The sequence below is a fragment of the Podarcis muralis genome, chromosome 9 (assembly GCF_964188315.1).
Source record: "Podarcis muralis chromosome 9, rPodMur119.hap1.1, whole genome shotgun sequence".
Taxonomy (NCBI): Eukaryota; Metazoa; Chordata; class Lepidosauria; order Squamata; family Lacertidae; genus Podarcis; species Podarcis muralis.
Genome location: NC_135663.1, coordinates 76875053 through 76994761, shown reverse-complemented (window position 1 = coordinate 76994761; position 119709 = coordinate 76875053). Strand labels below are relative to the sequence as shown.

At 47.7% G+C, this 119709-nt stretch overlaps 3 protein-coding genes across 5 annotated transcripts; 1 reads left to right on the top strand and 2 right to left on the bottom strand.

Annotated features, from left to right (window-relative positions):
* Positions 1-1420: 1420 nt before the first annotated feature.
* On the top strand, positions 1421-31780 carry LOC114604589 (uncharacterized). 2 transcript variants are annotated; one of them, XM_028744831.2, is made up of 16 exons: positions 1425-2419; positions 3532-3886; positions 4011-4162; positions 5485-5749; positions 6281-6378; positions 8006-8108; positions 9198-9305; positions 10309-10392; positions 12611-12799; positions 14012-14253; positions 16435-16648; positions 20310-20402; positions 25215-25316; positions 27287-27391; positions 27896-27956; positions 30044-31780. In XM_028744831.2, exons 2-16 carry the CDS (start codon positions 3659-3661, stop codon positions 30598-30600), a joined length of 2601 nt encoding a protein of 866 aa, XP_028600664.2. In that variant the 5' UTR covers positions 1425-2419; positions 3532-3658; the 3' UTR covers positions 30601-31780. The 2 variants fall into 2 exon arrangements, with proteins under 2 accessions (XP_077790584.1, XP_028600664.2); XM_077934458.1 differs by lacking the exon at positions 27287-27391 and having other exon boundaries at positions 1421-2419.
* Positions 31781-33834: 2054 nt separating this feature from the next.
* On the bottom strand, positions 33835-55646 carry LOC114604547 (uncharacterized). The gene is made up of 5 exons (XM_028744749.2): positions 55195-55646; positions 42766-43613; positions 41521-41686; positions 40290-40456; positions 33835-36197 (listed from the first exon to the last, which is right to left on the bottom strand). The coding sequence occupies exons 1-5, from the start codon at positions 55448-55450 to the stop codon at positions 36036-36038; spliced, it is 1599 nt and encodes a 532-aa protein (XP_028600582.2). The 5' UTR covers positions 55451-55646; the 3' UTR covers positions 33835-36035.
* An 8748-nt stretch (positions 55647-64394) lies between these two features.
* On the bottom strand, positions 64395-118929 carry ARID3B (AT-rich interaction domain 3B). 2 transcript variants are annotated; one of them, XM_028742849.2, is made up of 9 exons: positions 118779-118929; positions 112641-113302; positions 96861-96932; positions 96346-96418; positions 74541-74724; positions 73433-73692; positions 69955-70215; positions 68258-68362; positions 64395-67723 (listed from the first exon to the last, which is right to left on the bottom strand). In XM_028742849.2, the coding sequence occupies exons 2-9, from the start codon at positions 113220-113222 to the stop codon at positions 67566-67568; spliced, it is 1695 nt and encodes a 564-aa protein (XP_028598682.2). In that variant the 5' UTR covers positions 113223-113302; positions 118779-118929; the 3' UTR covers positions 64395-67565. The 2 variants fall into 2 exon arrangements, with proteins under 2 accessions (XP_028598682.2, XP_028598683.2); XM_028742850.2 differs by lacking the exon at positions 118779-118929 and adding an exon at positions 118254-118523.
* Positions 118930-119709: the final 780 nt, after the last annotated feature.

Sequence of the window (119709 nt, the reverse complement as noted above, 5' to 3'; positions counted from 1 at the left end):
CATCCCTGACCACTGGTCCTGCTAGCTAGGGGTCATGGGAATTGTAGGCCAAAAACAACTCTGGAGGGTCGAGTTTGAGGAAGCCTGACTTATTGCTGCCCCAAACTGGACTCTAGCACTTTCAGAGAAACTGACCAATGAAGGGCGTCAAAGCTGTAGCTGGAAAGTGATTCTATAGAGACACAGCATCCCTTCATGTGCAACGGAACATCAACTACAGTGGCATCCACAGAGCTCGCTTGTGCAACTTTGGAGCAACATTTCCCCATAAGACTGCAATTATTGTTGCTGTTGTTATTTTATTTATACCCCAACCACTTTCGGTGGCTTACAACATATCTGTATTCTGGGGGAGTTGGGTGGGGACGGAAATATTTGTTAGAAGCAGATAATGGTTTCATGTTCTTTTGGGGGGGAAATTTCAAGTTACAAAAATCAAATAATCCAATGTCATTCATCTCCAGGTGTTAAATGTATGGCTTGTACATACATTGGGTTACCAGACCCCTGACCATCCCAGTCGCCATCCAGTATCCAAATTCCAGTGCACAAGAGTATGTTATTAATTAATTTAATTTATTTAATTTGTATACCACCCTTCAACATAAGATCTCAGGGGCAATTCACAGAATAAAATACAAAACAAAAATACAAGTAATCAAAACAAAACGGTGAAACAATAACACTCCCCCTTTCCATAGGCACATATTAAAAGGCTAGAATATTAATCAGTCAAAGGCTGAAGAGGAACACTTTTGCCTGGCGCCTTAAGATATATAATGAAGGTGCCAGATGAACCTCCCTGGGGAGAGCATTGCACAAACAGGGAGCCATTGCAGAAAAGGCCCGTCCTTGTGTTGTCACCCCCACCTCACATGGAGGAGGCACATGAAGAAGAGCTTCATCTGATACATGCAAAGTCTGGGTCAGTTTATATGGCCAGAGGTGGTCCTTGAGGTATTGTGCTCCTGAGCCATTTAAGGCTTTATAGGTCAGATCCATCACTTTGAATTGGACCCGGAAGCTAATTGACAGTCAGTACAGGCAGGCCAGGATCGGTGTAACATGCTCAAACCATATTGTCCCAGTGAGCAACCTGGCCACTGAATTCTGCACCAGCTGAAGCTTCTGAACAGTTTTCAGAGGCAGCTCTATGTATAACATGTTGCAGTAATCTAACCTATTGGTTACCAGAGCGTAGACAACAGTAGTTAGGCTATCCCTGTCCAGATAGGGGCATAGCTGGGCCACCAGCCAAAGATGACTGAAGTCACTCTGTGCTGCTGGGGCCACCTGAGCCTTGAGTGACAAACCTGCTCCTTCAGAGGAAGTGTAACCCCATCAAGAGCAGGCAGCCTCCCAGCGATCTGGTCTGGGGAACCACCCACTAACAGTGCCTCAGTCTTATCTGGATTGCGCTTCAGTTTGTTGGCTCTCACCCAGTCCATTACCAAGGCAAGACACTGGTCCAGCACTTCCACTGCCTCACCTGCAGATGTAAAGGAGAAGTAGAGCTGGGTGTCATCAGCATATTGCTGACAACATACTCCAAACCTCCGGATAACCCCACCCAGCGGCTTCATGTAGATGTTAAGTAGCAGGGAATAAAATTGAGCCCTGAGGAACTCCACATTGAATGCTCCATGAAGCTGAAAAGCACTCCCCAAGCATCGCCCTCTGGGAGCAACCATCCAAGTAGGACCGGAACCACCACAAAGCAGTTCCACCCAACCCCAACTCAGACAGCTGCCTCAGAAGGATACCATGGTCAATGGTATCAAAAGCCGCTGAGAGGTCAAGGAGAATTAACAGGGACAAGTTTCCCTTGTCTCTCTCTCGATAGAGGTCATCATACAGGGCAACCAAAGCAGTTTCTGTGCCAAAACCCAGCATAAACCCCAATTGAAATGGATTATTTTTTTTAATTTAGTTTCCTCAAAGAGCATCTGGCTCATAGCTGTCAACTTTTCCCTTTTCTTGCAAGGAATCCTATTCGGAATAAGAGAATTTCCCTTATAAAAAAGGAAACGTTGACAGCTATGATCTGGATCTGAAGCACAACCAATTATCTTTGTTTTCACCTACAGAATGTTCAAGGGTGTGTCATTTCTATTGACACACAACACAAACACCCTTTGCTGCGTTCTTCCTTTCTCCTCCCTGCTATGGCGGCTCCTCCCTTTCTGAGAGGTGACCCACGTTTCACAATGGCCAGTTTATTAGCAGGCCAGAAGCAGGCACTGCCTCGTTGCCACCACAGTTTCCATAGCAGCAGCTGCCCTGCTTTCTGTCTTGCCATGGGATATGTATTTCCCCACAGAAAGCTGGTGCATACAGAAGAGAAAAGAACGTATTTGCAGGCCTCTCTCTCAGCACTGGGAATTCAGAGTCACACCAGCATGCTTTGTGAGGAGGTATGGTAAGTCTAGAAAAGTCCCAGAGTTTTGGACACTTCATTGCTGCAAGCGATTTCTCCCTTTAGAATGCAACTTGGGCTCATTTACTCAGAGCAGCTGACCTCTGGAGCAGCTTACCCGTGAGAATCTCTAGATGGGTCTCAGAAGGGGTTGGCACAAGGATGACCCTGTCTTTGCAAAGGGAGTTGAACGGCCACTATTTTGAGTGGGGTTCAGTCACATACCAATAGATTCAAGTGGCACAGTTGAATCTTCCTTGGGAGATCTTTGTGCAACAAAATTGGTTCCCTGACCTTTTGCGGTCAGAAAAGTGACAGGAAAATACACTGGGAAGTGTGGGGTAGCACTTCCTTTGATGCAATGTCAGTTTAAAGCACCCCTCCAGGAATTGTAGTTTAGCCTTCCCAGAGCTAGAGTGCCCAGCAGCCTTCACAAACTACAGTTCCTAGAATTCTGGGGAGGAGGGGACGGATATAAAGGCATGGTATTTAACTGCCCCTCAAACAAATCAGAATGACTGCTCAGTAAGCAGGTAATCTGCAAGTGCCCTCACCTTCACAAGCTGATTCTTGCACACCATTATTCTGCTGTTTGCGATATCCCTTGGATCGCATGCTGTTTGAATCCCAGCAGGAATTGATTTCAGGATGTCAGTAATGGATAAGCCCCTGCACAGTCCTCTGGGAGGTTTGAGAAAAACACCACTCACTCATTATTCTTTAAAGTGTTTTGCAATGGCTTTGAAACCCACAATTTTAACCATTGTGCAAGTCTAAAGAAAAAACAAACACAAACATTTTAAATTGCCTTTAATTTTAATTTAAGTTTTTCATGCAAATTCTAGAAATATGCCTTTGAAAGAGTCACCAAATCTGACATTTTCAGTGTATCAGGTAAAGGAGATCATCAAAATTCAGGGATGGATCCAGCAATGTGGATTCTGCAAATGCCCTGATGCTCAGCGTCTCTCAGTGCTGAACAGCTTAGTCAAAGATTTCCCAAATTCCAGGATTGTGGAAAAATCTCTATAGGCTGGGAAAGACACAGGTTCGTGAGATCTCTCATTATGATCCTTTTTTTTCTTTTTGCTATGTTTGGTAACATGTTTTTTTAGATCCCATGATCTTCCTGGATCTTCTGTCTTTAACTTGGATCCATAGATCCCAATTCTGGATCTGGGTCTAAATCTACACAACTGGAGACAGACAAAAAGACTGGGCTGTGACCATTCAACTCTTCACATGTTGCTCCAGAATTGGAGAGGATTTGCAGGCTTGCCCTCCCGGTACTGTCCTAGCAATAAACGTTTCCCACATGGCTTCGCAGAAACTGAGTCCTTGGGATTGCCCAGCAAAGGTGCAGAAAGTTCTAGAAGAAGCCATCAGCCCTCTCAACCATTTTCTGCCGCAGAGCTGAAGAGGATCAACATGGACAGGGCTCTTTCTCCAAAGGTTCTCTTTCCATCAAAGGTAAGAGAGCACCTTTTCTGCTGGGGCTTAGGTTTATCTGAGGTGCTCCTGGATCTCAGTCACCAACCTTCCATGCTAGGTTTGGTACCCACCTGCCTCTTTCTTTCTTCTTCCTCTTGATCAGATAGTTGTCAATGGGGCATCAGGACCGCTGGAGCTCAGCAGCTCAAGAGGCCGAGTGGGAGAATACAGCGGGGAATCCCTTCATCCCAAGCATCCTCAGAGAGCCAAGTCTATGAGTCCACCACAAGTGCTCCGCACGAAAGGCAGCAGAATGTACGTGTGTCAGGCAAGGTGAAATATACTCAAGAGTCCTGTAGTGAGTTCATGCTCTTTATTGCAGCGTGTAAAACAGTGATTGAATTGCCCCCCAAACCTCAGGCTTTTATATACATTATTTACACAATGAGTCCCATCTGATTGGCTGATTCTGCTTCCCTCCTGGAGCCTGATTGGTCTTTTCCTGCAGGCCAATCAGTTGTTGCTGTTAAGTTGTGGGTGAACATATCAGACGACACAGCAATTCTTCAAACAGCTCTTGTTTATTCACAGGCCTGAACTGAACTGAAGGGTTCAGCCAGCCTGCTTATATAGAACTCCACTACAACGCAACAGTAACCACTTTCTGTAACTATCCAATCACTGAATGTCACTTTCAATCCCTTATTTGCATATGTGGACCTGAGTGAAAACTTATAGGCTAAACTTAACTTCTTCCTGGAGCCTTATTGGTCTTCTCCTGCAAGCCAATCAGTTGTTGCATTCTAGGATCCTACTTGACTATTGTTCTAGGATCCAAGGTTAGTATATAACACAAGGTCAAAGTTCTGCTTTCAAAATCCTTCTTAGGAAAGGAAGCACGATGGCCAGCAATTGAAATGGCTTTAAAAGAGGGTTAGACACATTCATGGGGGAGAGAGCTATCAGTAGCTTCTAGTTATGATGACTTCTTTGCCTTCTCTGTCAGAGGCAGCAATGCTTCTGAATAGCAGTTGCTGGAAATCATAACTGGGGAGAGGGCTTGTGAATTCAGGTCCTTTATGCAGGCTTCCCGTATCCTTTGTCTCCATGGTCAGAGGCAGGAAGCTTCTAAATACAGTTTCTGGAAGCTGCAGGAGGGGAGGTTGCTATTGTGCTCAGGTCCTGCTTGTGTGCTTCCTACAGGCATAAAATTGGAGGAGACCCAAAGAGTCATAATAATAATAAATAATAATAAAATTTATTTATACCCTGCCCTCCCCAGCAAGAGCCGGGCTCAGGGCAGCTAACACCAATAAAATCACAGTAAAAACATAATAGGGGGAAAAGAGAAAAAAACACACACATTTTAAAATACAGGTTAAAATGCAATTTAAAATGCAGCCTCATTTTAAAGTAGCTGATAAATCAAGACCATAAGGGGAGGGAAACACAAGGGTCAGACCGAGTCCAAACCAAAGGCCAGGCAGAACAGCTCTGTCTTGCAGGCCCTGCGGAAAGATGTCAAGTCCAACGCCCTGAAATGAAGGAATGACTCTGGCAGGCCACTTGTTGGACTAGATAGGCCTTTGGCCCTGATCCAGCAGAGCTCTCCTTATGTTCTTCCTTGTTCTTGCCAGAGATATACCAGATGGTGCAGAACACAATAGCTCAACCGTCAGAAGAAGGCATTATATCTATCGCCTCCCAAACTGGAATACAAGGGAGGATAGTCCCACACAGCCACTAGCTAGAAGGAGACAGAGCTGCTCAGAGTTGGACCTGCGAGCATCTTTACCAGAAGAGCTGCCAAGGAACATTGAGGCGGGAGAAACCTGCTCCGTGAGGAACCTTGAGCTGGAACTCAACATGATGCACTTTGAGCTGTTTTCCCTGAAGCAGAAGGTAATGTGGGGTGTTGTGCACAGTTTTGCATGCCGTGCCTCAGAAACGAGAGAGATTCAGAAAAGGGCAACCAACGCAATCAGGCAGGTAGAGCAACTCCTCTCTGGGGAAAATTTGGGCTTTTCAGTTTCGGGGAAAAGCCTATTGTGTAAGATCATGTGAGGTTCGGAGAAAGAGGCTAGAGAGACATTTTTGGAGGCCATCTGTAATGGACGCCTTAGTTGAGATTCCTGCTTTGCAGGGGGTTGGACTAGATGGCCCTTGGGGTCCCTTCCAACTCTGCAATTCGATGTTTCTATGGTACCTTGAATGTTGGGATATTCAGAACAGGTAGAAGAAAATACTTCTCCACGCAGCATGTAGTTGAACTATGGAATTTGCTCCCAGGAAACGTAGTGATGGCTCTGCAAGGCCCTGGCTATGTGCCTCTCACCTGGGAACACAGTCTGGGACCTCCTTCGTTTAATGCAAATGGGTCTTAATGCACAGTTTGCCTCTGAAATCTCCTCTGATCCCTTGTCTTTTCCACAGCAGATGGAGAGCTCTTTCGCTCACATAGAAAAAGAAAAGCAGTGGTTGGAAATGACTTGCTCAGAAGACAGGAAGCACAAAGGAGACCTGGATGATAAGTGAGTAGGGTCTTCCCGGGGCGTAACCTCAAGAAAACTGGTGCACGACAAACTTGATGAAGCTAAGCAGTCTGGAGGGGAGTCCCACGCATGAGTTCCATGGAAGAAAAGCAGGATATAAATACATTTGAGTTGGGGAAAAACAAAAACGAGGGAATATAAAATCATAGATTAGTCTGAATTATTATAGAATCACAGAATTGTAGAGTTGGAAGGAACCCCCAAGGGTCATCTAGTCCAACCCTCTGCAATGCAGGAATCACGGCTGAAGAACCTCTGACAGATGGTCATCTATCCTCTGTTTAAAAGCCTCCAACGAAGGAGAGCTTTCCGAGGGCTCCATTCTACACTTGAACAGCTCTTGGCACCAGAAAGTTCTTCCTAATGTTTATTGTCAATGGCTGATTCCCTTCCAGGAAAGAAGGCTCGCATGACCAGTTGAGGCTGTTCCATTAGAGCAAGTGAGGCCCTTGCTGCCCCGCTAAGCTTGGTCCTCAGCAAGCCCCTGCTTCCGTCTCCCAACTTATTGTATTAATTCATATCCTGTCTTTTTTCTGACAGGGATTCGAGGCAACTTATAGAGAAAACAGAAAGAGCTAAAAGCATAGGAAAAAAGGAACTGTTAAAAAACAATTAAATACAGTGGTACCTCGGGTTAATAACTTAATTCGTTATGGAGGTCTGTTCTTAACCAGAAACTGTTCTTAACCTGAAGCACCACTTTAGCTAATGGGGCCTCCTGCTGCCGCCACGCCACCGGACCACGATTTATGTTCTTATCCTAAAGCAAAGTTCTTAACCCGAGGTAATATTTCCGGGTTAGCGGAGTTTGTAACCTGAAGCGTATGTAACCTGAAGCATATGTAACTTGAGGTACCACTGTATTAACATATCTAAGATCTATTAAAGCATACAGTGGTACCTCGGGTTACAGACTTCAGGTTACAGACGCTTTAGGTTACAGACTCCGCTAACCCAGAAATAGTACCTCGGGTTAAGAACTTTGCTTCAGGATGAGAACAGAAATCACGTGGCAGCAGTGGCTTAGCAGCAGCGGGAGACCCCATTAGCTAAAGTGGTACCTCAGGTTAAGAACAGTTTCAAGTTAAGAACGGACCTCCAGAACGAATTAAGTTCTTAACCCGAGGTACCACTGTACAGATAATTACAATAAAAACATCACAACACCAGCCCTTTCCTTAAAAACAGTCAGTTCCCAAAGGCCCTGTTGGAATATAACAGTCTTCGCCTGCCAGCAGAAGCTGGGCGTAGCGTGGGGAGGGCCGGGGGGGTGGAGGGACGTAGTCCCGGGCACGTGGTTTTGAGGGGGCTTGAGTCAGGCACTTCCACGCAGGATTCCCTGCCCTGCTTGCCACCCGGGGTCTCTGGGCTCCCCCTGAATGGGCGGGCAGCCAGGCAGCGCAGCCTCGTGAACCCTCTGTGCCCAGTGCCTGCCCAGTACTTCGTGCCCGTCCCTATTTTCATCGGAGAAAAGTTGGAGGGAATGATTTCTGCAGAGCATGTAAATGGTATGTTCTGGGTACTGCAAACTTAGGAAACAGGAATGAACTATTCTTAGCACGGCAGACAGGAGCCTCATATTTGTCTGGATGTGCCTGCCTTTTAGGCTCTTCAGTTTGGAAACAGAACTGGTAAAGGCCAGATATTCTCCAGGCATGAGGAACCATGGATCACTCTCATCCCCGGGCTCCAATCAGAACGCCACTGTGGTAAGCATGGCTTCCTAAAATTGACCTCAGTCAGGGTGTGGGTATGTCTGGACCTAGCATAGGATCGGACATAGATAAGTTATCATGTTTAAAATTGCAAGAATTCACAAAAGGTGGTGTATGGGCACAGAATTTAGTGTCCTGGGAATCACAGCCTTCAGTTAAAAAACAAAGTTTCTAGTCTTCATGAAAGCACAGATATATTTGAAAGCATCTGAGTGATGCCTCTTGAAATCTAAGAAGGCCGATTCCCAGTTGTTGGAAGGGGGGCGGCTTTGGTGCCTGCATAACTTCTTACCCCCTCCGCACAACAATCAAAACCAGAGTGAATGATGAAAAGAAGAAAGATTGCTTACTGAATTCAGATCACAGAATTCATCCCTGTTAGGATATAATTCCATTCCACCTTAAAAGGGAACAGGCATGACTGTTGTGTGTCACATGCCTGTTTACATTCCAGCAGTCTGCTGGGAACTTCATTTTTGTATATTGCTTTTGCTCTGCTGTTTGCTGGACACGAAGGGAAGCAGACATGTTTTTTCCTTTCTTCCTGAACTAAGCTGAATAAATGCTGTAAATATGCTTACACATGGCTCTGTCCGCCACTTCTGTTGCGAGAAGATTTATTCACTCTGCTGATAAAGTGTGCCAAGTCTCTAAATGTATCTGAGGCTCGTGTCGCTGTTTGATGCTGTTCCAAGGGAGACCGGTGATCGCCCGGCTGCTGGCTGGAGCCCGGCAGTATCCCAACAATCCCTACCCCCATGCAGAATTTGGGTTGCTTGGCAGCATAATTTTCATTGTCCTTAGCACAAAATCCATGCAGCCCTGCTCATGAAGGTCAGAAGCCCCACTGCCACAAATACGGTCTAATGTCCTTATCGATGATGGGTTAAGGTGTTAGGGGTTAATGTGTGGTGTTCTGTTGTGTTGTGGTTGTTGTGTTTCTGTATATTCAGTTGGAAGCCCTGACTGGGTAACCCAGTCAGGTGGTCGGGGTACAACTCATCATCATCATCATCATCATCATCATGTTTCAAATGTATTTAAAAACCACAGAAGTCATTCAAATGCACTCTCGATTTCCAGGAAGAACTGGTCAGCCTTCAAAGCAGCCTGTTGGCTCGCGAAAGCCACATCAAGTCCTTAGAAGAAAAACAAGAGGAGATGGGGCAGAAGCTGGAAACTGCAAAAGAGGTTTGCCAAGGAGACTGCGGAGTAGCTAAGATAAAGAGTTGCAGAGGGACCCACACTGTACATTTCTTCTTCTTTTTTTAATAAAATTTTTATTAGGGTTTTTACATTACAAAATAGAAAAAGAAAAAAGAAAAAGTACAAAATAAAAATAGTTAAAAACAATCAATCTTTTCATCACATTATTTTTCATTTACTTGTTTCCCGGACCTCCTCATACCTCCCTTTTTTGTATTCCAGTTCAATTTATTAGCTCAGCAGTTTCTTTCCCTCTTTATTCTACCCTAATCTTTAATCTTACGTTATTATAACATTAAATTTTTACTTATAATAAACCATTTTTTCATATTCTTTTATACCATTACAGCTAGAAACCACTTAATTTCAATCCAACATCATTCTAACATTCATTAATTTTACAATATCTCTGTAAATAGTCTTTAAATTTCTTCCAATCTTTTTCCACCGACTCTTCTCCCTGGTCTCGGATTCTGCCAGTCATTTCCGCCAATTCCATGTAGTCCATCACCTTCATCTGCCATTCTTCCAGAGTGGGTATATCTTGTGTCTTCCAATACTTTGCAATAAGTATTCTTGCTGCTGTTGTAGCATACATAAAGAAAGTTCTATCCTTCTTTAACACCGATTGGCCGACTCACACTGTACATTTCAAGCACACAACTTCCCCCAAACATTCCTGGCACCTATATTCTATTAAGGGAATTTGCAGTTCTGTGAGGTGGGGAACTATAGTTCTCAGGGGCCAGGAACCACAGTTCCCAGGATATAAAGCCACATGCTTTATACACATGTTAAATGTGCTTTAAATATATGGTGTGAATGTGACCTATGCTTGGGGAAGGGCATGTTGCCTCCTTAGTCCCCTGCAAAAGTACTTTCCCCTAATTCTGCAAACATTGGGGTTCCCCCCAGTATGCAGTCTTCACTCTGATGAAATATGTTTGAATGACATTTTGAGGGGAAAATGTGCTGGTTTGCCTGACAGGAGAAGGATCGGCTGGAGGAGAAAGTGAGGGAGCTTAGCCTGAAGTTGGAATCTGCCCTTTCTGTCTGGGAGAAACTCCTTCAGGTAATAATAATAATAATAATAATAATAATAATAATAATAATAATTTATTTATACCCTGCCCTTCCTGGTTTAAAACCGGTTTCAGAGCAGCTAACAACAAATTTAAAGCACTTAATTGTAAAAGCAGCATAAAATACAGTTTAAAAACATGGATAACAATAAAATTCAAAATTCAAAAGGTATGGGGTCTGGGCAGGGTTGTAGCTAGGGAGAGTTGAGGTGGGCCCCCGCCAGGGGCGCAGGCGATGGGGGGGCACAAAATTGGCTAAAAATATGTCCATAAATATAAATAATTTATTATTGCCTCATAAGAAATGGTTTTAAATAGAGGGTGAATTGAATGGGTGGAAGGGAGGAGGTTGGAGGAGAGGCGGAAAGAAGAGCTAATTTGTGCGTGGTGAGGGGGTGCAATCTGGATGGTTCTGCCAGGGTCGCAAGATCACCTAGCTACAGCTCTGGGTCTGGGGAGAGGGCAGCAGATAGGTGTCCGGGGAGAAGGGGGCAGGGCAGACTGGCCTGGCCCCAGAGGGAAAGGGTAGTGAGGAGACAGAGGCCAAGTGAGCAATCTGCTTGATCGGGAGTCTGTATTTGCATTTTGGAATCCGGGGTATTCATAAATTATTTCTTTTTTTAAAAATGCCTGCTCCAAAGGTCTTACAGTGGTGCCTCGCAAGACGAAATTAATTCGTTCCGCGAGTTTTGTCGTCTTGCGATTTTTTTCGTCTTGCGAAGCACAGTTTCGGGAAAGTTTTGGAAAAGCTTCAAAAATCACCAAAGTCTTTAAAAACCTCAAAAAAGGCTACCACACGGCGTTCTATGAGTTGCTCCTCGAAGTCAAGTCGCAACTGTATTAACGGTGTTAAAGAAAAAGGAAACAAACTTGCAAGACGTTTCAAAAAACCCTTTCGTCTAGCGAGTTTTTTGTCTTGCGAGGCATTCGTCTTGCGAGGTACCACTGTATCTTACTACACTAGGGATTATATAGCTATATCTGAAATTTCATGCATATCAGATAATATCTTGACCCTGCTTCACTGAAACTGAAATTTCAGCCTTCCAGGCATAGGAAAATGGCCAAGTAAACAGCTATTTTCATGGAGGAAAAAGGTTTTTTATGAACCACCCTAATCCGGGGGCTTTGGCACCTCCTCCTTATTACAGTCATAGAGTTTGGAGGGTCATCTAGTCCAACCCCCTGAAATGCAGGAATCTCAAATAAAGCATTCAGGACAGATGGCCATCCAACCTCTGCTTAAAAACTTCCAATGAAGGAAAGTCCACAACCTGCCAAGAGAGTCTATTCCACTGATGTTTAGTCAGAATCTCCTGTCTTGTAACTTGAATCCATTGGTTTGAGTCCTACCCTCCAGAGCAGGAGAAAACAAACTTGCTTCCTTTTCCATGGGACAGCCCTGGAGATATTATGGACTGTCCCATGAATCCACTGAATGAAATAGCAGAAGAACGTTGCCTCAGGAGAGTGAGGAAAATTCTCAGGGGTGATTCACACCCTGGCCAGCACTTTCTTGATCTCCTGCCCTCAGGCAGAAGATATAGAAGCATGATTAGTCGCACCAACAGGGTAAAGAACAGCTTCTGTCCGTGGGCTGTTAGGCTGCTGAATGAAAAGATAACAACAGGGCAACGGACTTTTGGGTTGGTGTTTGTGTGTCAGTAAACGAGGGGAATTAAGACTAAGAGCTGAGTCAGGGGTGCTCATGTAATCTCACTGTATACAAGTTGTACAAGTGACAATAAAGTATTTCAATTTCAATTTCATTTTGAAGAGAGCTCTCCTCTCAGTCTCCTCTTTGCCAGGCTAAACATACCCAACCCCCTCAACTGCTCCTTCTAAGTCTTGGTTTCCAGACCCTTGATCCTCTTGGTCGCCCACCTCTGCACATATTCCAGCTTGTTGATATCCTCCTCAAACTGAGGTGCCCAAAACTAGACATAAGCCTCCAGGTAGGTTCTGACCGAGGCAGAGCAGAGCAGCACCATGGCGTCCCTTGACCTGGACACAAACTTACGTTCTCATGTTCCTAGTGCCCTTGGTTTGCTGCCATCTGATGGGGCAGCATAGCTACCTGTGCTGCTTTGAGTACTGCAGTCGTGTGTTGAGCATTAGCGTTTCGATCCTGCCAGCCGCTTTGCTTTCATTTTGATGAAGAAGAGTGAGCCGTAAATGACCATAACGACCATAGCAACTGTCTTGCAGGAGAAGGTGGCTCTCCACCAGGAGGTCCAACATCTCACCTTGGAGCTGGAGCGTGCACGGAAACAGCAGGAAGGCTCCAACGACCAAGTCTCAGCCCTCCATTCGGAGCTCGTCTGTGCCGAAACCCAAGTCAACCACCAGGACAAGGAGAAGGTTCTCATGGAGGAGGAGCTGGAGTCCACCAGACAGGTCAGTTCCCCCATTCTGGCCCATTTCTCCAGCTGTGGGTGGGATCCATGAAACACCTACATCACTCTGAGTTCCTTGGAGAAAAAGGTGGGATAGAAATGTAGTAAAGGTAAAGGGACCCCTGACCATTGGGTCCAGTCGTGGCCGACTCTGGGGTTGCGGCACTCATCTCGCTTTATTGGCCGAGGGAGCCGGCGTGCAGCTTCCGGGTCATGTGGCCAGCATGACGAAGCTATTCTGGCAAGCCAGAGCCGCACACGGAAACGCCGTTTATCTTCCCGCTAGTAAGCGGTCCCTATTTATCTACTTGCACCCGGGGGTGCTTTCGAACTGCTAGGTTGGCAGGCGCTGGGACCGTACATTATATTAAATTACTTCACCCACTTCTGTCTCTGGCCACGCACTGCTGGCAGGCAGCCCCTCCCCTGGAAAGGAATGTGGGCCTCACACGGAAAAATGTTCTCCATCCCTGAAAGATTACTATTATTAACTACAATTTATCACCCGCCCTTCGTCCTAAAGTCCCAGGACAGGTTATAAGAGTTAAAACACAGCAGTAATATTAGCACACAATATCACACAACTTCAAAAACAGCTTAAAAGAACATCAAAAAATATATACATATGAATCAGCTCTGTATAGGTACGCTCAGTGGAGACGCAGGAGAGGGTCTTCTCAGCGGCTGCTCTCAAGCAACTTTGGAACTCCCTGCCAAGGGAAGCCAGACTGGCCCCCTCGCTGCCAGCAAGTGAAAACTTTCTTGTTCCAGAAAGGTCTTTGGGGAATGGCTGTTTTTAAGGAAAGGGCAGGTGCCGTGCTGTTTTTATTGTAATGATCTGTATGTTTAAATAGGTATCACACAAACACACACAATTTTAATTCTAATTAGTGTTTAATTGTTTTTTAATTATTGTGTTTTTCTGTTTTTAGCTATTTCTATTTTATCTGGCATCTTAAGTCCCTGTCTGGGGAAAAGCTAGGATATATATTATATTATATTACCATATTATATAATAATAATAATAATAATAATAATATTTTCATAGGTGGACAGTTGTGGTTAGGTAGCGATCTGGCCCTGTGCCCAACTGTTCACTAGATCAGCAGTTCTACCCAGAAGATGTTTAGTTTACCAAGTGGCCGTGTGCATTGGCCTGGAAGAGTCTCTGGGCCAAGCGAATAGAGCAAAGGCCTTGCAATCTCCCTCGCAGGTGTGCAAAACGCTCTCTTCCGAAGCAGCCGAGAGCCGCCAGAGGCTGGAAGCCTCTCTGGAGAAGCTCCATCACTCCGAAGCAGAGAAGAAGATTCTTGAGAGCCGCATCCAGGCGCTGGAGAATGAGCAGAGCCAGATGCTGGAAGAGGCGGAAGGGAGGGGAGCCTCTCTGAGTCAAGAGGACAGGAGGAAGCTGGAGGAAGAGGTGAAGGCTCTCAAGGAAACCTGTGCGAATCTCAGGTACTTGGCAGGAAATACTGGGAGATGGCCTTTTCCCTGAGCTGCTGCTTTCTTCCAATTAACCACTCCAGTCACAATGCTTAATGTTATGTACTGAGTTGAATAGGATCCAAAAGGCAGCAGTCTGATTGGTCCTAGAAAAATAGGATCCAAAAGGCAGCAGTCTGATTGGTCCTAGAACAATAGGGTCCAGAATGCAGCAGTCTGATTGGTCCACAGGAGCCACCCAATCCAGCTCCAGGTGGAAGTGAATCCGCAACCTGATTGGCCTACAGGTGAATCCCGGAATTAGCCAGTCACGTGGGGCCAATTGTGTAAATAATGTATATATAGCAGACATTCTGGGGGAACTTCCATTCCTCCTCACCACTATGAGCTGAATAAAGAGCATGAAATCCACTCTCGACTCCAAGTATATTTCATCTCCCCTTAGCTTTGCACGTGCACAGGAATTAAGTCACGTTCCAGAGGAAAAGTGTGCCTGTATTATCAAAGCTGGATGCCTGAATTAGCAAGAAGAATTTGGTGTCTGCTTTCCATCATTTTGGCTCAAGGCTGAGTTTTCCCTGCACAAACGTCCTTGACACATCCTTAATACAGTCTGTGGAAGCATATTCTCTTAGAATCTAGTTCCCCTATCAGTATATACACAGCAGAGCTTTCCAAACTTTCCCTGTTGGGGGCACACTTTTTAGACATGCATCATTTCGAGACGTGGTAATTCAGTTTTATTAGCAAACTGCAGGTTAAACTACCCCCTTTCCAGCTCTGGGAGCAGTCATGCGACACACTTGCACACTGCAGCCAACACAATGACATATCGTTACACACAGTTTGGAAAGCTCTGGTATACAGCAATATGTTGACCTGCTAGAGTAGAAAATATTAGGAGATGGCAGAGATCCTGCAGCCTGATATTCTGCTTTTCGGAGAGTGTTTATTTATTTATTTATTTTTGTACATTCCTCTGTCACAAGAGGGCAAAGTCTTGTTCTCTGCTGCCTAGAGGCAGGGATGGGGCAGAAATTGAGTTCAGTTCAATGTAGCTTAGACTGAGAGAATGATTCAAGGTCATGAAGTGAGCTTAACAGCCAAGGCGAGGTTTGTAGCTGCTATATGGTTATTAGTTGTTTATTTATTAAAGTGTTATACACGGCACAATTGTGAAAATAAAACCTCAAAGCAGTTTACAAAGAGAATAAAATGATAAAATTACCTGATAAAAACAACTCTTAAAATCATTCAAAAGCTAAACTCAGCTATTGACTAAAAATGGATTGAAACTTTCATCAACTTTCTAAACATCTGCCTAAGCAACAATATTTTTAGCAGGTACTGGAAAGAGTACAGTGAGGGTGCCTGCCTGATATCAATAGGCAGGGAGTTCCAACGATAGTGTTCTTACAATTGTAGAATGGGTATTACGCGGCAGGTGTAAAAACGCCAGTTCCAGCAATTGAAGCAGTCTGGTGCAGGGGGGCTACATTTGGGGATATGGGGAAATGAGATCTCAAGTTGTTCAGGACTTACCGTATTTTTCGCTCTGTAGGACACACCTGACCATAAGATGCACTAGTTTTAGAGGGGGAGAACAAGAAAAAAAATTCTCTCCCTCTCTGCGCAATGCCCCTTCAGCGAAGCGGCAGGAGAAACGGAGCCCCTTCCATGTCTCCTCCCGCTTCGCTGAAGGGGCGCTGCGCAGAGAGGGAAAGCTGTGCAGCGCCTCTCCAGCGAAGCGAAGCCAGGAGAGCAAGAGGGATTGGTGCACACTGACCCCTCTCGCTCTCCAGGCTTCAGCGAAAACAACGCGAAGCCTCCAGAGTGTAGCGTTGCTTTCGTTGAAGCCATGGAGCCTGCATTCGCTCCATAAGACGCACATACATTTCCCCTTAATTTTTGGAGGGGAAAAAGTGTGTCTTATAGAGCGAAAAATACGGTATATACTAATCGTAACACCTTGAACTTGGTCTGGTGGCAAATTGGCAGGCAGTGCAGATCTCTGAGCACAGGGGCAATATGCTGACCTGGCCTCCCCTCTGTCAGCCGTAACCCTTCAGCATCCTGCACTGACCACAGTGGACCAAGAGCAAGGGAAGCCCCACATGGGGCTTGAAGTAACCCCTGTAACCACGAGGTCAGAAAGCGAGCGAGCGCCTGCCTTGTCCCCTCTGGTTCTTGCAGGGAATCCTGGAGGCTCGTACAGAGAGAGAAGGACCTGCTGCAGGCTCGTGTCCTGGAGCTAGAAGCAACTCTGCAAGCCAAGCAGGAGGAGGTGGGCAGCCAGATGGAGCATATCCCCCGGGACAGGAGAGGTCGACAAGGGCAGCGGACGGCAGCCTCGAAGACCAAGGAGGAGGAGCTGCAGAACATGAGTGCCCCGGGCCTCTCTGCGAAGGTGTGGGGCTGCTGGGGAGACGACACTCTGCTAAGGCTATTGCCTTTTTCTTCCCTTCTGCAACTGCAGGGGTGGGGAACTCCAGGGTAGTGGTGGACCTTGGGGTCAGCAGTGCCCTGTGCAACTCCAAAATTTGGCACCCCCCAACTCTCCCCCCCCAATTTATTGGTTTTCTCTTATAATACACAAACATAAACACAGAAAAGAACATTACATTTAATACAACATAAAAACTTAACAACAATAAAACCGCAAAAGATAAAAGAAGAATTTTTCTTCTTATACCCTGGTATATTTACATTGCCAGAAGACTTCCTCAACACCTTCCAATCTGAATTTAATCATAACACATACAGTGGTGCCTCGCAAGACGAAATTAATCCGTTCCGCCAGTCTCTTCGTCTTGCGGTTTTTTCGTCTTGCGAAGCACGGCTATTAGCGGCTTAGCGGCTATTAGCGGCTTTAAGAAAAAGGAAACAAACTCGCAAGAACTTGCAAGACGTTTCGTCTTGCGAAGCAAGCCCATAGGGAAATTCGTCTTGCGGAACGACTCAAAAAACGGAAAACCCTTTCGTCTAGCGAGTTTTTCGTCTTGCGAGGCATTCGTCTTGCGGGGCACCACTGTATTTAGCAGTTCCCAATTTCATATTTATAACATCAATATCCTCTTTCATTACAAACTTCTTATCCTTACTTCCAATTGTAATCCATAATAGTCATTATTTATTAATCTTTTTCTATCCCTTAGCCTAATCTGTTACTTCTAAGAGTTTCTTAATTTATCTTATATTACAATATCTCACTAAATATTCTTTAAATTTCTTCCAATCGTCTTGTGTTTCCTCTTCTTTCTGGTCACGGATTCTTCCAGTCAGGTCAGCCATTTCTGAAAAGTCCATCATCTTCATCTGCCAGCAACCCCCCAACTCTTGCGCTCCATGCAAAATCTCAATTGCAAACCCCCACCCCCCGAGGTTTGGCACCCAGTGCAACAGAACAGGTAGTGCTCTCCTGAATCTGCCTCTGTGCAGGGAGACTTCCAGGGGGCTTGCCATCTAGCCACCAGGACCCTCTGCAAGCCAAGCCTCTCCCTTGCCCTACTTCACAGCCTTTTGGAGCAGGGAGGCCCAGCTTTACATACCAAGTGCGCCTCAAGAAGGCTTTGACACAGAACCCGCAGGCTCTTTCTCTGCCAGAGACATCACACCTCTTTCCCAAAGCCCAGCGCCTCCTTACCAGGTTTGGGAAGGTAGCATTGGGGGCTGGGGGAGGCATCAAATGTTGCCAAGGGCCACCCCAAAGGCCTGCATGCTGCCCCCAGGCCACGTATTGGACCGCCCTGTCCTGAAGTGTTTTTGTCTGGCTGGAAATATGTCCTGGAGCTCTGACCCTGCCTTGTGCTTGAGTGTGCCAGCTGGGCAAAGGAATAATTTGCATCTGTTGCTCCACCCACTTTTGCTTCAGGCCCCGCCCACCACTGGCATGTGGTCCCCAGAAGGTTGCCCCATGGGAAGGCAGCCCTCTGGCCCTAAAGGCTTCCCTGTCGCTTTGCGAGCACCTTTAGCCATAGACTGTCTTGTTGAAATCAGAATAGGTGAAGCTTTTCCGTTCTCCGGGCCACAGCCAGACCATGCCTTCAAGCAGACAGCTTCCCCACAGAGCCCTTGGAGCTGTAGTTTTCCCACCACAGCGTAATAATAATAATAATAATAATAATAATAATAATAATAATAATAATAATTTATTTATACCCCGCCCATCTGGCTGGGCTTCCCCAGCCACTCTGGGCAGCTTCCAACAAAATATTAAAATACTGTAGTGCATCATACATTAAAAGCTTCCCTAAACAGGGCTGCCTTCAGATGTCTGCTAAAAGTTTGGTAGTTGTTGTTCTCTTTGACATCTGGTGGGAGGGCGTTCCACAGGGCGGGCACCACTACCGAGAAGGCCCTCTGCCTGGTTCCCTGTAACTTGGCTTCTCGCAGTAAGGGAACCGCCAGAAGGCCCTCGGAAATGGACCTCAGTGTCCGGGCTGAACAATGGGGGTGGAGACGCTCCTATAGTTTCCAGCACCCTAAACAAATACCGTTCCCAGGATTTTTTGAGGAGCCATGTGCTTTCCATGTATGGCATGGATGTGACCAAGGAAAAGCTTCCCTTGCTTTTAAGTCATAGAACTGCAAAAATCCTTTAGGCCAGCCTGCAGCAAACTGTTAAGGGGGCAAGGAGCGCCATGTTTTGCTAGGAGTCGTCAGTAGCCCTCTCCTCCATCAATTTCTCCAGTCCTCCTTTACAGCCAAGCTGGCAGCCACCGCTGCCTCATGTGGGAGGGAGTTCCATAGTTTATCTGTGTGCCATGTGAAGAAATGCTGCCCCCCTAATCCATCTTGAATCTTCCAACATTCAGCTTCATTGGATCCTCATGAGTTCCAGTATTATGAGAGAGGGAGGGAAACTTTCCTGTGTCCACTCTCTCCATGCCATGCATCATCATCATCATCATCATAATTAATAATAACTTATTATTTGTACCCTGCCCATCTGGCTGGGTTTCCCCAGCCACTCTGGGCGGCTTCCACAAAGACCAAAAATACACTAAGATTTCACACATTAAAAACTTCCCTGAACAGGGCTGCCTTACGATGTCTTCTAAATGTCAGGTAGTTGTTTATCTCTTTGACATCTGATGGGAGGGCGTTCCACAGGGTGGGCGCCACTACCGAGAAGGCCCTCTGCTTGGTTCCCTGTAGCTTTGCTTCTCGCAATGGGAACTGCCAGAAGGCCCTTGGCACTGGACCTCAGCGTCCGGACTGAACGATGGAGGTGGAGATGCTCCTTCAGATATACTGGACCAAGGCCATTTAGGGCTTTAAAGGTCAGCACCAAGACTTTGAATTGTGCTTGGAAACATACTGGGAGCCAATGTAGGTCTTTCAAGACCGGTGTTATGTGGTCTCGGCGGCCGCTCCCAGGCACCAGTCTAGCTGCCGCATTCTGGATTAGTTGTAGTTTTCAGGTCCCCTTCAAAGGTAGCCCCACATAGAGCGCATGGCAGTAGTCCCTAGGAAACTCTGCCCATAGCTGTCAACTTTCAGATTTGAAAATAAGGGATCAGCAGCCTCGAAAATAAGGGATCAGCAGCCTCACCTGTCCCGGGGACAGTCGACGGGATATCTAACTATCTGGGATAGCAGCAGGAAGCAGCAGGAAACGTCGCTGGAATAAGGGAATTTCCCGCAAAAAAAGGAAGGTTGACAGCTATGCCTCTGCCATGTGGCGTCTTCCTCGCCTTCAGGAAGGGGCCTCTCGCAGTCCCACCAGGAGATACCTGCGGGGACAGAAACTGGGACCTTCTGCTTGCAAAGCAAACCCCCTGCCGCTGAGCTGTGTCTCTTCCCTCACCTTTAGCCTCCCTGCTAAGCCTGTGTGGGCCCCCCCCCCCAGGTTGTCCTTGAGGGTGTTGAGAAGGCAGGTGCAGGGCATGGCAGGGCAGGCTTGGGAGGGTTGCTGCGGCTGGCACAGCACCCAGCTGGGTTGCCGAAAACCCCGAGGCTTCACCTCCCACTTCCAGAAGCCGAGATCTATGAAAGAGACGGGAACCAGAACAGGGCCCTGCCATCCTCCAGCCTCTCTGCCCACACAGGTCCTTTTCCTCCCCCAGGAACAAAGTCAGGACTCGGAAGCGAAAGTCACCAGGAGCCCCCAGGGAGAGCAGGAGAGCCTGAGGTGGCAGCATCAGCTGGTGACCGAGCAGGTAGGCGGCAACATTACCTCTGTCATCGCTCCTCCTCACCTTTGCCTCTTCCTCCCTGACTCACCATGTTCTTAACGGCTCTTTGGAGACAGCAGGCCACAGCCAAGGAGGAAGGAAATGTCATCCTGGGAGCGTTCACAAGGTGTGTGTTTGTGGGTGTACACACAAGAGCCACTGTTGACTCATCTGCCCACCACTTCCTGCTTGGAAGTATGCGCATGAGTCCACTTGGTGCTATATTCATTGTTTTGTTTAGTTGTTTAGTCATGTCCGACTCTTTTTTATTTATTTATTTATTATTCAAAATTGTAACAAGGCATATTATCCAAAAACATATCATCCTTGTCCCCCCCCCCATTTTCCCTCCCTCCCCCCTCCCACACAAAAACCCCACCCCACCCCACCCCAACCCCGACTTCTCTCAGTTCCAGTCTTTGGTTTCTCTAAGAATGCTGTTTTCTGCATGTTACAAAGTTGTATAGATCCTCAAGCTATTTAGCTGATTATTATCAATAAAAAGCATATGAATGTTTATTCAAAACCTGCCAAGGAGTCCAGTTGGCTTTGTTGCGTCTTCAGATACAGTGGTGCCTCGCAAGACGAAATTAATTCGTTCCGCGAGTTTTTTTGTCTAGCGAATTTTTCGTCTTGCGAAGCACGGTTTCCCATAGGAATGCATTGAAAACCAATTAATGCGTTCCTATGGTCAAAAAAAGTCGAAACAAAGCCAAATTTGGTACAAAAAGAGTTTATTAAGTGCTCTTTAAAGTCACACATACTGTAAAGAGCATTTCAAAATTCAAACCCAGATTTTTTTTTAAAAAACAGCAGAGTGGCCCAATGGTCACAGAAAATTATAAAAATGCAGAAAAAAACCACACAAGCTTCCAGATTCTTGCAAACCCCTCCCCAACTGTTCCCCCAGCCACCCACCACACAGAAATTCAAAGCCGGATTTTTTTTCGTCTTGCGAAGCAAGCCCATAGGGAAATTTGTCTTGCGAAGCAGCTCGAAAAACAGAAAACCCTTTTGTCTAGCGAGTTTTTCGTCTTGCGAGGCATTTGTCTTGCGGGGCACCACTGTACTTTGTAAAGGGTTCCCATTCATCCTTAAAGTCACAGTTATCCTTGTCCCGTAGCTTATATGTCAGTTTTGCTAGTTCTGCATAGTCCATCAATTTTTCTTGCCATGATTCTTTAGTTGGGGTTTCTTCAGTCTTCCATCCTTGTGCTACCAGAACTCTCACTGCCGTTGTCGCATACATGAAGATGTTTTTCAACTTTTTTGGCAGGTCTTTCCCTACAATCCCCAACAAAAATGCCTCGGGTTTTTTATCAAATGTTCAATGGAACATTTTCTTGAATTTGTTGTATATCATTTCCCAAATTTTTTTGATTACCTTACAATCCCACCACATATGATAAAATGTCCCCTCCTTTTCCTTACACTTCCAACATATATTTGAACTAGTTGTGTCCGACTCTTCATGACCCCATGGACCAGAGCACACCAGGCACTCCTGTCTTCCACTGCCTCCCGCAGTTTGGTCAAACTCATGCTGGTAGCTTCGAGAACACTGTCCAACCATCTCGTCCTCTGTCGTCCCCTTCTCCTTCTTTCCCAACATTAGGGTCCATCTTTCCCAACATTAGGGTCATTCTAGGGAGTTGTCTCTTCTGATGAGGTGGCCTCAGCTTCAGGATCTGTCCTTCCAGTGATCATTCAGGGCTGATTTCCTTCAGAATGGATAGGTTTGATCTTCTTGCAGTCCATGGGACTCTCAAGAGTCTCCTCCAGTGCCATAATTCAAAAGCATCCATTCTTCGGCGATCAGCCTTCTTTGTGGTCCAGCTCTCCCTTCCATACATCATATATTCATAAGGTCATAGAATTGTAGAGTTGCAAGGGACCCCAATGGTCATCTAGCCCAACCCTCAGCTAAAGATATGGTTTTGAACGACACTTGCTTTCATTTTGGAACCCAGAGCAGCCTTTGCCTGCCTGACAACCTCTAACCGATGGGCGTCATAGTTCAAAGTGTGTCGAAGGCACCAGGTTGGAAAAGCTTGCTAGAAAGCTGCCCTGATATCGAATCACACTTTTGGTTCATCTGGCCCAGGATTGGCCACGCTGAGCGACAGCAGTTCTCTTGACTTTGAGGTGGGGGGGGGGGGCGCTTCCTAGCCGCATCTGGGGATGCCAAGGATCAAACCCAGGCCTTTCATGCTCTGCAACCTCTGGTCTCCATCTGGAGCAGGGCTGTTAGTTATCCGTTTAGAGCAGTGAAGTCGGGTGTCATCCCCCCCATGCATTTCACAGCTCTTCCCCAACCCCCCGCTTCAATTGATTTATGTTTATGTACACTATGCAACACATTGTTGGCCTGCGGAACTCCCTCCCACAGGAGGCAGCAATGGCCACCAACTTGGATGGCTTTAACAGCGGTTTAGAAAAATTTATGGAGGAGGAGAGAGCTACTGATGGCTATTAGCCACAATGGCCACACTCTGCCTCCACGGTCAGAGGCAGAGATGCTTCTGAATACCAGTTGCTGAAAGCCTCAGGAGGGGAGAGGGCTCTTGTGCTGGACTAGGTGGACCACTGGCCTGACAAAAGAAACCCAGCACTGGAAACGCAGTGAGTGCACGGGAAACCAGAGTGGGAACACAAGGCCAGCATCCCTGGCCCCGTGAGGCTGTGGAGCACTCTTCCGACAAATTCAGCAGGCATTCTCCCTTTTGACTTCCAGATGTCTCTTGAGGACTTCCTTCTGCTGACAAGCCTGTGTCTGTGTTTAAAATGTCCTTGAGTAGCCAGACATTTCAATTATTGTGTTGCACTGCTTTTAATGGGTGTGTGGGGGGGGGGCTGTTTATACAGTATTGCTGGCATTTTATGAGAAGGCACCAAATCAGTGCTTGTATAAGCAATCAAACAAACCAGCAGACTTGGGGAAGGGCCATAGCTCAGTGGCAAGAGGGTCTGCCTTGCAAGTAGAAGGTGCTGGACTCATTTCCCCCTGCTACCTCCAGGCAGGGTTGGGAGAGATTCCTTGCCTGAAACCCTGGAAAGCCTCTGCCAGTCTGTGTAAAAAATAAAAATAAAATAATAATAATAATAATAATAATAATAATAATAATAATAATAATAATTTATTATTTATACCCCGCCCATCTGGCTGGGCTTCCCCAGCCACTCTGGGCGGTTTCCAAAAGAATATTAAAATACTATAATACATCAAACATTAAAAGCTTCCCGAAACAGGGCTGCCTTCAGATGCCTTCTAAAAGCCTGGTAGTTGTTGCTCTCTTTGACATCTGGTGGGAGGGCGTTCCACAGGGAAGGCGCCACTACCGAGAAGGCCCTCGGCCTTAATAAATAAATAAATAAATAAATAAATAAATAAATAAATAAATAAATAATTTATACCCCGCCCATCTGGCTGGGTTTCCCCAGCCACTCTGGGCGGCTTCCAACAAAAGATTAAAAATACATTAAAATACTGAGCTCGATGGACCCGTGGTCTGACTCAAGCACCTTCCAGTGTTGCTCAACCAAGCACAGCAGGGCAAGCGAGGCACAGGAACAGATTTAAAAGGGGCGTCAGGCCTCAAAGGCCATAGTCCAAAATTACCCAGCTTGCAGCACAGCACCATAAAGGTTAGGCATCCAACTGTCAAGGTGGTGTGAAATTCTACCCTCTGCTGCATTGGCTTAAGTGCATGCAGCAAAATGAATGTTTGAGCTGGCATGGCGCTGGGCGATGAGACATTGCACAGGCGCCAGGAATGCCCCTGGCAGGTTAAACTTCCCCTCAGAGGAAACTTTGTTCCTGCACCAACAGAAGGAATCCCCTCTGTGTGACTGACTTGGGGGCTCCTCCAGAAATACAGATTATGTAGCACCAATCCTGATTTGTTTGCAAGAAGGGTATAAGGCAGCTGGACTCTGCCTGGTCTTTGCAGAGCATTCATTCAGATTTCTTTGTGTGGCAGTTACGTGAAAATGAGCCTGTGTCCTGAGCTGCTTGTGGGGCATTTATTACACACGTTCCTGTTCGTAATCTGTTCACCCCACACTTTTCAATGTGTTTCCACTGTCACTTTCCAAGCCACAAAAAAGTCTGTGTTGTTGCTGCTGTTTTTTCTTCTTCACAAAGTGAATTTGTTGTACTAGGGGCAGCAGAACACTTTTAACCAGCTTTAAAATTACATACATAAAGTTGATTCATTTATTATGTTTATAATCATCTTTCTTCCAAGGAGCTCAGGGTGGCGTATGTGGCTGTGCCCACCTCCTCATTTAAGCCCCACTGCAGCCCTGTGAGGCTGGTTAGGCTGAGAGTGGGTGGCTGGCCCAAGGTCACACCCAGGGAGCCTCATGGCTGAGACAGGATTTGAACCCTGGCCCTCGCCTGACACACTCACCACTATGCCACATGGGCTCTCAGTTTTAACATGAACTTAATTTGCTTCTGCAAAACACCGACAGCCCAGAGGCACCCAAAATATGTAATCCAAAGTAGCAATGTTACTGTTTAGGGGTCTCTGCTGTCTTTGGGTGGGTGGGAGTATTCTGCAACATGTTATTGATGGTGCATCAGAAGTGGGTTTATACCGCACCGTCCACACAGCATTCTGCTTTATTTGTTGCTCTGTGATGCTTCCCCAGCTGTTGCCAGGGAACTTGGAATATACCATGGCACAGCTCAAATATTGCATCTAACCCAGATTACCAAATTTTTCATAGCTGCTTTTGGGAATCCCTGCTGGCTAAGCTTAACATTGCATCTGTTTTCTGCCCTTCTGACAGCTGAAGGAGCTTTTCAGGCAGCAGCAGGCAGGATACAAGAAGCACCCCAGAGGACCAAAGGAAGAAAGCTCAGTGGCGCCTCTGAAGTCGCAAAGGATGCTGGTAAGAACTCTTCCCTCCCTCCCTCCCTGGTGGGTTTCTTGTGGAGTAACACTGCAGTTGGGTGTTGAGAGTGACAAGAGTCCCAAAATCCGCCACATTTGTCAGAGGAAGGGTGGGGAGAAAGAAAGAGATGAGGTTGGGGGCAGCCCTATATGGTGTCCTCCAGACATTACATAAGAACCTAAGGAGAGACCTGCTGGAAGATAGGGAGATTCAGAACAGAGAAAAGCAAGTCCTTCTTCACGCAGTGCAAACTGTGGAACTCACTCCTGCAGGAGGCAGGGATGGCTTTAGAAAAGGTTTGGACAAATTCATGGAGGAGGAGAAGGCTCCTGGTTCCTGGCCTGGTTCCTGGTCTTGGTTCCTGGCCAGGATGGCTCTGCTCTGCCTTCACAATCAGAGGGAGCAATGCTTCTGAATGCCAGTTGCTGGAAACTGCAGGAGGAGAGAGGACTGCTCTTGTGCTTGTGTGCTCCCCACTGGGGTATCTGGTTGGCCACCATGAGAACAGGATGCTGGACTGAATGAGCCCTTGGCCTAATCCAGCCTGCTGCTTCTGATGTTCCCATCCCAGCTGTAACACAACGAGCATCAGAAAAGGAATTGGCTTTCTGTGGTTCAACAACGTGCTCAAACCCTGCAAAACCCTTTTATTTGGGGGGAAGATGTTAGAATTCCTGCTCCATGATTGCAGTCATGGGATTGTTGTCTATCACATGACGGTATATGTTTTGACTCCACAGAGTGGCAAGTGATGGAGACAGGATGTTTGTGTTACTGTGTTCCGTGAAGTGGGACTATTGTCCTTTGTTCTTTACCTCTTTGTTGTCTGATGCTAGAGAGAGAGGGAGCCATGTTGCAGTGCTCCGTGTGTGTTTATATGTAAACAAAGTAGATTAGCCAAAATGCTGAGTTGCTGAGGTCTGTCACGCATGAGCTGCGAAGACTCTGTGGATCCCTAAGTGTGCTAGTGTTGGTTGGCATCGGTCGCTGTGATGTTCAGGCTGAAGAAAGCTTTTGAAGCTCCCGAACGAAAGACCAGGAGGGAGAGAACATGCCAGTCGGGCATGTGTCTCTGCCAGGGTCCTACTCAAGTGTAGGCTGATCTCCTGACAGAAATGACTTGCCCTAGCACTGTATGGGGGGCACTTATTCTTTAAGGGCAATGGAAGCATCATTACACCACTTCCTCTGCCCCACTATTTTTAGAGCAGTGGAGAAGATACAAAAGGACCCTCCATCCAAATGTGCCTTTCCAGGGGAAACCCTTAAGTGTTGAAGGCAGGTGTCGACTATTGGCAAAACCTATTGGTGTTTCGCAACTTTCTGACTAGTTGCAGGACCTTAGCCAGAATCCACGGAAGCAATTGGCAACTTGGCTGCAGACAGGATAGACGAAGCAGGAGCCAGGAACTTGTAGTTAGGTGTTTATTATATACAGTGGACTATTTACAGGAACAGAACACGGATCTTTTGCTAGCTCTCTCTGACACGACTCACAACTTCTACACTGATACACAGAACTCTGAACCTCTGAACTAACACATTCCATAATTATCACTCCTTTGAGAGAGCTTGACCAATCAGGGAGCTGTCTCCATGTCTCTGTTATCACCAGGCAGACTTACTCCTTCAGATTGCCTTCTGGCTGTCTGCCAAACCTTAATTGACTCTGTGTGAGTAGCTGCACGTACACAGTTTCCCAACATGGACAACCTAAGCCTCGCGGACAGCTTGTAACCCTTGGATGCCCTCTGTGCGCCCTATCCACCAAACCTTCATGATCCTGCCACCATCACAATGGGAAACAGAGTAGCTGGCTGGAAGGGGGAACCCAACCCCAGAGCACAGAGCCTAGTGTGTGGTTCCTACACCTCTCTGGGTGCATGATGTCCGTGGTCGGGTTTCAGGGCACGGTGCCCTCTGGAATTTCAAGGACTTCTATAGCCTCTTCTTTGTGCTTCCTGCAGACTGTAGCCAAACCCATCAGGCTTCCTGAGGAAGGTCAGGGTGTTCCCTGCACCAGTGAAGAAGCCCAGAGTCTACAGCAGCAGCTGAGAGAGAAAACGGAAATAGTAAGGAAGACTACTGATGGGGGTGGCAGGAAAATGCCAGGGGTTCCTCCTGCTCACTCAGGGGCAGGCCAGCCTGCCTCGCCGCCTGAGGCAAAACAGGAAGGTGTTGCCCTGGGTGAACACCTTGTGCACCGCCTGCCCCCCACTGCTGCCTGCGCTAAAGCCTTGCTTCCCAGGGTCCCGAGGCTGTGGCCTCCAGTTTCCGGTCAGATCTCTCAAGGCCTCTGTGTGGTTCCACAGGGCTCTTGAGAGATTTCTCCTTACCTCTGCTCACTGCAGAGCAGCTGCCCCAGTCCGCCTCATGGCCCTGCTCCTGCCACCCATTCAGAGAGGCCACTTGACAAGTCCACCTTCCCGATCTGATGAAGCCGGCGTTTGGAAGGTTCAGGTCACATAAAAAGAAGTTCCCCAGGAATTCTTTGGTGGATGCCACAACTGCTAAACATGATGTATGGTGCCGATGTGGCAGCCCGCCCCCCCTTATAATTCATTTCTCCCTTCCAGATCACCTCCATGGCCTCTGAGATCCAAGCTCTGAAGCAGAAGAATGAAGCCTTAATGAAAGGTAGGAGGGATGATGGTGATGGTGATGATGATAGGCACCTGGTTGTCCACTGTGAGAAGAGGATGCTGCTGGACTCGGTAGGCCTTTGGCCTGCTGTAAGGTGTTAGAGCACCTGCTTGGCATGCAGAAGGTGCCAGGCTCAGTCCCCGGCATCACCAGGTAGGACTGGGAAAGATTCCCTGGGTAGTGTAGACAAAACCCACTTTGATAGAATCCTCTTTTTTCCTTCCACATTATTTAAGAAGAAGTATTAATCACTTTTTTGCCACAGCAACTCAAAGTGATTTACAGTATGTTAAGCAAACAACACATACAGTGGTACCTTGGGTTAAATATGCTTCAGGTTACATACGCTTCAGGTTACAGACTCCGCTAATCCAGAAACAGTACTTCAGGTTAAGAACTTTGCTTCAGGATGAGAACAGAAATCGTGCTCTGGCGGCGCAGCAGCAGCAGGAGGCCCCATTAGCTAAAGTGGTGCTTCAGGTTAAGAACAATTTCAGGTTAAGAACGGACCTCCAGAACGAATTAAGTTCTTAACCCGAGGTACCACTGTACATCCATTGAAAGCAGTACACATATTTTTGAAACACCTACATTAAAACACACATGCAAGAAGGCCATAGATCGTTATAAAGTTAAAGGCCTGACCAAAAAGGAATGTTTTCTGAAGATATATAAGGAAGGGTCAAGATGAGCCTCCCTGGGGAGAGTCTCCCACCCTTGGGAGGCCAACCCAGAAAAGGCCCTGTTCTTGTGTGGCTACCCATGAAGGGTGGCTCATGCAGAGAAAAAAGGCTTCAGATGACAATTGCAGGACCTAGGTCGGTTCCTGTGGAGGGAGGCGGTCCTTGAGGTATTGTGGTCCTGAGCTGCCAAAGGCTCTGTGGGTGAAAACCAGCTCTCTGAACTGAGCCCAGAAAAGAATCGACAGGAGCGTCAGGCAGAATTAGTGCAATGCGCTCAGACCTTCTGCTCCCAGTCAATAATCTGGCTGCTGAATTTTTGCACCAGCTGTAGCTCCTGAACTGTTTTCAAAAAGAGGTATGTGCAGCCCATTGCAGTAATCTAATCTGTAGTGGCATAGCTAATTTATTATATTTGAGACTGCAAGCATTGTTTTTGTGTTACTGGTTCTTATGTTTCTGCTTGTTTGCTATAAGCAAGGGTCACCAACCCTTTTCGGACCGGTGGGCATTCTTAGGCGCCAGGTTCTGCCCAACTTTTGGTGGGCCCAGTGCATGTGCATGGCGTCACACAGCGGGAGGAGGCAGCGAGGGTGGATGGAGCCCATCACAGCTGAAGGAGGCCCAACGGTGTTTGTTGCAGCCTTGAGAAGGCCCAGTGATGCCCACAGGAAGGCTGGTGGGGCCCGGACCTCTCCTTGAATTTTTTGGGGGCCCTCGGCCCACCCTAGATGGTGCCTCTGGTTGAGAAACTGCCATGGGTGCCTGTCACAAAATGGCTACTGTGAGGGCATGGCGTAACACAAAATGGCTACCACATCTGAACGAGCGGAAGAGAGGCAGGGCAGGAGTGGCCCAGTAAATGGAAACAAGAACAGAGGAGGAAGAGGAAACAGTCCACATCTATTACAGATCTTTGAGGGGAGCTTTACTGAGGCCTTTCACAAGCACCTTAGGACATACTGCAGGGAGTGGGGCTGTATTGGAGACCCCTGGCATAAGCTTTAATGGAGGGAGAGAGAGAGTTTATGCTGAAATAAATCTATTAGTCTTTAAGGGGCCACCACACACCATGGTTGCATTTTCTTGCAAGGACTTCTTAGATCACTTAACTTTGGAGCAGCTGAGATTGAACCATTGGTAGTTTTCCACCAATGCTTAAATGTTATCGAAGAACTTAAAAACCTAAGAAGAACTTAGCTGCTGGATCAGACCGAAGGGGACCCATCTGGACCAGCATCTTGTTCTCACTGTGGCCAACCAGATGTGCCTTACAGTTTAATATAGGTATTAAAAAACCCCAACTATTATTTGCTGCCCTGGAATCTTTTGGAGCTGAAAGTAGGGGAGATAATATTTCTTTACTAAATCTCTGCTCCTGTTTCTCTACTCCCCAAACAGCCAAACTGAGATTCCAGCAACAGATCCAAGATATCTGCAGACTTTCGAAGCAAGGACCAGAAAGGAGCAGGGCTGAGTGTTTGGTTCCCCAGCTCTCCGCTAACCCGGACCAGGATGTGCAAAGCGCTCATGGGTGCAACAGCCCTGTCCCTTCGCCCCAAAGGAACGAACTCACATCCTCCATTGGCGGCAGAGAGAAATGGCCTGCGGCTGCACCGGACGCTCAGCTCCACTCTGGTGCTGAAGAAGAGCAAAGCCGTGTCGCTTCTGACACGTGTGTCGCACATTTGTCAGTCACAGGCTCTGCTGCCCATGGAAATCTCCTCTCTGCATGGCCTCTCCCCTCGCCCCCGGGGTCCTCCAGCCCCACTGTGCCTTCTGTAATGCTGTCGTTGCCCCCCACGACTTCTCACCAAGAAGGCCAGGGCCACCTTGAGGGCGAAGGGACCTTGCCCAGCCCCCGGAGCTCAGCTCTTTTGTCCCCGAGGCCATTTGGGTCCCCAAGACCATGGTCCCCCTTTAAATTCAGAGGGAGCCCCGAACTTTCAGAGGACTGAACTGAAGGAGAGCTGGAGAAACTCTGCCATATTTGAGCATTAGGAAATTCAATGGGAAAATCACTTAGACCATGGGTAGGCAACCCAAGGCCCGTGGGCCAGATGCGGCCCAATCGCCTTCTCAGTCTGGCCCCCAGCAGTGTGTTTTTACATGAGTAGAATGTGTCCTTTTATTTAAAATGCATCTCTGGGTTATTTGTGGGGCCTGCCTGGTGTTTTTACATGAGTAGAATGTGTGCTTTTATTTAGAAATAGAAATACTTTATTGTCACTGTACCATTTGTTTACAGTGAGATTAAACGAGCCCCACCTCCCCACCCACAATCTCTCAGTCCTTGTTACACACTGTGTGCTGTCCTATGACCACCAGCCCTGAATGTCAGCTGCAATGTTGCTGTCTTCCATTCAGCAGCCTCACGGCCACAGGTATAAACTGTTCTTTAACCTGTTGGTGTGGCTTATAATGCTTCTATATCTCCTGCCCAAGAGCAGGAGATTGAAAAGGTGCCGGCCAGGGTGTGAGTTGTCCCTGAGAATGTTCCTGAGGCAATGGTCTCCTGCGATGACATCTAGCCGACTCAGGGGACAGTCCATGATATCGTGTGCTGTCTTCACCACCCTCTGTAGGGACTTTCTTTCAATGACTGTCAAACCAACGTACAACACCGTAATACAGTATGAGAGAACTGTATTACAGTGCATCTCTGGGTTATTTGTGGGGCATAGGGATTCTTTCATTATTATTTTTTCAAAATATAGTCCGGCCCACCACATGGTCTGAGGGACAGTGGACCAGCCCATGGCTGAAAAAGGTTGCTGACCCCTGGCTTAGATCATCTGGAGAGAGTCTCTTTGCAGTACTGTGCCCTGCAGGGTGTCACGGGGCGGTGACTCCCAAAATGGGCTTTTCTGCTGCCGTCCTTCCACCATGAAGCAGCACCCATCTTGCTGAGACACCCCTTCTTCTCCCCCAGGCTCTCCTGGAGCATAAGGCCAGTTTTTATCTGTAGAAATTCCCTGAATTCTTGTTTCTGCATCCTTTCATACTACTTTTTTTACTGGTTTTGTGTGGTATTTTTGTAGGACTCGTCTTATTTTTGTGCTTAAATTGTTTTTCACATTGTGTTATGATCTTGCAACCTGCCCCGGAATCATCCCAAATTGTGGGCCTAAAAAGGTCATTTTATGCAGGACAGAGGAGAAGTTTGAACCCTCCCAATCTGCCCTTCCCACTTGGCTTTGCAGAATTTGGGGCTGCATTTCAGTTTGCCCCTCGTTTCACAAAGTGTGAATTGGTCAGGTTCACCTCTAAGTTATACTGTATAACCTTTAGGAGACATCTGAAGGCAGCCCTGTACAGGGAAGCTTTTTGATGTTTCATGTTTTACTATGTTTTTATATATATGCTGGAAGGCACCCAGAATGGCTGGGGCAACCCAGTCAGATGTGCGTGGTACAAATAATAAATAATGATTATTAAATGTAGACTGTATTGGCACTCTCTTGCACATCATCCTGTTTCTGCCTTTGAGCCATCCATTTGGATCTTAGCTGGCTTTATAGAAGATACGCAGACACTGATTATATCCCCCCCCCCTTTGGGTTATCTGACATGATCATGACATATCCAAATGGCCCAAAGGGGAAGCTCAGGATCCCTCCCACCTGCTGAAATCTTTCCAGTCACCACCATATAGAGAAGAACACACACACCTAGCTCAGCTGCAGCAGGGCAAAAGCTTGTCTCCTGGCAGGCAAAGGGCAAGAACTTTGTGGCCAAGCAGACTGAGCCAGTGAGCTGCAGGGGTTGAGCTGGAGTGGGGAACCTGTGGCCTTCGCAATGGCACTGTGCTCCAAATCTCATCAAGCCTCAGGGCCAATGGGAGCTGGAGCCCAGTGACCCCTGGGGGTCGAAGGTTGCCTTTCCTAAAAAGGATTGAATTAGGAAGGGAAAAGAGAGGAGGGCAACCAAGACGACCAAGGGCCCAGAAACCAAGCTTCATGAGGAATTCATAGAATCATAGAGTTGGAAGAGACCACAAGGGCCATCGAGTCCAACCCCCTCCCAAGCAGGAAACACCATCAGAGCACTCCTGACATATGGTTGTCAAGCCTCTGCTTAAAGACCTCCAAAGAAGGAGACTCCACCACACTCCTTGGCAGCAAATTCCACTGTCGAACAGCTCTTACTGTCAGGAAGTTCTTCCTAATGTTTAGGTGGAATCTTCTTTCTTGTAGTTTGGATCCATTGCTCCGTGTCCGCTTCTCTGGAGCAGCAGAAAACAACCTTTCTCCCTCCTCTATATGACATCCTTTTATATATTTGAATATGGCTATCATATCACCCCTTAACCTCCTCTTCTCCAGGCTAAACATGCCCAGCTCCCTTAGCCGTTCCTCATAAGGCATCGTTTCCAGGCCTTTGACCATTTTGGTTGCCCTCCTCTGGACACGTTCCAGTTTGTCAGTGTCCTTCTTGAACTGTGGTGCCCAGAACTGGACACAGTACTCCAGGTGAGGTCTGACCAGAGCAGAATACAGTGGCACTATTACTTCCCTTGATCTAGATGCTATACTCCTATTGATGCAGCCCAGAATTGCATTGGCTTTTTTAGCTGCCGCGTCACACTGTTGGCTCATGTCAAGTTTGTGGTCAACCAAGACTCCTAGAGGGTGTTAAGTCTCCTCTTCTCCAGGCTAAACATGAGGCGACATGAGAGCAACCTTCAAACACCTGAAGGGCTGTCACAAGAAGGTGGAGCAAGATTGTTTTCTGCTGTTCCAGAGGGTAGGACCCAAACCAACAGATTCAAATGACAAGAAGAACTTCTTGATGGTAACAGCTGTGCAGCTGCAGCAGACTCCCTTGGGAGGTTGTGGGCTCTTCTTCCTTGGAGGTTTTTAAGCAGAAGTTGGACAGCCATCCGTCAGGGATGCTTAGTTGCAATTCCTGCATTGCAGAGGGTTGGACTAGATGACCCTTGGGGTCCCTTCCGACTCTACAATTCTGTGATTCTCTAAGGACCATAACTCAGAGCCACCTGATTCAGAAGGTTCAGTCTGCAACAGCATCTCCAGGTGGGGCTGTGAGAGACCCCTGCATGGATCCCTGGAGAGCCATTGCTGCAGGTCGGTTTGGACAATATTGAGCTGGATGGACCAAAGGATCTGACTAAGTACAAGGCAGCTTCTTGCATCCCTCATAGTACAAGAAACTAGAGTTCAAATCCTTGCTCAGTCATAAAGTTTCTGAGGAGATTTTGAGCTGGTAGGTTGCCCTCAAGTCTAACCGACATCACTCAAAATAAGTTTATTGTACTAATTGAAGGCCATGACAATACCATACAATCATAATCAGTTTAAAATATGACTCAGACATCTGCAAATAAAAACAGCAAACATATAATGTGAGATATCTGATAACAGGGATGATCCTGTTTCAGTTTAGTGCTCCAAATTCCCCTCACTTTTTACAGCTATTTTACCCAGGTGCTTCTTCTCGATCTCGTTCCCAGTGCAGTGTGGTCCCTCAACAACCCCTGGACCCTCTCACTCAGAGACAGCCTGCTATCCTGCACAAACAGGGGTTTGCAAAAAGTGCCTCTTTGGATTTGCATGGAGGGGATGAGTTAACATATAGTGAGAAACATCTTCCACATGGCATTGCCCAATAATACAACCTCGCAGGGTTGTTGAGAAGATATGAAGGGGAGGTGGTGGGGAGATCCGTGTGTGCAGGCCCTGAACCCCCTGGAGGGAAGGGTGAGATAAGGGAATGAAAGAAGCATGTTCTGAGAAGGAATGCAATAAAGGCTGTTAATGGGCAATGCATGTGCTTTATACAGAGAGGCTCTCCTTGCAGAGCTCTGTCCATCGCAGCCTCCACCACAACAACCCTTCCAGGCTGCCTTGCAGCGATGCCACCAGCACCTTCTGTTCTGACATTTCTGTTTGCACCCAGCTGCCCCAGTTCAAGTACCTCCTCGTTGCAACAGCAGCACGGGAGCAGTCAGCACCTCACCTAGAGCAGCGCCATGCCTTTCAGCGCCATCCAAATCCAGCTTTGAAACATGCTTTTAAATATTTTCTGGATTATACTGCTGACTGTGGGGAGTGGGACTGTGGGGAATGGGCTGGTCTGATGAGGGGAGATGGAGATAATTTTGGGTTGGAATCTCCCCGAGACCTACTCCTCAATGAGAAAGGAAAGAAATTAAGAAAGAGATCAACAAAAGACAAGGAAAAGTGCAGGTATAAACAAGAAGAAGAAGATCTGCAGAAGGGACATAGGAAAGACTTAAGAGCCTCGGACATAAGATTACCTGGTTGATGGACTAGATGGAATGGACAGTAAGGACTGACATAACCCGAGACCAGGAAGAAGAGACGTTGGATGAAGATTGGAAGAAAGTTTATAAAGAAAAATTTTCATTTTGGGAATTAGTGTAAAATTAATGAATATTAGGGAAAATGTTGGAATGAAACTATCTGACTTTAGTAGAAATGATATAAGGAGTTATGTATAAATATTAAGTATTAAGCTTTAAGGTATTTTATGGTAAGATAAGGTTAAAATAAATTAAGGCAAATTGAATAACAGAATATAGTGAAAGATGGAAAGGATTTGCTGAGTTAATTAATAGGTTAGACTGTTAAGATAAATTACTCAATAAAAATTGAGAAAGATGGAAAGAATTTGCTGAAACAATTAATTAAACTAGAACACAAAAAGGGAGGTGTGAGGAGGTCAATGAAACAAGCAAATGAAAGATAAAGATATGGAATATTGGATGTGTGTTTTTTTGTTGTTGTATCGGTTTTTATGTACCTTTTTTCTTTTTTGTGTACTGTAGTGTGTGTTTTGTTGAATCTTTTTGTTGTTTTCTCTTTTTTCTGTAATCTTTAAACTTTTAATAAATATTATTTTAAAAAAACCAAAAAAACAAATCCAGCTTTGCTGATGCAGTTTCCAGTTCTCTTTTGTTATGGCCGGCAGCCAAAAGTTATGCAGATAATGCAATGCCCCAGAAGCTGCTGTTGCTGCAGTGGATCTTCGATCTGAGGTCAGCATGCCTGATGGACGTGGGGAGCCTTATGGAGGAAGAAAGCTTGATCCACCTGCTCTTTCTTGGCTGTCCTGGAGAGCTTGCAGTCGACTTTTCAACCCCAGGGTCGAAGGGCTCTGAGCAGCATCACCTCTCTTTGGGCAAAAAGTCCCTGCCTTGGGAGGACTTGGAACTGGCTGGGATTTCTCCAGCTGGACTTCCTGCAGTTCTGCGTACCTTACAGGTGTCGCAATGCCAAGTTCCCCTCAAACCTTCCCTGGCCTCCCATAACAGAGGAAGGCCATTTCTGGCAGGGTGCCATTGCTTTGGCTGCCATCCTTCGCCATGACAGGCAGACGACTCCCCAGCAGGAAGCTCTGGACGTGCATCTCAAGGGCAGAGCTGAAAGCCTTCTGACTGAATGGCATGCCAGCGAGCAGATTCCATGTTCCCCCGGCTGCACATCTCCTTCCAGTGGACCTGCCCCATCTCAGGGGCCACAGGACCGATCAGCACTCGGCCAACAGCGCAGCTGCGGGTGTAGAGGCGAGCCTGGGACAAGATGGAGGGGGAAACAAGAGTCAGGAATAGTTGTGGGGGACCTTAGAGCTGCCCTCTAGCAGGGCCAGCCCATCCTGAGACGGACTGAGGCAGCCATCGCGGGAGGTGGAATCCAAGCCCTGCCACACCACCCCCCCCCCCGATGCCGGACGAGTGAAGAGAACTGACTGTGGCTTCCAGCAGGGCTCTCTTGCTGGTGGCACCCCTCCCACTGCTGCCAGAGAAGCAAGGACAAAGCGGCAGCGACCTCCAGGTTCCTGCAAGATCCCCCAGACCCCATCAGATCCCACCAGAACCTGGAAGCCGCCACTGCCACCACAGGACCCTGGCAAGCAAAGTTGGGCAGGGGGCCATGGCAGCACTTTTCCATTTCACCTCAGGGTTTTTCCTGCCTATAGGAAATCTCAGTCCAAGTTTTCCCACCTACAAAATACTTCTTGAGGAAGTGCACCCTCTTGTGTAAGTTGGCACAACAACAAGCAGGAATCAGTGCGTTGTTTTGTTTCCTCCTTGGACAGAAAGGATTCACCAGGTTTTCCTCCTCTTCCTTCTCCTTTTATCCCTACAACAACCCTGTGAAGTAGGTTAGGCTGAGGGTAAGTGAGCTTCATGGCAGAGTAGAGATTTGAACCCGGGTCTCTCCTAGGTCCTACTCTAATACTCTAACCACTGAACCACAGTGTATTTCTAAAACCTCATTTCTCTTTGGCACAACTCAGTGGCTTAAGAAACACCTCTTGACCCCAGCTTTTGACACTCGAAGAGCATATTTTTAGGAAACCCCCCCCCCAATATTTTTGTGGCTGTAAATTGTTTGGAACTGTTTTTAACATTGTGTTTCGATGTTGTGACATCCCCATGGACCTAGCGTGAAGGAAGGATTTAAAAATCACAATAATAGATAAATAATAAATCTATACATTTGTACAACGGTTCAGCAAGTCCAGAAGTGTGGATCCAGAGTGGGCTGGGCTCAGCACTCAAGATCATTTGGGCCCAGGGAATTACCTGTGTGCCTGCACCTTTCAGGTCAACCCAGGCTGCAAGCTGTTCTACCCTTGCTTGCCTCCCCCTGCCCTGCCCTGCCCCGTCCCGCAATGGGCTAGGACAGGCTTCCTCAACCTTGGCCCTCCCAATGTTTTGAGACTACAGTTCCCATCATCCCTGACCACTGGTCCTGCTAGCTAGGGATCATGGGAGTTGTAGGCCAAAAAACATCTGGAGGGCCGAGGTTGAGGAAGCCTGGGCTAGGAGAAGCCCTGCTGCAGGCATGCACTGCAGACCTTTGCTAAGTAAAGGGACCCCTGACCATTAGGGCCAGTTGCGGACAACTCTGGGGTTGCGCCGCTCATCTCTGGGGTTGCGCTTTTCACCCATCCCCTGGAGGAGGAGACCGGAGAGGAAGAGTGCTAGTTGCACAGGATCTTCAATGTGCCCAAACCCAAGTACAGCTATTAAAGGGTAAAGGGACCCCTGGCCATTAGGTCCAGTTGTGGCCGACTCTGGGGTTGCGGCGCTCATCTTGATTTATTGGCCGAGGGAGCTGGCATACAGCTTCCGGGTCATTTGGCCACCATGACTAAGCCGCTTCTGGCGAACCAGAGCAGCGCACGGAAACGCTGTTTACATTCCCGCCAGAGTGGTACCTATTTATCTACCTGCACTTTAACGTGCTTTCGAACTGCTAGGTTGGCAGGAGCAGGGACCGAACAACAGGAGCTCACCCCGTCGCGGGGATTCGAACCGCTGACTTTCTGATCGGCAAGCCCTAGGCTCTGTGGTTTAACCCACAGCACCACCCGCATCCCTTTGCTAGGGAGCTGCATATAGAATCCTGGCCATAAAAATTGTTCAGAAGAGCCTGCTGGATCAGGCCCATGGCTCATCTAGTCCAGCACCCTGTTCTCACAGTGGCTGTGAGGAACCAGCAAGCAGGGTTCAAGAAAGGATTCCTTCCTGGCTAGGAGGCATCCTTGGCCCCCTCCTCTGTGAATGTGTCTAATCCTCTTTTAAAGCCACCCACGTTGGTGGCCAGTGGCCATCCCTGTCTCCTAGGGAAGTGAGTGCCATAGTTTAACTAGGCCAGTGTTTCCCAACCTTTTTTGGGCAAAGGCACACTTGTTTCATGAAAAAAATCTCGAGGCACACCACCATTACAGCCCCGTGACGTCAGCGCGCAGCGTCACGCCGGGAGGGACATGAATTGCTAGCAAATTACATAATCACCTCCTTGAGGGCTGGCTCATCTTCTCCGAAGGCAGAACCCCATTAATTAACAGCACAGACTCACACCATAGCCAAGACGAGGGGGGGAAACCTCAGTCATGCACAGTCATGCACATGTGGGGGCTAAATGAGGACGAAGACTGGGCAGAGAGCAGGGTTCAAATCACCCCACCTGGCCAGGACAATCCCTGGGTGCTCCCTTGGGCCACTCGCCTGACCCACCTCGCAGGGCTGTTCTTGCGAGGATAACATGGGGAGAACCACGCGCGCCCCCGGGAGCTCCTTGGAGGAGAAAGTGGGCGATGAATGCAATGCACGAAATATATGAGAGGCAACCAGGTTTTGCAGGTGAGGGGCCCCCGCCAGCCTCCGCTTCCAACACCCGGCGCAACGACGCCGAAGTTTCCCCCCGGGCTCGGCTCGGGGAGCAGCGCTGCTCCCCCCGGCTCCCCTTCGCCCTCCCGGCTCTCTCTGCCGCCCACTGGGGACCCCCCTCACCTGCCAAGTCCGGCGCCGGTGGAAGTTGCATGCATGCATGCAGGGCGCCGCGTTGCCATTGCATTGCACTGCACTCCATGCAACGCCTGCACGCATGCATTGCCTTGCACGCCCGCCAAGGGGTCTCCCCGCGGTCCGATGCGTCCCCTCCGGCGCGGATGCAGCATTGCAAAAATAAAAAAACCCCGACGCAGCCCTACCTGGGGGGCAGCCTCCGCCTCTGCCGCTCCGCCTCCGCGGGGATCCCCGGGCTCCATCCTGCCGCCCGATCTCTGGGGGGCGCAGGCAGGCTGCGCGGGGTCTGCGTGGAAGAGCCCCTGCCCGCCCGGCCGCCGCCGCTGCGCTCATTCCATGGCCGGGAGAAGAGCGCTTCAAACAAAACGCCCGGCCCGCCAGGCCACGCTGGGAAACGTAGTTCGCGCACCCCGTGCGGGCGCGGAGCCCAAGGGCGAGGGGACTACGGATCCCGGCAGCCCCCGCGCCGGGGACGGAGGGGGAGAGGCCGGGTGCAGGGATGGAGGGACGGGTGGGCGAGCGAGTGAGTGAGTGGCAGCCGCCAAGCCTTGGCCGAGAGCCAGGAAGGGCCTCCCCGGAGGAGGAGGAGGGAGGCACAGAGCGGGAGGGAGGGAGGGAACCCCAGGGGTCATCTAGTGACGGCGCCCCAATCGAAAATTTGACTTAAAAAAAAAAAAATCTTTCAATTTTTTAATTTTTCCCGCGGCACACCAGGCAACATCTCGCGGCACACTAGTGTGCCGCGGAACAGTGGTTGGGAAACACTGAACTAGGCATTGCATGATCAACAGCGATCAACGCCCCAAATCTTCCAGCACTCAGCTTAGTTACGGCCAGAGTGGAGTCAGAGGTTCAATGGAAACCACAGCTATTTGCATCTGTCTTCACCCTACTAACTAAATGTGGCAACCGTCACCATCTCTATCACTGGTCATAAGGTCAGAGATCAATCCCTTTCCCTAACATAAAGGTAAAGGGACCCCTGACCATTAGGTCCAGTCGTGGGCGACTCTGGGGTTGCGGCGCTCATCTCGCTTTACTGGCCGAGGGAACTGGCGTACAGCTTCCAGGTCATGTGGCCAGCATGACTAAGCTGCTTCTGGCGAACCAGAGCAGCGCACAGAAACGCCGTTTACCTTCCTGCCGGAGCGGTACCTATTTATCTACTTGCACTTTTGACGTGCTTTTGAACTGCTAGGTTGGCAGGAGCAGGGACTGAGCAACAGGAGCTCAATGGGATTCGAACCGCTGACCTTCTGATCGGCAAGTCCTAGGCTCTGTGGTTTAACCCACAGTGCCACCCGCGTCCCTAACATACTTTGGCTCAAATCTTCCATCCATTACCTGCATGACTGTGAACTCCAGGGACAACTGCTGTTCCTGGATGTCTCCGGCAGGTAAGCTGAAGAGAAACGGGGCATTCCACACGGGGTTGTAGCCCGCTATGGACTTGGTCTCCTTTGTGTCAATGACCTTTCCGTCGTGGCAGAGGTGGATCAGAACGTAGTGGTCTAGAAACAGGAAAAGCAGCGGATAAGGGATGGGAGATGCAGAAGTCCTCAAGATTGAAAGGTTTGTGCCTGACGGCTGGAAGAGGCACAGATGGTCAACCTTGGAGTCCCTTCCAATTCCACCATTCTATGAAAGAAGGGAAACGAGAGAGATTCCTCTCCCCCAACTTTGATAGGTGGACAGGACTGCCACCACCTTATATAACCTGTCAAAGTTCAAAGAAAATTGCTGATTGGCATTTACAGCCATCGTCTTTGGAGATGTGCTTTCAGTGCCCATCTGTTGATCAGGAGCAGGGCCTGCAAGAGGCTCCCTGTAATGGATCATCACCTGATCATCAGTCCCAGGGAGCCCCTTGGTAGTCTCTACGGAGGGAGAAAAACTCCCCTAAGCTAGCATTTCCCACTCTGCAAAGAAAGCAGTTTCAAGCTGCAATTTCCAGAGTTGTTTAACAGTCCTGCCCTTTTCCTGGAGAACTCTGGGAAATGTAGTACTGTAAGCAGAAGAGGAGTCTCCTAACAACTCTCAGCACCCTTAACAAACTACAGTTCCCAGGATTCTTTGGGAGAAGCCATGTGTGTTTAATGTGGTATCCTAATGCTTTCAATGCATAATGCAGACGGGGTCTGAGAGATCCCCATCTTAATTTGCTCACAGATTTTTTAAAAATGTGTGTGTATGCATATAGATTAAAATATGAAAATTTTATGAAAATTTGTGTCCCGAGTCCTGTACCTAAATCTGTGAAGGTACTGAGCAATAGCTGCACCAGATCCCAGTTTAAGCACAGAATTATTGCATGTGGAGATCACAGAGGAAGGCATATACAGGGAAGGGCCATAGCTCAGTGGCAGAACATCTGCTTTGTATGCAGAAGGTCCCAGGTTCAATCCCCGCTGGCACCTCCAGGTAGGTCTGGCAGGGACTCCCTGCCTGAACCCCGGAGAGCTGCTGTCAGTCAGAGTAGACAACACTGAACTATAGGGAGCAATGGTCTGGCTCAGCAGAAGGCAGCTCCCTATGTTTGTGTGTTCCTATACATGTGTTGGTACATGCATCCTACCTGGCGTTCCCAGCATCCGGCTGACGCGTCCCAGGTTCTCTGCTTTGCGAACCAGAACTTTGATGCGATTGGCCAGAGCCTGATACTGGAGCAGGAGGAAAAGCTGCCCCAGGGACTTGGGCTGGGAGAGCCAAGAGGCGGAGCTCACGTCCTGGGAACTGTGGCACTGAAGGAGGAGAGAATGAACACGTCATGACATAGATATACACACACACACATACAGGAGTTAGCCAGCTCCAGTTTTATATTTCACATGGATTTAAGAACCTAAGAAGAGCCTGCTGGATCAGGCCAGTGGATGCCCATCGAGTCCAGCATCCTCTTTGCACAGTGGCCAACCAGAAGCCTCAATGGGAAACCGGGAAGCAGGGTTCCAGCACAAGAGCAACTTTGCACATGTCACTTTGCGCTGCTTACGGCCTCTTTGTTGGGATGCCTGCGTGTCAAAGTCACTTGCCTAAGGCTTTAAAATGCTGTTTAGTTATTTCACTTATATAAAACTGCATGAGCCTGCCCTCCAGGGGCCTACATACCCCCAAGGGCAGCAGCCAATAGGAGTTGAAATCCAATAACATCTGGAGGGCCAGTTTCCTAAGCCTGCTCCAAAGGGAACACCCACCCACTATGGGCGTAGCCAGGGGGGGGCAGCTGCCCCTCCCTAAATCAAGTAAACCAGCCCTTGCCCTTCCAATGCAGGGTTTCTGCCTCGACACTGAGGTCCAGCACCGAGGGCCTTCTGGCGGTTCCCTCGTTGCAAGAAGCCAAGTTACAGGGAACCAGGCAGAGGGCCTTCTCGGTAGTGGCGCCCACCCTGTGGAACACCCTCTCACCAGATGTCAAAGAGAAAAACAACTACCAGACTTTTAGAAGACATCTGAAGGCAGCCCTGTTAAGGGAAGCTTTTAATGTTTAATAGGTTATTGTATTTTAGTGTTTTGTTGGAAGCCACCCAGAGTGGCTGGGGAGGCCCAGCCAGATGGGCGGGGTATAAATAAATAAATAATAATAATAATGTAATGTAAATTACATTATTTGTAATTTACTAATTTGCTCTGGTTGGTGTCTTTATTGGTTCTCAATTGCCTTTCTGTTGCTCCTTTTATTTCCTATATTACAATTTGAATTTTAGGGAACTACCATTGCTGCCCCAAGAACCTCCAGAGGTCCGCAGGAGGAGCGGGAATCGGGGGTCCCCGCCGGGCGGGAGGCAACGCCTCCCTGGCCTCCGGGCGACGCGAGCCTCACCTTCGTGAGCGACAGCTCCTGGGCGAGCGCCGAGGGCGAGGCGCCCTGCTCGCCGGCCACCTGGGCGCAGGGGAACAGCACCTCGCCCACGAAGGCGTCCTTCCGACGGGCGAAAGCCCTGGCGTACACAGCGAGGCGCAGCGTCAGGCCCGGCAGCTCTTGGCGGGCGCAGCCGGGGAAGCGGAGCTGCTGGTGGAACTCGGGGTGGAGGCTCCTCCGGCGCCGGGCGGTGCGCTGCGGCTCCGCGGAGCCCGGCAGCAGGCGCGCCTCGACGTAGCAGCTGCGGCTGGCGCCCAGGCCCCCGGGCAAGTGGGCGACGCCGACGACGTTCACGGTGAGCGTGGCCTCCGGAGGAGAGTAGCCGACGGCGAAGTGCAGGCGAGGTCGCGGCTTGGGCTGGGCGGCGGCGGGCAGGAGCCCCGCGACGGGGCGCACGGCGAGGGGGCTGCTGTCTCCCGCGGCAATGGTGCTCCGGCGCTGCGGGCCCCGAGGGCGCTGGGCGGGCGGCGCGCTCAGCCCTGGCGGGACGACGAGGCTGGGCAGGGAGGCGCGGCCGCGCAGGAGGGCCGTCGGGGGGCTGCCGTCGGGCGAGGCCGGCGCACGAGCAGCTGCAGCAGGCAGGCTCTCCAGAAGCTGCCCCGCCAGCTGGGCATACTGTTGCTGGATGGGCACCGCCGTCGTCGGAGAGGGCAGAGCGGGGCCCAGATCCACCAGGGGGCGGCCCGGCCCCTGCGCCTCGCCGCAATCCGGGCGCCGCGTCCTCCGCCGGTGCCAGCAAATCGCGCAGCCGAGGAGCAGGCAGAAGCAGAGCAGGCTCAGCCCCACGCCCAGGAATACCTGTAAGTGCACTGAGCAGAGGAGAGGAGGAGAATCATAGAATCATACAATCATAGAATCATAGAATCTAGAGTTGGAAGGGACCCCGAGGGTCATCTAGTCTAACCCCCAGCAATGCAAGAATCAGATCTAAACTGAAGCATCCCTGACAGATAGCCATCCAACCGCAGCTTAAAAACCTCCCAGGAATGAGTGTGCATTGTCTTACCACCTGAAAGTTACTCCGAATGTTAAGTCCAAATTTTCTTTCTGTTTGCAGAAGAGGGTAGTATTGTGGGGAAAGCAACTGCAGAGCCCCAAGGGGGCAGGTCCCAGTTTCAGCGGAGGGCTCATCATGGGCCATCCACCACTGGATCTCCATCTACGTACTCACTTCTCCACTCACAAGTAGGGATGGCCAAACATGTCCATTTGGGTTTTGCTCAGTTTTGCTTTTTTGTTTTCATTTCTAAGTTCTTTTCACATGTCCACATAAAGTTGCAGGTTTTTGAAGTATAACAAGTCACCTTGAAAATTATTATTTTATTTATTACAAATGCAGCCGCACCGTAAAGGTAAAGCTAAAGGGGCCCCTGACCGTTAAGTCAGTTGCGGACGACTCTGGGGTTGCGGCACTCATCTCGCTTTACTGGCCAAGGGAGCTGGCGTTTGTCCACAGACAGCTTCCGGGTCATGTGGCCAGCATGACTAAGCTGTTTCTGGCAAACCAGAGCAGCACACGGAAACGCCGTTTACCTTCCCGCCGGAGCGGTACCTATTTATCTACTTGCACTTTGACGTGCTTTTGAACTGCTAGGTTGGCAGGAGCAGGGACCGAGCAACGGGAGCTCACCCCATCGCGGGGATTTGAACCGCCAACCTTCCGATCGGCAAACCCTAGGCTCAGTGGTTTAGACCACAGCACCACCCACGTCCCATAGCCGCACCATAGATCTGTATAATGACATTGCACTATCACTATCGGCAGCTTTGGAATGTGTGGATTAGGTAGTACAGTATCTCCTTTAAGTGTGAACTAGATTCCTCCCCCATCTCTGCTCACAACAGCTGGAACAGATTGGCAACAACAACTACCGCTAAGGCTCAGAAGGGCAAGAGGGGCAGCTCAAAAGGAGAGTAGAGAAGGCAGGGAAGGGACCCCATCCCGACTCCCACTCTCTCCAAAAGACGCCTGCAGAGCAGCTCTGGCCTGATGACATCAGTTCGACATGTTTGCTCAGGAGCGAAAATAAAGCCAGACTCTCCTCAAACCAGATAAACCCCAGGGAAAGAAAAGCTCTGCTTATCAGGCCTGCAGTTTTGCTGACGCAGGGCTGTTGTGGAGCTAAGAGGCTCTTGCCTAGTCAAACAGCCCTTTGCAAAGCACTCAATCTGTGCTTGGCTTCCAGGTCAGTTGGCAGCTGACCCCAGAATGTGTGTGTGTGTGAGAGAGAATGTTGCATTGTCCCATGAGATGGGAGGAGGGAGGGCTGCAGCGCAAGGCTAGAGCGCATGCTTCGCATGTAGAAGGCCCTGGGCCAATCCCCTGCACCTCTAGATTCTAACAAAAATGGGGATCCCAAGGGTCATCTAGCTCAACCCCCGGCAGTGCAAGAACTTGCCAATGTTTCTTTCTTCGTCTCAACGTCCAGAACAGAAATCAATCCAGAGAACACCGATAAATACTGGCTGCTGCTGCTCCTGTTTGCAGACTGTGGCCCCCAGGATGTTGCTGGACTGTCTAGCTCTCCACCAACCCTGAGCACTGGGCACGCTGGTTGAGGTTAATGGCAGCTGGGAGCCTCACAACACCTGGAGATCTGTGTTAGAAGGCTGCCTTTGATTTTTAGAGCATATGACCCACAGCTGACTTTTTAATGCTTTCCCGCTCCCTGAAAAGGGATGGGAAATAGAACCAGATACTGTAGAATCATAGAATGGTAGGACAGGAAGGGAACCCAAGGATCATCTAGTCCAACGCCCTGCAATGCGGGAATCAAATATGCTAATGCCAGTGATGTGATGTAGTAGCAACAGGCCCCATCTGCACTATACTTCAAAAACAGTATGGTATATCACACCACTTAACAAAGCAAACAAACAGCTATGGCTTCCACCAAGGAATCTGGTAGTTTGTTAAGGGTGCTGAGAGTAGCGGGGAGGCCCCTCCCTCCGCCCCCCACACAGAGGTGCAAGTCCCAAAGTGGCCTTACAGTCCAGCCCTCTTCCTAGGGAACTCTGGGACAGACCCATCTGGGGCCTTATCTACCTTATACCCTTGGAGCAATATTTTTGAGGAGCCCCGGAAACCCAAAGAACCCTGAGGACAGTAGTTGGTACAGGGCGCTGGGGCTAAAGGTTAGACCATGTCCATTTTTTTACTGAGCATTGATTCTGCTTTGTTTACAGGGTGGTTATACGACAATGACTGCTCACCCTGATTTCCTTGCAGGGTTGTCTCCCCATTAGTCACTTCTTCGTCCCACACACTTTGCAATGCATCTTCCCATCACTTTCCAAACTGCCCATGGCCAGAGTGCTTTAGTCCCCTTCCAACGCACAAAGCTAAGACACAAATCCCTCCTCCTGCAAAATGCTATCGCTCCAGATTCACCCATACAAAGGATAATCATCCACAGAATGCCCACCCCACAGGCTTAGAAGGCACTTTTGTGCCACGTTAGCAGCCATGGCTTCTCCCAAAGAATCCTGGGAACCGTAGTTTGTTGAAGGTGCTGAGAGCTGTTAAAAGGTAAAGGGACCCCTGAACATTAGGCCCAGTCGTGGATGACTCTGGGGTTGCGGAGCTCATCTCGCTTTATTGGCTGAGGGAGCCGGCGAACAGCTTCCGAGTCATGTGGCCAGCATGACTAAGCCGCTTCTGGCGAACCAGAACAGCGCACGGAAACGCCGTTTACCTTCTCGCCGGAGTGGTACCTATTTATCTACTTGCACTTGACGTGTTTTCGAACTGCTAGGTTGGCAGGAGCAGGGACCGAGCAACAGGAGCTCACCCCGCCGTGGAGATTTGAACCGCCAACCTTCTGATTGGCAAGTCCTAGGTTCTGTGGTTTAACCCACAGGAGACCCCTATTCTCACAGTACTACAGTTTCCGTGCGCTGCTCTGGTTTCGCCAGAAGCGGCTTAGTGATGCTGGCCACCTGACCCAGAAGCTGTACGCCGGCTCCCTCGGCCAATAAAGCGAGATGAGCGCCGCAACCCCAGAGTCGGTCACGACTGGACCTAACGGTCAGGGGTCCCTTTACCTTTTTTTACAATCTCCTTAGGAAACTATAGTTCCCATGATACTTCGAGGAGGGGGTGAGGAGGAGGAGGGCATACTCACCGTGCTGATGTTTGTCTAATAGGACCTGGACCAGCAGCCACAGGAAGAGAAGGATCACCAACCCTTCAATCATCCCCTTGCAGAAGAAAAAGATGATCGACTGGCAGAGGGACAGAGCTGGGAAGATGTGGTCCTTGAAGAGCGCCATCCCCTGCCTTGCCCCAGATGGGAGCGAGAGCCCAAGCAGGGTCCTTGCTCACCTGAGCCGGGCACTTGGGGCTGACAGAGGAGGACAGTGAAGATCAGCCATGGAAGAAGAGCAAGGCAGCAGCAGCAGCCGGGGAGAGCTCTGCAGCAGGACCTGGCAGGCAGGAGTGGTACCCTAGGTGACCTCCCTGGAGCAAGGTCCCTGGGGGGACGGAGGAGAGGGGCTCGTAGGGCGCAAAGAATCTAGCATCCCCGGAGCCTGCCTGACAGTGTGCAAGTCAACGCGTCTCTCTTTAAATAATCCAGAGCTCTGCAGGCAGATCCTCCGGTTCACACCCCATCTATTCCGGTCCGCTTGAGGCAACCGGCAGTGACCCCCTTTCCTTCCTCCCCCCGCCCCCCATGGGTTGCCATTCCGCATCAGGAGCAACAAGACCAGCCACGCAGAATGTCATCTGCCTTGCAGGGCAGGCACATTATTGGAAGGCCCATGACCTCCCCAAAGGTGGGCTCCTTGCGGAACAGAGAAGGAGGTATAAATAGATCCAGGGCGAGAGATGCCGTCCGCTTCGTAGATCTTGCAGGCAAGAGATGGTGATGTGGTAAGACAGCTGTGAAGATCAACTGCGCCTTTGTGACAGGGAAAGCAGCTCTTTGATCTCTCACTTTTGTCTTTGGTGTTGAGAGAGCTGCCATGTAGATGACCATGCGCAGGGGGCGTTTTACTCCACAGAGATTACTCACCCGAGCAGAATTAGAATGGTAGTTGAACATGTAACTTCATGTAGGGATATCTTGTACTGTAATCCCTGTCCCTGCAGTGCTTCCTATAATGTTCATGCAAGACCCATGCCCATCCAGCGAAGGCCCCTTGCAATGTTCGTTAAAAGCTTCCCATTTGCAGCTTCTGCCCCTTTTGTTGGGTGGCAACAGCATGAAAGATGAATAGCTTATTGGTCCCTCGCATCACCCATTAGCTCCTGTTTCTGTAGCAGGGGTGAATTACTGCTTTCCACTATGTTTCGTTTTGTTTATAGTGAAACAGTGTTATTTCTCATCTAAGAATGAAAACCATTTTTCACTGCACCCAGGAGGAGGCATGGTAGCCCTGAAAGGGCCTCACTGCATGGCCCCAATCCACAATGAACAGGTGATGCCCGGGGGATGTTGCGCATCATCTATGTGTGACGCAAGTGTGTCACAACATCACACGTCTCCTGATACCACGCAGCCTGGTGCAGCCTTCTGCAATGTTCTGCCAGCCCCCCTCAATATTGAGGGGCTGGGCCCCCTTCAAACAAATATTAAGGGGGCAGGAGACACCTCCGCCCCCTAGAGCTGGCATACCTGACCTCCCGGCAAGCAGCAAAACGCCACCATACTGTCAGTCCTTTGCAGGAGGGACTCAAGTGCACAGTGGAACTTTAAGGTAAAGGTAAAGGTACCCCTGCCCGTACGGGCCAGTCTTGACAGACTCTGGGGTTGTGCGCCCATCTCACTTAAGAGGCCAGGGGCCAGCGCTGTCCGAAGACACTTGCGGGTCACGTGGCCAGCGTGACAAGCTGCATCTGGTGAGCCAGCGCAGCACACGGAAACGCCGTTTACCTTCCCGCCAGTAAGCGGTCCCTATTCATCTACTTGCACCCGGAGGTGCTTTCGAACTGCTAGGTGGGCAGGCGCTGGGACCGAGCAACGGGAGCGCACCCCGCCGCGGGGATTCGAACCGCCGACCTTTCAATCGGCAAGCCCTAGGCGCTGAGGCTTTTACCCACAGCGCCACCTGCGTCCCTCTAAAGCCCCTCAGCAGAACTTTAGGTTTGTGCATTTCAAGTGGATGCAAGCTTTCTATTGCCCAAGTGCAACAAATCCGCTTGGTAAAAAGAAGAGGGCATTTTGCGGAATAGAGAGTGGCAGGGAAATGCCCAAAAAGTGTGGAGTGAATGAATGACTAAGACACACTGCCTAAACACACTGTGAGCAAATCGGGATGAAGGCAGGACATATTCGCGTTGTGTGCCCTTTCCCCTCAAAATCATAAGGTAAGGCTTTTACCCACAGCGCCACCCGCGTCCCTTCTGAGGATACCAGTCCCCAAAGTGTCTGTATTAGCAGGCAGCCCCACCATGAGAGGTAATACGTTCCCTTAGTACCTGTTTCTTGAGCATCCACCCTGATTTGCTGGCCCAAAGCTTGCCCTGTCTTTTACTGAGCATTATGATTTTGGGGGGGGGGGGATGCAGGTGGCGCTGTGGGTAAAAGCCTCAGTGCCTAGGGCTTGCCGATCAAAAGGTCGGCGGTTCGAATCCCTGCGGCGGGGTGCGCTCCCGTCGTTCGGTCCCAGCGCCTGCCAACCTAGCAGTTCAAAAGCACCCCTGGGTGCAAGTAGATAAATAGGGACCGCTTTCTAGCGGGAAGGTAAACGGTGTTTCCGTGTGCTGTGCTGGCTCGCCAGAGCAGCGATGTCACACTGGCCACGTGACCCGGAAGTGTCTCCGGACAGCGCTGGCCCCCGGCCTCTTGAGTGAGATGGGCGCACAACCCTAGAGTCTGGCAAGACTGGCCCGTACGGGCAGGGGTACCTTTACCTTTTACCTATCCTCAGAAATATTCAAAATAATTTGGGAGCTCCTGCATTTCTCCCTCCAATCTTGTTTATTATACAGTGGTACCTTGGGTTACAGACGCTTCAGGTTACATACGCTTCAGGTTACAGACTCCACTAACCCAGAAATAGTACCTCGGGCTAATAACTTTGCTTTAGGATGAGAACAGAAATCGCACGGTGGCAGCGGGAGGCCCCATTAGCTAAAGTGATGCTTCAGGTTAAGAACAGTTTCAGGTTAAGAACAGACCTCCAGAACGAATTAAGTTCTTAACCTGAAGTACCACTGTACCTCTTCAAAGGCTCGTCTCTCTTTAGCTCAAACCTGGAAGGTCTTAAAGGAACGACCCCCAGATTTATGGCCCAACAACGTTTGGCGAATGGCCATCGCTGAGAAAATAACACTCGTTTTAAAGAGATAAACAGAAAAATGGATAAACCGTATGCAATATGATGGCCTTTTGTTCTCCTGGAGAAGAGAAGGCTGAGAGGTGATCTGAAAGTCACAGGGCAAGCTTGTTTTCTCCTGCTCTGGAGGGTAGGACCAGAACCAAGGAATTCAAATTGCAAGACAGGAGATTCCAGCTAAAGATTGGGAAGAAGGTTTGAAGGTAAGAGCTGTCAGACGTTGAAGTGGACTCTTTGTCATGGGTGGATGGCTGTCTGTCGGAGGTTCTTTTCCGACAATTCCTGCATTGCATGGGGTCAGGCTAGATGGCCCTTGGGTTCCCTTCCAGCTCTACAGTGCTCTGATTCTATTTGTTTATCATCCGCAGGGCAAAAGGCTCGCCGTCCTGGCCTACTGGATTGCAGCAGTGGGGGACACAGCCAAGGGCATGCCAGGAAGGGTGGCTCGGAGCCAAGAAGCCTGGCGCTGGCATGCTTCTGCCGCCTCGCCTTTTCCAAGGGCGTGTGCAGAGCAGCAGCAGATGTGCAGGTGGCCTTTTTTCAAATTTTAACTAGTAGTTTTGTTTTATTCCTATTTAATTTAAATCCTGCCACTTCCCCAAATTTCCGAATCTTTTCTATCACTTTAGGGAGTGAAGTTTTTTGATCTTCTACTGTTATCACTAAGCATATGCTTTTAGTTTAAACTCACTTTTTCCAGTTTTTACACCTGTGATCTCTTTATCTGCTCTTATGTTTCTGGCAAGTACTCCCAGTACCAGGATAAACAACTATGGTGATAGTGGGCATCCTTGTCTAGTTCCTTTTTGTATCTGACATTCGTCCGTTATCACCTGATTTATAATTAATTTTGCTTTTTGTTCCGAGTAAATTGCTGGTATTCCCTATAGAAATTCAGGGCCACATTTAATTTCTTCAAGCAGCTTTGTCATGGATTTCCAAAAGACGTTGTCAAAGGCTTTTTCAGCATCTATAAACATCATTGCTGCTTCCTTTTCATTTTTGACCTCCAGGTATTCTATTATATTCATAATATTCCTTATATTCTCCTTCATTTGTCTACCTGGAACAAACCCTGCCTGATCTTGATGTATATATTCATTTAATATTTTTTTCAACCTGTTAGCTAATATTTTTGCAAACAATTTGTAATCATTGTTCAACAGGGAAATAGGGAAATAATAGCGCCTGAGCAGTGAACAAGGGTCCGAAGCTGAGCCCATCTATTTTTAGCTTATCTGAAAATCTACAACCGTACGGATTAAGATTGTCAATGATTGTTCCCCTGTGTGCCCAGAGGCTAAGAAAAAATGTTCCGATAAAAAAGATATTTCACTTGAAGTTTCCAAGCTGCCGCGGTGGCAGCGTCCTTGGCTGGGTCTGGAGGACTGACCTGAGATAACCCTGGGCCAGCTTTCCCTCTACGTCCCGCCCCTCCCTTGGGTTGCTCTAGGGGAGCATGATGTGGGACATGTCCTGGTGACCCCAAGGACGCGGGTGGCGCTGTGGGTTAAACCGCAGAGCCTAGGACTTGCCGATCAGAAGGTTGGCGGTTCGAATCCCCGTGACGGGGTGAGCTCCCGTTGCTCGGTCCCTGCTCCTGCCAACCTAGCAGTTCGAAAGCACGTCAAAGTGCAAGTAGATAAATAGGTACCACTCCGGTGGGAAAGTAAACAGCCTCTCCATGCGCTGTTCTGGTTCGCCAGAAGCAGCTTAGTCATGCTGGCCCCATGACCCGGAAGCTGTACGCCGGCTCCCTCGGCCAATAAAGCGAGATGAGCGCTGAAACCCCAGAGTCGGCCATGACTGGATCTAATGGTCAGGGGTCCCTTTACCTTTACCTAATGGAGGTGGAGACCAGAGAGGAAGAGCCATAGTTCCACAGGATCTTCAGTGTGCCCAAACCCAAGTACAGCTATTAATCCCGTGAAATAAGCAGACAGGGCCAGCCCACCCGTGAGGCAAGGTGAGGTGACTGCCTCGGGCAACAGGGGTGGCAGATCCAGCCTCCGAGGTGTGCATCGCTCGCTGCCACTCCTTGCAGGCTGGAACTGACTCCTCAGCAGCCCCACCTGTGCTTCCTCTACAGCGGCCTCTTGGCAAATCGGAGACACTGCTGGTCTTGTCCCACTCCTAGGGAAGAAATGGCAGAGGCTGCTCTCTGGGGTTCCCTGGCCTCTGCACCCAGCCTGCATGATTCAGAGTGGGCCCCTTTCCTTTCCCACTAACAACGGCCTTTGATTTCCACTTCAGCTATCAGGTAAGGTTGATTTGACCTAGTGGTGCAGCAATAAAATTGCTAGCCCATTTTCTAAGCTAAGCAGGGTCTCTGGTATGTTTTAAAATTGGATGGGTGGCCGTGTTTTAATTCTATGGGGAAGAAGAGGAGAAAGGAGGTGGAGAGGAAATTTCCCCATGGTGGCCAGGAAGATCGTTTTGGGAGGCCCACATGCAGTCCAGGAAGCCAGCAAGCCTCTCCTGCCCTGGCCAAGGGTACCCTGCAGTAAATTGCCTCTGAACTTGGATGTGCTATTTAGCTCTCAAGGCTAGGAAGAACAGTGACTTTTTTATTCCTGCATTTATATGCAGCTGAATTCTAGATCAGTCCCTAAGCGTTTTACGAAAAAAGACAACAAAATCTGTCTCTTTCTGTCTGTGAATGATACACAATGGGGACCCCCAGACTACGTTTTGATTGTGCTTTTGTGATTGTGCTCAGGATTGTTTTGAGGCAGTTCTGCATGATCCCATTTTGAATAGTGGGCTCTTCTTCTTTGGAGGTTTTCAAGCAGAGTTTGGATGGCCATCTGTCAGGAATTTGTTAGCTGAAATTCCTGCATTGCAGGGGGTTAGACTAGATGACCCCTGGAGTCACTTCCAACTTTACAATTCCATGATTCCATCAGGATCACAAAACAACTGCTAAAGCGGAAATCATGTGTGGGTGGTCTGGAATAAATTCACCAGCCCCAGAGGTCCCCTAAAGGTAAAGGGACCCCTGACCATTAGGTCCAGTCGCGGACGACTCTGGGGTTGTGGTGCTCATCTTGCTTTACTGGCCGAGGGAGCCAGCATACAGCTTCCTGGTCATGTGGCCAGCATGACTAAGCCGCGTCTGGCAAACCAGAACAGCGCACGGAAACGCCGTTTACCTTCCTGCCAGAGTGGTACCTATTTATCTACTTGCACTTTGAGGTGCTTTCGAACTGCTAGGTTGGCAGGAGCAGGGACCGAGCAAGGGGAGCTCACCCTGTTGCAGGGATTTGAACCACTGACCTTCTGATCGGCAAGTCCTAGGCTCTGTGGTTTAACCCACAGCGCCACCCACGTCCACCCCTGCTCTAATGTTGGGCCCTTGTGACCTCTATATGCTCTAACCCCCTACAGCCCACACAACTGAAACACTTCCTACCTCCACTGATAATTCTGAAAACTATAGTTTTCTGAAAACTATGGAACACAGGTGGCGCTGTGGGTTAAACCGCAGAGCCTAGGACTTGCTGATCAGAAGGTCGGTGGTTTGAATCCCTGCGACAGGGTGAGCTCCCGTTGCTCTGTCCCTGCTCCTGCCAACCTAGCAGTTCAAAAGCACGTCAAAGTGCAAGTAGATAAATAGGTACCACTCTGGCAGGAAGGTAAACGGTGTTTCTGTGTGCTGCTCTGGTTCGCCAGAAGCGGCTTAGTCATGCTGGCCACATGACCCGGAAGCTGTACACCGGCTCCCTCGGCCAGTAAAACGAGATGAGTGCCGCAACCCCAGAGTTGGTCATGACTGGACCTAATGGTCAGGGGTCCCTTTACCTTTACCTTTATAGTTTGTTAAGGATGTTGGGAATTATAGTTCTCTGTGTGAGTGAACTACAGTTCCCTTTTTTGTAGAGGAGGAAATGTGCTTTAAATGTATGGTGAGCGTACTGGAGTTAAGACGGTATGGGAGAACGGAAACAAATTTGTGTCACTTGTAAGTTTGTGATATTGATTTATTACGTTTGGTTTGGGTTTGGAATTCTGCTCCTATATGTTTGGCTGCAGCTATGCCTCTGTTTTTGTTTTAGTTAGTATCTGGTATTATATTTTGTTGTGTTTTCTCATAAGTAAATGTATCATAAGTAAATAATAAACAAAAACCTGGGGACCCCCCCTCAAATTAATAAATAACTGTAGGGTGCTCCCGCTGCCTGCCAACATGCCTGGGATCCCGCAGCCAGCAGCAATCTCTTAGCTGCAACCCCTCTGCGGCCCCCTCCTTCCCATCCCTCTGAACAAAGCTCCTTGCTGTTCTGCTGGGAGAAGGGCCCTCCTCTCCCCACAAGCAAACAAAAGAGGCTCAGAGAGGAAATGGACTGGCCTCCTGCAGCCGCTCCTCAGCATCCCTCCTCCGCTGCCCACCTTTGCTGCCAGGGGAGGGCTAGAGCTCAGCGCTGGATCACCAGGTCTGCATGCAGGAGGCTCAGTCCCCAGGAGCAGAATCTCCAGGTGGGGCTGGGAAGTCAGTCCCCTGCCTCAAACCCTGGAGAGTCGTTGCTGCCAGTAGAGTAGACAGCACTGGTCTGAGTCCGTATCAGGGGCCTTTCAGTGAGCTACAAGCAGGCTGGTGCCACTGTTTCAGGGTCTCTGAATTTTTGCTTCCTTGGTTGCAAGGCAGTTCTCCAACCAAGTACAGTGGTACCTCGGGTTACATACACTTCAGGTTACATATGCTTCAGGTTACAGACTCCGCAAACCCAGAAATAGTACCTCGGGTTAAGAACTTTGCTTCAGGATGAGAACAGAAATCATGCTCTGGCAGCACTGCGGCAGCAGGAGGCCCCACTAGTTAAAGTGGTGCTTCAGGTTAAGAACAGTTTCAGGTTAAGAACGGACCTCAGTAACAAAATAAGTTCGTAACCCGAGGTACCACTGTAAAATCCTGGTGCCCTTTTCACGTAACTCAAATTCTTCTTTCTTGCAAAGTGATGTGGAAAACAGCACCCGAGAGTGGAAAATGGCCCGAGGCCTTTGCACTTCATTTGAAAAGAACCTTGTGCCCCAATAAGGGTTGCTGGCCTTGCTCTCCCCCATCCGCCCCCCAAGATGCCCCCCAAACCAGGCCCGTTAGTTCCCACTTACCTGCCTGCACAGCCTTGCTCCCAAAGTGAGCTGGGAGGGTGGAGGAGTCCTGGAGCGGCCCTGGAAGTCCTGGCATGGAGGCGCCTGGCAGGAACCAAGGGAAGGTGCCCAAAGCGTCACTGTGGAGAGGCTGAGGAGGAGGAGGAGGAAAAAGAAAGAAGTGCCAGGTCCCCAGCTGGGGGCTGCTTAGAACTGGCAGTAAGGTTTGCAGGTGGCAGGTGCCTGTCGCTTGCAGCGCTGGAGAGCGGGGTGGCATTGGCAGGGTTGATAAACAGAAGCCAATAAAGCTCTCTTAAGCCCACAGAGCTGAGCAAACAGGTGGGAAAAAAAATATTCTGGAGTGTTTGCTCCCCTTCCAATCCAGGGAAAGGGCGGGCTCCCAAAGGAGAGGGTGGGAGGGAGGATGCCAGAACAGCGGTGGAGTCAAAGCCATTCTTAAGTGTTTGCTGCCAGGGAATGTGGTGCTTGAGAGGCAGGAGGGGCTGCCAAGCACAGGGTGGAGGGGCAGGCCCAGCGCAAGAGGAATGCAGGAGTGCGGTGGCCAGGGACAGACAGGCCTGTCCACTTGGGTTCTCAGTTTCCCAATCTTCAATTCAGTTTCTCCACATTTTTGCAACTACTTGGTTAGATCAGCTCTGCTCTGCCTCTGCAGTTGGAGGTTGCAATGCTTCTAAACACAGTGGTACCTCGGGTTAAGAACTTAATTTGTTCCAGAGGTCCGTTCTTAACCTGAAACGGTTCTTAACCTAAAGCACCACTTTAGCTAATGGGGCCTCCCGCTGCTGCCGTGCCACCGGAACACAATTTCTGTTCTCATCCTGGAGCAAAGTTCTTAACCCGAGGTACTATTTCTGGTTTAGCGGAGTCTGTAACCTGAAGCGTCTGTAACCCGAGGTACCACTGTACTCCCGGGCTTGCCGCATGTGTATCCCGAAGGATACGTAACGAGAGGGGCACGTAAGTAGAGGTTCCACTGTACTTGAGCTCCTTGGAGGGAAAAAGGTGGGTTAGAAATGCAACCGATCAATTCATAGAATCATAGAATTGGGACCCCGCGGGTCATCTAGTCCAACCCCCCTGCAATGCAGGAATCTCAACCAAAGTGTCCATGATAGATGGCCATCCAACCTCTGCTTAAAAACCTCCAATTCAATCAGTCAAGGGAAGAAACATGGGTGCAAAAAGGAGCAACGCTCCTTGCGGGAGTTCCTTCAAGTTCCTCGCCAGTACTGCCATCTAGTGATAAGCATAGAGAACTGCAAGCCAAGAGGGCTTCTAACATGCTCTGAAATTGATCAGGGAAGGAGGCCTGCAAAGTAGGTCAGGCCCAAAGAGCCCTGGGTCACTGGTTCAAGGTCACTCATCAAGAGCTGTGCAGCCATGTGGGGTTTCTGAATCAAGCCTTCCACATCCTCCTACAAGCCTCTTAACCACAGCACCGCAGGGACTCATATCTGTGTTTCCTTATTGACACTTTTTTTTTCTTTGTAACTGTGCTCATCTATTTACCGAAATGCAACCAAAACATCAGCAGGCAATAAAGCCTAAGGCTCGGGGGCCGGATCAGGCCCAATCGCCTTCTAAATCCGGCCCGCGGACGGCCTGGGAATCAGTATGTTTTTACATGAGTAGAATGTGTCCTTTTATTTAAAATGCATCTCTGGGTTATTTGTGGGGCATAGGAATTTGTTCATCCCCCCCCCCAAAAAAAATATAGTCCGGCCCCCCACATGGTCTGAAGGAAAGTGGACCGGCCCCCTGCTGAAAAAGTTTGGTGACCCCTGGCCTAAGAGAGAGAAGCACAACCCTCTAGAGCAGTAGTTCCCAGTTAGGGGTCCAGGGACCCCTGGGAGGTCCATGAATCCATCCCTTGCCTCTCCCCAACTAATATTTTTTTGTCATTTTTGCATGGTAATATCACAGATTTTATGGCCTGTTTTAGTACTAGTTATCTCCCGCTTGGACTACTGCAATGCGCTCTACTTGGGGCTACCTTTGAAGGTGACTCAGAAACTACAGCTAATCCAGAATGCGGCAGCTAGACTGGTGACTGGGGGCGGCCGCCGAGACCTACATTGAAAGACCTACATTGGCTCCCAGTACGTTTCCGAGCACGATTCAAAGTGTTGGTGCTGACCTTTAAAGCCCTAAACGGCCTCGGTCCTGTATACCTGAAGGAGCGTCTCCACCCCCATCATTCAGCCCGGACACTGAGATCCAGCGCCGAGGGCCTTCTGGCGGTTCCCTCATTGCGAGAAGTGAGGCTACAGGGAACCAGACAGAGGGCCTTCTCGGTAGTGGCGCCCGCCCTGTGGAACGCCCTTCCAGCAGATGTCAAAACGATAAACAACTACCTGACATTCAGAAGACATCTTAAGGCAGCCCTGTTCAGGGAAGTTTTTAATGTATGATATTTTAGTGTTTTTTGGTTTCTATGGAAGCCGCCCAGAGTGGCTGGGGAAACCCAGCCAGATGGGCGGGGTACAAATAATAAATTATTATTATTATTATTATTATTATTATTATTATACATTGGCCAAACTCTGTTATGAAATCCCACTGCAGTAATAATTTTGCCCCGCCACTGCAGTAATAATTTTGCCCCGCCAGTAAGCAGCAACATATCGCTCCTCTGATATTGGCATCACCAATATCACAAAATGATCTCAGCCAATAACACTGCTGATCTGATCTGCCTTCCCTCACAGGGCAGCTGGTTGCCATCACTTCAAGGCACCTTGGCACTGCCTTCCCCTGGCACTGAGGCGGAACAGCTTTTCTCAGCCAGCAGGAAAACAGCCTCTGCCACAGTAGACACAGCTTGATACACCCACATCCCCATGTGGTGGAGGTGACTACGCTGCTTCTCCTCTTCCCACCCACCCGATCATCCCCACACCTGATCTCCAATTTGACATTGTAATATACAGTGGTACCTCAGGTTACAGACGCTTCAAGTTACATATGCTTCAGGTTACAGACTCCGCTAACCCAGAAATAGTACCTCGGGTTAAGAACTTTGCTTCAGGATGAGAACAGAAATCGGGCTCCGGCAGCACGGTGGCAGCAGGAGGACCCATTAGCTAAAGTGGTGCTTCAGGTTAAGAACAGTTTCAGGTTAAGAACGGACCTCCGGAACAAATTAAGTACTTAACCCGAGGTACCACTGTATTGGAATACCACAGTTTAACTGCTGATATAGCACAATACTGAAAACCTGGTACCAGTCAGCCCTAGTCTGTTTTTTTAGTACAATGGGGATGAATTTGATGAAGTGAAGGGCCGTGAGGGGCCAACCGAAGTTGTTGAGGTTTTTTTAGGATTTTACCCCAGGAAATAAACTGCCGCAGGGGCCACGGCATTACACCCCAAAACAGACTTTGTACATGCCTGCTATAAAGGAAGTCTGGGTGATTTCTATGAAATATCTGGGCCTTCTGACAGATTTCAGCTCACCAATCACAAAGGATATATCAGATGTGGTAATTCAAGGTGCTCTCTTTCCCCCAGTATTTTTATTTACTGACCTTAAAAGTTGTCAGCTCATAAGAAGTATTTATAGGTCAACAATTTTTGGTAGAGATAGCTCTCTGCTTAGTCTACCTCATAGAGAAAATGTGAAGAGAAAATGGACGGGAAGGGGGAACACTGGGCACCACCTACATTTCTAAATTTCCCAAGCGCAGGGCTAGGGAGCATGTGTCCGTCCAGACCATGGGCAGGCAAACTAAGGCCCGGGGGCTGGATCCGGCCCAATCACCTTCTAAACACAGCCCGTGGACAGTCCGGGAATCAGCATGTTTTTACAGGAGTAGAATGTGTCCTTTTATTTAAATGCCTTTCTGGGTTATTTGTGGGGCCTGCCTGGTGTTTTTACATGAGTAGAATGTGTCCTTTTATTTAAAATGCATCTCTGGGTTATTTGTGGGGCATAGGAATTCGTTCATTCCCCCCCCCCCCAAAAAAAATATAGTCCGGCCCACCACATGGTCTGAGGGACAGTGGACCGGCCCACGGCTGAAAAAGTTTGCTGACCCCTGATCCAGACGATGCTTGGCTCCAACTCCCATACTCACTGGCCACTGGCTATGTTGGCTGGGGTCCAACAACATGTGAAAGCCCCCCCCCCACTCTCTTCTTAAGAGAGCAGAATGCAAATGCAATAAGAGCAAATCAAGAGGTGGCAGTTCTGGCCATCGCTCCCTGGATGGGAGACCCCTTTGGGCCTCTATGGCACCTTGAGCTTCACGAAGAAGAAAGCGGGATGTTCAGTGCCTGGGAGCAGAGAAGGGGACTCATTTCTGTCCAAGACCCAGCTGTCAAAGCAAGCCAGGGAAAGGGAACCTGTGGACTTTCTAGATGTTGCCACCATGCCAACCATCAGCCATGCAGAGAACGCCAATCTTGGCCCAACTACACTGGCTGCCAGTTAGTTTCTGGGCCCAATTCAAAGTTCTGCTTTTGACCTATAAAGCCTTAAACAGCTCGGGACCACAATACCTCAATGACCACCTCTCTCCATATGAACCTACCCAAGATAATCCTCTGAGGCCTTCCTTTGTGTGCCCACTCCATAAGAGGTCTGGAGGACGGCAACATGAGAACAGGCCTTTTCTGTGGTGGCTCCCCACTTGTGGGATGCTCTCCTCAGGGAGGCTCGCCTAGCACCTCCATTACATATCTTTAGGTGCCAGGCAAAAGCTTTCTTCAGGTAGGCCTTGGGCTAATAAAACAATTTATGGCCTTTTAAACTGTGTGTATAAGGGACGCGGGTGGCGCTGTGGGTAAAACCTCAGCGCCTAGGACTTGCCAATCGCATGGTCGGCGGTTCGAATCCCCGCGGCGGGGTGCACTCCCGTTGTTCGGTCCCAGCGCCTGCCAACCTAGCAGTTCGAAAGCACCCCTGGGTGCAAGTAGATAAATAGGGACCGCTTACCAGCGGGAAGGTAAACGGCGTTCCGTGTGCTGCGCTGGCTCGCCAGATGCAGCTTGTCACGCTGGCCACGTGACCCGGAAGTGTCTGCGGTCAGCGCTGGCTCCCGGCCTATAGAGTGAGATGAGTGCACAACCCCAGAGTCTGGCAAGACTGGCCCCTACGGGCAGGGGTCCCTTTACCTTTACCTTTAAACGTGACCTAGCTCCCAATGATAGGGACGCAGGTGGCGCTGTGGGTAAAACCTCAGTGCCTAGGGCTTGCCGATCGTATGGTCGGCGGTTCGAATCCCCACGGCGGGGTGAGCTCCCGTCTTCGATAACCAGCTCCTGCCCACCTAGCAGTTCGAAAGCACCCCTAAGTGCAAGTAGATAAATAGGTACCACTTTATAGCGGGAAGGTAAACGGTGTTTCTGTGTGCTGCGCTGGTGCTGGCTCGCCAGAGCAGCTTCGTCACGCTGGCCTCGTGACCCGGAAGTGTCTGCGGACAGCGCTGGCTCCCGGCCTATAGAGTGAGATGAGCGCACAACCCTAGAGTCTGTCAAGACTGGCCCGTACGGGCAGGGGTACCTTTACCTTTACCTTAAACTGTGTGTATGGGTGGGTGTGTGGGTGTGTTTTGTTTTGTTGGATATTATGTTATGTATTTTAGGTTCTGTGTTGCAAACTGCCCCGTGGTCTCCTGACGAAGGGCAGTACATAAATTTAAATAACAACAAGAACAATGTCCGCTTCCTGGAAGGGCTTTTAAATCCTTTTCCACAACAGGATTCTGCCAAAGTGTTGGAATGGAAGAGCCGCTGTTCGGCTTTTCCAGGGAGCTACAAAAGGGGAAGCAGCAGTGGGGGGAAACAAACAAAAAATGGCACAAAGAGGAAGAACTGCATAGCCGTTGTATGAAGAGGTAGAAGTTTATTGGAATATAAACATTCAGATAACATGTAAGATAGAAAAAAAAACCCACCAACAACATATACAGACACTTGCTGGAAGGAAACATCTGAGGTATTTATTTATTCACCATCTAGGCTATCACATTTTATTTCTTCCTTTAAATAGTTAAGAGAGAGAGAGAGAGAGAGAGAGAGAAAGAAACACCCCTAGCTGTGCAGCTGCTGCAAAAGTGGTGGCAGATCTCAGAACCACCTGCCTCCTTCCCTGGAAGAGACAGCCGCTAAGGAAGGGCTGTGTGTGACAGCAAACCCGCTTCCACCTCCACGGCTGAAGGGACCTTGTCCTGGAGTCTTCTAGTGCCACCTGAAAAGCACTGGGCCCTCTTTCCCAGGGCAACAGAAAAGAGGGGTGTTTGTTTTTTAAAAAAGACTTTGAGAGGGGCCGTAGTTCAGTGGCAGAGCACAGGCTGTGTGTGTGCAGAAAGTCCCAGGTCTGCAACCCTTTGCACAATCCAGAGCTAAGCCAAGGAGGGCCTGGAGGATCCTTTCTCGTGGGGATGCACCTCACCCACAAGCCCAGCATCTCTGCTGTGGGATTTGGGGGTGGAAAGGAAACTGCCTCTGCAAATGAAACGAAGAGCGGGGTGGAGGAGCAGCCCCTTCTGTCATATCAAAAGCCCTGAGCGTCATACAATCTTTCAATATTCAGAATTGGGTAAGGTGAATGCCCCGCCCTGCTCACCTGCACCTTACCGAGCCAAAAACCTGCTGCTGGTTTCTCCACCGACCTCCAAAGCCCGGCAAAGCACACCACAAACAGCGATACAACCCAGCCCATCAAAAAGAGGGGAAGGAAGGAAGGAGAGGGGGTGGATTTCTACAACCTGAAATGGCTGACCCAGAAAACAGCCAAGCTGCAGCTTATTTTAATGAGGTATATACTTATAAATGTCGTTACAAATCCCAAAATCTACCCTTTTCCCTGAACTGGATTCCTTTAGCTCCCTGCCTGCTTTCAGTTTAGCTGAGTGAGGAAACTGATGGGCCTGGGGGGCAGAGGCCACCCCAGGGCTCCAAGCACCTTCCTGTGCAAGAAATGCAAACGGTATCGAGTGCAATGGGACCAAACTGGACAGAGCAGTGAGAGACCCATTGGCGGAAACTCAGCTCTGCCTGAAACTCCAGGTAACGCAGATGACTGGGAGGAGTGGGCTCCTTTTTAAATCAATTGGGGCACATGGGTTTGGAGGTTGCACCCCAGTTTATCCTTCTTCCAAGCCAGTTCCCATCACCCTCCAGGTGTTCCCTGTGCCCAGAGCCAAACTCTGACACCCAGGAGGTTGAGAGGAAAGTGCTGGAGGGTGAAGGTTCATCTCCCGGTAACTGTATGAAATTTTATGCTTTCAGTGATTTAATATTAAATCAGGCCTCTTATCCTCCCACGCCTGCTTTGCACATAAATCAGAACCGACCCAAGTTCTCTCTGCCACGTCTGTGTCTAGCTTGGTACACATTAAAGCAAGAAATCCCAGAATCCACTGCTGACAGAGCTTGGGTGTGGGGAGAGAAGGTGTTTAGGAAAAGCCTCTCCCTGCCTTCACACACACACACACACACACACACACACACACACACACACCCCTTAGAACTCTGCACTAGGGTAAAAAGAAAAGAAAAGCTGAAGCCACAAGTTCTGAAGCCAGGAAACTGAGTTATGCAGATCAAGCAACTCTGCACAATATTCATTCACCTGTGTTTATATGGTTACAGGATTTTGTTCTGTGTGTTCCACTTGGGTAAGGATTGGGAGAGGAAGTGTCAGAGTCACGTGAGTATTGGGGAAATTGGTGCAGGAAAGGTTAGAGCCGTATTAAATGCAGAAACCACACTGCACACTTTCAAGTCCTCATCCACCACCACCAGCCCCTAAAACTGAGGCCTGGAAACCTACGCTTACAAGACAAAAGCAGTCTTATCAGGATTCCTTAGAATTACTCAGTGGATCTCAACTTTAATGGAAGGGGGACGGCTCAGTGCTGCAGCACCTGTTTTGCTTGGAGCTTCTGTCCCCAGAGGCCTGCCTGAAACCCTGGAGAGCTGCTTCCAGTTGGTATTGATGATGCTGAGCTCAATGGACCCATGGCCTGGCTTTGTATGAAACAGCCTTGTAGGATCCTAAGCTGGAAAACAACCACCACTGCAAATGGGACAATCTTCCGTTGCTGGGAGTGGTGGTGGGGGAAAACACACACACAAACAATAGAGAAAGAAAAAGGATTAGCCAGCAAAACGCCCGAGAAGATTCACACCCAACCCTGGTTGTGGTGCAGGTTCTGCTTAAAAGCGAAGGAGGCCTGAGGCAATGAGCCAAGAGGCCCACAGGGACAAATCTCATGCCAACTTTGGCCACCTTCCTGCCTGCTAGAATAAAGTCAGCCAGCTGCCTTTACAACCAGACCATCTCTGCCAAAGGAAAGCAGGTGGACTACAGGTTTTACTGCTAACAGATACTTTAGCTCCTGGCTCCTGGTGAAGGAAACAACCAGGAGGGCAAAATGTTTTTGGCTGGGGGCTTCCAATGCAAATGGGGGCAACAAGCAATGTGCCGTTGTGGAAAGCTGAAGGCAGCCTTTGGATTTTCGACATCCCAGCCTCCAGATGCCACTACTCCTACCTTCTCTGTTTCAAGAGGAGGAACAGCCATACTCTTGACAGTAAGGGAGCCAAGTAGAATCGCAAGGGGCCCTGAGAACTGGCCACAGATAAGGCCTCGACCTTATCAAGTCAGCTGTGGGTGGGGTGGGGGTCGCTGCTGCTGCAGGGGACAGAGCTGGATTTTGCTGCACAATCCGCAACACACCTTAGTGTAGTCAGGTCTGGGATATTATTTGCAAAGCCCCAAACACAATGCTATCCTGTGGAATCCCCATCTCTGAGTATGCGGGGAGAATTCCAGCCACATGTTTCATTCAAATCTAGCAAGGTTGTGGCAAGGGAGGAAAAAGAAATGTTTGCAGACTATTCGGTCCACAGCTGGCCAGATCTGACCCAGGCTTCTGTGTTCCCTAGAGCAGCGGCCCAGGGGCCAGAGGTGTGTTTTGACACACTATCTGCTCCGAATAATCCAGGACGAATGAGTGTCACAGTTTGGGGGCCACACAGTCACTTGGGATAAGGCAATCAGTTGGGGGAGGGGGGCAGAATTGCTTCGCAAAGATCTGCAGAAGAGGTAGCCTGGGTGTGGAGCTTTGTTTTTCCCAGAATCTGCATGAGACAGCAATACAATGAAATGGGTAGGGAATCTCCTACAGTAACAGCAGTGTAAAACCTTTATCAGGTCAACTAAAACACCCCAAGTATGAGCAAGCTTTCAGTTTCAGCAGATCTTTTCTTCAAGGTTTGTTTGTATTCTGTGACAATTTAGTTGCAGGATTAATCTGCTGTTGCATTTTTAAAAACAAGATTCTGATGGACTGACTTGGTTCTCTGCAGTTTTGGTCTGCTGGAAAGCATCCAGTGTCCCATTGCTTTTCCAAGCAGCTGTTGGCTGAAGAGAGATAACACTGAAGCGTGGAATCTCTTTCTCTCCTACAAAGGCTAGACTTTGTACAATGCCTTGCTTAAAGTTTGGCAGGGTGGCTGCAGGCCAGGAAAGAATGCTTTGCAGGCCACATCTGGCTTGCCAGCTGAGCCTCCCTGGTGCAGACTTGAGGCCTTCCAGCAGGAATGGCTCACGTCCCCTTTGATAAATCTGACTGGTGGAGGGATGAATGTGGCGTCACTTGGTGAACTTGGCACCACAGCAATTTCCTTGGCCCAGTGGTACATGCTCACATACACAGCGGTTGGGAGTGCCTTGGGTAAGTAACTGCAGAGGAACACGCCTGGGAGAAACATACTGGACCTAGAAATCCAGTATTTTTTTAAAACGGAAAACCTGCAGGACCGAGCACCATCAAAGACGTAACAGAATTGTGGAGTTGGATGGGACCCCCAAGGACCATCGAGTCCAACCCCCTGCAATGCAGGAATCACACCTAAAGCATCCATAACAGATGGCTTTCTGGCCTCTGCTTAAAAAACATACAGGCAAGGAGAGTCCACTGCCTTCTCAGGTGGTCCATTCTTGTGCTCAAAGATGTGTCCAGAAAGGAACATTCTTATTTATTAACTCATAATGCATTTTAAATACACCCTTCAAATACAAATAATTTCCCTCCCAAGGGTGTATTTTTCCTCTGCAGGAACTTGTCCAAAAGCAACATCGTGGAAGGAAGAAGATTTAGTGCGCGTGCGTCCCCTAATCTATTTCTTGTAGCCGGGGGAAAAAAAATCACTTCAACCATTCCCAGTAGCTTCACAGTTACAGATGTGCCTAGCTTTTCCAAGCTGGGGTTCTGCTTTCCCTCTGAGGGAGCCTTCAAAAAAGAGGGGAGAGAAACACCTGCACTTCTGAGAGGGCCTAGCTGCCTCCAGAGCTCCGCCTACCATGCAGGACTTGGGCTAGAATCCCATGAGAACCAGCGAGCTCCCAAGAGGCCAGAAATAATCAGAACTGCAGCCCAGGACTTTACTTCCAAGGGTAATAAGGAAACAAAGTCCTCTCATTGTTTTGGGACTGAGATGCACCTAACATGGATTGTTTTGGAAATCCTGAACAACTAATAAGCCCTTCGAGAAGAAAACAACATCAAACCAACGAGAGGGAAAGAGAGAAAGTCAGCCTGAGAAATTAACCTGCATCTTCCACCACCACCTATTACCCCATGAGCCAAGTGCTTCCATGCTATCTTGAGGGCATCAAAGGTTTCTGATCCTTCAACTCAGGGGGCTCCTTTTTTTGGTGTGTCTTTGGTGCTACAATATATAAAATTTAAAATAAAAAGCAGTCAACAAGACATATAAAAAGAAGCTTTAACATATGCAAATCCTTCCAGAAGAGAGAAAGAGAAAAAAAAAATCCCAACAACAACACAGCAATAAGTACATATTTTTTGAGGTATTTCATCTGCTCAGGAGAAGCTGATGCAGATCTGTAGCATGACTGAGACTCGTCAGGGTAGGAGAGGGAGGGCGGATCCCCGTTGGCAAGGAGGTGGGGGCTGCCGGTGCAACAGGCAGGCAGCGGGCTTCTGCTACAAGGAGGAAGCAGAAACAGGCAGAAGTTCAAGGGGGGGGAGGTACAAGGAAGTGCTAGGTGTGTGCACAAGTGTGGAGGGGGAAGCAATTGAGGAGTTCATCTGTCCTGAGGAACAACACAGGGCTCCCTCATCAAGATTTTAGAAGGGAAGATGTGGGGGAAGGTGCTCCAAAGCCCCTGGTTGTTCTAGGGCTGTGGGGCAGTCAATTAGGGCTGGCCCCACCAATGCACAAGGAAGCAGCCAATCCGCCTTTGATAGGCTGGGATCACAGAGGATTCTCGGCAAGTGTTAAGTGAGTGGACACAGGCAGCAGCAATGCAAGAACAGCTTTGTTCTTTCGGCATCAAGGTGCCCAATCCCAGATACATTTGGGGGAGGGAGGACAGGGAAGCAAGGGTGGGTGGAGCATAAAATGTGCCTGACCTAGATGAGCCCCTAACCACTTTCACCTTTAGCTTTCTGACTGGTAAGAGTTTTTAAAATAAAATTAAAAAATTCCATGCATCCCCACCCACCCCTGAGGCAGAAAGAATGGAGAAACAGAATTGCACAACTTGACCTCATGGGGAGGCTGGATAGGAGTGAGGCTGTGGAAGAACCTGCCAATGCTGGCGCCTGAGCCCCAGTTCTGCAGGGAAGGCTGGGCAAAGCTGCGAAGGGCAGCTGGTGCAGATTCCTCCAGAGGCCTGTCCAGCCTCCCAGGGGTGCCTTGCTCAATGTTGCAGAAGCAGCACGAAAGGCAACTTCCATGCTGTCAGACTCCTCCAGAGGAAGATAGCAGGCCAAACCTAAGACCAGAAGGAGAGAGGCAGGCAGGAGATGGACTGGCCCTTTGAGTCAAGGCTGGCTAACTGGGAAGAGGAAAGAGACCCAGTCAGACCTGCACATTAACACACAGAGGGATGAAATATGGGTTTGTGTGTCTCTGTGTGTAAAAGCAAGCTGGAGAGAGGAATTCAAGGATGTGGGGGTGGTATATGAGAGAAGAGAGCTGTTCCCCCCGTGCCTCTGGGGGTAGGATTGTCAATACACTGCAGTCACGTTAAGGGGGGGGGGGGAGTCGTTTGAAGCATGGAAAAATGGGTTTCTTGCCTTCGCCTTTTGCTACAGTGGCGATGCTCAGTCATCTACAAAAACTCACACAGCCTGTCCAGAGAATCCCTGATTGAAACACGCCCTGTGTCCCCCGCCCCCTTGCCCTCCTTTTCCCACCGAGGACACAGCAAGACCTGAATAAAGGTGAGATGGGCAGCAAGAGACCACCTCGGCAGGATCCTTGCCAGCACAGGATCTTTGCTTCTCTGCCACTGGCTGGTCTTCTAAGCGGGCTCCTCGAGGCGAGGTCACCGGCAGGACCGCTTGGGGCCAGGGAGAGAGAGAGAGCACCTCCTCCCTGCTTCCCCCTCAGAGAGACCAGCTGGTTGAGGGCTCTACACCAGGTGTGCCCCTGGAGGAGGTCGGGCTGGGAGAACAGTGGGAGGAACTGCTGCTGCCGCCGCCGGTGCTCTGCGTGCTGGATCCGGCAATGAGGTGGACGACAGGTTTCTGGGCAAACAAGACCCCTGCGGGGCAGAGAGAAGGGAGGAAGATTAGCAGGCCAAGGATAACGTAAGAATGCAAAAAGAGCTCTGCTGGACCAGGCCAAAGGGGACCCATCTAGTCCAGCATCCTGTTCTCACTGTGGCCTTCCTGATGCCTGTGAGAAACGAGCTATCAGGATCCAAGCACAAGAGCCCTCCACCCTCCTGTGGGTCCTAACAACTGGTATTCAGAAGCATTGCTGCATCCATCTGTGGAGGCAGAAGGATAGCCATCCTGGCTAGGAGCCATCGATAGCCCTCTCCTCTTTTAAAGCCACCCACATTTGTGCCCGTCTCTGCTCTGGTTTCCTCAGAGCGGCAATGGCGTATCAATAGCCGTGTGTGTGTGTGATCAGAGGATTGTTCTGAATTATTCTCCAGAGACCAGCCATTCCACAGCTTGGCAGAATGCTCGGCCTGAAGCTGGATTATTCCAAATACTGGGTGGCCGATTCCAAGGGATCCACCTGCTTCAATCCCTTGCCCCATTTCAGAAGTGGACTCTTTCTCTCTCACCAGCATAGATTGTGCCATTGATTTCCACAGACATATTAATGCTTCCAAAGCCAGACGGGGTCCAGTTCAGTGCTGCTGATGTCGCTGCTGAATCTGATTTATCATCTGGTGGGGGAGGAGAAAAGAACAGTGTGAGTTGTGTTATGCTCATCCCACTACATAGGACAGACCTGGCTTGGGCATTTCTCTTTCTTCCCCCCCCCCCTCTCTCTCCCTCTCTCACCTCCCCAGACCAGATAGTTGGTCAACTGGTAAAGATTTCACCTTGCTCTGCACTACGCCTTGATCCACCATTAAAATAAATGGAAGGGAACAATGGGCACTGAATGGCTCAGCTGGGGAAACACTGGACACGGGAAGTCATGCACAAGGGGTTTAAACCAGGGATGGCAATTTTTCTTTTTTGGACTGAGGGTCACATCTGGCGTGGAAACTGTTCAGCATGCAGGCCTGATCCCTGCATCTGGAAAACACCACATCCCAGCTGGCGGTGGGCTTTGAGGCTGGGCAATGACCCCCAGCATCCTCCTCCTCCAACATACAGCTGACTCTGGTAGACCCTGTAGACCTGCCGTTCTCTCCACCCCTCTCCTGCATTGCAAGGGGTTGGACGAGACGGCCCTTTGGGTCCCTTCCAACTACCATTCTGTACTCATGCCTCTGTGACTGAGGTGATGAAGATGCATCAGTGGCAAAGCAAGTCCAGTACATCTCATGAGACTTCTGGCAGGCACCTGCATCAGTGCTATTTTTCTAGAAAAAGAGGTGCCGGAATGCATCAACACCACCTCCCTCGTTCTCTTAGAATGGCAATGGCGCCCACCTGAGAGGTGCCGAACTGAGTTCTGGTGAGTTCCGGCTGAACCCCCCCCCCCCCCTGCTTGCACAGCTTGCCAAGCCAGCTTTATTGGGAAGGGACAGATCAGCTCTCTAGTCCACTCCAAGGGGGTCGGGAGTGAGAAGGAGGAGTAGCCAGGTGATTCTCAAGGGGTAAAATCTCCCATGAGGCCAAATGTGGTCTGAGGGCTGTGGTTTGCTCATCACTGGTTTAAACCAAGAAGTTGCACCTATCTGCCCACATCCCATTCTTGGGTGTGGGGTGGGGGTGGGGGAGGCCAGGGCATTGTGATGAGTACTGTGCTTCCCTCATGCATCAAGTCCCTACCCTCCAAAAAGCATTATTCGGAATAGCAGTCTGCACAGCCCACTAAGGAAGATAATAACACAATAAGATTCAAAACAGTAGCAATTAATTGCACTTTTATTCAACATCCAATTAAAGCTAGTTCCATTAATTCAGCTTAACTGATGAACTTGATATGAGATAAGCCTGTCAGTCACTGAACAAGTCTTAGATACCACATTTCGTCATGGCTTCACTGTTCAGCAAACTCTTAACGCGATGGGTGGGCTTGATGGTGACGCCCGTTTCCCAATGCCTGGTTTAAGGTCACTTAGCAGGAGATTTAAATCAGCACCTCCAGTGCCCCCCTGCTGCCCCCTTGCCTCTTAGAGCCCCCTAGGGAACCCCACCTCCCCAGGGGATGCTACCACCCACTTTGTCGGCCAGTTTTAGACTACGACTCCCATCAGCCTTTGCCAACCTGACGCTCTCCAGATGCTTTGAACTACGTGCGCTCGCTGTGGCCGATGGGAGTTATAGTCCAAAGGCTGCAGCAGAGCCATGGCGGCCTCACCTCGGCCGTTGATCTTGATCTTCATGGGCAGCTGCCGGGCCATGCTGAAGAGGTTCCGCTGAAAGGCCTGCTGGATGAAGCGCTGCTCCTCCTCCGTCATCCGCGCCACCTTCTCCGCGGGCTCCCCAGACTCCAGCCTCTCCCTCAGCTGGTCCAGGGTAGCGGTTCGTGCCGCTGCCGTCACAGCCGCCTGCTGATTCGCCAAGGCCACAGGCATGGCAATGCGGTTTGGCGTGGACACGGTCAAGGGGACGCCGTCACCTAGGAAAGCAAACGGGCCACTCAGGGACCTCGAGGCAAGCTGAGGCGGGAGCCATGGCTCAACCGGCAACTTGCCCAAGGCTGGAAGCACCATCCTCACAATGCTATTAGCAGCACTGCCCTTCCCTTTCCCCTCTAAGGCAGCAACCGCTTCATCCCTGGCACTGACACCAAAAAATTATGTGATCTTTGGGTGTAGGGCAGTATATACGCTAAATAAATAAATAATAGGCCAATGAGGAAAGAGACCGTAGGGGTTCTGGGGACAGGGAAGAGCTGAGTCCAGGTGGTCTGAAAGAAATCAGTAGGGTCCTGCTCCCTGTCTTTCTCCTGGCACAGGTCATCATCCATTGTGGCGATTAAAGTGTTTTTGGAAATAGGTCCAGAAATTCAGTTTCATCTGACACAGCACAGTGTTGCCCAGCCACCACTTACTAAGTACGCTGCCCCAGAGGAGGATGCTTGAGACTGGCTGAGAGCAGTTATGAATCTCTGCCCCAGAGTATAGGACTCAAATCAATGGATTCAAATGACAAGAAAGGAGATCCTGGCTGTATGTTAAGAACTTCTTTCTGAAGGAAAGAGCAAAACAGTTGTGCAAGGTAAGGATTCGAGTGAAACCGACCACCTGTCTCCTTGATCCTTGCCCATCCTAGCTAATAAAAGCGAGCCGGGAAGGGCTGGATGATGGACTCTGCGGGGTGGTGAATGCTTCCCTCTACAAGGGAGCCTTCCAAGACCCAATGAAAGAGCAGGTTATTAAACCGCTTCTTAAAAAAACATTTTTAGACCCAGCCAACTATTGCCCAGTCTCAAATCTTTCATTCTTGGGCATAGTGATTGAGTGGGTAGTTGCTGAACAACTCCAAGCATGCTTGGAGGATGCGGACCATTTGGATCCGTTCCAGTCGGGATTCAGGCCTCACCATGGGACTGAAACTGCCTGGTCGATGATCACCGATGGGCTAGGGACAAAGGTGAAAGCTGTTTCCTAGTTCGGCTGGATCTCTCAGCGGCCTTTGTACCATCAACCATGACATCCTTCTAGACTGCCTTGAGGGGCTGGGATCTGGGGGCACTGTTATACAGTGGTTCCACTCCTTCCTCCTGGGCAGTGTCCAGAAAGTGGTGTTGGGGGATGAATGTTCAGACCCCATGGCTCTCCCTTGTGGGATACCTCAGGGTTCTGTCCTCTCCCCCATGCTTTTTAACATCTATATGAAGCCGCTGGGAGAGATCATCAGGGGTGTTCATCAGTATACAGATGATACCCAGCTCTACCTCTTTCAAATCGGAACCAGTGAAGGTGGTGAAGGTCCTGTGTGAGTGACTGGAGGCAGTTGGAGGATGGATGGAGGCTAACAGATTGAGGTTGAATCCTGACAAGACAGAAGTACTGTTTTGGGGGGACAGGAGGTGAGTGGGTGGGGAGGACTCCCTGGTCCTGAATGAGGTAACTGTGCCCCTGAAGGACCAGGTGCGCAGCCTGGGAGTCATTTTGGACTCACAACTGCCCATAGAGGCGCAGGTTAATTCTGTGTCCAGGACAGCTGTCTACCAGCTCCATCTGGTACGCAGGCTGAGACCCTACCTGCCCGCATACTGTCTCGCCAGAGTGGTGCATGCTCTGGTTATCTCCCGCTTGGACTACTGCAATGCACTCTACGTGGGGCTACCTTTGAAGGTGACCTGGAAACTACAACTAATCCAGAATGCAGCAGCTAGACTGGTGACTGGGAGCGGTTGCCGAGACCACATAACACTGGTCCTGAAAGACCTACACTGGCTCCCAGTACGTTTCCGAGCACAAAGTGTTGGTGCTGACATTTAAAGCCCTAAATGGCCTCAGCCCAGTATACCTGAAGGAGCATCTCCACCCCATCGTTCAGCCTGGACACTGAGGTCCAACTCCGAGGGCTTTCTGGCGGTTCCCTCCCTGCGAGAAGTGGTTACAGGGAACCAGGCAGAGGCCTTCTCGATAGTGGCGCCCGCCCTGTGGAATGCCCTCCCCTCAGATGTCAAGGAAATAAACAACTATCTGACTTTAAGAAGACATCTGAAGGCAGCCCTGTTTAGGGAATTTTTTAGTGTCTGATGTTTTATAGTATTTTAATATTTTGTTGGAAGCCGCCCAGAGTGGCTGGGGAAACCCAGCCAGATGGAATTAATAATAATAATAATAATAATAATAATAATAATAATAATAATAATAATTCTCTCCCACCCCAGTTGTACTTGGCAGGGAAGGGATGACACTTGTTCCCCCTCCTTGCACTAACAGGAATGTAAATGCTTCAGGGAGATCACGAGCAGGCAGCTGACAACCTGCTAAAACTAGGACAAAAGAAGAGGGGGCAGAAGTAAATAAGTTTAGTGTAAATGAATTCAGGGAAGGACTGCACGGTTATGACGGAAACGGCTAAAAAGTGAAGGAGTCAAAAGGATGAAGAATAGTGAAGAGAGGGAATGAGGCAGAGAGCAGGGAGGGAGAACACATTTAGGGGTGAAAAAAGAAGTTTATTCTGGATGCACGAGGAAAGGGGAGCCAGTCAATGCAGCTGAGGAACAACTAGTAGCCACCCTTCCCCTCCATACACCAAGCCCAAGACCAGGTGACAAACTTTGCTGCCTTCGCTCACATGGCTCTGACCCAAGAACACTAAAAATGGTGGATGTCAATGTACAGTGGTGCCTCGCAAGACAAAATTAATTCGTTCCACGAGTTTTTTCGTCTTGCGATTTTTTCGTCTTGCGAAGCACGGTTTCGGAAAAGTTTTGGAAAAGCTTCAAAAATCACCAAAGTCTTCAAAAACCTCAAAAAAGGCTACCACACCGCGTGCTATGAGTTGCTCCTCGAAGTCAAGTCGCAACTGCATTAACGGTTTTAAGAAAAAGGGAACAAACTTGCAAGATGTTTCCGTCTTGCGAAGCAAGCCCATAGGGAAAATCGTCTTGTGAAGCAACTCAAAAAACCAAAAACCCTTTCGTCTTGCGAGTTTTCCATCTTGTGAGGCATTCGTCTTGCGAGGTACCACTGTAGCACACAACCAGCTGAAATGCTCACATCTGTTGGAGGAAGTGGCCACTTGTGAGCCACACCATGTGTGCATGTATCTGTGTGCAAACACACCCTCCGCCCACTGTATCCATCTGACTGCTAAACCTGAGCACCTGGCCCTTCAGACCACCCAAATGACGAACCAGGTAAGTGGCTGACCTTTCCTGAGAGCGCCTGCTGAAGACAGGTGAGGGTTGCTGGTTCCGCCACCAGGGGCGAGGCTAACGATGGGGAAGCGGATCTTTGGAGGGCACAGGAGCGAAGGAGGCCCCGTGGCAGCAGGGGAGTAGCTGAACAAGGAGGAGCTGTAGCTGGGCCGCCGGCCTTCCCGCCTGTTGCCATCAATGGCAGCCTGCAGCTCAGCGGGAGAACTTAAGGACTTCTTCTCACATTCATAGGCGTAGAGGTACTTCATATACCTAGAAAAACAAAACAAAGAACAGGAGATGCAGAACCACACAGAATGCTGCATTTGGTAGAGCAGAGATGGACTCTAGTCAAGACTCAGCCCAGGCCCAGTCACAGGGCTCATTCAGACATCAAGCCAAACCATGGTTTGTGCTAACCATAGTTACAGCAGACCCTGCCATAATTTGAGCTGCTTGTCTGTTTAGTTCTCATCTGATCAGGACTCTGCTCCTGTAAGTTTGTGTTCATGTCTTTGTGCCCTGTCATTTGCCAATGATCTGCGGATCCAAACATAACAATGAACCACAGTTAGCACAAACTGTGGTTTGACAGGCCAACTTGGAAGCTCTTTTTAAAGCATGGTTCATAAGCAGACAAAATTTCAGATATAATGCCAGAACATTTCATCTGACTGCAGTTATACTACATAGGGGTTGCAGGGGAGGGTGAGAATAAATGAGATAAAAGTAAGTAAAAAATGGCATTATGGAAATGCTATTAAAAGGGTGAAGGAGATGTCAGGCTTCAATTTGGTGATAACTTCAGTAAATCAACAGTTCTATCAGCTGCTGGAAGAAGGCACAACCCAAAATACAGAAGAAGCTAAGCAAAATAGTATGTTTTTTATAACTAATTACAGCAGGAATGTAGAAATTTCAGGGTTCTGAATCACAGTGTACTGAGATGGGGAAAAGTTGTGATAGGCCTCGGATTCAGGTGTTCCCCGTCTCCTTTCCTAGGATAGTTGGAAGGAGACTGGAAGCTCCTTGCAACTACACCGCTTAGAATTCAGCCACGAACTCTTAATCTAGTTCTAGACTGAGATATCACACAGGCTTTTGGAAGGTCCAGGACTTACTGGGTGCGAAGTGTAAATGCAGCACTGGTGATGGAGGTGGGTAGGTTAAGGCCTTTGGTGATCTCCCTCCAGATCTTCTTGTTGATGATTTCCACCAGCCCTCCCTTGTCGGTCACCAGCTTGTAGAGCATGTAGAGGTCGAGGATCTGCTTTGCCATGATGGGGATGCGGTTGATTGGCGTCCCTGCAGCCAAAAAGAAGGAAGCAGGAAAGAAAGAAAGAGAAAGGGAAGAAGAGAATGAGGGCAAGGAAAAGCCACTTGACTCCAGCTGGACTACCTCTGTAATCCCACAGTTCCTGTAAAGCCTTTGCCTCAACCACTCAGTCCCCTCCTAAATCTAAACCCAAGTATGTGTAAACCCAAGTGCACATGTATTCTTCCCATCTCCTCTCTCTGTTTTTCCTCCTTCTGTTGCCCTGGTGGACCCGAAGTTAAGATTGTAAGTTGTGTTTTTTTTATTTTTATAAAATATTTATTAGCAATTTTATACATTATAATCACCCAACACATATAAACCCATCACCAAAATACAATAAACAAAAAAGACATAAAAAAGAAAAAGTTAACACATAATACAAAAAACATAACCATATTTTTTTTACTTTTTGCACTTCCTCACATCTCTCGTTCCTGCGTTCCTAGTTTGTAAAATTTTGAACAGCAAATTATCACCTTGTTTCAGTTCTTATTTTATATTCTTCCAATATTCTGTCTCTAATTTTGAATACTTTTATCAAAAACTTAAATACTTAATTTAAACGTAACATTACTCCAAAATTTATCTTCTTCTCTAGTCTCACCTATTCTCATATTCCTTTCAGCTAGTTTGCTGGTGCCATGTTATTTTCAATCTTGCATCCTTCCTAGCATTCATACAGTTTACAGTATTTTTGTAAGTAGTCCTTAAATTTCTTCCAATCCTCTTCCACTACTTCTTCTCCCAGGTCTCAGATTCTGCCAGTCATTTCTGCCAGTTCCATATAGTCTATCAGTTGCGTCTGCCATTCTTCCAGCGTGGGTAAATCTTGGGTCTTCCAGTGTTTAGCGATGAGTATCCTTGCTGCAGTTGTTGCATACATAAAAAATGTTCGGTCCTTCTTTAACACCCTCTGGTCAACAATGCCCAAAAGGAAGGCCTCTGGTTTCTTAAGAAAGGTATATTTAAATACCTTTTTCAACTCGTTATATATCATTTCCCAGAAAGCCTTAACCCTAGGACAGGTCCACCAGAGGTGAAAGAACGTTCCTTCGGTTTCTTTACATTTCCAACATTTATTATCAGGCAGGTGATATATTTTTGCAAGCTTGACTGGGGTCATGTACCACCTATATATCATTTTCATAATATTTTCTTTTAGGGCATTACATGCCGTGAACCTCACACCGGTGGTCCATAACCTTTCCCAGTCAGCAAACATAATATTGTACCCAATGTCCTGTGCCCATTTTATCATAGCTGACTTGACCGTTTCATCCTGTGTATTCCATTTTAACAGCAAGTTATACATTTTTGAAAGTACCTTGGTCTTAGGTTCTAACAGTTCTGTTTCTAACTTCGATGTAAGTTGTGTTCCATCTAACATTTGTTAAAAAACCTAAAGAATTTTTGTTAGGGATTGTAGGGAAAGTCCTGACAAGGAAATTGAAAAATATATTCATGTATGCGACAACGGCGGCAAGAGTCTTAATAGCACAAGGATGGAAGAACGAGGAAATCCCAACTAAAGAACTAGGGCAAGAGAAACTGATGGACTATGCAGAATTGGCAAAATTGACATATAAAGTATGGGACAAAGATCACGGTGACTTTAAAGACGAATGGGAACCTTTTACAAAGTACTTAAAGAAACAACAAAATGAATTGGACTCCTTGGCAGGTTTTGAATAAACACTCACAAACTTTTTATTGATAATAGCTAGTTAGATAAATTAAGGATCTATACAATTTTGTAACATGCAGAGAATAACATTTGTTGATAATCCAGAGAGAGGAGCTGAGGGAAGTCAGGGGGGGAGGGGGGGTTACTTTATGGGAATGGGGGAAATAGGGGGGAATTAAGGAGGATGTGTTTTTTGATAAAATGTCTTGTTGAAATTCCTAATAAAAATATTATTATTTTTTAAAAAAAGATTGTAAGTTACTGTGGGCAGTGACTGAGAGGTGATAGGCTAGCCATCTTGAAATATCTGAACGGCAGGCGAGGGCATGGAAGATGGAGCAAGCTTGTTTTCTGCTACTCCAGAGAGGAGGACCCTAAGCAATATATTTAAACGACAAGAAAGAAGATTCTAACTAAACACTAGGAAGAACCTTCTGGTGGTAAGAGCTGTTCTAGAGTAGAACAGACTGCCTTGGAAGAAAGTGGACTCTCCTGCAATGGAGGTGTTTAGACAGAAGTTGGATGGTCATCTGTCAGGGATTCTTTAGCTGTGCTTCCTGCATTGCAGTGGGTTGGACTAGATCACAGACACTGTAGACACGGAATGGACCACAAGGGTCATCTAGCCCAACCCCCTGCAATGAAGGAATATTTTTGCCCAAAGTGGAGCTCAAACCAACAACCTTGGGATTGAGAGTCTCACACTCTACCAACTGAGCTATCCCTCAGATGATGACCCTTGGGTCCCTTTCAGTTCTACAGTTCTATGACCCTATGAGTGATCTGTCCTTTGCGTGTTACTCAAAGTGCCATTCACATTGTTGGTGCTGTGTGCATTCTATAAAATATACAAATATCCCCCACCTACCCAGCAAGAAGAAAAGGGTCCCTATTTGTGACAGAAGTGCAGTAACACCAGTAAAGTTCTCCTCCTGGCACCCGCTTCCCCTTAGGGCAAGCAAAAACACCCGACCATACGGAAGAGCTCTGCACCTAGGCAACGGACAGAGAAGAGGCCCGGCTTAGGGGAAGAGGAACAGCCGGCATTATTATGCTTAGGAGGCCAAAGTGTGAAAACCCAACAGTTTTGGTTCATGCGCAGGATTACTATGCCATTTCTGAGCACGATTTTAATGCTCTTCCTCAGGGGTTCCCATGTACCAGTACACCAGAGATGAGCCTTTTCCTGTATTTAACTGAATTTATTGTGGTTTAAGTTTTGCCTTCCATTTCCCTGACCGTGGCAGAAGTCAAATTGCAACCACTGGGAATTGCATGGCAGTTCTGCAGCAGTCACAACCTGGAATGGGGTGGGTGGGTGAGCGCTGAAAGCATCTTCATTTTAGAAATGGAAACAAAACCAAAATACTTTGGTTTTTGAGCTGGGGTGAGGAGGGGAGAGAAAAGCACCTGGCCCTCTTCTTGTCTTATTTTTATATAATTAAATACCGTATTTCACTACATAATCACCGCCACCGCATAATAGTCACACCTCTTTTTTCAGGCCCTAAAATTGATCCCAAAGTTTTCACCGCATAATCGTTGCAGAAGGAACGCTGTGCTGCCTACTGTGCCTGTATAAGTGTCAAGTTTTTGGGTAGCACAGCTCAGGGGAGAATACAGTCGTACCTTGGTGTTCAACAGCTTAGCTCTTAGTCCAGAACAGATTCCATACAACTTCCAAGGTACGAATGTATAACAAGGTGGTGTTTTGTTTCTGATTTGCTTCATTAGGAAGGAGTGTAGAAGAGAGGTTTTATGGTGCAATAGTATTAACTATCTGAACAACTCTTTTGAAGTCTGGCCATGGTGCCATTCCGGATCTATTTCCTAACCACTCAAGACTTTGGCAACCAAAATGACGCATTTATTTCCCACCCCGTCATGGGCAGCCGGTGAACATGCAACATCTTGGTTTCAACACTGACTGGAGGCTGCATGTTTAGGGCAGTTGCCTCTAACTTTCCTTTCTGTTCCAGCACAACTTCCTTCTGTCAGCCAGCAAATCTGGTCCTGTTAAGTCTCCTAATATTTTGAAGATGGAAAGAACAAGCCAAGCATACCCCACCCCCCCGAAATGTGAAAATGGAACACAGGCCAACACCTTTGTCAAGGAACAAAGCTCAGCTGACATGCTGGAAACTCGGGGGCCAAATTCACAGTAAGGTTTGGCACGTTTTAAAAAAACACACGCAAGGAAGCAGAATTCAAGTGATATATACTTAATGACTAGAGGAACACTACAAAACCCTCAAATGAAAGAAGAGCCCTTTTCAGCAGGTCCTCTTTGCCGGATGGATTGTGAACACAATACTTAGCTGAAACAGAACTCCCAATCTATGGTTCTCAAGGAAGCCCAATACTGGGCCTGGAGTAGAGGCTGGAGCTCAATGGATGCATTAGAAAGGCGGATCATTATCTCTTGCCACCATAACTGTGATATGGAGTTGAGAAATGCCCCTCCCATGCCATTGCTTCTTTGGTCTAAATTCCCCATCTGTTTTTCTGGTGGCTTTGTTTTTGGAGAAAGAGGTGCCAGGACACTTGCACACAGTTAGATCCAAAGCTTTAAATCAAAACTTCCTCCTAACCAGAAAGTCTGCAAGCAAGGGATTTCTTGGCAACATTAGCAAACCCTATTGTGTTATATGGCAGTTCATAAATAGCAAACTATGGTTTGGTGTTGTCTTTAATGAGCATAAGGATTCTTGGGTTCAGGTACTCCCTTTTTCCCTCCCACAGAGAGATTTCTCTCCCTCCGATCCTAGTGTGAAACAAACCATTGCCAGTTTGTAAAAAATAGCAAACTATGGCTTACTTCAAGCAAAAAAAATGGGTGGGAGGGTTGACAATCATGAGAGAGCTCCCGAGTTCCAAGTATTCTGGTTGCTCACTCAAATAATGCCAAGCCAGGCTGTGGCATCATTTCTGAGCTGTCTTCACCTGTCCGACAGAAGCAAAACACTTGCTTACGGAAGTCTTAGCAGCCCATGTTGCTCCCAGATAATTAGTAAGGGTCTGAGACACGTACACGTTATTAAACTAAGCGTTCCTTAATGTTAAAAGAAAAGGTCAACTTTATTACACCACCAGGCCAAAACATTAAAAAAAGAAACAAAAAACTCCTAAGTTGGCTTTTCAGCCTAAGCACTGCTGAATAAAATCAGTCTCCCAATAATTAAGCTAAAGCTTTAAATCAATCAAGCTGATTAAAGCAGGCAACTCTCATTTTGATTGTTTGAGGCAAGCGAAAAACGGCTAAGAATAAAAAAGTGTCCTTGATTTGAAGGATTACTTTGGTTTTTACAACCTCAGGAGTTTTAAGCCTCTGTAAGGAAATCCCTCTTCTGGCAGGGATGTTTTTAAAAACTACTTTATCACTTCTGAACTTAAGCTTGCTCCTTTTCTTTTCTTTTCTTTTCATATACATTGTAAACAAATCTAGGCAATGGAATACAACAAAAACAGGCAAGCAAGGCAGAATAGGAAATGCCACAGTGGGTAGATCACATATTAAGGGCCAGTTTGACAGGAAAGGGCAAGAATCCCCAACCAAAGATGACAGATGCTGCCCAGAGGACAGATTTCCTGCAAAATGTTGTCAGGCTCCGCAGCAGAAAACATTCATAATCCTTGCGAGTTTGCTTTGCTGCTCTTCCTAGGATAAACAAAAGTTCCTATTAACCAACTCTCTGGAATTCTTTTATGCCACATATTTTTAATGTCAAAAAGCCTGACAAGTTAACAGGGTGTGTATGCTTGTGTGCGTGTTTCAACCTTTCATGGGTGATTTGCAACTAAGTAGACCCACTGGAATGAATGAACTGGACTAAGTTAGGTCCAAGAGGTCTACTTTGACCAAAATATAGTGACTACCATCCCATATGCTTAAAATGTAATACTCTGGGGGCTGCAGCAGCCTTACTCGTGCAGAATAATGGTTGCTCCAGCTTAGTGGTCCGTCCTTCCAAAAATTAAGAGATCCAGATGTTTCTTGCTGCTTTTATGGGTCTCAAAGGCAGCTGACTCCTACAGTCAGGCCAGTGACCCATCCAGCTCAGAACTGCCTATACTGACTGATGGTGACTCTCCAGGGCTTCAGATGAGACACTTTTAAGCCTTGTGGCCACTGAGCATGCAGCATGACCTTCCTCACTGAGATGCAGCCCTAAAAGAAATGGTCTGCTGGATCAGACGAACAGCATCTCATTTCTGACAGTGGCCAAGCAGCACCTTCTAGGGACCCAACAAGCAGAGTATGAAGGCAGCAGCCTTCTCCCTCTGCGGCAACCTGTACTCAACCACATACGCCTCAGTGGTACTCTTGAGGAAATATTCCCAACATTACACGTTTGTACAGACAGGGCCATAACATTTGAAGAAAGACTAATAAGAATCAAGGAGAGTAGTTAGCATTTGTACAGTGCTGCTGAATGTTGTACAGAGCTTTATGTACACTTTTGGAATGTGATCTTTGCAACAGCCCTGAAAGGTAGGAGAGTATCATCATCTCCATATTGCACATTGGCTTGAGACAGAGAATTCACCTTGCATCAAACAACTTCATGGCAGAGGTAGACACACCAGGCCAGTTCTCACATACAAAGATACATGGGTTTGGCCTAAAATAGAGTTTTAGTTTGGTTGAGATGTTCTACTTCCAATGCATACACCAGTACCAAAAATGTGCTCAGAGATCTCCACTGGTTGCCAGTTTGCTACCAGGTCAGGTTCAAGGTGTTTCTATTAGTATATAAAGCCCTTAACAATGTGGGACTACCTGAGAGATTGCCTTACCCCGTGGGTAGGCAAACTAAGGCCCGAGGGCCGGATCTGGCCCAATCGCCTTCTAAATCTGGACTGCAGGTGGTCCGGGAATCAGCGTGTTGCCTTTTTATTTAAATTATCTCTGGGTTATTTGTGGGTCCTGTCTGGTATTTTTACATGAGTAGAATGTGTGCTTTTATTTAAAATGCATCTCTGGGTTATTTGTGGGGCACAGGAATTATTTCACACACACACCCATATAGTCCAGCCCCCAACAAGGGCTGAGGGACAGTGGACTGGCCCCCTGCTGAAAAAGTTTGCTGATTCCTGCCTTACCCCATAAGCATAAACTTGACCGTTTCAATCAGCAGAACTGGCACTATTACAAGTGCCACAGGTGTTCCGAATTTGTAAGACATGGGTCATTTAGCGTAGCAGCACCTACTCTCTAGAACCTCCTGCCTACTGATATCAAGCAGGAGCCCTCACTGTACTCGTTCTTGTGTAGACAAACCCACCCAGATGCTTGGAAAGTTGATTAATCTTTAGTATTTTTACTTTTTGTATGTTTTAAAGTATTGATGTATGTTTCTTGATTTTCTTGATCTATATTTTTTTTAATCAAGCAGTGTAAAATTTTTATGAAATAAATAATACATAAACAGGGGAATCAGTTATGAGAACAAAGAGGAACCCAGCCTCTGTCTGAAATGGTTTTACAAGTATCCGACAGACCTCCCAATCCTCTGTTGAACCAGTTTTATGGCAGCCCACTAAACATCTGTGCTAGTGGCTCCGTGCAAGACATGACATGATTCAAAAGGCACTGCAGAGCTTTGCGGAGCCACCAGCTAAAACTGCAAATAAAGAACAAGGCCAACTGCCCATACTCTTGCTTTCACAAAAGCAGAAATAAAACTGATATGCAGGTTTGTGTGTGCAAGTGTTTCCTTTCACTGATGGGTGTCATTCTTCTGCCCTGGTAAATTCTCTGTGAGAAAGGCAGGAGAGAGCTGGGTGCGTGAAAACATTAATAAAGATTAAGCCCAGAATGCATGCTTTGCGTATCCAGTAAATGCACTTTTACACTCTCCTGGGGCCTCCTGTGGGACTAATTACCCACCCACTCTTCCCCAATCCAATTTAGCGTATGGTATTAACTTATCCCTAAGCATGCTTGATCCAGTGACCAGATGGGGATGGCAGAGAGTGAAAGGGGAGGTAACTAACAAATTTTCCCACGAAGACGAGGGGCAGCATTGAAGGCTGGTCTATGCAACCAATGGATAGATGTAAGGTGGCTGCAGGAAGACAGCTTGGCAAGTCCTGGGTCCCTGCAATATACATTGGATGCCACGTGCAGAACATATTGTCAAATGCTCAAGACAGCAGCATTTACAGTGGGATGCCAGAAGTGAAAACCTGAGTTTGCCTGCACTGTTATGATTTCAGAGATGGTGCTCTACAGTTTTAAACTATTGTGACTTTCTGAATGAATGGGAAGTTGAATGTGGGCTATGTTGTTGGCTTAGTTGCGTTATTATAGTTGCATTTTTAGAATATGTTTGCATGCTGCCCTCAGACTGCGGACCTGAAGGCATCTTGCCTATGAGGCGCTTCCAAACCTGGACCCAACACCAAATGCACCGCATACCAACACTGAATGGGGCACAAAATCACCATGCATTATTATTTATTATATATATTACTATATTATTAGATTTAAATTTATTATAATTGAGTATCACTCTTCATCTCAGGGCAGTTTACAACATAAAACAGCAATATATGAAACACAAAATACGTAATAAAAATAAGAACAAAAAATCAATAATCCCCACTCCCACAACACATTCAATCAGCCAAAGGCCTGGTTGAAGAGGAATGTTTTTGCCTGGTGCCTAAATGTGTATAATGAAGGCACCAGCCAAACCTCCCTGGGGAGAGCACTCCACAAATGGGGAGACACTGAAGAAAAGGCCCTGTTCTTGTGTTGTCAGCCTCCGGACCTCTCATGGAGGAGTCACACAAAGAGGATGATCTCAGGGTCCAGGCAGGTTCATATGGGGAGAGGCAGTCCTTGAGGTATTGGGGTCCTGAGCTGTTTAATGCTTTATAGGTCTACACCAGCACTTTGAATTGGGACCAAAAGCTAATTGGCAGCCAGTGCAGTTGGACCAGGATCGGTGCAATATGCTCAAACTGTCTTGACCCAGTGAACAAGCTGTCTGCCATCTGTAATAGCTGAAATTTCCAAACCGTCTTCAGAGGGTAGTTAGGCTGTTTTACAACTTCAGAGTGTCGCTTCTTCCAAGGAGTGGGGAAGTCAAATTCACATTGAAGAAACAAGATGTTGAGGACATAGCCTCTCTCACACTTGCAAAGGGCCATAGAATGAACAACTGACCAACTTAAAAGACAACGGCAGACATCCTACCATCAGTCTATACCAGGGGTTCCCAAATGTTTTTGGGACACTACCCACTTGGTTCCCATAAACTCATCCCCAATTCAAAACAGTAACGATGAATTGCAATTTTATTTAAATCCAATTCAAGCTATTTAGTTTAATTCATTCAATAAAACTGATCCACTGAGACCAGCTTTTCAGGGACTGTTACTGCCCACTGGTCTATACCCTCTGAGGGGAAGAAACCCTTTTATTACATGGAGAGCTAAAATTAAAGACTCTAGTGCGCGCATGTGTGTGTGGGTGCGCGTGCACCCACCCACCCAAAAAATCCATTCAGAAGGGACCTAAGTTTTATTTCTTTTGGGGGGGGGGGGCGTAGAATAAACCAGCCTAATCTGTTTCCTGTACTCTTTCTAAAAAATCTACAAATCTGCCAGCTCCTTGATTCTTTAATCTTAAGATCATTACTCAAATAGGTTAACATCATTCTCAACTTTCTTTGCTCTAAATGCCTATGCCCAAAGAATATAGTTCTGCAACTAAAGTGGCATATTTCAAGATAAGTAGGTGCTCCAATCAAGGGGGCATTTATATTGCTCTGTATACCCTTCCAAAAAGCTTTCCAGAATTACCCGGTTTCCTGATACGATCCACTAATGGCTTTGAAATTTCAAAACCCAATAGAAAGTGTAGTTATATATTTAAAATATTTACATCCCACCCTGCATCGCATCATCTCAGGACTGGGTGCAATAAAACAAGTACTTAATACCAAACATACAAGCTAGTAAAATTAATCTGCTTAAATCCCTCTGTATGCTGCTCTGTATATTCTGTGGTGCTGTATGCCCCTAGCACAAAGAGCAGCACAGTCCATATTCATAAAATGAAATCTAGCCTTGTTTACTTCCTGTGCCTGACTCTCTCGCCCTTCTCAAAAAGTGGCTTAGGTTTTACAGGACAATCCTATGCATCTCTATTAAAAATAAGTCTGAATGCCTTCAGATTTACTCCAAGGTGAAGTGCAGCCTTACCTTCACAGCAATTCTGTGAGGTAGGCTAGTTAGTCATTAATAGAATCATAGAACTGTAGAGGTGGAAGGGACCCTGAGGGTGATTTAGTCCAACCCCATGCAATGCACAAATTTCAACTAAAGATGGCCATTGAACCTCTGCTTAAAAACCTCCAGTAAAGGAGAAAATATCCGAGGCAGTCCGTTCCACTGTCAAACAGCTCTTACCATCAGAAAATTCTTCCTAATGTTTAGTTTAAATCTCCTTCCTTGTAACCTGAATCTATCGGTGCCCAGAACTGGACCCAGGACTGCAGGTGGGGTTTGATCAAGGAGGGAGAGAGCAATACTTCACAGAGCTGGCGTGACGAATCTGTGCCACTCCAGATGTTTGTTGTTGGACGACAGCTCCTACCAGCCTCAGGCAGCATGGCCCAATGGTCAGGGGTGGTGGGAGGTGTAGTCTAACAACAGATTCCCCACCTCTGGCCTAGAGCATTTTCTGCGACTGCCCACATGGATGGAGTTGTGTTTTTTGAGAGCCACTAAGCAAGAGTGCAGCCTGCCAAGAACTATCAGTAATAACAGAAATATGTAATACCAAAACTTTTCTTTTTAGGCAGGCTTTTAACCTCCATATGATGCAGTTTAGTTTTATTTGTATCATTCTTCCTGGTGAAATTATACATTTTCCCCAGAGCACTCTGCTATGAGAACTTGTTTTAGTTTAAGAACAGATGTAAAAACAAACAAACAAACTTGGGGCTGATACACTGGGAATAAACTGATACACTGCACCACAATGTCTTATGCTTGAAATCTGAATTCTGTGTTTTGCTGTTTTCATACCATTTTTTTAATTGAAGGATTGAATTAATGTTACAAATGTGGTTTTAAAAAAATTGCTTTGGTGTTCCCTGGGGTTGAAAAACGGTCTATAAACAAAATACCAACCAGCCAGCCACCAATAATGTCTAAAAAACCCATCTGAAATCAGAGGAGGTCCAAGGATACGTTTGTGATTCATTGTCTTTGTGGAAGTCACTGCTCCCTCTGACTAAATAAATAAGGACCACCAAACATATGCAAATGTTATTTGTTAGCACTGTTTCTTTGTGCAGAACTTCTATCTAATAATAATAATAAAAGCAGAAAGCAAAGCCCAAATAGCACTGCTCGTTTTTAAAGAACTGCATCAGTATTTGCTTGGCCTTGGGTAACAGATGTGAACAGTGCATTAACTTCCTCATATACAGTGAATTTTAGAAAAATAAACCACATGGGCTACATGCGTATTTGAAATCCACGATACAAATATGTGTTAGGAAAATAGGAAGTTATTCCTATACAGAGTTATAGCCATGCTGCACCAGGGTTGAGGAACTCCAGCCCAGGGGCCAATCTTGGCCTGCCAGGGAGTCCAGTCTGTCCAGCCGATTTCCCCCACACCACACCCACCTGTCAATCAGCTGTGTTGGAGATATCAGCTGATGTGGGGTGGGGTCAATTATGTGTTGGCTGCCCCAGCCACTTCCCAACAGGGAAGTAAGCAGCAGAGAGCCAAAGAAGGATTTAACCTCTGTCTCATCAGCTGATAAGTGGGCATTAAATCCTGCTGGATGCTGTTTCTCCAGCACATGCCCAGCATCTGCTTGCCTAGGTTTTATTTTTATTTTTTGTGTGTGTGTTTTTTGGACAATTTTATTTGACCAGTTTTATTCTCGTATTTCCTCTGCTTTTAGTGCTGGTTTTCCAGGTTTTAATACCGTGCTGCATTTACTTAACATGAACTGCTTAATTTTAAATGCACAGTTTGGTGCTTATTTGAAAGGCTGGACAAAAGCCATTTAAAATATATTTTAAAAACAGATTTAACAGTAAAGGGAAAGCAGACTCCATTTTCCATCCCAGTGCTGTTTCGGATGCTCGAGCCTTTCACAGGTGGAGACTGAGAGAAGCAAACAAGACACAGTAAGTGTGGAAAGGTTCCTCGTACAGCCCTCAGCCACCTCCCCTCCCAGCCCCCTGGTAGGAAGAGAAAGGCGTTAAGTCTTTATTGGAAGCCCCCAGTGCTGAACAGGAAAGGCTGAGAAATGAGCATCATGGGACAGAAAGAGAGAGACAGAGGCTGAGCAGATCCTTTCACGGCCGGCTGCGAGGCTTGTCAGGGCCCATGATGGATTACTGTCATCTGGCAGTGGGGGGATTAATGATCTGGGGGTCAGAGGGGAGAATTCCAGAGGGAAAGGTCACTGACCGGGGGCACGGGGCAGGACTTGTTGCCTTTTGATGGCAAGCTCGTTTCTACTGTACTTTCCAGTGTCTCTCTCTATTCCGACAGCACGCAAGGACCTCTTGGATTGCGGCGATGCAGACAGAGGGCCTAACCTCTTGCCAGCAAAGGGAGTGGGCTGTTTCCTCTGTCCTTACATTCCACATGCACTTCCCCTTTTCACTAACAGAGGAACCCTCCCTGCTTCACCCCTGCTGCTACATGATCCCAAGCCACCTCACCTCTGATACAGCGTAATCAAAATCAGATGGAGCCCTGGGCACAGATAATAAACAGCAGCCCAAGGAGTCTGCTTTCAGGCGCAGGGGACTACAGAGGCTTTTCTGAGTCCAGAACTGGAGATGACAAAATGTCTATAGCCTGGAGAGAGGCTCTGTGCCAGCAGTTTAAAATATAAACTGTCCCGGGCTCTGTGTTCATCATCCGAGCCCCTTCTTTGCGTGCCTCCTCCACGTGAGATCCGGAGGGGGGCAACATGAAAAAGGGCCTTTTCTGTAGTGGCTCCCTGTTTGTAGAATGCTCTCCCCAGGGAGCTTCAGCTGGCACCTTCATCACACACCTTTAGGCACCAGGCAAAAACAGTCCTCTTCAACCAGGCCTCTGGCTTATTAATAGTTTACACCCTTTCAAACGTGTCTGTGGGAAGGGTGGTGGTATTGTTTTGGTGTTGTTTTACTTATTTATTTGTTTTTATCCTGTATTTTATTGTGCGAACCGCCGTGAGATCTTATGATGAAGGGCAGTATATAAATCTAATCTAATCTAAAGAAAATAAACGGAGCTCAGTTGCTGCAACAGACTTGAATGCATAAATGACTCCCTGACCCAAATCGGCATGTTTGGGACCTTGGTAGAAAGATCTCCAGGACGGCAAAGGTGCTACTTGAGCTGTGGTGCTTGGTGCCCAACTCCAGAGCTGTCACAAGCAAACAGGCTGGTGGCAAATATTGTGCACCCAACAGGATGTCCCCTGCCAAATAAGGTGGCATGTCTGTGGTTCCTAGGCAGCTGCCCATCCAGGCAGCTTAGCTTTGAGACCATGACTCTATTTTAAAGGAAAGGAGATTCCAATGGCTAGCTGACAGCTATCCAATTTACAGCAGAACATAAGAACACAAGCTAATTACCACATGCTGCTATGGGGTAGCCAATGTGCTGCCTGGCAGTTGCTGTGGGCCTACAGCTCCCATCCAACCCAGCCAGCACAGGCAATGGTCAAAGGAGGTGGCAACTGTGAGCCAGCAATATTGGGAGGACTCTAGCCATCTGCCAGGGATACTTTAGTTGAGATTTCTGCATTGCAGGGGGATGGACTAGGTGACTCTTGGGGTCCCCTTCCAACTCTACTATTCTATGATTCTATGACTCCCTCTGACCTCCAATTATCCATCCACAAAGTACAAACACAGTTATGACTGCAAAATGGTCCTAGAGAGACATGGTAACAAAGGCCTGATAGTCCTATCACCACAGGAAAGAAAAAAGAATCACTGATAAGACTATGCCCTTCCTTCTCACTGCTCAGCAGCCTACACACTTTGCTAGAAAAATAAAAAAAAACTTCCTATTGAATCTCAAGACTGGCTAGGAAGAGAGTGTGGTAGTATTAATGGGCATGCAAAAGGATCACGACCAGGAGACCTGGATCCTTTGCTCTCTGTGAGCCTGAAAATTTACCAAAACTCCACTCTTCTGCTCCGTGCCACAGTTCTGCCTCCCCAAAATGGAGTCAATGTCATAATACAATCAAGGCTTACAAACATTTAACTTGCACAATTTCAGGCAGACATGGTTATTATTATGACTATTTACTGAATTTATATACCGCCCTATACCCAGAGGGTAAATGTCACCAGCTGAAATCCAGCAAATTAACACAAGCAAGGCAGAGGAATTAAAAGTTATTTTTGCTCCAGGGTTTCCTGGTGCAAAATAGCTTTGCTGGGATGCTCTTGCGAGATCTCGCAGGGCCATCAGAGCTTCTGAAAGATGTCACACAAGCATCCTTAGCCTTCTGGAGCAGGTGTGCTGAGCAGCCCTTCCCAGCAAGCATGGTAAAGAGCTTAACTACTCTTTTTGCACTGGGAAAACTGTCTCAGATAGATTTAAAAAAGAATTAAGCAAACTGTAGGCAGACTGGCCTATGAGTGGCTACTCTAGCTAAGACAGAAGCTCCATATTCAGAGCTAGTGTACCTCTAAACACCAGCTGATGCAGTAGGGAGACAGTTATGGTGGCGGGGGTGGGGATGGGGCTAGGGGCTAGGGTCTTTAATTCCTGCTTGTGGGGAAACTCTTTCTAATTTGTCACCTCCCAAATCTGTTGTATGCCCCAACCTTGCAGGATACCTTGCTGATGGGAACAGCTTTTCAGTGGCAGCACCCCAATTTTGCAGTTCCCTTCCAAGGGAAGTTGGCCCCATGCTAGACCCCGTTTAGGTCTCCCCTCCCTCCGCTTTGAATGGTATGAAAGTATTAAATTCTGCTCGTCTTCGTTTTAACACTCTGGTTTATTTCAAGTTATTGTTTAAAATTTGTATTTGTGATTGGCTTTTAAAATAATCTTGGGGGTCATTTGGGCCCAAATGTGGTTTTGAAAAGCTTTAACAAGAAATATGGTGCTTGGGGGAGGTGACTGGAGGCCCTGGAGGAATTGCCACCATCTGGTTTTACCAGTTGCTGGAAACCACAGGAGGGGAGAAGGCTCTTGTGCTGGGGCTCAGCTTGCTTGTTTCCTGGAAGAGGCATCTCTTCGGCCACTATGAGAACAAGATCCTGGACTGGATGGGCCAATGGCCAGATCCAGAAGGCTCTTCTTATGTTTTTATGTCACAGGCGGCAAAGAGCAACCAATCCTGCACACTTTTCCAGTATGCAGGAAATAACATACCTCAATGTTTCAATAAAGGGCCAAAAATGTTCCAGGTCAGCCTTCTACAACCTGGTGCCCTCAGATGCTCCGGACTTCCACTCCCATCAGACGCAGCTGATGTCTGTTGCCAGAATCTCTGTGCATGTGGCAAAGCAAGAAGTTACAGGCTCTGCCCTTAGGACTTGTTTGAAAGGTAAGAAAATACAGTCCGGAGAGAAAGAAGCCCTCTCTGCCTGTCTGCCCCCCCCCCCCCGGCCATCCCATAGCAGCCCTCATCACTCATTCCATGCCCCAAGCCCCTTGTCTAGTTCCACAGTGAATCTTCACACCTCCTGATGTGATAGTCATTACCTGATCTGCTAACCTGTGGGCCCTCACATATGTTTATCAAAGCGGGAGCTGGGAAGGAGAGCAATTAATCATGTTCTATTTGATGTGAGGCCCAGTTCTTATCTGCACCCATGGAAATGCCATTGGGCTCCGCTTCCCCTTCACCCCCTGAATAACGCAAGACTGACAGATTGCGTCTGCTTATTAGATGAGCTGCCAAACTGAAGGCTACTTAACAGGCACATGTGTCCTTGTGTCAAGGCGACCCACCCAGTCAAAGTTGCCTAATCTGCCCCGATGCGCCCACTGTGTCCCAACACTACTCCCTAGGCCTGTTCTCATGGAGTTTGTTCACGTTAAGCCTCGCTAGTGTTCAGTTGCTCGATGGCTACTGGCACAGCTGGGTTCAATATACTTCACGCTCATAACATCTTTACCAGATGTTCAACAGCTCTGCTACTGGTGGGGTTCTCACCCCTCTGACCCCTGAACTAACTCCCTCAGCGATATCTGAAGCAGAAACACAGTTTTTCAAGAAGTAAAAGAAGATCCATTGATGTCTTAAAGGCTTAAATGGGAAGGCTTGAGGCCACTGGCTTCAGATATGAAGCAAAGGCCTCCACCGGCATGTTGGCAAAGAGGCCTGCTTCTTCCTTCGGCACTCAGGAGACTTGGCCTCGTCGTGTGGCCTGAGTGCCCAGCATTAAACTAGTAAAGCACATTAACTGAAGCATCTGAACAGAAGTCACTGGCTCTTAAGCTGGATGGGGAAAGGGCCCAAGGGCTCCCTAGCAAGACAGGAAGATGGAAGTATCTTCATGTGACTTACCTTAAAGAAAGCTAAGTGTGGATGAATGGAAGTTCAGACTCATAAGGAGCTATGCTAACGTGAGAGGTACACTGCTATGAAGTGAAACAGGGCACCGAGATTTCTCTGATGAGCAAGGGCCCACAAATTTGGAAGACTGGCAGTCAACAACAACAACAACAACAAAATGCACACTCCTGTGCAAAGCAACTCCTCTCATGAGGGGAAAAGCCTTTATTGCAATTATTGGTTTCAGAGGCATTCCAAGATCCAGTGCCTGTTCTGTGCCTTCAGCTTTCAGGTGCGTGCGGGGCGGGGGGGCAGCACTTGTTGCTGTCATGCCTAGCCCCAGAGGTTCAAAATGCAGAGAAACATCTTGCAACTAAGCTCCAGAGAAAGGTGGGAGATCTTGCTGGTATGAACCACTGATACCCTCTCCAAAAGTCCTCCCTGCTCGCACCTAATTCACACTTGGAAAGAGACTGGCACGTCTACATAGTTATAAAAGGCTCCTTCTGAGGGAAATTCCAACAAAGAAAGAGCAGGCTGTTTTACATTCTGTATGTTCCTTCGTTCTTACTTAGTAATTAAAGTATCCGAAAGCTGGAATAGGTGAATGGCTTAACTCTCTCTGAAGCCGTGACTTCCTTTCCAAATTCCTCAAGGCAGTGCCACAGAAGGCTCCACAGACAAAAGCCTAATGGAATAGCATCTTCCAAGCTCAGAGATGGAAAAAGTAGCCAATAACAGTGTATATGGTAAAGGAAACCTTCCCCTTTTCATCAGTATTCTTCTCCTATCTTTTCCATACAAATACAAATGGAGTATTTGTATTTGTATGGAAAAGATAGGAGAAGAATACTGATGAAAAGCAGAAGGTTTGTTTTACCATATACAAGTTCATGATATGGACCAATAGCCCACAGCAGCAAATAACTGAATTTTAGCGTCACAATAGTTTGGAGCTCAGGGGTTTGAAAAGGCATGGGAATTTTTCACTAGTTTTAGTTCAAAGCAACAGAGCACAATTTCCTTATTTCTTTGCTCATCACTAATCTCCTCCAGGACCCGCAACTAAAAGTCCACAACACCATTGTAAGGAATTTGTATAGTGGAATTAGGGTAAACATGCTCCTGTTAGCTCACTTGATTTGACCTGCTACTGAAGGAGAAATATCGGCAATATTCAGACTCTAGGATATCCTCCAGGTAGCAAAAACTTAGTGGTGAAGCTGCAGGAAAGAAAAGGGGGGGGGGGAGGCGGTATTAAGGGTATTCCCTAGATAGGCTTGATAAGTGCCACTGCTGCCTGGAGATAAAAGAACCCCCTGCCAAATGCTTTCATCAATATCAGTATTTGCTGCAAGCTTTTCCACATCTGAAAACATGCAGATAAGGCCATACAACAGCAGGAAAACATTAAAACCACACGCTTGGGCTTACAAAGCCTCTTCTATGTATATATACATCAAACTCAGAATGGACAAGCCATCTGGGAAAACTAAGGTCACGTAGGAAACCTTGAGCAGCAGCAGCAGAATGGCACAATCAGAAGCTTTTTATGAGATCTTCACAAAGGAGGAACTTAAATGAACAAAACAGTTTTCCTGGCTACAACACCATTTGCAATCCAGCATCCTTGCCTTCTTGAGAATTGATGCACACCCATATTCCCTACGTAGCATAGTTTATTCGCCTGGAAAACAACCTACCTTTTCCAGAAGATTTCTAAAGAAATCCAGACAATGGTATTCTGATATAATGGATCTGTTGGACACTGTGAGAGTAAGATGCTGAGCTAGCAGAAGAATGGAAGGGGAAAGCTAATGCTGTCAGGCCCTTCTTCATGTGTCTCCTCCACAAGAGGTCCAGAGGACAGGCCTTTTCTGTGGTGGCTCCCCGTTTGTGTAATGCTCTGGCCAGTGAGGCTCACCTGGCACTTTCATTACATATCTTGAGGACCCAGGCAAAAATGTTTTTCTATAACCAGGCCTTTGGCTGATTAAACATTCTATGGCTTTTAAAAAGTGTCTTTTTGGGGGTGGGTGGGTGTTATTTTGTTTGTTCTTGATCTTGTTTCATTACGCACTTTGTATTTTTATGTTGTGAACCACCCCATGGTCTTCAGACGGTATACAAATTAAATAAATAATAATAAATAATAAACGAACACAAATTCTATAGCTTGAACCTAAGACTAATTTCACAGGATGTGGAACTATCTGCCACTGGAGATGCTTGCTCCCATTTCCCCTCAAAGCTTACTGAAGAAGTTTAAGCAAACTGACAGCTTGCCTGCTGAAATTTGAGGCATTGGTCCCTGCTGCTTAGACTATTTTTATGGTGCTTGTAATTATTTGTTTTATTGTGTTCCTGTTTTTACTATATGATTACTACATGAGCCACTCAGAGCATTTCCTCAGATGTGGAAAGACAGGATAGAAATATATTTCACAAATAAACACTCGATCAAGGTGACTAGCTACTAGCCATGATGACCATGTTCTACCTCCAGCTGATGGGACTTACAAGCAGGGAGAGGCCTGGAGCACCTAAGTCCTGCCTGTGGGCTTCCCATAGAGGCATCTAGTTGGCCACTTTAAGAACAGGATACTGGACTAGATGGGTCTGATCCAGAAGCCAGGCTCTTATATTCTTACAATGAATTGCCTTTTTTAAGCTTTGAACTAGAGCTCAAGTTCCGTCACAGGCAGCCTCGATAAGCAGAGGAAAACAGCTGTTGGGGCGCATGAGCATAATAAGTGAGCTCCCAAAGTCATGATCATCACATGTCAGTTCTCTCACACAACAGCCACCAAATCATCCAGGAGGGTTGTAAGCAGAAACTCTCTCCCCCATGCCCCCCCCTCTAAAAATCCCTACTTGACATAGAATGTTGTGGGGAAGACAATACTAGGAAGGGGGAGGCTGCCTACACAATTTTCGTGGAGGGTCTAACAAAGTCTGGCCTTTTTTCTCTCCTTAATAAATTACTTTTATGGCATTGTCCCCTTTCTGCATTTATTGTGTGCTTTGAGAAACAAAGATTCTCTGGCAACAGCTCTCTGACAAGGGGAAGTGTATGACAGCATTGGGCACTATCGGAAGGGCTGTCACATGGAAGATGGAGCAAGCATGTTTACTCCTGCCCCAGAGGGTAGGACTCAAACCAGTGGCTTCAAGAAAGGAGATTCCTACTAAACACCAGGAAGAACTCTCTGACAATCAACTGTTCAATAGTGAAATGGTCCCCCTTGGGAGACTGTGAACGCTCCTTCCTTGGAGGGTTTAAGAAGAGGTTGGATGGCCAACTGTCTTGGATGTTTTAGTTGAAACTCCTGCATTGCAGGGGCTTGGACTTGATGACCCTTGGGGTCGCTTCTAACTCTACAATTCTATAGAAACAGAGGGGACCACAAGCATCATCTAGTCCAACCCCCTGCAATGCAGGAATCTTTAGCCCAACATGGGGCTTGAACCCATGACTCAGAGATGAAGAGTCTCATGCTCTACAGCAGGCGTAGGCAAACTCGGCCCTCCAGATGTTTTTTAAGACTACAATTCCCATCATCCCTGACCACTGGTCCTGGTGGCTAGGGATGATGGGAGTTGTAGTCCAAAATCATATGGAGGGCCGAGTTTGCCTATGCCTGCTCTACAGACTGAACCATCCAATTTGAATGATTCAGTCTTTCCAGACAGGGCCCTATTACTTTGATCTCCTTCTTGTTTCCTCTCACTCAGTCATTGCAGGATCAATCCAGACACCGAGGCAAAGGAATCCACCATGATAACTCTCATTAAGCTTATATAGCAAATCCCTCCCTCTTTTGTGGGATGCGGGTGGGTGCACCAGGTAGCAGTAGCTCCACTCCTCTGAAATTTGTTGTTTTAATCCATTTTTAAACTCATGTAACTTTATGCACAAGGGACAAGGACGTCGGTTGCTTAACCAAACCTTAGCCATAACACCTGAATAGCTCTCAGGAAGTCTGCCGGCCCTAAAACAGATGAGAGTGCTTTTGCAGAAATGCAATTCTCCAAGGCAACCTTTCATCTTCAGGACAGCCCAAGAAAGGGACGAGGTCTTCATGAATCCAAAACAGAGTCCTATAATTTGAAGGCATGGGCTAAAGGTTGACGAACCAGCTCCATTTTTTTCTCATTTCTCTATTTTAGTGTCACAGAGGGGGCAATCTCCCCCCTCCCCAGTGTGTTAAAGCCTTCCTCTCCTCTCTCTCGTCATTACTGCCACTGAAGAGGCATTTTATCACTTGCAGGTGCGGCTGCTTTGTGGCAACCTGCTGTGCTCAGAGGAGGCCCGCACATTTGATCTGCATTAGGCCTGATGCAGCAGGGCACTGGACACAAATAGCCTGTCAGGGGATGGTATCCAGGGCCAGGGCTTTTCATCCTCAACTCTTTTTTTCAGGAGCTCATGTGAAATCTGCTGTTTGTCTTTCACACTGGGCCTCCAAGATCAATCCTCAACTTACCAGCCTGTGCTGATTCAACCTTACAATACTGGTGCCACCTAGGAAAGGATGAGCAGCTTGTTCAGAAATCTATCTAGAGCTAAAAGGGCCTCACAGCAACCCTGAATTTTGTGACTGACGCAAGCAAAACACACTACAGACAACAGAGGTTACGTTTTTGCTTCCAGATTTAGTGGCACTAAGCAGGGAGGATATTTGTTGTATTTATTTGACAGTAACAGAAAAACCTGTTTTTTATGGGTTGCCTTAGCTGCTGAGATTGTTTAGAAGCCTCTCTCTCTTTCCCCGCCCCCCCAGCTCTCTCTCTCTCTCTCTCTCTCTCTCTCTCTCTCTCTCTCTCTCTCTCACACACACACACACACACACACACACACAGCTTCTTTTCTTTGCTCCATTAAGAACATTTGCTATTTAAATACTTCAACATACCATGAGGACAAGAAACTTGTGGTTGCAGAGTGAGGCACATTTACCTAACAGACCTCTTGCTTCTACTTGGGTTGGCGTAGGGGAAACAGAAACCCATGTATGCGCAAATGCTGTCATTCCTGCTGTTTTCTTTCCTCCTATCCTCTTTCCATTCCCGCTGTCAATGTTTACACTGCAACCGCCTTGCAACAGGTCTCAATAATAATGAGTCTATCCTTGTTTCAAACCAAGTCTGGAAGGGGGGGAAACGACAGTATCTCTTTTACTTCAACTTCAACTAAGCTGTCTGTTTCGTGGGATTCTCTTTCATAACTCTCCACCTTCGAAGCAGCAGGTACTGTTTCCTCTTCTCCCCACCCACCAAGAAACAAAATCTCTGAAGCCAATCCAAGCAGCAGCTTCATTAGAAGGACTCCAATTCCAGCATAGGACACCAGCAGGTGTATTCCTCTCTGTGACTTTTCAGGTTATCGAAACAAAACTCAGCGTAAGAGTTCTACTCACCCCTCTTCTGCATAAAAATGAAGAGGTCATCCAAGAACTTCTTCCGTTCAGGATCACCATCCAGTTCATACAACTGGGGAATAAAGCAAGTAGATTATAATTCATGCTGGGTTGGCTTTGGAAGGAAAAACAAGGCAACCCAGACATATGGTGAATTTGGGCTGTATCTTTGGACCTTGAAATCTAGTTGTTGGATTCTCTTCCAGCTGCAGAACCATACCAGGGATTAACACATTCTTCACTGCAATGGGCTGCATTGAGCACTGCTGTTTGTGTAACAGGACTACCCCTTCCTCTTATCCTCCCCTGAAGCCCGCCCCACCAGTGCCCCCTCAAATTCTGCTCCAGACAGATTTTGGGGTGCATGGGGAGCTACAGTGGGGAGGAGAGGATAAAGTCTTGTGTGAGTGAAAGCAGGCTCGACGCAGCATCAGATACACCCTAAAGAATGCAACTCAAATGTTGTTTTCCCACTAGGCTCAAATGTACACTCAAACTCAAGCCATTGTACTGACCTTGGCAAAGTCTCGGGATACCTCTCTTCCTCTGCTGCCATCAGCTTCTTCGTTCCAGCTCAGGCTCCCATTCTAAAGAAGAAAAGGAACAAAGAGGCAGTGATTAAAAGGTAGAACGCTAATGGGTTATTTACAACAGAGGAAGCATTTAGGTCAAGAAACAGGAAATCCTAACTGCTACAGCCACCTTCTGTGGGTCAACATCAGCAAGAACTAAGAGTTGAATTCAGAGAAGACCTCCCCCTGCTCAAGGAAGGGCGATTTCTGACTCTGTTCTGGAACAGTGCATATGAAAAGCAACTGTTTTTTTCAATTTGCACAAACTCTTTTCAAGCCCTTTACCTGGCCTGCTAGCATATATGGGTTACACGCCCCCCCCCCACTGTAATGGAACCACAAGACACGGCATGTGCACCTTGCTTCAGCCCTATATTTAACATCTTACGCTCAAGCAAACCCCTGAACACCGTTGAACGTGTACCCACTTTGTGATTATGTGAACCTTTAACTTCATGGGACGGAGGTGCAGTTGCCCTCCCACTAGGATCTGCTCCCACTGCAGACACGTTTCAATGAGAAACTCATCATCCCAGGGAGTTGCCAGAGCAGGAAGAAGTGGCCAAGCAACATTTGCTTCTAATGGTTGTGGGAACGGAAGGACAAATTCTGCTGCCATCTGAACTGCAAACACCACAGTGTAAAAGGTAGCCTGGGCAACAGACAAAAAGCGAACCGGGGGAGGTCAAACACCACCGGCTGGTTCAGATCACCCACCCACCATCTGGTGGTGAGCACATAGGATCTTAAATCAGATAAAAAGCTACTGAATTCACGAAGGGAATTCCAAACAAAAACAGTTTTTAATTAGAGCCACTTTAGTGTCTACAGTCTTAGTGTCATCTGGTAGTGACACATACACTGAATTACCAAGATGAATAGTCCCTGTCAGAGTCAGGCAAAGCTACATTCTCCCTTTCGAAACAGCAGCAGGCTGCCCTAATGCCTGCTGATTTAGTTTGAGCCAGTAATTCCTGCTGGAAAGTCAATTATCCGGTGAGCCCCATCAGCTGAAAGATATTTAATGGAGGATTATTGCCACTTCTGTTATGTCAGCTGTTTATCACAGCACACTGCTTTCCCAGCCCTTCTTCAGAAAGAGCTCAGAAAACAAGCTTTATATATATGGAAGGATGACCACTCATCTACCCTTTGTGCAGAAATCATGCACACCTTTCTTCCACGCTCATCTGCACCATTGGTCAACAGATGCTCCAAAATGTACTGGTAAGCAAGTAGTTTACGACTACCATCACCCTGTGAGGACTGTTTGACACACAAGCTGGAGGAAGATCCCCCACCCCCACCCCAAAATAAACAGGAGCTGAATTGTTCCTTCGTTTGTGGACTGTTGGCATCCGTCTGTCTTGAGAGACAATGGGAGTGCACCTACAGGGGTGAATTCAAACCACTGTGTTACCAGCATCAAAGTAACCTCCCCTGGACACAATCCCGTGCTGTTAGTATGAAGGTCCCAGACTACAGACCAGGACTTTAAACAGAAACGTCTATCAGCAGAGATGCACGAAGACATAGTCAAAGGCAGTAAATGAATGCTCATATTTTACTGGTGAAGAACACAGAGGCAGAGAAAGGCTCGTTCACGTCTCACCATAGTTTAGCGTGCCATCTGAAGGCAGCCACTGAATTAAAACCTGCTTTTCTTGTTAAAAGTGGGGGAGAGAAAGAATGGGGGGAAATATTTGTCTTGGGTTAAAGGTATGATGCAACTGGGCGAGCATTAATTTTTTGTATTGTTAATGTATTTTTTGCAACAAATTAAAAATATGAATTATTCAAACAGACAGCATGGACATTTACTTTCCATTTCACTAGAGAAAACACTTTTGCTCACTAACACTACGCCTTGTTTCTGTAGAGTTCTGGGCACTTAGCCCAGAATCCAGCACATCCAATGTGTTAGTAGCACTTGCCCTTAAATAAGTGATCTTACTTAGTGCCCTTATGTATATTGAGAGCCAAGAAGAAATATATGAATTTTATAACTGCACCCCTTATTACTAAGCAGAAACAACTGTGCAGTGGCAAAAGGGTTGTGAACTGCATAACCAGAGTTCATGCTCCTCAGTAATATAAACGTTCCATTTGGTTGCAAACAACTATTTTGAATTGTTACAGCAACCACAGTTATATGATTCTACGCACTCATATTCAGGGAATTCATGAATCACAAAAAATGGAAACTTTATTTATAGCATACCAATACACCAATCCACTCTGACTTCCAGCAGGTGGGAAGGCTTCAGGGCAAGGCATGGCTGCTTGCTCTTTCCCATGACTGGCAGAAGGAAAATATATTGATGTATGAAATAGTGAAAAAGCAGAATTATACAGAGAGAGTTGTCAGACAAACTTGCTTCATTTACCTAAATCGTACAAGTTGCAGAATTTACTTAATGGTATAGAGTTGGGAGTATTTGGCATTATATTAATCATAGAGTTGGAAGGGATCCCCTGAGGGTTCATCTAGTCCAACCCCCTGCAGTGAGGGAACCTCAACTAAAGTATAAAAGACAGGTGGCCATCTAACCTCTGCTTAAAAACCTCTAACAAAGGAGAGTCCACTACCTTCTGAGAGTGCTCATTCTACCTTCAAACGGCTCTTACCCTCAGAAAGCTCCTCCTAAAGCTTTCCCTTGCCTGTATAAAATGAAACACAATACAACATGATCACTTCCTCCCAAGTTTCAGAGTACTTCCACTTCGTCAATCAGTTCTTCTCTGTTGGTGAGAAACAGGTCCAAGATGGATGATCCCCTTGTTGTTTCTCCCACTTTCTGGGAAATGAAACTGTTGGCAAAGCAATGGAAAATTTTGTTCGACCTTACATTCTTGGCAGAGTTTGAGTTCCAACAGATATAGGGGAAGTAGAAGTCTCCTATGACTACTATATTGCTCCTTTGTGAATGTCTGGTAATCTGTTGTAGGAAGGCATCATCTAAGTCTTCAGTCTGGCTTAGAGGTCTATAGCAGACACCCACAGTAAGGTCACGGTTGTTTCCCTCTCCTACCATTTTTATCCATATATTCTCAATCTGTCTTCTATGCTCCAGGTCATGGATCTGTTCACAAGTGGACACTTCCTTTACATACAATGCTACTCCTCCTCCCTGCTTGCTTGGTCTATTCGTTTTGAATAGATTATACCCCTCAACTTCTACATTCCATTCATGGAATTCACCAGGTTTCAGTAATACTTATTAGGTCATATTTGGTCATATTTGCCATTCTGTATTAAGTGCTCTAATTTGTCTTGCTTGTTTCCCATGCTCTGTGCATTAGTACAGACAACTGAAACCAATAGTCTCTCTAGCTGCTTCCTTATTGTAGTTTCTTGCCCTCTGACAGGTTTTAGGAGTACCACCTCAGTTTCCTGTGCATCAATGAAGCTATTATCTCCAGAACCAGGTGTTCTTCTGTCATCTGTAATGTTGTCTCCCTCCCTCTCAAGATCTAGTTTAAAGCTCACCTGATCAGGTTTGTGAGACTCTTAGCAAACATATTCTTGCTACCCCCTGTGGGGTGTAGCCCATCTCTTGCCAGAGGTCCCTCCTCAAGGAACTGGAGATCATGATCCAAGAAGCCAAACCTTCCTGATGATACCACCTACACAGTCAGTGGTTTACCTCCAGTATTTTCTTCTTCCTTCCTGGGCCATGACCTTCAACAGGAAGGTGTGATGAAAAGACCACCTGCGCCCCAAGGCTCTACAGCTTCTGCCCAGAGTCTCATCGTCCCTAGCTGGAAGGCTGTCTGTGGCAGTATTGTTTGTATCCACATGAATCAGAAGGAGCGGTTGTGGTCAAGGGGCTTTATAAGACTCGGCAACTTCTCTGTCACATCGTGAATCTTTGCACCTGGAAGATAGCACACCCCCTGGGACATCCTGTTTCCTTCACACACTATTGCCTTTTTCCTCCTCAGCAGGGAGTCACTTACCACCACCACAAGTTTCTTCCTCCTCGAGGGAATGGCAGGAATCGTTCTATACAGTGTGCCTTCTAAAGGCTCCTTGGAATGTTCTAAGGTCTGCAACTGCTGTTGAGTCTTCCCCTCTTGTATATTGGAGCTTAGCTGGATATTATTGGGATAGGTTACAAAGCCAGGAGCCTAATGGCTCAAGTACTTGCTGCTACTTCCTCTCGGCTTGTCTTCTTCAGACTGCAATTCTCTTTCTCAGAGTTCATTTCCTTGAAAGGTAGCAAGTGGGTTATCATCATACTCATCCACATCTGAAGGGTTAAGGTCAAGAATAAAAATGACTCCTCCAAGTTCATCTCCTCCTGTCTCTTCGTCTTCTGGGGGGTGGCAGGAATCATTCTGTGCACTGTACCTTTCACAGCCACTTTGGTATATTCTGAGGTTGGCAACTGCTGTCCTAGCTCCTCAGGCCCAGAATCGGTGTCTGAGATGAGAGCATGAAATTGATTTTGCAGCTCCAATGACACAGCATGGACCCCGACAGTCCTACTTCTGTGTGTCATGTACTTCCAGGGGATTGTCTCTTGCAATGGGCAATCTTTCTCCTCTGTACGGGCACCCCACCTGTGCTGCTGTTCCAGCACAGTCCACTCAGCTCTATCAAGAAACTATGCATCTTGTCCTACAGCTCAAAGTGTGACTAGGTGGGCCTCAAATTGCTATACCTTCTCTTCCAGCAAGGCAACCAGTTTGCACTTGCTACAAGTATATTTACGTGTTCTCCAGACAAATATGGCACAGGTGCTGCAGGTTACTGCAGCAGCTCTCTCACCCTTCATGTTTCTTGGTCCTTTGCACAACACGAGACATCTTAATATTTATTATTATTAATTATACACAGAATACAAAAAGTCTTGGCACTAACCAGGTAAAAAAGGTCATACACTCCTTCCCCAGACACACAGACAGAAGCTTCTGGACTTCCTCTCCCAACCAATTCACCCTAGCAGTCATTTCCCCTGCCTGCCTCAAGCAACTGAGCAGGTAACTGAACTCCTGCCTGGTCCTCCCCATCTTGTTCCTGCTTAAGTCTTTGCTCCCATCTGATCCTGGACCACTTGCTGCACACTGGCAACTTGTAGTTACTCTAGAAGTTTCTTTTCCTGCATATTTACTAGAATACATACTTGGCTATGGTGCATGCTAGCTATGGCATGTTTTGGATCAACACCAGCAAGGTTTTACAAAGCAGAGGGGTGGTGGTAAATGCTACAGATAAGGATTCCTCTCTCTCTCTCTCTCTCTCTCTCTGTGTGTGTGTGTGTGTGTGTGAGTGAGAGAGAGAGAGAGAGAGAGAGAGAGAGAAGAAAGAGAGGCAGCTTTAGGCCTTAGGGGCATCCCCAAAACCTGCTGGCGACATTCCCCTTCATCTCTGATCCACAAACACACCTTCTAAGGTTAGTCAGCTATCAAAGCATGCCAGGGAGCTGTTCCTCCCCAGAGATTGCAAGCCTGACTTTACAAAAGCAATTAAGAGCTGCAGCTATTTTAGGATTACTCCCCAGCCACCTGGGACATCTTATTAGAGTGGAATTCAGATGTCCAAAACAATTTCAGTTTCCCTAGTACTGCCCACCCCCAAAGCCACTTAACCCTTTCCTGAAGTGGAAATTCCTGACACGACGACACTTCTCCATTTCTATTTCTTCAGAAGCCAAACTTGTAAATGGTTGGAGGGCCCCTCCCATGGGGCAGCTTTTCCCACCAAAAGGATGAACCATTTCTTTCATTTATGCACCATGGGCCCTGCCTATGCAGAACTCTAGTCTTCAAAAGGCTGCCTTTTGGCAGGGGATGTAGCAGCATTTAAGATCTCTCACATCAAAGTCCTATGACACCTTCATTCTGGAGGAACACGCCAAGGACCATCAGAGGCATTTATTACCATTATTGCAATATTTGCTGCTGCAAGCCTTATAAAAACTGGTGCAACAGAAAACTGAAGACAAAAACCTTTTGCCTAATACTGTGCAACTCTTTCAACAACTGCTGTCAAATGGGCAGCCGCCCTTGGTTCCATTTCTCTGTTGGTGCTTCCCAGAGCTGCTTTCTTTCATGCACCCACTCCACAAAACACTTTGGTTCCTATTATTTATTACACTTGCAGTTAATTTTATCTGTGAGACTTTATATCCTGCCCCAACCTAAAGGGGGGGGATCACAACCACCTGAAAACAAAACTAAAAGAAAAAGATAAAAATCTAAAGCACGTCATCCAAATAAAAACTGCACGAAAACCTAAATATAAGGCTGAACTGACAAACTCCAGACTGGCTTAGCTTCAGCCACCAAATGCCAGCCCAAAGAGCAATGGTTTTGCAGCACCTCCGCAAGAAATTCAGGCCAAAAGGATTCCAGCACTGCTAAGCCTTTACCAACAGCACCCACACAGGAAAACTTCCAGTGGACTGTGCCCTTTGGGCCCAGATATGATTGTAATAGAAACACTCAATCTTTCAGAGAGGGAAGTAATTTCAGATATTTGTGCACTAGATTCTTATAAAATCACTCCAAGAGCTCAAAGCAATGTCTACAAAGGCATCTGATATTGCTATATGCCGCACCCAAGCTATTTAGGGCTATAAATGTCAGAAACAAACTTAAGAGCAGAAAGGCTGCAAACATCCCCTGTTGCTTAAGTTGCTGTAATGCGTTTCACCCTGTCAAAGAAGTGCCATGGCATTTAGGAACAACCTGTGACTAGTCTTAGAATCATAGAATTGTAGAGGTGGAAGGGACCCATGAGTCATCTAGTTCAACTCCCTGCAATGCAGGAATCTCAACTAAAGCATCTATGATAGATGGCAACCCAACCTCTGCTTAAAAATCTCCAAGGGACAAGAGTCCACAACCTCCTGAGGGAGACCATTCCACTGTCAAACAGCTCTGTCAGAAAGTTCTTCCTGATGTTTAGTTGGAATCTCCTTTAAGCCATTGGTTTGAGTCCTACCCTCCAGAGCAGGAGAAAACAAGTGTCTTCCTTCCTCCTCTTTCCATATCACAGCCCTTGAGATATTTGGAGATGGCTATCATATCTCCTCTCAGTCTCCTCTTTTCCAGGCTAAACATACCCAGCTTCTTCAACCATTCCTCCTAAGGCTTGGTTTCCAGACCCTTGATCCTCTTGGTTGCCCTCCTCTGCACCCGTTTCAGTTTGTCAACATCCTTCTTAAATTGTGGTGCCCAGAATTGGACACAGTATTCCAGGTGGGGTCTGACCATGGAATAATAGAGTGGTACTATTACTTCCCTTGATCTGGACATTATACTTCTGTTGATGCAGCCTAGAACAGTATTAGCTTTTTTTGCTGCTGCATCACATGGTTGATTCATGTTAAGCTTGTGGTCCACCTTGTTCTACATGAGCAAATCTCACATACAGATTGCTGCTGTAGCCTAGTCTCAAGGCCCTCAAGTACAAATCACAATGGCTGAACCAGAATCTCCGGCAGGGAAAGGCCAAAGCCTTCTCCAATCATCAGCCTAAATTTGTGAGAATTGTTCTTACCACTGAGAGGTTATGGGAGCAGCAGTGAATGTAGGACCATTTGAAAATGTGAATGCCGTGAAAATTAAGAGGTTCAGCCATATCTGAAGATGGCTCTTCAAATCACAGACTAACCATCTTCATTATTTTAGTCCTCTTTGATTTATAACCCCCCACCCGCCCTTTTCTATTCTATTTATTTAGAAAATAGCAAGGCTTGAATATCTAAAGTGGTGGTTTCTCCAGGAATAAGCACTCATTTTGAGACAAGGAAAGGTTGATCAAGGATTTGTTCTGGTTTTGCCCACCAGCTTTGCCACACACACACAGAAGTGAGAGAGGGGGTGGTGGGGGTATTTGAAGATTACTGGGGAAGCAGCAGAAATTCCTTCTGTGGGTGGAGAGAGGAGCCCTCGGAAGTGAACCAGATGCTGTTAAAAAGAAAAACTGTTGTAGTACAACACTCTGATAAGATCAGGTTTACTATCCTGTGCTCTTAAGCACTAGCAGAGAAGAATGCTGTAGTAATTCTCTCTCCCACACATACACCGCCCCCCCCCGATGTACACCTTCTATTGCCTGTTATACTTTGCATGAGCTGCCTTGAGTCCCTTTCTGGGGAAAAGGCAGAAGGTAAAGAAATAAGTATAATAATAAGAGCTGGGAAATGCTACTCCCCCCCCCCCCCCCAGCAAGTGGTGTGAAAGCTCCGGTGGCTTTCTAAATGCTTGAGAAACATGAAACCAATCAAGGTTAAGTGTGACAAAAAAGGAAATACGCTAAATTTTGCATGTGTAGTTGACCAGTTGACTCTTTTGTTAGACTTCCTTAACAACTTTAAAATCCATGGTTAGGCAACGCCTCGGTTGGGACCAACCAAAATGTCACAAAAGTGTGGCAAGCTGCTTAGTTCTCCAGAACTCTTCAACACACAAGTTACCCAGAGTGGGCAGGTCAGCAGTGGGGGCAACAAATACTAGGTTTACGCTGTAACCATGAGCTCAGCTTGGAGACTCATTTTCAAAATGAAGCCTGCAGGCTGACTAAGTCCCTCCCAGATGCTACACATATCAGATTACACACCTATGATAAAACCATACAAACTAGACACTCGTGGCAAAGACCCATTTAACCAGCTGGAACAAAAATGTCTCCAATTGTTTCTGGAAAGTGCAGACAGTGGGTGCCTGTCTTATTTTGACAGGAATACTATTCCACAAAGAAGCCCGGCTCCAGGTTACTGTGGAGCAGGATTCTGAAATCTTTGGAACTTGCAGGAGAAACTGTCCTGCAGACTGCAACTATCCCCTGAGCATTTACGGGATAAGGCAGTCTCTCAAGTAACCTGGTCCTGAGCTGTAAAGGGCCTTATATGTTGGTACCAACACTTTGAACTTTGCCCAGTAGCAGATTAGCAACTAGCACAAATCCTGCAAGCAGGCTGAGGTTATTTTGCCCCCCGCCCCAGCAACCTAGTCATTTGGTTTTGCACTAGCTGCACCTTCCAACTCAGCCAAAGGCTGCCCCACACATGGTCCATTGTAGTAATCCAACCAAGAGGTTAGCAATGCATGGACAACTGTGCTCAAGCTAACCCAATCCAAGACTGACCGTAGTGATCTTACCAATTGAAGGCCATAAAAGGCACTCCTAGCCACCAAGAACGCCTGTGCATTCAGCAACAGAGCTGGATCCAGGAGCACCTCTTAACTACGCACTTACTCCTTCAGGGAGAGACCGACCCCATCCAGCACAGGTGTCTGAATTACTTCCTAGACCTGGGAACCACTCACCGACAGAGTGTCTATCTTGCCAGGATCCAGACGTAGTTTATTAGATCTTATCCACCCCACTACTGCATCCAGACACCGGTTTGATCACACATCTTTGCACACACATCCCTCACTTTCCACAGCAACCGCTACAAAACTGAATCTAGAATGTAGCTCAGAAGACAGAAGGTTGATTTTCAGGGACTGGGACCACTCATGTCTCTGGGACAGGGCACTTGCCTCTACCCCAGCAGTACTCCAAGTACCACCACCTCTATTATTTTCTCTCAACTAAGTAAATAGTTGATGTGCATCTCCACACAATGGCATTCTTGGTTACAATCTGTGCTATTCTTCTAGAAAAAGAGGTCACCATGGACACCTTCCTTGTTCTCCTAGAATAGCAAAGGAGCCCCCTGAGAGCTGCCGGAACTGAGTTCCAGCGAGTTCCAGCTGAAAAAAAGCCCTGGTTGCAATGTAGGCTGGACTTGCTGTCCATCCTTAATGCTGGCCACTGGGATAGATGCAGGTGTCCTGTCCCAGAGACACGAATGGCCCCAGTCACTCAGAATCAACCTTGATTCTGCCTGCTTAGCTACATTCTAGATGTTTTAGTCACTATACAGTGACAAAACTTTGCAAAGAGTGCAACAAACAAGACAGCAGTTTCTGTCCCAAGCAGATAAAAATTCATACAGTGGTGCCTCGCAAGACGAAATTAATCCGTTCCGCGAGTCTCTTCGTCTTGCGTTTTTTTCATCTTGCGAAGCACGGCTATTAGCGGCATAGCGGCTATTAACGGCTTAGCGGCTTTAAGAAAAAGGAAACAAACTCGCAAGAACTCGCAAGACGTTTCGTCTTGCGAAGCAAGCCCATAGGGAAATTCGTCTTGCGGAACGACTCAAAAAACGGAAAACCCTTTCGTCTAGCGAGTTTTTCGTCTTGCGAGGCATTCGTCTTGCGAAGCATCACTGTATTATCTAAACAAATGGACTTGGGACATCAAGAGAAAATAAATAACAAATTTCAATGCATGGACATGACTATTTTGAACACTGTCCTAGGAGCATCACATTTTCTCCTCCAGCCATAAATTTATGTGTGTGAGAGCATTCGGAGATTTTATGTTCATGGCAGAGATGTTTCAGATTCCAAATTCATCATCAGCATCTAAACTGAGCACTGCGCTGCATGTGCAAGGCTTAAAATAATAATAAACCCATACCATACCACATTCAGATTCCGGACTTCAAGACTGTTTCTTCACTTTTGACCTCAATCTGACACATCTTAAATGGATCTGATGGAGAACTCAAACATCCACAAGTGTACACATATTAAGATAAACTTATCTGCTTGAAAATCTGTGCCACTGTTTCTATGCAACAAAGTCATATAAATGTAAACACAAGCATTTTAAACATGCAGCGGAAGAGTTATGTAACTTGCTGTGAAATGTTACCCCAAGTGAACAGAACTTGCTGCAATTCTCTCTGCACTTCTTCTTCACCCTGGTAACCTGAGAAAGTATTCAGCTATGCCTACAACTGGAGAGGGGCCCACACCTCTGCAAGGAACACCCTTCCCCTGCAAAGTTTTCATTTCTCCTCTGCTCAATTGCAGCCGGCCATAATAACCTTCCTACTGTAGCCGACTGAGCCCAGATGGATCTGGGAAGCTTAGGGGAGATAAAAAGCCGAAATGGCTCCCTCTGCTTTCCTTTGGGGATTTGCCAGTCCCTTGACAAGCGGCCAGCCCTTCCCTCCTCATTTTGTGCTGACAAGATTCTCACCGCCCCTGTGTCATAAGCTGAGCCAGCTCTTTTGTCTGCAAGGGTGCTGCTCTACAATTATTTACTTGACTGTGGGAGGCTGAATGGAACTCCAAGCAGCCAGGCATCACCACCCGCCTGCCTTCCAGTAGTATTTAGCAACTGAAAAGAGGACTTGCCTGCAGTGGGGTGGAGCTCGAGTTTTAAAATGAGGTTGAAGAGCGGGGAAAGTGGCATCATGCCAAAAACACATTTTGGTTCAGAGTGTCAATTTCAAGTGAAGTTAATGCAGCAGAGAGCCATTTTTAGATCAAACATATGTACTGGTCAATGTAAAACACCATTTAAGGAGAACTTGCTAACTATCCGACAGAAGAACATTACCAAGAGAGATCAAATGATTCCATTTCTTCCACCTGCACAAGGGTAAGCATTTGATGTTGTGGGACTACAACTCATTAGGCTCTGCCAAGGGTATGGGGTGAGGGGAGCTGGTCCACCAGATGCCTTATGGAAGCCGATAAGCAGGGTAGGATGGCAAAAGCTCTCATCTTTGCTTCCTGATCAACTTCTAAATCAACCTGGAGTTTACATATGACGATCTATGACCAACCAAGACAGATGTTTCCTGCGAATTTACCTAGCCTTCTTCCAAAGCCATCTAAGCTAGTAGCCATCACTATATCATGTGGCCATGAATGCTCTGGAGCGACTGCCCACCATAGCCTGAAACAGGGTGGGTAGCCTGTGGCTCCTTCAGATATGGGCAGATAACCCCCATTTTCCCTGATGAGTAGCCATGATGGCTGGGGCTACTGGGAGAGGGAGTCCCAACAGCAGGTGGAGTACTGTAGGCTGACCAGTCCTGGCTTGTAACACTGTCCTCCTTGAGACACATGCCTTTCCAGTGTTTCTCAACCTGTGGGTCCCCGGATGTTGATGGACTACAACTTCCATCATTCCTAGCCAACATGACCAGTGGTCAGGGATGATGGGAGTTGTAGTCCAACAACATCTGGGGGCCCACAGGTTGAGAACCGCTGCAAGTCATCAAGACTGGATGACTGGTAACAAACTCCACGTGGGCTGATTTTGGAGGGCATTCAGGAACTTCAGGAAGTGCTGACCAAACCCAGGCCTTGAAGCATGTTGCTCGACCTGTGGGTCTATTTCCAAGCACAGCTGAAACTGCTCAGTATGACAATTAAAGTCTTAAGCAAGGTGGGCTTAGGAAACGGAAGAGAACTAGCTTTCCCCATACACACCAGCTGTCCACTGAAGTCAGTGAGAGAGATCCTTCTGTGTATCCTGCCACCATCAGAAGCACAGCTGGTGAGCACACAGGGAAAGGCCTACTTGAGTGCAGTGCCCAGATGTGGTTTCCAGATGTGGTTAGAAACCACGCCTCATGAGACTCATGCTTCACCTGAGGAGACCGAGGTGGTATGTTCAAGTAGTTAGAGGGTTGTCCCATGGAAGATGAAGAAGCTTGTTTTCTCCTGCTCCAGATGGGAGAACCCAAACTATTCAAATGACAAGAAAAGAGATGCCGACTAAAGATTAGGAAGAACTTTCTGGCTGTAGGAGCTGCTCAACAGTAGAATGGACTCCTTCAGAAGGTGATGGGCTCTCATTTCTTGGAGGTTTTCAAACAGAGGTTGGCTGGTCCTGTCAAGGACTCTTTAGCTGCAATTCCCGCATTGAAGATTTGGACTAGATGACCCTTGAGGACCTCTTCCAACTCTACAATTCAACGATTCTGTTAAATTTGCTTAGCCCCCTCTCTGTGGACCATCCAATGTAGGCTGAAGACCTTTTCATTTTTGTTTGTTACTAATGTGACACTCTCCCTAGTTTTCAGTTTGCCTGATATCTGCTATTTTATTGTTTAGAATGTTTTTATCTTAAAGGTATGTATTGTTTTTAACTAGATATGAAAACTCTGTAAAGTAAAATGCCAGAATAAAAATCCTAAAATAAAGCAAACAAACACCTAGTGGTGAAGCAGTAGAACTGCTAGCCCATTTACAAAGCTAAGCAGGGTCCAGTATGGTTTCAAATTGGATGGGGAACAGCGTATTGAGATTCCTGCATTGCAGGGGGTTGTACTAGATTACCCTCAGGGTCTCTTCCAACTCTACAATTCTATTGTTCTAAGTAAACAAATAGGAATGCAAACCGCTGGCACCCAGCACTCCCTTCACCATTGGCTATTTATAACATTAAAGGCCAGGAATTTCTGGAATTATTTAGGGACTGCTCACATTGAACAGCCAGCACAGCACCTTCACATAGCATGACAGAATAGTGACAGAATGCACATCACACTATTTACAGTGACACAGATTGCACACCTCTGTCAGGGTCGGCTTATATCGAGCAGGTTGTGATATGGCAGAGGGTAATTGTCCAGTAGGATTTCTATACATCAAAAGCTCAATTGAGCTGTGCAGTTTATCTGAGGAGGGCCAGTGGTCATTTGCCAGACGGCTTGCCACCACCTGACTGACACTCCCCCTGCTCTTTTTGCAGATGTGCTCACTGCAACACCAGTTACTGCTGTTGTGAATGGTCATGGGACTAATCTGTATACATTTCATCCTTGCATAGAAAAGGCAGAAGATGAACCTATTGCATTCTATGACCTTTATTGTGTTTTCTTCCCATATGGGTACACAGATCTCTCTCTCTGTGTGTACAAACACACACAAACTGCTCAACTTTAAGGTACCACAGGATTTTTTTCTTTTTTCTTTTGTAAGGTAAAGGTAAAGGGACCCCTGACCATTAGGTCCAGTCGCAGACGACTCTAGGGTTGTGGCACTCATCTTGCTTTATTGGCCGAGGGAGCCGACGTACAGCTTCCAGGTCATGTGGCCAGCATGACTAAGCCGCTTCTGGCGAACCAGAGCAGCGAACGGAAACGCCGTTTACCTTCCCGCTGGAGCGGTACCTATTTATCTACTTGCACTTTGAGGTGCTTTTGAACTGCTAGGTTGGCAGGAGCAGGGACCGAGCATTGGGAGCTCATCCCGTCGCGGGGATTCGAACTGCCAACCTTCTGATCGGCAAGTCCTAGGCTCTGTGGTTTAACCCACAGCGCCACCCACGTCTTTTGTACTTGCGGTAAAATACCAACATGCTAATTCTCTAGAACCATTTAGAGTAATCACTCCTCAGCAACAAGCAAAGAGGATGTGCAACTAAAGGTCAGCCAACCCCCATGCAAGATGGTTCATGAACACCTAGAGACCAATTTACAATTGACTCAGCAGGCTGGCTGAACTTCTGCCAGTTGCATCACCCTGCATGATTTGAATTGCAACACCCGAAAAGCTCTTTGACCATAGAAGAGTCACAGTATAGAGTGCCCATTACTCTCCAGCCAACAATACCAAAGCTGCCAGCATTAGCTGCAAATGGAAACTGTTAAGGGAGCTGGAGAGACTTCCCAAGGTGTGCTCAGAGGGTTCGCCACATTCCTGCCATGCACTTCACCTTCCTTTCCTGGGCCCATAGTGGCAGGCAGGAGCTGCAAAAATCAAATGGCTTCCCTTCTGTTTTTGAAAAAAAGCTACAAAGGGGCTACTTGACAGCTCACAGGTACCAGCTGCACAAATATAAGTCGGGGGACACCTGGATTGCTAGAAATAGATGTGAAAAGGATCTAAGGTTCTTAGTAGACCACAAGCTTAACACGAGTCAACAATGTGATGCAGCAGCAAAAAAAGCTAATGATATTCTAGGCTTCATCAATTGAAGTATAATGTCTAGGTTAATGGGAAATTATAGTACCACTCTACTCTGCCTTGGTCAGACCACATCTGAAATACTGTATCCAGTTTTGGTGCACAATTTAAGAAGGATATTGAGAAGCTGCAATGTATGCAGAGGAGGGTGACCAGGATGAGAAAGGGTCTTGTGGGGAATGGCTGAGGGAGTTGGATGCGCTTGGCCTGGGAGGGAGGAGACTGAGAGGAGATATGGTGGCCATCTTCAAATGGCTAGGGGGCTGTCACATGGCAGATGGGGCAGGCTTGTTTTCTCCTGCTCTGGAGGCAAGGACCTAAACCAATGGATTCAAGAAAGGAGATTCCGACTAAACATCAGGAATAACCTTCTGACAGTAAGAGCAGTTTGACAGACTCCCATGAAAAGTGGAGGTTTTTAAACATAGGTTGGAGGGTCATGTGTCCTGGATGCTTGAGTTGAGATTCCTGCATTGCAGGGGGTTGGACTAGATGAACCGTCAGGGGTCCCTTCCAACTCTACAATTCTATGATTTACCTTTCCCCCTTTTCAGAACTGACATTTCTCAAGGGATTGGACTGCAATAGCCTTCACCACAGTGCTGCAGTCTTTCCTATTATTTTATAGGCAGGTAAACTACTTGATCTGCCCTTATGCTGGTCTATGACCGTAATAAAGATTTAATTGATTGATACTTGATCTGCCCAAGACAGTCATTTGGCAAGCTCTAACACAGCTTTCTGCCAACCTACTACCTGCAGATGCTTTTAGACTACCACTCCCATCAGCCCTGACCAGCTGATGGAAATTGCAGTCCAAAACATCTGCAGGGCACCAGGTTGGCAAAGGCTGAGCCAATGGAATCCCTCAAGGGAAGTGCCTGCTTCCAGGACCACCAACCGTCAACCCGGGTGGCAGGGGTAACAGCCACTATTACTGACCTGCTTGAGCTGCTCATCCAGCCTCCAGGCCTGCCTTCCAGATGATGAACCACAATATGGAGGGTTGGCAGACTCATTACCCTGCTCATCCTTTCCCTGCTGTCCCCGCTGCCCCCCTAGAATAGGCAGAGGATTAGAGGAAGAAGCCACTCTTTGGTTGTGGGGGGCAACTTTGGAAGCATGAAAATACTTCAAAGCGGAACATGACTCTTTCCCAGTTCTTGGTGCATCATCCTCAAGGTCACCATCTTCCAAATCTTCTTCTCCTCCCTCCTCCTCCTCCTCCTCCTCTTCTTCTTCTTCCTCCTCCTCCTCCGAGTTCATACTGCTCTGATCAAACGTCTGGGCAGCCCCAAGCACAGGTGGGACTCGGGTGGAAGGACCAAGGAGGGGGCCACCTGGAGCCTTTCCAGATGTGGCACCGAGAGCAGCTTGCTGCACCGTCAGCTGCTGGGCATAATGCAGCTGGGTTTCCCTCATCTGCCTCTGTTGCCTCTCCCTGGAATCCATCTGCAGAGGGGCTGCTTGCTGTTGCTGCTGCTGCTGCTTCTGCAGCTGCTCCACGACAGCCTCCAGTTTCATCCTGCTGTTAACATGGCTGCGATAAGGTGAGAGTTCTGCTGGAGAAGACTCCAGCCAAAGCCTTTGGAGAGCAGTGGAATCTGAAAAACAAATATTGACCTGTGTAAGCTACTTGCCGCTGTCCTCCCACCAGGAGTCCTCCCACCAGGACAAGAAGAAAAAACGCAAAGCTCATATTCCCCCGCCCCCTGAATGAGAAACCATGCCATTCAGTCCCAGATTTCACTGCATATTTGGCACCTTTTCATTTACAGCTCCTCTCCCTAATGAAGTGTAGCCTCTGAAGCAGCTTCATGATCTGTGCAAAAGGAACATCCTCCCATCTTGTCAAATTTACGAGATATTTGAGTGTTAGATTTTAGCCTATTTTTATTAAATCCATACATCTTGTCATCTCTCCACAACGAGCCCAAAATACTTAAATTTTGCACAATTAAAAGCAAACAAAATCCAATCCAAGCAGTAAAAAGCAGCACTGAGACCTATTTAAGTACTCAAGAGTCCTATCCTGAATCACGTGCCCCAGATGACTCTTTATTCAGAAGCTTATTTGCATACAAAATAAACTTTTTCCTTCGCCTGCTATTTTACTATGGACTGATCTGATCAGTCAATAGTATTTAAGGAACATAAGAAAATCTGGAGCTTTGTTTGTATGCATTGGCAGTCAAAACCCAGGCAGGAACCTTTTAGACTCAGCAAGGGGCTAACAGGGGCTGTTTTAACTCTCTCTGTTCCTTTTCTCCAGCCTCCAGTTATGTCAGTGCATGAGAATAGGCTGGTCAAAGCCAGCGTGGTGCAGAGTTTGGAGTATGGGCCCAGAAGTGAGGAGGCTTGCTTGGGTACAATCCCACACCGAGCCACAGAGTTCCCTTGGTGACACTGGACCAGTCACTATTTTGCAACCTAACCAATCTCACCAGTTTAGGATAAAATGGGAAGGTGGGAAGAACACGCGTCACCCTGAGCTCCTTGGTGGGAAGATGGGATAAAATGTTATAAAACAAATACTTCTGAATTCCATTTGCTAGAAGCCAACGGAGGGGAGAGTGCTGTTGAGCTCAGGTCCTGCTTACAGACTTCCTATAGACGTCTGGTTGGCGATTGTGAGAGCAGGATGCTGGACTACATGAGCCACTGGCCTGACCCAGAAGAGCTCTTATTATGTTTTTAAACAAGAAACTACCTTTGCATCAGTTTTGATTAGATCAAAGATGTGGAAACATCCTTATAAGGTGACAAGGCATCCGACACAAGAGTTTGTGTGCCCAGTCTGCACACACACTCTGAAGAGGGCCAGTTTCATTTTTTCCAGCAGCTTATTGTTTACGTGACTACTGTGCATGCTAGGGATTTCACTACTTTTGTATTCACACAATTATATACTCATTTGGACTCTGTCTCCAGTTGCAAAACTGTTGCAGCAACAGGCCCCTCATTCATACAACTCGGGAAGCAAAATGTGTGTGAAAAGGGATGGGGGGGGAGAAGAGGCGAGAGAAAAGCCTCAGCACTATCAATCAACAGGGCAGCAACAACAGGGTGCCAAGAAAGAGTTCCACTCTCCCTTAGCAACTGCCCCAATAATAGTAAGACCTGCCTCACAGTTTTGGATGCAGGAAAACACAGCACAATAGCAACCTGCGAATATCAAATGGTTCACAAGATACACCAAGAAAACTTGCAATTGGTAATTATGTGATCAACTCTCCTCAAGGAAAGTTACCTCCTGATAACGAAGAACTAAGCTAGTGATTGCAGGTTTTAAATGTTATAGTGGTCCTGGTGAGATCCCTTCTCTACAAGGGTAAACATAAGGTAGACATGAAGCCCCTTTCCCTGTCCCCTACTGTAGCTGTGCCTAATACACATAGTTGAACTAAACGTATTATGCTCCCATTTTCTGCAATACTTCAATTTTCTTCCCCATATCAAATTTTACATTAGAAAGTATCAGAGGAACAGCCTGCCAAAAGTACCATATGCAAAGATGGCACTTTATGAAAAAAATCACCTCCCATTGTGAAATTTGTACACATCATTTTTACAAGGCAAGAGGGATAGTCAGGAAACAGAATTTTAATATCCAAGAAAGCAAAATGCAAACAGCAACTGAACAAAGTGTTGACCCTTTCCTCTCCCCCCCCCCCGTCAACCTACTGAAACTTTAAAATAAACTTGCTTCTTTTTCTTTGCCTCTTAAGATTGTATTCTGACATTTAGCAAAATAACTTCTCTCTAAATGAAAGAGATTATTTTGCTAAGACTAAGTATGCAGTTTCAAGAACAAGTAGAACAAGCCCATATCTCATTTTGGAGAACACCAAACAACCAAAAGAAGACCAAGAATTTCCAGTGTGCGTCTCAAATGTTCTGCTGAGCTACAGTAAATCAAAATTAAACTAATCCCTTAGCTATACGTCAGGGAGAAATGCTCAAGAGCTCATAGTGCAATCATCCCATCAATCCCAACCCCATGCTTTCAGTTAGATTAGAATGCCACAAGCAATCTTGTAATGCCTGAACTACTACTTGACATACTGTTTACATACTGTTTATAAACTGCAAGGACAACTATGGATTTTGGATAAAAGAGCTGTGACACCTATAAAATCTCTACTTTTCTTGGAACATGCTTTAAGGACATTACTGTAAGTTGTCTACAGTGCCACAGGTGAAGATCCACAAAAGAACAGACAGGGAACATGTGCTACAGGTCCAATACTATAATTCATGACCTGGCATTCTCTTGCTGTGTCCAGTAAACACTTCAGGTGTGGGAACATTTGCTGTGCTCTCTCTCTGGTTCCTGCAGGTCTCACCCAGGTCCAGAACAACTCTTACTTGGCAGGTTCCAGCAAGACGGATGCATCCTTGCCGAAGGCTACAATTAGACATGAATGCAAAACCCTACCAGCCTCCAGTGCTAAAGAAAGGGACCTGAGCAAGGGCTGCCACACCTTAAGTATTCAGGCAACCATCAAATCCCTATCATAGCAGTTCAGTCCTGAGAGTGCTTCCCCCAATTTTCAATGTGCACAATCAATTTCAGATTGCATGTGCTTGCCATACCCTTTGTTTCATTGAAATATCCCTGTCCCCAGCAAATACAGGTTGGATTTGTGGTGTCCATTTGTGGACATCCAGTTGCATCTGCATTTCAATGTTTGAACAGTATCTATGCACTGACTTTAACCATGCTTATGTGCAGAGTAAGCCCCACCATGTCCTGCATTCTGATATACCGTATTTTTTGCTCTATAAGACTCACTTTTTCCCTCCTAAAAAGTAAGGGGAAATGTGTGTGCGTCTTATGGAGCGAATGCAGGCTGCGCAGCTATCACAGAAGCCAGAACAGCAAGAGGGATTGCTGCTTTCACTGCGCAGCTATCCCTCTTGCTGTTCTGGCTTCTGAGATTCAGAATTTTTTTCTCTTGTTTTCCTCCTCCAAAAACTAGGTGCGTCTTGTGGTCTGGTGCGTCTTATTGAGCGAAAAATACGGTAGGTACTTCAGATTGCAGCCTTAAAGGAAAAAGAAAAGCCTCCTGATGCTGTACCGCCACTTCTTCAGGGTATACCATGCAAGACCCTAACGATCAAGATACACTCCCCAATATACTTTAAAAAACACCTCTGCACAATGTTCTGAGAAAAACACACCCAACATCACTGCCCATTCCAATTAATACTCTAGTATCATATATGTGGGAACGCGGGTGGTGCTGTGGGTTAAACCACAGAGCCTAGGACTTGCCGATCAGAAGGTTGGCGTTTTGAATCCCCGTGATGGGGTGAGCTCCGGTTGCTTGGTCCCTGCTTCTGTCTATCTAGCAGTTCAAAAGCATGTCAAAGTGCAAGTAGATAAATAGGTACCGCTCCGGCGGGAAGGTAAACGGCGTTTCCGTGCGCTGCTCTGGTTTGCCAGAAGCAGCTGAGTCATGCTAGCCACATGACCTGGAAGCTGTACGCCGGCTCCCTCAGCCAATAAAGCGAGATGAGCGCCGCAACCCCAGAGTCGACCACGACTGGACCTAATGGTGAGGGGTTCTTTATCATATATGTGTGTACTTGTTTGCATCACCCACATCCCCTTCTTCACGTAACATGTAATCAAGTTGACTACTAATGATGAATAAAAATAAGAAAATTCACTAACAGTACACATTATCTACAAATGTGTATGTCCAAAAACAGCAGCTCACAGCCAAAACAGTACTAAAGAACTTGGTAAAACCAGCGCTTTTGCCAGGGGGTACTCAGAGGTGTGCAGTACCAGTGCGTGCACGCACACGCACACGCACTTTCTCTCTCTTTTGTTAAAAATTGTTGCACTTACTGCAACAACTTCATGGTGAGTACAGGCACCTTTTCTTGTTAAAAACTGTGACACTTACTGCAACAACTTCTTGGTGAGTACCAGCCCCTATTTTTCGGGGGGGGGGGAGAGAACTGGGTAAAACCACACCTGAAAAAATATATGTGGGGGTAAGAGTCACTGCTGCTTGCTGGAAATTGAGCTACAATGGGATTGGATGTACACATAACTGGGCTGCTCTGATTTTAGGTGTTCTGGTAGAAAAAGCCCTGTTATTCTTAACCTTTCCCATACCTTCTCTCCTATAGTCAGCTTTACCCACATCTGATGAATTAATGGTTTGTATTGGCACAACCAGAGCGTTCAACAGTCACTTCTCCATAGACTTCTCTGTGCTGCACTCTAATCACAGAAGCTTTATAATGTTATAGGTCTATAAAATTACAGCCACAACTAAAAACAGTTCTCCTACCCCCTTGACACTAGATCCCAAGTGGAACTGAATTGGTGGCAGCAGATTCAGGACATGGTGCATTCAACTGAAGCAGAAAACACAACTGAGCATCCGGAATTCTTCAAATTCAAACTGTGGCAATGGTGAAAGTTTGTATACTTCCCTTCCCAGAAAAGGCATTTCTTACACCCTCTGAAGTTCACTACGAAATTCTGTTTCCACACACAGAGACACAAACCCACTGTAATAAATAGGGGCTTACTTGACTCGTGTGCAGGATCTCTTCTAACTTAGCTCTTTTTCACACAGACTATAGAGAACTTTCTTATCCCTCCTCAAAAGCGGCTCCCGATAGGATGGGAGGTGGACCAACCCAAAGGCGCCCCACGGCCCTTCCTCGAGAGTAAGACCGGGCAGCAGGATAGGATTCCTCTCAGTCAGGGTCGGAAGATAACGCGTGGCGGAGGGTGCAGCTCCTGCCCCGCCGGAGCGCGCGGCCTGAGGCTGCGGGCGAGCCCCGTTCCCCGGGGGCGCCCAAGGGCCCCGCCGAGACCGCCAGGTCGACGCGCGCCCGGAGCCACCAGCAGCTGCTCTGCAGCCCGAAGCTGAGGGAGGAAGGGCCGCCGGCTTACTCGCGAGGAAGCCCCTTCTCGCCCGGCGGAGGCAGCGCCAAGACGCTCCCCGCAGCCAACTCCGCGCCTCACGAGCGGCCGCCGCCCGCCGCGCCAACTCCCGCAGCCCCGCGGCTCCCCTCACTCCCGCCCCCGCCGACAGGCCGCCTCTTTACCTCAGCGCAGCGACCGCAACAGCCAGGCAGCCCAGGAGGCAGGCAGGCAACCGCCCGCTCCGGCGGGTCTCGCGCGCAGCAGCAGCAGCCGCCGCCTCAGCCGCGCCCCCAAACACCCCCGCCCCGTCCCGTGGTCCCTCCCTCCCTCGGCCGGACCGGAAGCGGAGGGCACAGGCGGCGCGGGGGACCTGTTTGACAGAGCACCGGAAGTAGCGTCACCAACGGGGACTCGAGAGGCGAGCAACCACTTCCGGGTTGGGGGAGAGACGATTATTTAAATTATTAAATGAATAACAAGATAATAGGGGGGAAAGGGAGGATGGGAGGCCCGTTAGGCTAAGTGGAGCTTATTCCAGGGAGAAGCTCCCCCTGTCCCTGCAAATGGAACGGCTTGAGAGGCGCGTCACTCGACTCCGGAGACGACGCTCTGTTCCGTTTCTCTATGGCTCGCTCTCCGATACACTCCGGCCCTTGCCATCTCCACGCCTCTCCCGCCATAGAGACGGCAGCTAGAGCGACACCGTCTGCGGCCATAGACGGGACGCTTCCGACCGGAAGTTTGGACTAAAATGTGTAAAATGTTCGCTATTTATTAACTCCGCCTGAGGGGTTTTTTGTGTAATTATTCTCTAATTCCACAGGAAAAAGTGAGGGGAAAGGGAAATGAAGGTGACACTAAAAAGAAAAAGAGGGAAAGATCTCCACCGGGGACTCAACCATAGAGACTGAGAGTGCGGGGCGGGCGCCTCTTTTTGCAAAATCACCATAGCAACCGATAAGCAGCAGGCCGAGGAGGGAGCGGGGCGGGGCCAAGGAGTGGACGGGCGGGACTCCGTAGTCAACAGCCAATGGGCGTCAGGATTAGTCCGTTCCGGGAAATATGAACGGCTCGTGGCGCAGCAGCGTTGATAGCCGCTCCTCAGAGGCAGTG

Bases quoted from the DNA above. Each gene is read 5' to 3' on its own strand.
- LOC114604589 (XM_028744831.2), top strand. From the start codon at position 3,659: ATGTTGCTCCAGAATTGGAGAGGATTTGCAGGCTTGCCCTCCCGGTAC. The intron at 3,887-4,010 runs GTAAGAGAGCAC...CCTCTTGATCAG, and splicing joins AGGTTCTCTTTCCATCAAAG to ATAGTTGTCAATGGGGCATC. The intron at 16,649-20,309 runs GTGTGGGGCTGC...TTCCTCCCCCAG, and splicing joins CCCCGGGCCTCTCTGCGAAG to GAACAAAGTCAGGACTCGGA.
- LOC114604547 (XM_028744749.2), bottom strand. From the start codon at position 55,450: ATGCCACCCCGCTCTCCAGCGCTGCAAGCGACAGGCACCTGCCACCTG. The intron at 41,687-42,765 runs GTGAGGCTCGCG...CTCCTCCTTCAG, and splicing joins AGGAGCTGTCGCTCACGAAG to TGCCACAGTTCCCAGGACGT. The intron at 36,198-40,289 runs GTAATGGATGGA...ATCTTGTCCCAG, and splicing joins TGGAGTTCACAGTCATGCAG to GCTCGCCTCTACACCCGCAG.
- ARID3B (XM_028742849.2), bottom strand. From the start codon at position 113,222: ATGAAACTGGAGGCTGTCGTGGAGCAGCTGCAGAAGCAGCAGCAGCAG. The intron at 96,933-112,640 runs GTCAGTAATAGT...TTTCTTCTTTAG, and splicing joins TGGATGAGCAGCTCAAGCAG to AATGGGAGCCTGAGCTGGAA. The intron at 74,725-96,345 runs GTGAGTAGAACT...TTTTGGCTGCAG, and splicing joins CATTTTTATGCAGAAGAGGG to GGACGCCAATCAACCGCATC.